Source organism: Apodemus sylvaticus, chromosome 10 (genome assembly GCF_947179515.1).
Source record: "Apodemus sylvaticus chromosome 10, mApoSyl1.1, whole genome shotgun sequence".
NCBI lineage: Eukaryota > Metazoa > Chordata > Mammalia > Rodentia > Muridae > Apodemus > Apodemus sylvaticus.
The window spans coordinates 99,592,606-99,719,713 of record NC_067481.1 but is presented as its reverse complement, the minus strand read 5'-3'; the positions used below and the strand labels follow the sequence as shown (position 1 = coordinate 99,719,713).

Below are 127,108 nucleotides of genomic sequence, written 5' to 3'. Positions count from 1 at the left end.
TCAACAGGGCAACAGGGGAGATCAACCCCTGTAACACACGTAATGGAGAGGACTCTGTGAAGCTGTCCATTCACCTCCACATGCACACCGTGCCACACGTGTCGATATGTACACAGGCACAGTAAAAGGAAGGAAGGAAGCTGGGACATTGTGACTTTAAGTGACTAATAAAAGTCATACATGCTCTTAATGACCTTATTTTCTGCTGTGGCTGGGACATACCTCAAGCGCAGCAACTCTGAAGAGAGCATGTGGATTCTCTTAGAGGTGCACAGGCTGGACTCCAGTGCAGACCGGCTGGGTTGTGTAGGGATTGATGGCTCTTGCTTTCTAGCCTGTGAGACCCTGGTCATGTGCAGACTTAGGCATATCCTCTGACCTGTCTGTGAAATGGACATGAACAGTCTTCTTCCTCGGGTACTTGGTTTGGGGGGTTTGTCTTGTCTTGTTTTGTTTTAAATCATTTTGAAGAAACTGTCTCTCTACATAGCCCTGACTGACCTAGAACTCACTGTGTAGACAAAGCTGTTCTTGATCTCGTAGAAACCCACCTCTGGAATTAAAGGTGTGTGAAACCACACCCAGCCTCAGATTGTGGGAATTCCACAATTCTGTGAAATTTTTCCAGAGCCTTGGGATGCTACCTTAGTTGCTTGTACTTTATTGTGACCAAGTAGCTGAGAAAAACAAGGAAGGCAAGACTGAGAAACCCTGTCTCGGAAAAAAAAAATTAAGTTCAAGGCTATTCTCAACTACATAATACACTTAAAGCTGGCTGAACTTCATGAGACTATTTCAGAAAAGGATTGGGGAGGCTAGCAAGATCAACAGGTTATCAACAGGGCAACAGGAGAGATCAACCCCTGTAACACACGTAATGGAGAGGAACTGTCGTGGCTGTAGACCAATGTCTGTCCTAGTGAGGGTTACTACTGCTGTGGGGAAACACCATAAGTAAAAGCAACTTGGGAAGAAAAGGGCTGATTTGACCTACATGTCCTCAATCGGTTGCTGAGGGAAGAGAAGTCAGAGACTCAAACGGGCAGGCACCCGGAAGCAGGGCTAGTGCAGAAGCCAAGAAGGAGTACTGCTTTCTGTGGTTTGATAGACCTTCTTTCTTACAGCCCAGCCCAGGGACAGCACCACCCACAATGGTCTGGGTCCTCCCCAGCAATCACTAATTAAGAAAATGCTTGGAGCCGGGCAGTGGTGGCCTGTAATCCCAGCACTTGGGAGGCAGAGGTAGGTAGATTTCTGAGTTTGAGGCCAGCCTGGTGTACAGAGTGAGTTCCAGGACAGCCAGGGCTACACAGAGAACCCCTGTCTAGAGAAAAGGGGAAAAAATGCCCTATGGGTCTGACTACAGCCTAATCTTATGGAAGCATTTTCTCAATTGAGGTTCCCTTTTCTCAGATGACTCCAGACTGAAGCTAACACAACACACAGTGCTGTCTTGAAGGAGAAGCGGAGGACCTCGGGAGGAAGAGCATAAGTCTGGAACTAGGATAGGTGTAGTGAGCACTTTGGAGGAGAGACCTGTAAGGACAAGCCAGCCGCACAGCATCGTCACCAAGAAGAGCGAGCGTGTATTTGGCCCACAGCTGTACTAGCACACTGGCATCCATGCCTGTCACCTATGACCATCTGGGAAGAGCCCTCACAGAGAGCATCTGTGAAGCCCTGCGACATACAAACTCACATAAATTCATATACAGATTCATGCATACACATTCATACATCTCCATTCACACCAGTTGGGCCCCACTTGCATACATTCTCACAATTACACACTTAGACACACACATCCACACTTACACATGCATATGGAACAAAAGACCAAGTGCCATTGCAGAAAGAACTCACTTGCTGGGCGGTGGTGGCGCACACCTGTAATCCCAGCACTCTGGGAGGCAGAGGCAGGTGGATTTCTGAGTTCGAGGCCAGCCTGATCTACAGAGTGAGTTCCAGGACAGCCAGGGCTACACAGAGAAACCCTGTCTCGAAAAAAACAAATAAAAAAAAAAAAAAAAAAAAAAAAAAAAAAAAAAAAAAACCTTACTCATTCTGAATGAAACGGAAGCTCCAATCTTTTTTGCCTAGAGAAAGAAAAAAATGCTACCCTTTTAATGCTAAATGAATTAAACCCAAGACTGTAAGAAGAAAGCTTTGTTCTCTTTAGTGAGACTCAGCCTGCCTTGCTATATTAAGAAAGCACCCGTTCCGTCCCACGGTAAGCAGAGCCCGCCTGCTCCTCTGCTTGCTGCAGCTTCCTTTTCCTTTTTTCCTCTTTCCCTCTGCATCCTGCACATGGCTCTCTTAATTTCTTATGTCGCCTTATACTTTCTAAGTTATTCCACTCTGCATTCTCCTCCCAATATTCTCTCTCCTCCGGCCCTGACGTAGCAATGCCTTTGTTCCGAGTGTTCATACTCCCAACCCAATGCTTTTACTCCTAAAGCCATGCAATGTAGTCTTTCCTAATCTTTTGTAAACTTTAGGGAACTAGATCACATGGTTTTTCCAAGCATCCTTTTATTTTATTTGTTTGTTTGTTTGTTTGTTTTCATTTTTTGAGACAGGGTTTCTCTGTGTAGCCCTGGCTGTCCTGGAACTCACTCTGTTGAACAGGCTGGCCTTGAACTCAGAAATCTGCCTGCCTCTGCCTCCCAAGTACTGGGATTACAGGCGTGTGCCACCACGCCCAGCTCTTTTTTATTTATTTATTTTTTTACAAAAGTTCACTAGAAATTCAAACATAAATTCAAATCATAAATCATACAACAGAGAATGTTTACATGCACATCCATTAAGAGTAATTATCTGGCCGCGGGGTGGTGGTGGCACACACCTGTAATCCCAGCATTCTGGGAGGCAGAGGCAGGCAGATTTCTGAGTTCGAGGCCAGCCTGGTCTAGAGTAAGTTCCAGGACAGCCAGGGCTATTCAGAGAAACCCTGTCTCAAAAAACCAAATCCAAAAACAAAAACAAACAAACAAACAAACAAAACAAAAAAAGAGTAATTATCTGGCTAAACATTCATTATCTGTCACAAGCTCCACAGGTTCACTGAAACTTAAAAAAAAACATAATTGTTGTAACTAAGTTATTAGTAAAGATTTGTATACATAAGCCCAGTCAATATGTTATCTTCTGACCTTGTACTTATAATAAATCCTTGAGTCCCTTTTTATGGCCTTTGGTAAAGTGTTTTACAACCTCATGGAATGTGTTCTAAATTGTAGATGCCTGCTGATACTTAAAGACTGTCAGAGTTCTCACTGCAGTTTTGACATCAGAAAGGAATTAATGGCAGTCTTGATATAAAAAAAAAAAAACTTTTTGGGTTTTTTATTTTTTTGTTTTTGTTTTTTTTGGATTTGGTTTTTTTTTGAGACAGGATTTTCTGTGTAGCCCTGGCTGTCCTGGAACTCACTCTGTAGACCAGGCTGGCCTCGAACTCAGAAATCTGCCTGCCTCTGCCTCCCAGAGTGCTTGGGATTACAGGTGTGCACCACCACTGCCCGGCTGATATAAAAATTTTTAATAATTACATATAATTTTAGGAATTCTTATAGGATCATCATTTAGAATTAAGAAATCATCTATTGCCAGGTGGTAGTGGCGCATGCCTTTAATTCCAGCACTTGGGAGGCAGAGGCAGGCAGATTTCTGAGTTTGAGGCCAGCCTGGTCTACAGAGTGAGTTCCAGGACAGCCAGGGCTACACAGAGAAACCCTGTCTTGAAAAAAACAAAAAAAGAAATAGCATCTATTAATATAGCATCACTACAAGGCAGTACATCTTCCTTGTTCTGCAGAGATCTGCTCAAAAGTGTGGACCAATACCTAGTGATTGTTATATATGTTTAATAATAACAGGAAAAGCATATTAATAGCAGGAATCTGTTCTCAGATGTAATCCCCTCAGCCTTGCTTAAAGAAGCAAATTCATCATAGATTTCCAGTCCATGGAGGAACCATCTTAGGAAGATCACCTGCTAGTTTTTAACTTTTCCTAGATGGCTCCTGACAGGTTGTAAATGGTCTGTCACGGGTGTTGGGAACCAAACTTCGTCCTCTGCAAAAGCAACAAGTGCTCTTTAATAATGATAATAATAATAATTATTTTATGATCGTTGTCTTATTCTATGTGTGTGTATGTTTATATATATGTATGTATGTATATATATATACATACATACATATATATATAGCCTGTGAGAATGTCTGTGCATCCTGTGTGTGATGCCCTAGAAGGCCAAAGAGGTTATCGGAAAGCCCCCAGGACTGGAGTGTCACTCAGTCATAAGCCATCAGGTGTGGGTGCTGAGGATTTAACTTGGATCCTTGCAAGAGCAGCCACTCTAACTCTGAGCCATCTCTGCAGCCTCCCTCACGCTCTTTTTTTTTTTTTTTTTTTTTTTTTTGGAGACAGGATTTAGCTGTATAGCTGAAGATGGCTTCAAGTTCACAATCCTCCTGCCTCAGCCTCTTAAGTGCTGGAATTTCAGGTGTGTTCCACCATGCATGCCTTCTCATCTGAAACAAACTGGTATAGGACATTTTCCTGTGAGCAGGAACCAGAGGCGACAGCCTGCCTGCCTCTCCAGCTCGGCCATTTCCTGTCAGTGTGACCCTGGACTTCTGCTGACCGGGATGTAAACATAGCTTCATAGGATACAGATTCCTCAGCACTGGCGCTCCCAGCGGGTGGTTCTAGCTAACCCATAGGAGTGCCAGCCTCTAGACAGTGGCCAGAAAGCTAAGGCTCATGGGTTGGGAAGTGGAAACTGGGTTTTATCAGCCTGGAGCCTTGATGAGGGAGCTGACTGGGTGCCTGGATCCCTGTCTGTCTGGGAGTCTTGTGTGATAAGGTTAGGGTCACGGCTTAGGGAGCAGGAACAGGTGAGTTCCTAGCCTTAGGCCCTCCTGTCTGAGGGGGAGGGGGTAGGTCACAGGAAGGAGGTCGGGATTCTGTGGCTAACTGCCAGCCCTCCCCTCCCCTCCCCCTCAGCGCAGCCTGCCAGCTACTCCCAGCTCCCCCAGGGACTCATCCACCAGGTGCTACAGGAGCCAATTCTCTTCCTCTGTGTCCTCTACCACTTGCCCACGGGTCCCTGCCCTTCTGCCCTTCCCCCTCCCAGGCTGTCCTCTGCCCACTGTAACTTACCTCTGACCTGTGTGTGTGCGCGCGCTAGTGTGTGTGTGTCTGAGTGTGTGTGTGTGAGTGTGTGTGTGTGTGTATATATGTGTGTGTCTGAGTGTGTGTGTGTGTGTTTTCTTCATGTGAGATCTATCTCTGTCTCTTCATCTTTTCCAACCCTGTTCTTTGTCCCCTGAGGAAAGGGATCTACCTATGAGCCCCTTCCCCAAGTTCCCTATTGGGACAAGTATAACACTTTCCCTTTAACTGTGACTCTTTAAGGACTGCAGTCTAGACATAAATACTAGTCTGAGTGGGAAGGTCATTGACATATTATTGTAAGGATGAGACCCGCATATCTCAGGATGGGGACCCAGCCCCCATCCCTCCTCCTGGGACGGCTCAGTCTTATCAGGGGATATAGAACATAGCCAGGAACAATGCTCTCAGTCAGGGTTTAGAAGTGAGAACTCCCAGCCAGGCATGCCAGTAAACATTTATAATCCCAGCGCTTAGGAAACCAAGGCAGGAGGATTGCCACAGACTCAAGGCTGTCCTGGTCTAAGCTACAGAGGATGTTCCAGTTTGGCCTAAACTACAGTATAAAAGTCTTGGGGACAGGATAGACCAGGGTATAGCTTAATTGATAGTTTTTCCAGTGTGCATGAAGCCCTGGGTTCAATTCCCCAGCATAATACAAAAGAGAGCATGATGGTACATCTGTAGCCCCTGTGCTTTGGAGACAGAGACAGGAGGATTAGTTTAGGCTTATCTTCAGCTACAGAGTGAATAGCGGTCAGCCTGGACTACATAAGACCTTTTTTATGGGGGGGGGGGGGGTACTTGTTTGTTTTGAGACAGGGTTTCCCTGTGTAGCCCTGGCTGTCCTGGAACTCACTCTGTAGCCCAGGCTGGTCTCAAACTCACAGAGATCCACTTGCCTCTTTCTCCAGAGTTCTGGGATTAAAGGAGTGCACCATCACCACCCTTTAACTTTCTTAAAAGTTTAGAGTAACCCCTTCGTGCCCAGCCATAGCAACACAACACTTCTCTCCAAAAATTTCCCAGCAACAGGCACCATTGTACCCTGGTCCCCATGGATGAGAGGCGATCTCCCTCTCCGTGCTCTTCGAGGCCCTCCAGCCCCAGGACCCCACCCTGTGAGATGTTTGGTCCTGTGGGCATTGAGGCTGTGCTAGACCAGCTGAGGATCAAGGCTATGAAGACTGGGTTTGAGTTCAATATCATGGTAGTAGGTGAGTTAGGGGCAGAGCCCCAGAGGGGAGGGTGAGGGGAGGCATCTCACTGTCCTGGACTTAGTCTGCCAATCTGCAAGGGCATCTGACCAACAGCTCACAGCAGGGCTGAAATTAAATACATGAGATGTTGAGCCCCTAGATGCAAAATCAGCCAGAACTGGATTGCCACAGCCAAGGATAATCATGGTTGAAGGGCCTTCCAGATGCAATGACCATGCATGACCTTGCTGTAATGCGGATCCTGATTCATCTGATGGTTCAGAACGACAGCCCGTTGCAAAGGTTGTCCTCTTCTTCCACTGTATGAGCATCTACACACATACATGTATACACACACACACACACACACACACACACACACACACAGGTAAACAAAACAAGGTGTTTTAAGAGAGCGAGGGATCTGAACAGTGGTGACATATATCTTTGATCCCAGCGCTCAGGCCAACCCGGTCTACAGTCAGGACTACACAAAGAAACCCTGTTGAGAGAGAGAGAGAGAGAGAGACAGAGAGAGAGAGGAGCTGGGCATGGTGGTGCATGCCTCTAATCTCAGTAATCCCAGCATGTAGGAAATGGAGTCAGGAAGAAAGTTCAAGGTTTTTTCAACAAACCTAGCCAGTTTGAAGCTATCCTAGGCTACGTGACACACTGTCTGGGGGAAAAAAGAGGGGCATGGAGAAATGGTTCAGTGATTAAGGTCACTGGCTGTTGTTCCAGAGGCCCTGTGTTGAATTTCTATCACCCACATGGCAGCTCACAACTGTCTGTCATTCCAGTTCTAGGGGGTCCAATGTCGTCTTTTGGCCTCTGAGGGCACTCCACATATGTGATACACAGGCATGCATGCATCCAAAGCACTCGAATGTAAAATTAAAATAAACATATCTTTAGAGGAAAAAACAGCCAGAGGCTATAGATCTTGCTAGTAGCATCTGTAAGCAGTGGGTTCCATCCCAGCAGTAAAACAGCAGCATTCAGGGAGATGGAGCAATAACTCGGTGAAGTTCTTCCCACCAGCGATGAAGACTGGAGAGCCTGCCTGTGCAGAAAGGCAAAGGCCGCACCCAGCGCCTGCTTGCTCTCCCTGCTGGGCAGGGGTAGAGTGGGCAAGTGTTGGGTTCCAGTAAGAAACCTGGTCACAGGCCGGTTGGTTGGTTGGTGGTGGCGCACGCCTGTAATCCCAGCACTTGGGAGGCAGAGGCAGGCAGATTTCTAAGTTCGAGTGAGTTCCAGAACAGCCAGAGCTATACAGAGAAACCCTGTCTCAAAAAAGTCCAGTCTGTTTGCTGTTTGTATTTTTGTATTTTGCAATTTAGATGAGGTACTTTATCATCTATCCTATTTTACTGAGTTCACAATTTTGTGCCTAAATCATCTTTGATTTTAACTTGTATTGCCATCCAAAAAGCATTTTTTTAAAATCTAAAACACCTTCTTTAATGCTAAACAACTTAAGTTTAATTTTAATATTATATCTAATTTTCAACCCCATCAGAGATTTGAGAAGAAGTAAATATTATTTGAGTATGTATGAACCGTAGGGTTGCAAGAAATGAGATAGCTTATCACCTGGACAGTCCCCAATATTTCTTGTAACATTGGAGCATCTATCTTCAGCCTTCTGGCCCAGAACATCTGACAGACCTTAAAAGAAGCAGGAAATGTGAAGGATTAGCTTACCCTGTCTTGTGAGAGTTTGCAATTGACTCTCCTGCATCCATCTGTCCTTTTTAGACAGCATCTGTTTACAATAGAGTTAGGGCATTCCCGCAGTGGCTAGCTTGCCACAATTGAAGCAGTTGGAGGCTAGTGAAGCTCATCATCTTCCTTGAAGTGGAATGGGGCCACTGTCAGGAGCAGATTCATCTTGAGGGGACAATATTAGCAGTAGAATACAAGCAGCATCAGGCCAACCCACTACAGCTTGTTTGTTTGTTTTATGAGACAGGGTCTCACTATGTAGTTCCTGCAGTCCTGGAACTGACTAACTTTGTAGACCAGGCTGGTCTCAAATCCACAATGATCCCACCTGCCTCTGTGCCTTCCAGGAGCTGGGACTAAAGGCATGTGCCACGATGCCCAGCTAAAGACAGCTTATGAAAGCAATCATTCACTTAGGACTTGCAGACTGTTTAAGAAGCTTAGCTTCTGATCATCGTGCAAGGAAGCAATAGCAGCAGGCACGCATGAGCAGTCGCTGAGGGCTCACATCTGCTCTGAAGACTTACGTGGGCAGAAAGGGAGTAACCAACTGTGTGAGCTGGGGCTTTTTTTTGTTTTGTTTTGTTTTGTTTTGTTTTTGTTTTTTGAGACAGGGTTTCTCTGTATAGCCCTGGCTGTCCTGGAACTCACTCTGTAGACCAGGCTGGCCTCAAACTCAGAAATCCTCCTGCCTCAGCCTTCCAAGTGCTGGGATCACAGGCGTGTGCCACCACGCCCGCCTGGGCTTTTTTTTTAAAAAGTGACTTACTTATTATTTATACGTAAGTACACTGTAGCTGTCTTCAGACACTCCAGAAGAGGGTGTCAGATCTTGTTACGGATGGTTGTGAGCCACCATGTGGTTGCTGGGATTTAAACTCAGGACCTTCGGAAGAGCAGTCAGTGCTCTTAACCACTGAGTCATCTCTCCAGCCCCAGGCTTTTTAAAATCTCAATGGCCTCCCCAGGGACTTACCTCCTCCATTCTCATTCAGACCATCATACACAGGTGCATGCACACGCGCGCGTGAGCTCTTGGGAGCACACACACACACACACTCACACACACACTTTGAGCTATCTATACTAACAAACATACATGGCCACTGTGTTCTGCGTCTTAGGGCAGAGTGGTCTTGGCAAGTCCACCATGGTGAACACACTGTTTAAGTCCAAAGTATGGCAGTCAACTTCCCCCAACCTGGATGTACCCATGCCACAAACACTGGAGCTGCACTCTGTGACCCATGGTGAGTGACCCTGCTTCCCCCCTAGGGGCCCGGCCAGGGCCATTCTCTTCCATGTCTCTCCCTCTGCAGTCATCGAGGAGAAGGGACTGAAGCTGAAGCTGACAGTGACAGATACACCTGGCTTTGGAGACCAGATCAACAATGACAAGTGGTGGGTCCTGCGGTGGGCAGCCCCTGTCCCTGCACGGTCTGTGGAAAACCACCCTGCTCTGTTTCCTTCTGTATACAATAAGTATATTCCTCTCAGTCTCCAAAATCGTAGCACTGTAGCTGAGTATGCTATCTAGTACAGCGTTAGTTGGTGCTTGATATAAGCACCCGACATCCATACTTCTGTAATCCCTCGACTCTGCCAACTAAAGCAGAAGGGTCATGAGTTCAAGGCCAGTCGGAGCCACAAGACTGTCATCTCAAAAGAAAAAGTGAGAAACGGGCTGAGCATATACGTTTTGAGTTCCAGCTCAGCATTAGAAGGCCTCCGCAGCATGGGCTCGATCTCCAAGAGCATGGTCCGTCAGGCAGTCATCGGATATGTTGGAGTGCTGTGCTGACAAAAGCCCAGAGTAGGAAGGACCCACCAGAGGAGTCAAGAGATTCTTGAGTGACTGGAGAGATGGTTCCTTCAGTAAAGTGCTTGTCTTGAACACCTAAGGATCTAGGGCTCTGTTGGCTAATCAGTCTAGCTAAAAATACAAGGTAAAGTCAGGTGAGGTGGTACCTGCCTTTTGTTAGTTCTTTTTGAGATGGGTCTCATTATGTAGCTCTGTCTGTCACAGAACTTACTGTGTAGACCAGGCTAGCCTCAGACTCACAGAGACCACCTGCCCCTGTCCCCTGAGTACTGGAATTAGAACATGCACCGCCATGCCCAGCTGGTACCTGCCTTTAATTCCACCTCTTGCTCAGGAGATAAAGGCCGGTGGGTCTCTCTGAGCTCAAGGACAGCCTGGTTTACATAGAGAGTTCCAAGTCAGCCAGAACTGCAGAGTGCTCTCGTGGAAGGCAACTAAGGAGGAGAGCCAAGATTGACCTCTGACCTCCACATACTTGTACATACATGTGCACACATATGAACACACATGCACAGGCACACACACACACACAATGTCACCAGGTCACCAGGTGAGAAATAGTGGTGTTTTGAACCATGCTGCCAAATTGTCGTTTAATGAGTAAGCATGTTATATATTATATTAATTAGTATACACATGTGTTAGTGCTGGAGAATGAACAGAGGGTGTGGTATGTGTTAGCAAACAGCGAAAACTGGGTATCCCAGCGCCCAGTTTTTGCTTTTTGTTCTGAGACTCAGTTTCCCTAAATTATCCAGGCTGGCTTTGAACTTCTACTCCTCCTGCCTCAGTTTCTTGAAGAGCTGGAACAACAGGCCCAGCCAATAAAGGCTATTGACATTGATATTGCTCGCCTTAAGAACAGGAAAGCTTAGACATCAATGAAGAGAGGCGGAGGTCTCTGTGTGCCTCTGCTCACGTAGACAGACCACCCAGAGGCCAGGAGATAGTGGGTCCTGAGGGAGTGGCACTGAGGAGACATCTTTCCCCAGCTGGGACCCTATCCTGAGCTACATCAACCAACAGTATGAGCAGTATCTACAGGAAGAACTTCTCATCACCCGCCAGCGCCACATCCCCGACACCCGTGTGCACTGCTGTGTGTATTTCGTGCCACCCACTGGCCACTGGTGAGGTGACCCGCTGGCTTTGGGGAGGGCCGCTTGGATGGGGGTAGGGATGATGAGAAGGATCCATGGTAGCAGCTTTGGGCTGGCTTCCTTCCCTCACTCACCTACCCCAAACCCCACTGTTACTGTCTTGTAGCCTACGGCCCCTGGACATTGAGTTCCTGCGGCGGCTGTGCCGGACTGTGAATGTGGTGCCGGTGATCGCCCGGGCTGACAGCCTGACCATCGAAGAACGCGATGCCTTCAGAAGCAGGGTGATCTGGGTGCCCAAGGCAGAGCTAGGTCGGGGGGGGGGCAGGGAGCAGAATGGTTGGTGGGCTGAGGTCATGGATCTTTGGTTCCCCAGATCCAGCAGAACCTGAAAACTCACGGCATCGATGTGTACCCGCAGAAGTGTTTTGATGAGGACGTCAACGACAGACTCCTCAACAGTAAGATTCGGGTAAGAGGCCGTAGACCGTGCCAGAGGTCAGCACCGCCGATGGCGTCTGACCTGCCCGCTCATCCTTTCCTTCTGAAAATGGATCCCTCCCTGCAATCCCAGGAAATGTGTGTAACAATTCCTCATCTGTCCACAAATTCAAGACAAACAACAAATGACTCTTATCACATCCACATAACCCACAGAAAAATGTTTGCCAGCATGGCGCTACCTGGAGAGCCATTCGTACACACATCCTTCTAGTCACTCTTCTGTTTGTTTGTTTGTTGGCTTGCTTGTTTTTTGTCTTGTTTTGTTTCGAGACAGGGTTTTTCTGTATAGCTCTGGCTGTCCTGGAACTCATTCAGTAGACCAGGCTGACCTCGAACTCAGAAATCCACCTGCCTCTGCCTCCCAAGTGCTGGGATTCAAGGTGTACACTACCACTGCCCAGCCCTTCTATACATTCTTACATATAAAAAACTCTTTACTACTCAACAATATAGACAACCAAAATGTAAAATATACAAGAGAAGCTATATATTTCTCTGATATCATGAATACCTCTGATGTATTCATGCACGTGAGCGTGCATGCACACACACACACACACACAGACTCACACATAAATAAATAAGTAAAATATATGTGCCAGACAGTGGTGACACATCTTTTATCCCAGCACTCAGGACACAGAGACAAGTGGATTTCTGAGTTTGAGGCCACCCTGGTCTACAGATTGAGTTCCAGGACAGCCAGAGCTACACAGAGAAACCCTGTCTTGGAAGAAAACAAAACAAAACAAAAATTTAACTCCTAGTTCCTGGTGTGGCAACATGGGTCTGTAATCCCAGCACTCAGAAGGCTGAGGCAGGAGGATTGTGAATGCATGGCTAGCCTGCGTTACATGTTACATTGCGTTGGACTGTACAATGATCCCTTACCTCTAAAATCAGACTAAGGACCGGGAGCTGCTAAGTTTGAACCTCTGCTTTCAACCACAAATGAGTAAACACGCGTAGGACCCGACAAACTTCTGTGTGGATGGCCAGACAGTGATATTTTAGATCTGCGGACCAGACAGTCTCGGGTGCGATTACTCAACCCTGCAGTTGTGGTCTGAGAGCAGCCGCAGAGGAGAGAAAACAAACAGGCTTCGCCCTGTGCCAATGATGGCATACTGTGGAGCGCGCCGAAGCCCTGGGCTCTGTCCCCGCCACCCCAGGTCCTTGGGACATGTTGCACGGAGGTACAACATGGAGTTCCAGGAAGTTGTGTGTGTGCCTGATATGGGTGCTGGAAATGGAACTTGGGGCCTCTGTAAGGACAACACATGCTCTCACAGCACTGAATCATTACTCCAACCCCTGTTTTTAATCTTGAAAAATAAATACATAAAAAAAAAAAGAACAACCAAAGCCAGTCATGGTGGCGGGCACCTTTAATCCCTGCTCTTGGGAGGTAGAGGTAGGAAAGACCTCTGTAGGTTCAAGTCCAGCCTGATTTATACAGAAAGTTAAAGAACAGCCAGGGTCCCACCAAGACCCTGTCTCAAACAAAATATTTGTAATTAAAATAGTACATTTAAAAGATCTATACCTTTTAGGTTTATGAGAAAGCCGGTGAAATGGCTCAGTGGATAAATATGTTGTCACCAAGCTTGATGACCTGAGTTCCAGCCTCAGGAGATAAGCAGCTCTCCCAAAATATCCTGTAACAATGTTTGATGGCTTGCAGGTCCCCACACACATACATGCATACAGACATACACATAAATAAAAAGCTGGAATTAATCTTTTAAGTAAACTCCTACTTAGCCGGGCGATGGTGGCACACACCTGTAATCCCAGCACTTGGGAGGCAGAGGCAGGTGGATTTCTGAGTTTGAGGCCAGCCTGGTCTACAGAGTGAGTTCCAGGACAGCCAGGGTTACACAGAGAAACCCTGTCTCAAAAAAACAAAAACAAAAACAAAAAAAAAGTAAACTTCTACTTATCATGAGAGCTTTCTGTTGTTATGTGCTTGGTTGGTTTTTGAGCCATGATCTATCTTCATAGTCCTGGCTGTCCAGCAACTCACAATGTGGACCGGGCTGGCCTTGAACTCATGGAGATCTGCCTGCCTCTGCCTCCCCAGTGCTGTGATTAAGGGCATGTACCACCACTCCCCGGCTCCCAAACTGTACTGTCCATGTGGGAGTTGTTAACACCACCATTTGGTTGGGCTACTCTGTTAACATCTAATTCTGTGGGCATTTCCCCATCCGCTGAAGAGCCCACATCAGCACCGTTTATGCACCTGTTAACAGAGGGAGTGAGGGCACTATGAACTCCAGCTGGTGTTTTGGGACTTCCTAGGGTTTTTAATATGCTTTATTTATTTTTATTGTATGCGTATTGGGGTTTTGCCTTCATGGGTATCCATGCGAGGCTGTTGGATCCCCTGAGACAGGAATTTCAGACAGTTGTATGCTGCCGTGTAGGTGCTGGAAATTGAACTGCTGACCTTTGGGAGACCAGACAGTACTCTTGACCACTGAGCCATCTCCCCAGCCCTGGGACTTCCTAGTCTTTTGTGTCCATCTCCTGCCTCAGAGTCTCTTCTCGTCTCTTCTAGGAGCAGATCCCTTTTGCTGTGGTCGGGGCTGACCGAGAGCACATAGTGAATGGGAGGTGTGTCTTGGGCCGAAAGACTAAATGGGGCATCATTGAAGGTAGGTTTGGGAGCTCAGCAGGCATGCCGTGGGTAGGGGGTTGGAAACCAGGCGTGCCCTACACCCACGGCATCCTTCGTATGCCTTCCCTTCTCTGCACAAGCCTGGAAGGCAACCATGGCCTGCCAAAACTTAATGTTGCCCCACCGTGTGCCTGGAAATAGGATTTCCTTCTACCTCCGCCTCTCGGGTGCTAAGTTTACAGGCCTGGACCACCTCAGTCAGCTCCCTGATTATTATTACCATGATCAAAAACATACAGAGCCAAGCATGGTAGCACATTCACAACCCTGGCACAGGGGAGCTGGACACAGCAGATCAGCAGTCCAAGGTCATCCTCGGCTACTGATCAAGTCCAAGGCCAACCTGGGCTACACAAGCTCTGGGCTCAAAAAAAGAAGAAAAAATCATTAATTTTGTCTTTGGTGTCGTGGTCATAGTATTATCTGTGATGAAGGATAGGCTCACTAGTTGTAGGAACCAAGTCCCAGGGATACACGAATGAATGAATGAGTGAGTCGATGAATGGATTAATGAGTGAATGAATGGACCAAGAAGGAGGAGGTGGGATAAGACAGGAGAGCCATGGCAACAGGGGTCCCAGAAGACCCCATAACACGCAGCAGCTGTGCGCTCTGAGAGAACAGAGCTGTGCTAAGCCCATGTCTTGCAGTGGAAAACATGGCGCACTGTGAGTTTCTTCTCCTGAGAGATCTGCTCATCCGGTGAGGTGTGGGGCCCCCTGTGATCGGGTGGGTGGCTGCAAACGGTCGGACCACTCTGGCCCAGGCTGACTCGCCTCTCCTCGGTCAGCTCTCATCTCCAGGACCTGAAGGACATCACCCACAATGTTCACTACGAGAACTACCGGGTCCTCAGACTCAATGAGAGTCACCTGCTGCCCCGGGGGCCAGGCTGGGTGAACCTGGCTCCAGCCTCCCCTGGACAGCTGATGGCCCCTGGACCGGGCAAGATCCGAAAGCGAGCGAACAAGGATTCCAAGGACGATGAGTGCTGAAGGGCCCTGGCCCCAAGCCTGCTAGGCTCCTCCCCTCCTCAGCAGCCGGCCTCAAACACACACCCTAGAGCATCTACGTGAACCTGGAGTTGCTTTGTACAAAAAGCTGTGCTTTGACAACTAAAGGGTTTGTAAACGAGTCCTCTGAGCCAGTTTGATATACGAATATGGTTCTTGGGGCTAGGGAATGCTTCACCTGACATCCCCAAAGCCCCGAGTTTGATCTCCATCACCACACGAGGCTAGGTACAGAATGAACATCTGTAATCTAAGCACTCAGGAGGAAAGAACAGGAGGGTAAGAAATTCAAGGTTTTCCTCAACTGCATAGCCAAGCTGAGGCCATCCTGGGCTATAGTACAGAGTTTGTGTGTGTGTGTGTGTGTGTGTGTGTGTGTGTGTGTTCTTGGGCTGAGGAAGTAGTTCAATTGAGCAGTACTTACCTTAGAATATGGTAAATAGGCCGGGTGGTGGTGACGCATGCCTGTAATCCCAGCACTCTGGGAGGCAGAGGCAGGCGAAGAATTTCTGAGTTCGAGGCCAGCCTGGTCTACAGAGTGAGTTCCAGGGTAGCCAGGGCTATACAGAGAAACCCTGTCTCGAAAAAACAAACAAACAAACAAAAAAAGAATATGGTAAATATATATACATTTTTTAATATATTTGAGGAAGTAGTTCAATTGAACAGTACTTATCTCAGAATATGGTAAATATATATAATTTTTTTTTAGTTTTTTGGATTTTTTTTTCAAATTGAACAAATTGTTTAATTGAACAGTACTTATCTTAGAATATGGTAAATATATATACATTTTTTTTGTTTTTTTTGGATTTGTTTTTTTTCAAGACAGGGTTTCTCTGTATAGTCCTGGCTGTCCTGGAACTCACTCTGTGGGCCAGGCTGGCCTCGAACTCAGAAATCCACCTGCCTCTGCCTCCCAGAGTGCTGGAATTATAGGCGTGTGCCACCACTGCCCGGCTACATTTTTTTATATATTTATCTATTGCTACTAAGAGGATAAGACATGTCCTCTGACATATATTTTAAATATATATTTAAAATTTTATATATTTAATTTTTAATTAAAATTAAATTTTATTAATTTAATTACATTCAATTAAAATATTCACATATATATTTAAATTTTTATATATATAATTATGTATCTTTTTTTTTCATGACAGAGTTTCTCTGTGTAGCCCTGACTACCTTGGAACTTCCTTTGTAGACCAGGCTGGCATGAAACTCATAGAGATCCCCTCTTCTTTCTGCCTCCTGAGTGCTGGGATTAAAGGCATGCACCACCATGCCCAGCATTTAATATACTTGAATAACTGGTCCTCCTGCCGGTCTCCCTGTTGCTGGGATTTCAGGCCCATGCCACTATACCTGCTTCTCTCTGAACAGTCAAAGACCAGAGACCCAAGGTAGGAAGCAGTGTCACCCCCACATCCTGAACCCCACCCCCTTCCTCAGACTAAATCCCAGCTACCAGTCAGACTCTGCCTGCTGTCACGAGCTCTCACTCCTGGCCCAGGGTAAGCCATGAAAACCATTGTTGGGCTGACCTTGTACCCCCCCCCCATCTGAGCCACTAGTGTGATGCACCACCGTGATTGGCGCGGGGGGGGGGGGGGGAGGGGGGGAGGGGGACCTCAGGAGAGGGGACACTTCCTCCTTCGCCTCAGTCTCAAACCTGCACAACAGGGAGGGCAGTGTCAACCCCGGGGCACTGTGTGTCATACAGACAAAGTGAGTTCTAGAACACACCTACCAGTCTGTAGAAGTGGACCAAGAATGAAAGCCACACAGCCAGACGGACTGTGGAGGCTGAGGGCCTGTGGCAGAGCCTACACTCTCACCAAACTCTCTGGAACTCTAGGAGGTCGAAGGGCTGGGCTGGGGAGGGCGCTCGGTAGGTCGGGTATTTGTTGAACAAGCATGAAGATTTGAGTTTGGATCCCCAGCACCCATGGAAAAAAAAAAAAAAACCACTTGTCTCCCCAGCACTGGGTCAGTGGTGTGGGGACAGCTAGATCCATGGAGGTCACTCACTGGCAGCTGCTCTAACCTAGCCAGTGAGCTCAGGTTCAGTGAGACCCTGTCTTAAAAAAACAAGGTGAACAGTGACGAAGGAAGACACCTGACATGAACATCTGACCTCCATATATATGTGCATGCACACACACACACACACACACACACACACACACACACGCGCACAGCCAGGACGACAAGCCAGGAAGCAGCGCCCTCCATGGCCCTCCATGCTCTCGCGCACACGCACATAGCAAACATGCACAAAACAGATGCGCGTCAGACCTCTGCCCGCAGCTCATGGGAGAGCACTTATCTAACATGCACAAAGCCATGAGTTTGATCTATAGCACTGAATGCAAGAAGACAGACAGAGGAACCTGTGCTGAGGTACATGGATCCCACACAGGGGGGCTCCTCCTAGAACCTAAGAACCTGAGATGACACTCCACATCTATAGGGAGTCAGGAGATATGCAGCAGCGGCCAGAGGTTGCAGTATTATCCCAGCTACAGAAGCCACACCTCCCAAGAGCACTTGTTATTCATGTAGAGGACCAGGTTTGTTTCCCAGCACTTACTTATAGGCTAGCGACTGCATGTAACTCCAGTTCCAGAGGATCTGGTGCCCTCTTCTGGCTTCTCAGGGCCCCGCACATATGTGTACATACATACATGCAGGCAAAATAAATATGAACATAAAATTACATACAAAATACATACATACAAAAATACATACATAAAATGAGTCTTTTTTCTGATATATTCTTTATTTACATTTCAATTTATTTCCCCTTTCCTTGATCCCCCTCCCCGAAAGTCCTATAAGCCCTCTTCCCTCCCCCTGTTCCTCCATCCACCCCTTGGATTTGGTTTTTTCGAGACAGGTTTCTCTGTGTAGCCCTGGCTGTCCTGGAACTCACTCTGTAGACCAGGCTGGCCTCGAACTCAGAAATTCGCCTGCCTCTGCCTCCGAGAGTGCTGGGATTACAGGCGTGCACCACCACCACCTGGCCAAAAATGAGTCTTTTGAAAAGTAATACCTTCCATGAAGCCCTCTGTGCTGTTTTATGTTAACTTGACACAGGTTAAAGTCATCTGAGCGGAGAGAACATTAATTTAGAAAATGTCTCCATAGGAGTAGACTGCAGGCAGGTTTGTAGGACTCTGTGTCCAGGCTGACCTCAAATTCAAAGACATCCACTTGCCTCTGCCTCCAGAGTGCTAGGATTGACATCATGGCCACCACCCCAGTGCCTGCAGGGATTGTTCTCACTTGGGGATTGTTGGGGAGGGTACAGTCCCTAGGGCTGGGGTCACTCCTGCACTGGTGGTCCTGGGCACCATGGGAAAGCAGGCTGAGCAAGCCAGGACGACAAGCCAGGAAGCAGCGCCCTCCATGGCCTCCGCACCAGCTCCTGCCTCCAGGGGCCTGCCTGCTTGAGTTTCTGCCTGGGTTCCTTCAATGGACTGTAATTCAGGATATGTAAACCAAATAAACCTTGTAGGGATGATCTCTTGTGCGCTGTGTAAAAGCATTCATGTGTCAGTAAAGAGCTGAATGGCCAATAGCAAAGCAGGAGAGAATGGGCAGGACATCAGGCAGAGAGAGAGAGAGAGAGAGAGAGAGAGAGAGAGAGAGAGAGAGAACAGAGGGGGAGGAGGGGGTGGGGAAGGTGCCGGAGATTCACCCAGTCTCACAGGAAGGTGGAGTGTATGAAATTAAGGAGTAGGCACATGGAAGACATAGAATAGTATAAACGCGGTAATATAAGTTGAGAGCTAGTTGGGGAGCTGGCCTGGCTTAAGCCTTAGCATTCATCACAGTAATAAGTAAGCCTGCATGTCATTACTTGAGAACTGGGGTGGACGTAGAAAGCCCCAACAGTTACAAAACCCTTTCCTCCCCAAGTTGCTTCTGATCATGGTGTTTCATCAGAATAGAAACCCACACTAGGACACCCTCCTTAATTTTAAAAGGTGGTGGTGGCGGCAGCAGCGGCGGCGGCAGTGCACGCCTTTAATCCCAGCACTTGGGAGGCAGAGGCAGGCGGATTTCTGAGTTCGAGGCCAACCTGGTCTACAGAGTGAGTTCCAGGACAGCCAAGGCTACACAGCGAAACCCTGTCTCGAAAATAAATAAATAAATAAAATAAAATAATTTTAAAAGAAAGTAGTTGAGACAAAGTCTCATGTAGTCCAGGATGACCTCAAACTCTCTATGTGGCCAAAACCGACCTTGACCTTGTGATCTTCTGGACGCCATTTAATCACAGACACATGCCACCACATCCGGTTTATGTAGTGCAAGGCATGGCACATTCCCAGGATCCCTCCTTAATGGCCTCAGGCCTTGCTGGAGTGTCCAGCGGTTTGTTTTCTCCTCGGTCTTCTGTACTGAGGAGCTGTGGGAGGACGGAGATCACTCAGCATCATCCCTGCATCTGGCACGTGGCTGGTGCTCCAGGGAGCAATGGCCCCTATGCTGCTGTTTATCCAGCTGTTTGCTCAGTGAGTTCACAAACCTGCCTTTCTAGCCCTGCCCCCGGCCGGCCGACTCCAGGCTCAGGGAACTCCTATCCCCAGGGCTCGAGTGGACACACACGCACTCGTAACCACCATCTCCCAGGTGGAATATTGCTACACAGAGGTTGAGACACTGACTCGGGAAACAATAGCTCAGCTCGGAAGCAGCAGGTGAGCTCCAGCCGGCTGGGCACAGCACACACCCTCTGGCTCAGCGCCTGCATTTCCAGGAATGGGTATTACACAGGGCACTGCTGGTCATGTCGGCCCTACTCCACCTGTCTTCGTGGTAGGAGCGGGCAGGCGGGCCTGCACTCCTGTAGGAAGGTTCCCACCATCCCTGTCTGGCACCTCCCGGATATCAGTACTAACTTCCCCGTTTTGACAACTGAAAATTAACCAAGACTTTGCCACACGTTCCCTAGAGCAAGACACATGTGTAAAGAGTATCCTTCAAGATTATACAGTATAATGAAGGGTGGGAAACAGTCCCGTCTGTCCAAGGACAGGCTATGCCGTGTGGATTAGAAACCCTTGGCTTCTCTGACAAATTACAACAAACTGAAGGTTTGTCAGCAAAAATAACACAATAGTCGCTAGGCCAAAACAAAGGTTTCAGCTGGATGTAGAAGAAGGGGGCACTCGGCCTGCAGCCTTTATTTGTGCTGTTTTTGGGTCTTGAGACAGAGCCTCACAATGTAACCCAGGGTGGCTCTGAAATTGCAGAAAACCTCCCAACATGAGTGGCAACTCAGCTCAGCCATTGTGCAGCTTTTTTTTTTTTTTTTTTTTTAAGTTTTTCGAGCCAGGGTCACTCTGTGTAGCCCTGACTGTCTTGGAACTCGCTCTGTAGATCAGGCCTACAGGCCTCTGCCACCACTGCCTGGCCAATGTACAGTTCTTAATTTTATTTGTTTATTGGTCTTTCGAGACAGGGTTTCTCCATGTAGCCCTGGGTATCCTGGAACTCTCTCTGTAGACCAGGCTGGCCTCAAACTCTCAATGATCAGCCCGTCTCACTCTCCCAAGTGCTAGGAGGCCTGTGGGACCACCGCTGGTTGTGTGCAATTTAGCATATAGGTCAATAGATGATTATGAGTGAACGTTCCCGTTCATCAATGTGGATACTGAGGCTCAGAATGCACAAAAGGTACATAGGGACACAGCAGCTAGAAGAATGAAAATCTCAAAAAAAGTTGGAAGAAGTGCAGCCCAACCCAAGAAGCTCCTCCTAGAGCTTCCTCCTGCAGGCATCGGCGCGGTAGTCTGGGAAATGTGGTCCGGTTGCTGGGCCAGACAGGGCCCGCCACTTCCGCTTAGGGACCAAGCAGGACACAAGACTTTGACAGCTAGGGAGGATCTTGCTTAAAACTACCGGGGAACAGAAGTTCCCTGGGCAGACCTTCTGTACCTTGACAAGTCCCGGGAATCCTGTCTATCGTGTGCACCTTGCTGATGACCCTCAAAGGCAGGGTGAAGAACATAGGGCCAGACCTTATGATGCTTGGGTTAGTTCTGGGAACTAAACTAACCTGGGGCCAAAGTGCTGGAGTAAACATTTAGGTTCACTGGATTTCTTGCGTGCCCTCCCTACTTCGGTACCTAAAAGTCAGAGTTGTAGCTGTTCTTCACCTGTACAGATAACCACAGATTTACTAAATTAGGCGAATGGTTTCACGTATTCCAGACTGGCCCCAAACTCAACAGTTGGTGACCTTGAACTTGGTGGGTGTGAACACATGTACGTATGTGTGTGTGTGTGCGTGTGTGTGTGTGCGCGCGCGTGTGCGTGTGCGTGTGTGTGTGTGTGTGTGTGTGTGTGTGTGTGTGTGTGAAGGGGTGTCGTTAGGATTCTGTCTAAGCTCCACCCCAGTTACCTGGCAACAGTCAGCTAGGCCTGACCTGGGCTAAAGGAGACTGCTCAGCCTCTCCTCTCTCTCTTGCATCTCTTATTCTCTCACGCTCAGCCTCTCCCTTGCCTCTCTTCGGCTCTCTTCCCTTCCCCCTCTCTCCCCATGGTCATGGCCGGCCTCTGCTTCTCTACTGTCTCCCTCTCTCTGCCTTTCTCTGCCTCTACTACCCTCTTAACTCCCCTCCCCATGCCCCGAACAAACTATTCTATGCTATACCGTCTTCGTGTGTCTGGTCTCTCAGGGGGAAGGGATGCCTCAGCATGGGCCGGCCGAGGCACCCTCTTCCCTCACACCAACGTAGAACATATTCTCACACCTCTTTCTCTTTTTATGATCACAACATTGGTGCCAAAAGGTGACCTTCGTTTCCTAAGTTCCTAAGGAGCCATCTACCTTGCTTGCTTTGGCCTGGGACTTGTCCAGTAGGCTAGGAATGCTGGACATAGAACCCCAGGTGTGCACCTTCGTCTCTGCCACACCAGTCTTGAGATTGCAAGTATAGGCCACCACTTCTGTTGTTTTGTTTTTCTTTCTTAACACAGATCTGGAAATCAAACTCAGGTTTTCATGCGTTCACGATGTGGTGGGAACAGGAAAAAACACTTACCCTATGTGTACTGTCCTCAGGGATACATAGCCTTCTCAATAGCCTCCTTGCCTCTGCACAATAGTCCCTAGCAAGCTTCCCTTGGGAAGCCAAACACTTACTTCTTAGTTGAGATTCATCCTTTCTAAGGAAGCCTTGAAAAAATTAAAGCTTCCCTTCTAAAAGTAGAGTTAAAATTATTTAGGGGTCCTTTTCTTTAATAGTTTCTCTCTTTCCGACATCTTTTCCTTTCCCCACTTTGCTGTGTATTTATTCCCAGTGCCAGCCTCGACAGAACCATTTTGTGCTCATGTGCACATGCTCCGTTGTATATGCAGATACAAGTCACAAGTGTACCAGTGTGTACTTCCCACAAGACTTAGTAATGAATGTCCAAAATAACAGGGACTCACTAAAGAAATGGGGCTGGAGATGTAACTGTAGAATGCCTGCCTGACAGACACAACGCTCTGGGTTCCAGACCCGCCCAGCACCCTACAGACTGGGTACGATGCAGCTTTAGCACTTGAGGCTGAAGGATCAGAAGTTCAAGGCTATCCTTGAGAACATAGCAAGTTTGAGGCCTGCATGAGTTACACAGACCACCTTTGGGGGCGGGGGAGGGAGTGTCAACATGTATGCTGTTAATCCCAGCACTCACAAGGCAGAGGTAGGACCTCTGAGAGTTCTAGATTGGCCTGTTCTACATATTGAGTTCCAAAACAGCCAAGGTTACACTAAAAGACCCCGCCTCATACACATTCTATCCAACTCAGGGATGGACGAAATGGAGATTGGGTGAGTGACTTAGCAACTGAACTAGGAGGCACACTGTGGATCAGCCTATAAAACAAAGACTACATTACCCACAGTGCAGGTCATGGTACTGCCCACTAGGTCTCATGCAGTGGTATGTTGTAGGCAATGTGGTTCTTTTCATGGGCTGACCTGGTTGTCAGGCCTAGGACTGAGGTCTCTGGACAGGCATTTTGGGCAAGGCAGTCCTCTGGCTATTGGCTGAGTTGGCTGCTGAGGGGGTACTGTGACATCTTTCCCACTCCTGATAGGCTGGCTGCACAAGGAAGATCAGACCCACGCCCAGCCACTGGGCTTCAGCCATTCTGCAGCCTGCACAGCCCTAGTGTGCAGGGCAGGACATGCTGAGGCCAGAGCCTGACCACAATGTGTGATGCTCTCCACAGCCTAAACTTCTCCAGGAGCCACCAGGCCCAATACTTCTGATGCTGCCGGTCAGGGCAACAACCCGGACCTGAATATCTTTGGACCTGTGGCAACCATGAGGACATTGCAGAAGGGCCTTCCCTGTACCCAGGGCACAGATCAGGGAGGGAGCACGTGTCCTGCATTATAGGTCCCATATCCTGGTGGCTTCTCTAACGGGAACCTCTAACAGTTCAGGTAAGATGTTGGTAAGGGAGGGCTGCCTCCACAGGACCTGGTGGAAAACCCACCCTTCATTTTCAGCTGCAGGTGGCTGCTAATGTCCCTTGAGTTGAGGCCCATGACTCCTTCCTTTTATAACTCCCTCTTTCCCCAAGACAGGGTTCCCTGTGTGGCCCTGGCTGTCCTGGCACTCACTTTGTGGACCAGTCTGGCCTTTAACTCGAGATATTTGCCTGTCTCTACCTCCTGAGTACTAGGATTAAAGTTGTGCAACACATGGAGCTGCAGAGATGGCTCAGAGGTTAAGAGCACTGACTGCTCTTCCAGAGGTCCTGAGTTCAATTCCCAGCAAGCACATGTAATGCTTGCAACCATCTATAATGAGATCTAATGCCCTCTTCTGGTGTGTCTGAAGACAGTGACAGTGTATTCACATACATAAAATAAAAATCTTAAAAATCAAGCTATAAGCAGTGCAGGGATGGCACACGCCTGTAATCCCAGCACTCTGGGAGGCAGAGGCAGGCGGATTTCTGAGTTCGAGGCTAGCCTGGTCTACAGAGTGAGCTCCAGGACAGTCAGGACTACACAGAGAAACCCTGCCTCAAAACAAACAAACAAACAAACAAAAAACCCAAAAAAAAAAAAAAACCACAAAAAACCAAAAAAGTCATGTGTATGTGTGTACAGGAGGTGTGTTTATGTGGAGGCAGAGCACATGCAGGTCTCAGGCAGCAGACACAGGTTCCCAGAGTTAGCAGCCAGGCCTTACCTGCTAGCCCTCTCCCTGCCTCAGCATATCATTGTGACATCTCACTGTGTTCTGTTGTCCGCTCTGCTCTTTCACGATCACGCATGACTCAGACTCGTTGGTTTTTCTTCACTCTCATAGTAACTGCCAGCCCTTGTCCTGACCCCAGGTGTGGTGGTTCTTACCTGCAGGAGCAGCCTCCAGGGCTCTTGGGGTGCACAGGGAAACAGCAGAGACCCAGACCCTCCTGCCCATGAGCTTACAGGGCCCATGTAGCCCGGCTCTGGGCTCATGTCCCTGATGGTGCCTCAGGGAGTGGACTGATATGCATTTGCCATTTTTTGGGTTCTCACGTGGAGCCTGTCTTCCCTCCTCACAGGGGCCCTTCTTTCTGTTTTGAATCCTGTCTTTACCTCATGGTCCTGTCATCCCTAATGAGGAAAGCTGAGAGTTTCGGGTGCCAGGTGTGTACCATGATGGCTCTGCACCTGGTCCTATGAAGTGACCCTCAGTTTTATAAGCCCAAGAGCCCATCTTTCGAGTCTTTTGTACTTGCTTTCTCAGCCCCTTTGACCTACACGATCTTCTGAGGCGTGATGGATAGTGCCCAGGTGGTAGCCTGGCTTTGGACTGATGTGCTTGCCCACTACCACCCTGCAGGTTTCCTGCAAGCCAGTGATGCCTAGGCGCAGTTGAAACTGCAGTAGAGTGTATTTTCCATCACTGTTGAGTCATTCTCAACAAGCTTTCTAACACTGCGTGTAGTGAAGCTGGGGGACTGTGGATTTGGGAACAGAGGACTTTGCTCTTGACGGGTCAGTGGTTGAAGGGAAGTCACGCTGTCCTGGACTTCAAACAAGGGGCCTACGCACCTGGGCAGTGTTGGTCCCACTTACAGGGAGGCCGCCTGTGGTCCTGGTGGAGGCCTGACTTGCATGTGGCTTCTAAAAGACAGGTCTTGGGATTGGACTTTGGTAGCATCCCCTGTGGGGATATGATCAGATTCACGTGGGCTTGATGCTGCCTGCCAGTGACCTGCCATAGACCTGACCTTTGTGTGGCTCAAAGCTTGACTCTGAAATCCTTGCCTATCTTCAGCAGCTGGACAGTAGCACCACCCCTCCTTCTGAATGCTAAAACATGTTAGATGCCAAGTTGAACCCTGCCATGCCACCCACGCCCTGCCTCCATAGGGTTTCTCTGCTGTCTTAGAGCAGTTGGGGGCAGACTCTTGAGAGATGAGGTAGCAGGAGATCAAAGGGGCTGAGAGAGCAGGTACAGAAAAGGTCCTAAAGATGGAGTCTGCAGGGTGCTGGTGGTGGGCAAGGCTTGCAAAGCAACCAGGTAGAGGAAGCTCAGGTGTCCCGTGAGGACCAGGTCTCGGCTGATCACACAGCTGCTATTGGGTACCGAGGAAGGGAGACTGGGCACCATTGCATTTCCCAGTGTTAGAACTCCCAGGAAGTATGGTATTCCATTCAGACTAGCAAAGATTGGTGCCACCTTTAATTTGGAGTGACCTGAAACCTATGCGTGCTTTTGTGTCTCAGTTAAAAAGAGAGAGAAAGCAAATTTCATTTTTTACTCCCTTTTCCATCAGATCTGTATGGGTGTGTTAACTTGGGTACATGAAATGCCAGGAATCCAGGAACCTGGGGAAATTTTCTATAGGAAACTATAAATATGTTTAAATATGGGACCGGGAAAGGCCCTGGATGGAGTTCCCACCACCACAACAAAAGTTTAACCACGCTTGAACTGGCCACATGGAATCTAGACTGCGGGTCCCACCCAAGGCCCAAGCTGTTAGAAACAGGTAGACTGTAGAGACCACCAGGGCGGGGTAGGTAGAAAGCCTGCCACCCAACCCGCTTCTCAGGACTTTTACCTGAGTTGCCTATAGCTGCCCCATACCAGGGAGCAGCTGTGTTTCAAGAGGGTCCCCTAGACGCAGGGCATTCTGCTTCTCCGCCCAGAGTTTCAGGTGCTTCTTTCTCCGAGTTTGTGATCCAGCTGTATCTTCGGAGGCCTGGGTCTTTTGGCCTCCAGTTCTGTCAGTGGCCGACAGCTGGGGTGACACAGCCCCCTTCCGAAATGCCCTCAGCTGCTGAAGAAGCTGACTCTTCCCAGTGCAGCATCTGTGACAGAAGATAAGCAACCTAAGCCGTGTCACCTGGCGGCCAGAACTCCCAGTGCTGTAACAGAGAAATGTCTTCTGTAGCTTTAGTTTCCATTCCAAAGCAAGGGTGGGGCCTGACCGTCACTGCAGTCTGGCTGGGAAGCCTGTGGGATGGCAATCCTCATGGCTTCTCTTTGTAACAGGCTAGTTTTGTCCTGGCTAGTTTTTTTTTTTTTTAAAGATTTATTTATTTATTATATGTAAGTACACTGTAGCTGTCTTCAGACACTCCAGAAGAGGGAGTCAAATCTTGTTAAGGATGGTTGTAAGCCACCATGTGGTTGCCGGGATCCGAACTCAGGACCCCTGGAAGAGCAGTCAGTGCTCTCAACCGCTGAGCCATCTCTCCAGCCCCCTGTCCTGGCTAGTTTTAATGTCAACTTGCTGAAAGCTAGTCATCCAAAAGAGGGGCACCTTAACTAAGAAAAAGTCGAAAAAGTCTCCATAAAGTCCAGCTATAAGGCATTTTCTTAGTGATTGACAGGGTGGGCCCAGCCCACAGGAAGTAGCCAGTTAGCAGCATCCTCTGTGGTCTCTGCATCAGCTCCTGCTTGAGTTCCTGCCCTCATAACTTTTTGTTTTTGTCTTTGAAGACAAGATTCTCTCTGTAGACTAGGCTGGCCTCTAATCCACAGGATCTGTCTGCCCTTGCCAATACTGCCCATCCTGTTTTCCTGGATGTCCACATTTTACACCTAAGCTCTGCACATCTACAGCCTGGGCTCCAACATTCCCAGTGCTGTGGCAGCTAGGACCCATACTTCTCAGTCACATGGTCTGCCAGGCATGTCCCTGATTGGATGCTGCTCTTTAACTACCCAGAACTCTTCACATTTGGCTAACCTCTGGCCATTTTCTCTTCTGCTGTGACCAGCAGCAGGGGCAATCAAACTGGGGAGCTGTTTTCAGAGGATGGAATAAAATGCCATGGGTTGGGGAGCTGGGGAGAGCAGACCTGGCCATACAGGCTTCCCCTCTGACCCGTTATGAAACACAGTGATACCCACTTCCACCACACTAGATGCTGGCTTACATGTGTAGGGGACCCAGAGTACAGTGAGGGAGTGTCCCCAGGCAGAGGAAGAGATGCTAAAGTTACCTTTGTTCCCAGGAAGATGCCACCTGTACTGAGCCTGCTGACTCCACCTCCTCCTCGCTGTCAGAGGAGCTATGCTCAGAGCTGGGAATGAGAAACAATCCTTAGGATGTTCTCCAGCTTCCTCGTCAGGCCTGCCTCTCACCTTCTCACCCAGGGACCTCCCTGGAAACTCAAGAGGGCTGGCAGCCGGTCAAAGCCCAGGAGGCAGTGGGCTTCCTGCCATGCTGACAGGAAGGTACAACGTGCTCAACCCCGATGAGCTTTGCCCTCTGTTCCTCCTTCCCACTGCAGGCACAGTTCCCAGCACTGCTCTGTACCTCTCCCGGGACTGGCATTCCGGTGGTTCTGACTGTTCCTTCTGCCGCAGGTCGATGAAAACGGTGGGAGGCTCTGTCTTCAGCTTCCTGCTCTCAGCTATCTTCTGGACTTGCTCAGTTTGAACACCAGGCTCTGCTGAAGCATTTCTGCAATGGGAGGGCGGGGCGGCCCTTCCATGTGATTCCCTGCCACCTGATGGGCTGGTTGAATCACAGTGCTCATAGCAGCTACTGACAGTGTCCTTCATAGGCGCTTGGAACCCATGTGTTCTCACAGCCACCATCAGGACAGGGCAGTACTGGGCAAGTCTGATATGCTGCACATCAGCTAGGTTGGTAGACAGGCCTGTCATCCCAAGTGTCTGGGAAACTGAGGCAGGAGGATGGAAAGTTTAAGGCCTGGGCAACTTAGCAAGACTTTATACATATATTTTTTTGTTTGTTTTTCAAGACAGTTTCTCTGTGTAGCCTTGGCTACCCTGGAACTTGCTTTGAAGACCAGGCTAGCCTTTAACTCATAGAGATCCACCTACATCTGCCTCCCAAGTGCTGGGATTAAAGGTGTGCACCATTACCATCCAGTTTATACATGTTTATACAGTTTAAGGTGTATGTATTTGCTTGCATATATGTCTATACACTATTTATATGCATGGTACTCATGGAGACCAGGTAGGGCACCAGATTCATGGAGCAGCAGTTGCAGAAAGTTGTGACACTATGTGGGTGCTGAAAAATCAAGTCTGTGTTCTCCAGAAGAACAATCAGTGCCCCTAACTACTGGGCCATCTCTCTGACCTCCTAGAAAGACTATAAACAGTAAAAAGAGGCTGGAGAGATAGCTTAGCAGTTAAGAGCACTGACTGCTCTTCCAGAGGTCCCGAGTTCAGTTCCAAACAACCACATGGTGGCTCACAGCCATCTGTAATGAGAGATCTGACGTCCTCTGCTGGTGTGTCTGAAGACAGCTACAGTGTACTCATATACTTAAAATAAACAAATCTAAACAAACAAAAAAAAAGTAAAAAGAAGGCTGGGGTTTGTGGGATGGCAGTGCACACCTTTAGTCCCAGCAGTTAGGAGACAGAGGCAAGACTAGCCTGGTCTGCAGCACAAGTTTTAGAACAGCCAGAGAAACCCTTAAAAAACAAAAACAAATAAACCCAACAATAACAAAAGAGTCGAAAGCAGACTTGTGATGCGGCATGATGCAGTACAGTGGTGGAGCCAAGCATGTGTGAGGCCTGAGCTCACCCCTCACAGTATAAATAAACCTCCATCTATTCTATTCAGTAGGAGGCCACTTAGCACAGGTGGCTGTTTATATATTCAAGCTAGTCATTTCCAGTAGACCCCTAAAATTAAATAGTCCTCATCCCAGTAGCCGCATTTCCGGTACATCGTAGTCATGTGGAGCTGGTGGATTTCATACTAGAAAGCACAGGCCCAGCCTTGTCTGCGCCTTCTGCTAGCCAGGCAGAACCTCCAACTACTTCACAGAAAAACTCCCAGACTCCTGACAGCAGTAGAAGTGTGTGGGAAAGGCAGGCCTCGGGGGACCCATCACCACCTCCGCCACCCCAATTCCACTCTGTCCCTCCATGTCTAGGACAGATTGCTGCCCACAGCCCTTCCAGCCTCCCACGCCATCCTGTTCCCACTGGTCATGTAGATAGTGTAGACAAAGTGCCTTCAGCATTAAGGAACAAGACATAGCTCTGCCACTGATGGCTTGAGACAGGTATGGCAATCTGAACCGCTGTTTTACCATAAGGAAAAACAGAAAATGTAGCATTTTCCTCATTCTTTAGACAAAGAAAAAGTACATACCCAGTGGCCCACCAAAAGGCCCACCCAACACTGCGCAGAGGCAGACTGGTTCTAGGGAAATGGCTGTGGCTGGTGGGAAGTCTCACCTGATTCCAGCTACCTGCTCTTCTGTGTCTCGGAGCTTGTCGGCAGATACTTTCCAGGTCGGGTTGTGGACTCTGGACTGAGTGGCACACAGGAGAGCCAGCTGTTCCAGGAGTATGTCTTGGGAGGGTCCAGTGCTGTGCCCTGGGGATTGCCAGGAGAGGGGCTGCTGAGCTCAGGGCTGCCTCTCTGAGGCTGACCTTCAGGCTCCAGTGTGCCCCGCCCCAGCTCGTTCTGAGGCTTCCAGCTCCACTTGGAAAACAGCTTTCAAAATGTAGCACACAGGCTTATCATACAGATCGACTGATTGTGTGCACGTGTACACTTGGGAATGAACCTGTGCATGACACCAAGCACTCTTGTCACTGGGCTACACGGTCTTAGACATCTTATTTTTTTTTGTTTTTTGAAACAGGGTTTCTCTGTGTAGCCCAGGCTGTCATTGAAGCGTGGTTGTGCACCACCGGAGTGCACCACCACTACCCTGGTCATACTACACCTTTCTGTGAACAGTTTGTTAGTGAGCTGAGGGCACTCTGACAAGCTTGTAGCTAGACCCTATTGAATACGGGCTGTTTCCAAGTTTTCCAAGTTTTAAAGTACACAGCTGTGAGCATCCTTGGGTATGTGCTTACACGAGATTTTCCACATAGAATAGCTTGGCTGGTGGAAGTGGCAATCTCACCACTTGGAAGGTAGAAGCAAGACGATCAGGAGTGGGGGAGGGGTTGGTAAGTAGGAGGAAGGGGAGGGGATAGGGGTTTTTTTGGAGGGGTAACGAGGAAAGGGGATACCATTTAAAATGTAAATAAAGCAAATATCTTAAATAAAAAAGAATAGTGATGAAAAAAAAAAAAGGAAGATCAGGAGTTCAAAGCCAGTTTCAGGTATAGAATAATTTTGAGTCAGCCTGGGCTACATGTTGGAACAAACTAAAACTAAACAAAAAGGAAAAGCTTGATCAAAGAGCTATGAACATTTCAAAACAGACTAGTTCCTAACACAGCACCGTCCACAGAATGTCCTTGCAGAGGACACTCTGCTGATGCAGCACGTGCTGTCACATGCTCATTAGTAGCAGCCCTTTGAAGTCTGCAACAGGAGGATTGTCAAGAGCTCCAGGCCAGCCTGGGCTACAGTGTGAGACCCTGTCTCAAAAACAAAAGACACAGTGGTGGTGTATACCTTCAGTATCAGCACTTAGGAGGCAGAGGCAGGCACACCTTTGTGAGTTCAACACACCAAATTCCAGGTCTGCCTGGGCTACACAGTGAGACCTTGCCTCAAACACAACACAGAGCTAGGGCTGGAGCGATGCTCAGTGCTTGAGAGCGCTGGCTGCTCTTGCTGGGTACCCAGCCTCAGTCCTAAGCACTCACACGGTAGCTCCCGACTGCATGGAACTCCGGTTCCAGGGGATCAGCTGCCCTCTTCTGGGCATGCACAGACATGTGTATATATAGTTCATATACACAATGCATACAGGAAAGAATGAAAATAAACTGTAAAAATGTCATCTCAAACAGCCCAGAGGCTGTCAGTCTAGTGAGTCTTTGGCTGGAGTAAGCACCTGCCCTAGCTCCTCGGCTCAGATGTGCTTGCACCTGCTGCTGGGGGCCTGTGCGGGTGGGGAGAGCGCGAGGAGTCGTTTACAGAGCTGCCCGCAGCAAGGCCACCAGGACAGTCAGAGTATGACGTCCTCTGCCTTCATTTTTAAATAAACTGAGGGATGCAGGAGTGTGTGAAGGCAGGTCCTGCTTCCTCCAGGACAGAAAGGGGAAAGGAAGGAAGGAAACTGGAGGAAGAAAAGCCAAGAGCCACAGGGCAGGTCAATTCTAAAGGCCTGAGCACGCCTGGCAGGTCAGGCAGCCACACGTATGATGAATGAACGAAGTCTTGGTAAGGCCCGTTGAAATGTGTGCTAAGGGTAGTAAGGGGCGGATGGACCCTGCCGATCCCATGGCCCTGCCACTGAGGCTTGGAACAAGGTGCTTGGGGGACTGGCTTGGGCTTCAGGGTTGAGTCAGACCTTGGTCTCGGCAGCGGTCAGCTAACCACCATGCACTTCTGGATGCACTGTCGCCCTGGCTGTCTTGTGGCCCTGGCAGACTCTGAAGGATGTAATCCAAGTCCCAGCCTTCAAGTTGCTGAAATGATACCACTGATTACAGGGCTGCTGAAGTCCTGCAGCCCCTCCCCCACTTTGACATCAGCTGCAGCCAGTGGGGGATGTCATGATCATCCATTGTAGTGAGGGGGCAAACAGGAAATAGCTTAGCCTAGAACATCCCCCAATTTGGTTTTAGATTGTCCACACCTCCATTGTAATAATGCATTTGGCAGTGCAGTTCCTTCCCCTGCATGTACTATGCAGACACACCCCTCCTCAAACACTGTACCTAGCAACCTAAGTTCCTTGACACCCCTGACCTGCATCGAGCTACTGGAATTCCCATCTCTCTGGATTATGGCATAAATCTTTCCCGTCAACTCCCTAACAATCAAATTTAGACAATTTCTATTCAAGCGTGTTCCCACTGTATCTAGGTATGAAGAAGAGAAAGGGCTATCATACCTGAACTGATTTTGAGTGTAAAGGAAGTAAGGAAAAAACTATGTCTCTAATAATCTTTTAGGGAGAACCTCCTATTTACTGTAATCTTGTGCCTGTGCATAACGAGGCATTTGGGTGATTAAAATCTGATGCACTGTGGGAAAGGAACATGTGCAGTAGGAAAAAACATTAATCAAAATATAGAACCATACAATTTATGCCCTCAGTAGCCAGCCCCATTCCTTTAGATGGCATAAAATGAAGCCCTGTCAGGCTTGCCAGTGTATAGCTTTTTATCTGTTGTTATCTAGCTCCAATAAAGTTATCCTGCTTTATCCTAAAGTGAGCCTTTGTTTTCAGTTCCTTGGATAAGGGGCCAACAACCTGGAAGCACCCAGCCGGAATGCCAACCACCATAACAACAGAGTGGTATTGGAGTTTGGGTTCAGCTAGCAAATCAATGTCCTGTCTGTTGTGACTGTTACACACTAAGCCAATCCTTTAATGTGAGACCCACATTTCCTGACACCTCCTTCCTTAAGTGGCTTTTATTGGGGAGGAGGGGGTCAATACTTTGGGGAACAAAGATGGCTAACCTGGAGGAAGCCCCATTTTTTTTTAAAGACATGATCTCATTATAGCCCAGGCTCATCTTGAACTATTTAGCCAAGGATGACCTTGAATGTCTGATCCTCCAACCTTTGCCTTCCAAGCTCTGGAGTACAGGTGTACACCCATTTTGTGCTTGCAAGGTAACCACTGAGGCACATCCTGGCCTTTTCCATCATGCAATTTTGTTCTGTTTTTTTGAGACAGGGTTTCTGTGTAGCCCTGGCTGTCCTGGAATTTGTTCCACAGACCAGGCTGGCTTCGAACTCAGAGACCCACCTGTCTCTGCCTCCCTACACCCAGACTACCATGTAATTTTAGCCTGGCTCAGATGGCTTTGCAGGCATTGGTATGACAGAGGGAGGAGGCAAGGAACCTACAGTGAATGCTTATGTGATACCTTTCAAATTCCTGCAGCCCTATAGGAGAGGAAGAATTAAGTCGTGAGGGTAAACAGAATGACACTGTTGGCTTCTGTGCACACAGCAATGAAGAATCCATGTGTGTCTGTGTGCTGGCACTCGGCACAATGTTAAGTGATGCAGGGGTGAGGTGCGTGCTCTTCCCAGGCCACCCTGGACCATCCTCCGACCTATCTGCACAGATGACCAGGGGACTCTTCTCTTTGAAAACTGGGCTAGTGTGATGGGTTTCTTGTCCAGTGGGCAGGGTCACTTCATAGATTGGCTGCCCACCACCATAACAGGGAACAGCTCTACCACTGTTTACCAGCAGTAAAACACTGCTGTGGTTTATGGATCTGCTTCCCAGTGGTCCTCACACTCCTTCCTCTGCCGCAGTATCTCACGAATTGCCTCTTCTGTCCCCAGCCTGTCTCCCTGCCAGTGCATGCTGATGGACTTAGATGATTGGACAGGTGTTCCTGGCATGTGACATGTGCCCTCTGATGACCTACCTCCCTTCTGTAGCACTGCTCGTCTTAGCATGACTGACAGTCAGCATTCACACTTTCTGTGCTCTCTAAAGAAGGCTGGAGTTGGTGTCTCTTGCTATTGCCACTAATTCTCCCTGAGGGTGAGCTCCATGCCAGTCTATCCCACACTGTCACAGGAGCAGCAGGTGGACTTGGGATCCGGACCTTAGGTCCTGAGGAGCTGCTTCCCCCCTCAACAGTGTGGCAAGAATGTGCCCATGCAGTGGGGACTGACCTGAGGGCAGGCTGGGCCATGCAGACACCTACCTTGAGTGAGAGAACCGGCCATCCTTCCCGAGACTGCTCCGAGGTTGCTTCTGGCCGGGGTCCTACCTCTGCAGCCTGGCCTTGGTCACCACAGGCTGGGCTCTGAGCAGCCTGGGTCACCTTCTGAAGGATATCTCTCTCTATCATCTTCCTCCTCTCCCTGCGGAGGGCTCTGTGCTTTGCAGACTTTCTAAAATCCGAGGGCTCTGGCTTCAGCTCTCCTTTCAAAGGCAAGGTGGCTTCTTCTCCCTGGGAACACCATGGAGGACTCTGGGGTCCTCTGGGCTCACACAGGCTTCTCAGACTGCTCTCCAGCCACGCATGTGCCTCCTCAGCATCCACAAGGATCGGGAAAGACCACCAGCCAGGGCCTCTTCCTTCCTGATGGGCCGGGTCCCCCGACTGCACCATCCGTTCACTTGTGGGTTCTATGGGTAATCTCCTAGGAACCAGAAGTGGCTAGAGACAAAAGGCATCCTGTGAGCACCTGCAGACATACTTTAGGGAGAGAGTACAGGCACAGTGAAGTGGAGGTCAGAGGGCAACTTTGATAGTGGGTTCTCTTTGTCTCTCTGGGTCCCAGGGATGGAACTCAGGCTGTCAGGCTAAGCAGTAAGCACCTTGCCCCACCACGCCATCTCAGGGCCCCATTTGACATTTTTTTTTTCAAGACAGAATCAGTAAGATTCTGATATATGTTCTATATATAACTCTAGATGTCCTGGAACTAATTCTGTACACCAGGCTAGCCTCGAACTCACAGAGATCTGCCTGCCTGTCTCCTGAGTGTCGGGATTAAAGGCATGCCCCACCATTGCCAGGTCTCACTTTGACCCTTCTGAGTTCAGCAGTCTGTCAAGTCATATAGTCATTGCCACTATCTCCTAAACTGTTCCACTCCCCATCGCCCAAAGGAGGGGGTAATCCTTATAGAAATGAAGAAAACACTGGGTGGTGGTGGCGGCGCACGCCTGTAATCCCAGCACTTGGGAGGGCAGAGGCAGGCGGATTTCTGAGTTTGAGGCCAGCCTGGTCTACAGAGTGAGTTCCAAGACAGCCAGGGCTATACAGAGAAACCCTGTCTTGAAAAAACCAAATCCAAAAACCCCAAACAAACAAACAAACAAACCCCAAAAAAGAAAAGAAATGAAGAAAATATCTCATGAAAATTGTGTTCTGGGTGGCGGCGGCGCATGCCTTTAATCTCAGCACTTAGGAAGCAGAGGCTGGTGGATCTCAGAGTTCAAGGTCAGCCTGGTCTACAGAACGAGTACAACAGCCAGGACTGAGAAACCCTGTTTCTAAAAACCAAACCAAACAAACCAAAAAGGTGATCTATAATGACCAGAGCCCCAGCTGCCTCTCAGATTCTCCTGAGGAGGGCAAGGGGTGTTGTTTACACTTGCTCCTAGGAGGGCTGGCCTTCAGGCAATGGAGAGGCATAAGGAGATCCTCTTCAGTCCTCACATCCAGCTTGCTACAATGATGCCAGGATTAAATGAGCAGAGGGAGGTTACCTAGAGCTGAGTGGCTCCTGGAGTCCAACCTGGTCTTTAAAATGGGTTTTGGTTACTACAATGCTTTCATTGGGAAGTATGTTTAACCACAGCAACTTCAACAAGTGTTAACAGGTCTGACAAGCTGGTTGCCAAGGATAAAAGCTTCAGGTGGGATCTACTAAGGTAGCAATTCACTCTCATCAAGCCACTGATGTCTTGTATCTGTCTGTCTATCTATCTTTCTATCTATCTATCTATCTATCTATCTATCTATCTATCTATCTACCTACCTACCAACCAACCAATCAGCTTTTCTAGACAGGGTTTCTCTGTATAGCCCTAGCTGTCCTGAAACTCACTCTGTAGACCAGGCTGGCCTTAAATTCAGAGATCTATGTGCCTTTGACTCCTGAGTGCTCTGATTAAAGCATGTAGCACCACCTCCCAGTATCAGTCATAATTATACATACATACATACATACATACACACATATATATACATATATATATGCATATTTATGAGTACCATGCGTGTGCTGGAGCCTACAGAGCCCACAAGATGGGGATCTGACCTGTTAGAATTGGAGTTGAAAATGATTGTGAGCTACCAGGTAGGTCTGGAAACCAAATCTGGGTCTTATGCAAGAGCAGCAAGCTCTCTTAAGTATTGAATCATCCCCTCCAGCCCCTGCCTTGAACTTCTGATGCTCCTGCCTCAGTTTCCAAGTAGCTCAGATTACATGTCTGTAGCACCAGCTCTGGATGATTGCTTGAGTTTACATACAGGTCTTGGTCTCTCCCGGGAATGTGGGACAGAGAGAGGATTATAGCTATGGTATTGGTAGTTCCCGCAACTAGGAGGCTGGAGCTTGTGTTGTGGCCTTCCTGTTTGTCTCCTACTTCTCGCTGGCTGAGCAGCACCATGCAGGCGGTTATGGAAGTTTCCGTTCCGTTCCTTGCTGGATCACTTAGTAGTTGAACATAGGTTCAGCTATGAATTAATTAGCTAGGTTATGGAGAGACACTTGAGACATGCAGCTATGCCAATGGCCAGAGAGTACAAAATGTCTTGGTAGAAAACAACACAGAAATCAGAGTGGAAAATGGGAGAGCAAATCAAATGTGCTCCTACTCCTGGGGGCCATGCTCATGTACTGAACACCGATTGCCAGGCTGTCCTTGTGGGAGGAAGAAGGCAAGAACAGTGGTTTAAACCATGTAGACGACACTGCTGGTGGAATCCTTGGGAGACTTAAGATGGCCTCCCTTCCCCCGCTCCAGAGTCCCACAGACCTCAGGTGAAGGACTCCTCCCTGCAGTAACCCAGTTCCCAGACTCATCGACACCAATAGGGTCTTCAGCCAGCTCCTCAGTCAGGTCTGGAATCAGGACGGGCTGGTACCGCTGAAAGATGAAGGGCTCTTCTTCCTCACCATCAGACTGCGGATAGACCAGGGCACTTTAGAGGGAAAGGCAGTCATGCTTGGCACACCCTGCCCAGGAGCAGGTCTGGGAAGATCAGTTCTCTACAAAGGGCCTTGTCCTGTGCTGCTTTCCAGAGCCAAGTTGAAAACAGGCTTAGCAGCGTACCTCCTGATGGTGAAATGCGGGCTTCGTTTTTCACAGGCCATATGCAAGCCCTGCACACAACGATGATGCATTAACAGCACATACACTGTTAATGCACACAAAAGATGCTACATTAATGCACACAATGGATGCTGCATCAATGCCAGCACTGAACAATGGTAGTGAAGAGGCAGTGACAATGGAGGCCAACCTTTATACAGACTAGTCACTTAATATAAGAGCTTTGGTTACCTGTCTCTAATGGAGAGAGGCTGAGCTGACACTGCCGGCCACCTCACTGGAACCTTACAAGGAAATGACAGCACTAGGGCACTGTGGCACTGCTGTTGTCTACCTCTTCTGCCTCATTATGAACTGGATGGTGCCTGAATCCCAGCTCCATGATGCTCATCTTTAAAACACCCAGGTACGAGGCTGGAGAGATGGCTCAGTGGTTAAGAGCACTGAGTTCAATTCCCAGCAACCACCTGGTAGCTCATAACCATCTGAAATGGGATCTGATGCCCTCTTCTGGTGTCTCTGAAGAGCAATGGTGTACTCATATACATAAAATAAACAAATCTTTAAACCCCCCCCCACCCCAGGTACAGCACAAACCAGCCACCTTGCTTCTAGAAACCTTGCTCTTCATTTGAAATGTCCTGCGCCGACCTGTGTGCTGAGCCTCTGACCAGTGGATCACAATGTATCCCTCCCACCTGTGTAAATGGCCACTCATACTGTCAGTGACTCCCGACTCATCTCAAGTGGCAGAATCCCTCCAGGACCATACCATGCAAACTTGGCAAGTTTATCACTCTCAGAGTTTGGAGCTAGACTTGACCTGACCCAACAGAGTTGAGAGCAGTCCAGCAGCAGGGTGGGGACTGGGGCTTTGGCACTGAGCACACCTGGGGTCAGGACCACAGCAGGCATGGCCTTGGAGATACAGAGCACTAATATCCACACTCAGGAGTTCTGGCAAACCCAGAGAGAAGCCTGAGGAAGTGGATACCCAGAAGTGATCCCAGACACTGATGAGTGAAAACAAAGCCCATAGACCAAAGTGAGATCCGCAGAAAGGAGTGCCCAGGCTGGACAGTTTATATCCAGGACAAAGCTCTTGCTCACCAGGGACGAATCTGAATCCAGAGATGGCAGCTGGTCTTTGGCAGCCTTGAGGATGGCATCCCAGGGAGAAACTGGCAAGGACACCACAGCTTTGTCTTTGGATGTCATGGGGGCCAGGACTCATAGGACACTGTCTGTCATCGTCAAGGATCTCTGTGGAGCACACAGGGTGAGGTGGCAGTGTCTAGGTGTCCAAGGAGAAACTAGCATTGGTAGCCTTCCCAAAGCCTTGATCAGCTGTAGATGAAAATGCACTGCAGAATTCCATTTTCTACCCATTTCCTTCTGGTCCTGCAAACTTATGTTACTTGGTAGCAGGATATGTGTGTGTGTGTGTGTGTGTGTGTGTGTGTGTGTATGTGTGTGTGTGTATGTGATGTGCTTAACAACACGTATACAGAAACAGAGGTGCATATACTGATACAGATGGTATATGTATAGATACACAATACTTATGACTTGGAGATTTTATATGTGTGTTTTAAGAATATAAATACTATTATCTCCATTTTGAATTAAAGTTAAGGGAGGGGCTGCGATGAATCCCTCTGGTAGAGCATTTGGCCAGCATATGTAAGTGCATGAGTCCAACCCCCGACCCCTCACCCCCGCATTGAGGAAAGGAATAAGATGGCTCAGCAGTTATGAGTGTCCTCTACTGCTCTCATGGAGGATCAGAATTCAGTTCCTAAAACCACAACTACTTGTAACTTTAACTTCGGGGAGAGCCTATGTTTCTGGTGTCCACTGGTACCTACGCTAGAGTACACAATACCCACCTTCATACCCATACATATAATTAAAATATAAACTAATACATTAATATATAATTAAAAATGAGCTTTAGAAGTGAAAGGTTTAAGACCCATTATTCAAGAGATTTTGTTAGTCATCTCCCAAATGAGTCTCTATAATCCACCTTTTATATCTCACCCTAAAAAATAGATGCTCAGCTCCCAGGGGACAGAGGGACTTTAGGATTGTGGGGTGAAGGCCTAGCGGGCAGGCAGATCAGCAAACGGTGCCCAATCAGAGCAGCGCCTGGGGAGTGAGTTGGGGGCTTAAGGCATTTGAATGTCGTAAGCAAGGACGTGTGCTTGGCGGTCCTGAATTGGGAACCACAGGTGGAGACGCTTCTGTATACGAGCCAAAAGATGCTTCATAACAGGGGCTTTGGCGGTAGGGCACAGAATCACCGAAGTGAAGGGGGCCGCCCAAGGCTGATCGTCCTTTGGGTGTGTGCAAGGCGGTAGGGTTGAGGGAAGGCTTGACTCCACTCAGCGAGTGGCTCAATGTTTTCCCCTCAAAGCCAGTTGGTCCCGCCCCGCCCCGCCCCACCCCGCCCCGCCCCGCGCCAGGCGTCGTTGTCTAGGGGACTGGAAGGCAGCGGGACAAGCCGGTCTGTGCTAGAGCAGAGGGGAGGATCTCACTCCCTGCCACCCTCAGCCTGGACCAACCCGTCGTCGCATGGGTTTCCGCGGTCTCCTACTCGCCTCAGCCGCTCCGCTCGTCCACTTGCCCCGTCCCCGTGCAAAGCACCGCTACCCACCGGAGCCTGGCGACCCGCCTCCCCGCCTCTTCCTCGCCGGGCGCCGCCAGCCTCTCTGCCTCAGGATTGGCTCCTGAGCAACGGGGCCTCTGCCATCTCATTGGATGCGGTGGCGTGTCAATAACAGAACATGCGTCACCTTCCCGGGGTGCTCTGCGCCGTACGACAATTACTTCCGGGGTGGGCCGGGCGCGGGGCTGTTGGCCGGTGAGGGAGCGAGCTGCGGCTGCTGGAGGGTAGCGCGGGAACCTGAGGTCCTGCAGGTAGGCCGGGCCGCGGCGGGGCCTTCTGAGAGGCGGGGCCCGAGGCTCCGTGCGTCCGCCCCGGCGGTCGGCCCTGGCGCTTGCCTGTCACGGGGTTTGGGGACGCGGGCCCGGCTCCGTGGTGCTAAACTAAGGGGTCACGCGAGGTATCTGCCGGACTGTCCAGCCACCGGGACCTGCGGTCGGTCGTGCACGGCCGCCGGGACCTCTAGGGCTGGAACCGCGTCGCGGGGCTCTCTCGAGGCCTTCACGGATCTCTTGAAGGACTGACAGTTGCCTCCAGAATAGAATTTTCTTTTTAAAACGAAGATTTAAAAAAAAAAAAGAGTAATGTATCAGTGCCGCTACAGAAACTGTCTGGCAGCGAGGTGCAGAAGACGTAGAAACCTTTATTTTAAGTTGAATCGATTTTTTTTGGGTGTTAGTTTTTTGAGATTGTGGGCGTGTCTCACTGTGTACACCAGGCGGTCCTCAAACTCACTGAGATCTGCCTCCCAAGCAGCTCCTGTATCTTAGGCGGCCCTTGCGCGAGCCCTTGCAGGGTTCTGCCAATCCACTAAAGTTTCCCGGTTTGGGGAAGCACGAGTCCATTCTGTTGGTTCAGACTCAGTCTCAGCAGTGAGGTTAGGCTTTGCAGCATGAGAAGCTGGTGTTTCCTGAATACAGGCCTTGTTTTTCACCTCACCAGCCCACACTTATCACACATCATGAAGCTCGCAAACTGTTCCCCAGATTAGTGGTTTGTATATTGTCCTTTTTATAATGGAAATTTCAAAAGTAAACGTATGTCCTTGCAAGCTGTATATAGATGATGCTAGTCACTGAGATAGATCCTTTACCGTCTTTCTGCTCTTTAAACATTTCAATCTCACTAAGTTCCTCAACCATCTTTCTACTTTTTAAATGTTTCAATCTCATTAGTTGCTCAGGCAGGCATAGGATTTGACTCTCCTGTCTGAAAGTTGAGCTGCCAGGCCCAGCTGGGGTTTTTTTGGGGGGGGGGGGGGAAGGGGGCAATCACCAACACAGAATAATGCTAGAGTGTTTAGGGTAGGGAATTCGTACCTTCTGGGTGCACACTTCCCTCGGGCTTCCTTTGGGTTCGCCAGAACTCTTGAGTATGGATATTATGGTGCTCTGTATCCTCGAAGCCACTGGTGCAGTGATCTTGACCCCCAGCTGGGACCCAGGTGGGCTCAATGCCAAAGCCCGGGTCTTCCCACCCTGCTATTGTTCTGCCCTTGACTCGGTTTGGTCAGGTTAGGGTCCGTTCCAGCCTCAGAGTAATAACCTTGCCAGAGCCCTGTGATATGGTCCTGGAGGGATTCAGCCACTTAAGGTAGTTTGGGGTCACTGAGGTGGCCCCCACGGATGCTTAGTACCAGTGACCATTTATCTACATTTATTGGCACATGCCTTTAATCTCAGCAAAGGCAAGTGTATCTGTGCCATCAAGTCCATCCTGGTCTACACATTGACTTCTAAGATATCCAGGGCTACACAGTGGGGCCTTGTGGGTGGCACAGGTGAGAGCCCAGTGTGAAACTGAGGCCCTGACCACTGTAAACTGCCATTACCTCTTCTTCCCCCACTCCCACCCCACCCCCATATACTTTGCCTTGCTAGGACTTGGACTCAAGACTGAAGGCCTTATGCAGTGGAGCACCTGACCTCTCCCAGAGCTTCCTATTCTGTACTAGCTTCCTATTGCTCTTAGACTTAAGAATCTGCCAGAAAACAAATGGCTAGGCTTTGGTTTGAGTAGGAGTACCCAGAATAAAGGACTCCCAACCACACACCTGTCATCCTGTGTTTATCTTGTGTACTTGAAAGGGTTGTGCAGGTGCATTTCTGCTCTGGTAACATTTGCTGAACATCAGGCTTTGCATTCTGAAGTCTCCTAGGGCTTTCTTTTCCCCTGTCCTACATGTCCTTTCCCTCCTCTTCTTTTTTTTTTTCCTTTCTTTTTTTGAGACAAATTCTATGTGCCCAGGCTGGTTTTGTTGTTGTTGTTATTGTTGTTGTTTTGGTTTTTTGTCTTCTTTTCTGAGAGAGGGTTTCACTGTTGTAGTCCTGGAACTCACCATAGACCAGGCTGGCCTTGAATTCACAACCTGTCTCCATCTCCCTAAGTGCTATAATTAAGTCAGGCATCACCACACATAGCTTTCCATGTGGTTTGCAGAGATGCAAATGCACTGCATTCCTGACCTTTATGCTTTTTTTAAACTTAAAATTTTTGTTTTAAATTATGTATATATGTATTTGTGTGTGGACATGCGCGTGTGAGTGTGTTGTAACCCCTGGAGGCAGCTGTGAGTTGCCTCATATAGATGCTGGGAATTGAACTCAGTTCCCATATAAGAGCTGTACACACTCTTAACTGAGATGCCTAAGCCATCTCTCCTGCCCTGGTTTGTTTTAGAAGACTTAAAATTATGTGTATGCGTGTATCTGGGGTAGTATGTACAACATGGATGCAGATCCTCAAGGAACCAGAGGGAGTATTGGACCCTCTGGAACTGTAGTTACAGGAGGGTGTAAGCCACTAGACATAGGTACAAGGAACTGAACTTGGGTCCTCTGTAAGAACAATATGAACTCTTAACCCCTGAGCCATCTTTCTGGGTCTCACCCTCGCTTTTATGAGAGAGGATCTCTGTGTAGGTAGGCTGGCCTAAACTTGTTATGTTATCCAGACCTGACCTTAAGTTCATGGTCTTCCTACCTCTCTTCCACCTTCCCAGTGCTGATGAAGAACCTGTGGTATGAAGCAGGTACAGCAACAGTTAATGGCTCCACAGATGTTCCAGTCTTCTCTCTGGCCTTAAACTGCCAGCAGCTGCGTGATGTTAGGAGGAAGCTAAATTAGCCTTAGTGGCTTCAGTTTCTTAGGAGTCTGAGATGATAGCCTGCTATTGGTAGTAGTATATCCTCTTTGGAACAGACAGGGAAGAAGAACTAACCCCTGGGCCTCCCTCTGCAGCCATGTCTGAGCTCAGCGATGAAGCCAGCGAGCCGGAGCTCCTGAACCGCAGCTTGTCCATGTGGCATGGGCTTGGTGCGCAGGTCAGCCGAGAGGAGCTGGATGTCCCCTTGGATCTTCACACAGCTGCCTCCATTGGCCAGTATGAGGTGGTGAAGGAGTGTGTGCAGCGGTAAGAGGTCTTGGGGCGCATCCCTTCACCTCACATTCTAATTAGCATCTCGGTGGCTTCAGTTCCCAACAGGCTGCAGTCTTGCAGAGATCAAGGTCCTTAATACATACCAAGTCGGCTCACCTTCTTGTTGCAGGTGTCCTTGATGCTCATGTTTAACCCCTAGAAAAAAGGTACCTTTGATTCTGAGGAGAAGAAAGATGCTTAAAACATGTTATAAACACTAATTTGTAGTTTATTTGAACCAGAATCATTTTGGGGATTTCCTCTGACTGTAGAGAAACCCAGAGAAAACAATAGTAAGAATGAATAGCCAGCACTCTGGCCCTGTGACTGCAGGCTCACTGTGGTTCTTGAGCACAGAGGTGAGAGCGTGGCCTCCTAGCCTCACTGCCCACCCACCTGCCAGCTTTGCCGAGCTGCATATGTATATTTAGTTCCCCAGCCTGTCTATTATTCCATGTACTCTAAGGTTCTGTTGGAGAAGGGTCTCTTTACTTTCTTGTGTTCCACTCCACTCTGTACTTAAGGTTGCCAGTGCTCATTTAGTATCTTGGTGAGATGGTGTCTCCCCGACCCCTTTGTGCTTTCTCAGTTCCTGATGAGCCTTAGGTCTCTGATTGCAAATCAGAGCTATGCATCATCCTTGGCCAGTAGAGTGAGTGCTCTCAGTCTAGAGCAGTCTGCAGGAATCCTTTACCTAGTGGTCTCAGAGATGTGCAGCTAGGTGTGTAGTCAGCACATGTCCTCACAGGATCCCAAGACTCTTGCTATAATTCTTTGGAGACTCAAGTTCTTACATGTTGAGGGTTCTGTTAAAAAGAACATGGTTGCAGAATTCCAAAGAGGGGAAGATGGAACAGATCTGTGCTCTCACTGGAGTTGGCCCAGTTGAGAAGTAGGCTTGCTCACAGAAACCCAGGCTGGGGCCAAGGGATATTGGAGGTATCAAGAACAGGGGCTGAAAAGTCGTGTTAGTTAGCCTTTCTGAGGCACTTGCTACCGTTTACTTTGTAGAATTGCTATGCAGTAGTGGGTGCCAAGTCATTCCAGTGACTCCAGAAGTGGCTGCATGTAGCTCTCCAGGCAGGCTTCAGGCCATTCCAGAATCCAGAGTCCGCTTGACCTGCTAGTGTGTGGGAAATAGCTGCCTGAGTCAGCTTAGCATGGATCACACGATAGGCACTGATCACACAACAGATTCCGTGCTGGGGATAAGAACTGTGAGGGGAAGGCCTGAGCATTAAGCACACCTTTGCAGTGGGCAGTGGGTGTTATTCTAGAATGGAACTATCCCTGAGTCTTAAAGTCTGAGAGCTCCTCTCCTTTTCTCAGTGAAAGCGCATTTCCAGAATTATAAGGGAAGGCGGTTAGGAAATAGGGTACTTTGGTGACAGGTTTTTCTATAGGGTGAGGTGACAAAGGAAAAGTCAGTGGCAGTAATGTGATCCTCAGTTCTATTCTCTTTCCTTGGCCACTACATAGCTCTGAAGGCAGATAAGGTATTAATTTGGTGCCTGGTGGTTAAGGTGTCTCTGCCTCATTTCTACTAATAAACTAGGCCAGGTAGTCTTTTCTGTGGTGGGTCTTTTGTGTTGTAGAGTGTTTAACCAGCTACCTAGACCTAATTACTATGTGCCAACAGCTAGCTACTTCCTGGATGTTGTAACTGGGGAGAAGTAGCAAGACCTTACTTAACTTACCTCTTTGATCATGGTGGACATTACTGTAGGCACAAATAAAGGTTATTGGCCTTGTCCAGGAGGGGCCAAGCAGATGAGAGCATTAAAATAGATGATTATGTTAGTCACATTTACTCTTCCTTCTTTTTCTTTCTGTTTGTTGATTGCTTGTTTGTTTGTTTGTTTCTTTTAATTTATTAGTCTGTAGCCACAGCCCATGGAATGCTTTTTGTATTTAGAGTGGCTCTTCCCACATCAGTTAACCCAATCTAGAAAATTCCTCAGACCTATGCAAAGGTATGTCTCTTAGTTGATTCCAGACCCTGTCAAGTTGACAGTCATGATTAACCATCACAAGAGTGTAAGACAGAGGGTAGAGATGCTTACCTGGGGATGACTTGAGGCAAGTGACTCTGCCTTTCTAGAAGGGCAGCTTGGCCTACCAGGCCTGGCACCTGGCTCTGATGAAGCCACATTTGAGTTACTAGGTATATCTAGCATAACTTGTGTTTGTTTAGGAGAGAGGTAGATTTGAATAAGAAGAATGGTGGCGGCTGGACCCCGCTGATGTATGCCTCCTACATTGGACACGATACCATTGTTCACATGCTGCTTGAGGCAGGCGTGAGTGTGAATGTGCCAACCCCGGAAGGACAGACTCCACTGATGCTAGCCTCCAGCTGTGGCAACGAGAGCATCGCCTACTTTCTGCTCCAGGTGAGCTATGAGTGGGCCCAACAACCCAGGTGCTCCCTGTTGCCCTAACAGGATATGAGGTGCTGCAGGCCACAGTGAATATATTTGTGTGTAATGACTTAAGATTCTTTGAGCTCAGGCCCAGTAGATGCCTCCCAAGCACCCACCCAGATTAAAATCTCTGGAGACTTGGCACATAACCCACAGTTTATTCTCTTGAAGCAAGGTGCGGAGCTTGAGATGAAAGACATCCAGGGCTGGACTGCGCTCTTCCACTGTACCAGTGCCGGCCACCAGCAGATGGTCAAGTTTCTTCTGGAGAGTGGAGCCAACGCCAACGTGAGGTGATTGTTGTAGCCAAATAGTCATAGGAATGGGCTGGGCTTCTGAAATCAGATAGATGGTTAGCAGAGAGGAGTTAAGACAGTGAACAAGCCAAGCCAAGACCCCTACATGCAGAGCAGGGGTGCAGCATCAGGACCTGAGCTTGATCCTCAGGGACAGGTAGAAAGGTTGCTGTGGTTGTGTTTGCTTGTAGGAATAGGCAGATGCCAGTCCAGTCAAGTAGTTCAATCAGTGAACCCTGAGTCCTAGTAAGAGAGCATCTCAATAAAAAACAGGTGGATGATTCCCAAGAAACACCACTACTTCCTGCTTCTGCATCATGCAGCACATACAGCCAACCCTCCAACACTCAACCAACCACACACAAGGACACTAAAGAGGTGAGGTGAGAACAGTCAGCATGACCACATGAGCATTACTAACTCTTCTGGTCCATTCACAGTTCCAAAGACCAAGCTTTTCCACCCTCCCTCTCTCAAAGCCATTCCCACCTCACTCTAATCCCCACGTTAGCCGTGTTTAAAAAGCAGCTTCTGCAGAGCATGGTGGAGCATACCCTTAATCCCAGTACCCAGAAGGCAAAGGTACTGGTTTATTCAAGGAGTTCCTGGACATCCAATGCTACCTGAAGAGACCCTGTCTCAAAAAACATACTAACTGAACAATCTAATATTAAAAGCAGCTACTGTTCTTCTCACAGATGGTGATGTAAGAGTCATTCAGAATTATATTATGTTCTCCAGTGCGGCAGGTACCAAGAGCCAGAGTCTGCCATGCTAGCATCAGGTGGGGGCACAGTTGGTGCTTGCTGGGAAGGGGATCATTACATAGCATGCATCAGACCACAGCAACGACATCTTATGAAAGTCATGATGGAGACTGGGGAGATGGATGAGTGGGCAGAAGTACTTGTGCAAGCCTGACAGTTGTCAATGTAGGATTCAGTCATGTAAGTGTGTGTAATCCAAGCACACAACAGGAAGTGGGAGGGCACAGACTGACTCTCGAGAAATTAACAGGGATACCCAGCAGCCAAGAAACCATGACTCCAGAAAGGAGGCAAGGCAAAGATCAACAGCCCAGCAGTTCTAGGTGAATGAGAGCTAGGCCTGAGTTGCACCCCTGCTCTGCATGTAGGGGTCCTAGCTTGGCTTGTTCATTGCCTTTTTTTTTTTTGGTTTTTTTTTGTTTTTTCTAGACAGGGTTTCTCTGTGTAGCCCTGGCTGTCCTGGAACTCAGAAATCTGCCTGTCTCTGCCTCCCAAGTTCTGGGATTAGAGGCCATTAAAGTTCATTACCTTAACTCCTCTCTGCTAACCATCTATCTGATCTCATCTTGCAGGGAGCCTGTATATGGATTCACTCCTTTGATGGAAGCAGCTGCTTCTGGCCATGAGATAATTGTGCAGTATTTTCTGAATCACGTAAGTGACTATTTACTACCTTATAATTTAGTCACAGCAAATGGGAATCGTCAATGAAACTATAAACTCTAACTGGGGTTTCTTTTACATAGAAACCTATGTAGTTAGCATACTGTATATATGCACATGTATACATGTGGAATAGAGGAGTCTGTTTCCTGGGAACTGAACTAAGACCGTAAGCTTGATGGCGGGTGCCTTTACCCACCGAGTTGTCCTGCTACCCTGTAGGCAGTGTATTTGCATGGAAACATGTACAGGGCTGAGTAAATGGACACCCATGTTTATGTGTTTACAATGATTTTTGAAAACACATTTTAACTTTATTCCTGGTGCTGGAGATTAAGCTCAGGTCTTTGTATGTGCTATGCAAGCTCTCTATCACTGAGATAGCCTCAGCCCTTTTAAAAAATGTTTTATTTTGAGACAGGCTCATAATAAGTTGTCCAATCTGGCTTTGAACTTGTGTAGCCCACAAGGACTTTTGATCCTCCTGCTTCAGCTTTCTGAGTAGCTGGTTATAGGCCCGTTACAGCTAAGCAGTGACTAGAATGGCAGGGAGGGAGGGATGCAGTGTTAGTGACAGTGTCCAACGTGAACCTCAACAGACTTGAGTAGCACCCCCTGTCAGAACACAGTCTGGTAGCTCTAGGCACGGATAGCATTACTGTGGCATCCGTCAACTCTTCTTCCTGGTGTGTATGCCAGAGGACTGAGGACTGTGTCCACACAGAGGTTGTACACAGTGTCCACAGCAGGAGACTTCCTAAGTACCCCAAATGGGGAACAGCATGCGTACTTTGTGATTTACTTTGCTTTCTGGAGTTTGTATCTGATGTAGCCCAGGCAGGCCTCATAACTACCTTTCTAGATGGTAAATGGCCTTGACTTCCTAATATTCCTGTTTCCACTATAAGTACTAGGATTATAGTCATGAGCCACAACCCCATAGTGTGCTTTTCTTCTATCCATGGGTTTTGGGTGTCCCTCCCTTCCTGTACTGCATCCTCTCCTCCCTGGGGAATGGTGGGAGGTGTCTTATTTGCTCCCACTGACCCCTATGACAAGTTACTCTGGATCACAGACTGTTGCTTGGAGTTATGCCGTTGGCCCTTAATTATCTGTCAAGTTAAATTCCTGGACGAACCTTAGGACCACCTTTTATTTTCTAAATTCCTTGTGATATGTTCTCCAGAGCCTTGCTGGGGAGCCTGCCACCATGATATTACAATGTGTTTACAATGATATTAGATTGTATGGCTAACACTTTCAAAGGAGAACATTTATTGCACTAGGTTCAGAATAAGCATCTTCCCACTTCAGTAGACCTAAACTGTAATCTCAACTAGGTTATTCTAGCAGGACAATTTTGAGTTCAAGGCCTGCCTAGGCTCACAGTGAAACTCTGTTTCAACAAAACGGGTGTGGTGGTACACACCTGGAACACCAACAGTTGGAGGTGGAGGCAGGAGGATCAGGAAGTTAAGGTTGTCCTTGGCTACATCCTGTCTCAGAAAATCAGGGACAAGAGATATCTAGTTCATTTTGGGAGGATGGAGCCCTCTTTCTGAGGATGGACTGAATGATTGCTTCTTTATCAAGAGACAGATATAGTAGGTATAGAGGGTGAGGGGGGGTGCTCTGTTGTAGGTCCCTCCCAGGTTCTTTTGTCTCTTTGCCATTTGGAGAGGGAGAGTGGCTTGGTGACTGCTCTTTTTGTTTGTTTATTTGTTTTTATTTTTATTTTTTATTTTTTTGGTTTTTTTATTTTATTTTATTTTTTTCCAAGACAGGGTTTCTCTGTGTAGCCCTGACTGCCCTGGAACTCACTCTGTAGACCAGGCTGGCTTTGAACTCAGAAATCCGCCTGCCTCTGCCTCCCAAGTGCTGGGATTACAGGCGGTGACTGCTCTTGGTAATGGGCTTGTTAGCCCTTTTCCCTGTTGTAAAGGAGACAGAAATTTCATCAGACCTTCTCACCCAGTTCCTCTACTCTAGTGGTATCTCACACAGGGCTGAGGGTGGGGAGGAGGGTGGTGGGGATCATAAATGTACTTTGTCTTCTCATCCCTCTGGACTAGCAGTCCACTCAGCTGGAGGAATTTCTGACTCTTCTTTTGTGAACCTTTTTAGGGAGTCAAAGTGGACACAAGAGACCACAGTGGATCCACAGCCCGTATGTTAGCCAGGCAGTATGGTCACATGAAGATTGTGGCCTTGATGGAAACTCACTCACCTGTACTTCCCAAGAGCCTCTACCGTAGTCCAGGTACCTGAACTGCCTCTGTGTTCCGATGGAGTTGAGACAGCCCTGAGCAGTAAGGAAACTAGGAGACAAGGGAGCCTCTCCCTAATCCACCCCTTTGCTCAGGTTAGGCTCTACCAGCTCTGCTCTGAGGCCTTCTCTCCTTAACAGTTCCACTATGGAGCTGAGGTTGGGATCCAAGGCCTAGGGCCAGAGATGCAGACCTTACCACAGAGAACAGTGTCAGTCAACTGATACGCTCACAGCATAGGCTGTGGAGCCTAAGGAAGAAGGGAAGGAGATATGCCTCACTCACAGGGAAGCCTCTCTTGGCTTTGACAGTCTTGTGCTGTGTAACTTTTACCTTTATGTAAGCAGGTATCCTTTATTGCCTCTGGATGTTGAGTCCTAACTAGTGGCCATGACCCTTTTAGCATCTGTATGTTTTCATTTTTTACATGTACATGTCTGATCCAATGGTAGTTGTTTCTCTTGTGTGGTATGAAGTCTGGAGTAAGTTTTCTTTTCCAAATATCCATACTGTGTTGCTGGAATTTCCAACTCCAATAAGCCTGTATAAAAAACACACAATCCAGTTATTATAAGCCATATGCCTAGATTGGGAAGATCTAGCACTATACTAACTTATTCGCCAGCTATGAGACCCTTTGCTACTTGCAGTTTCTCCTGGCCACATGGTCTGCTCCATCATGGCTTCCTCCTCCTCTTCTGTCCTCTCCCTTCCCCTCCCGTTCTCTTCTCTCTACCTGCCCCTATTCTCAAAGACCTGTCCACTTTTTCCCCTCCACTGCCCAGTCACAGGCTCTAGCCTTTATTGACAGTTAAGTGGGGAGAAGATCACCTGAGTATGTGATCACAGCTCATGGGGGCAACCCCTCTTGAGGAATCAAAATTAACATCAGAATACAAACATCATCAGGACAACCCTCAACAATACAGTTGTGCTGTGCCAGCATCATTCAGCATGATTGACATAGGGGTTAGATAGAGCATCTTTATCACCCATTGAATTTCCATCTTTGTAGAGTTTGATTCTGGTAATCTTTGTATCCATGCACCTAAACTACATTTGACCAGAGGTTTGTTTATTGTGTGTAGCCCTGGATGTTCTGGAACTCACTCTATAGACCAGGCTGGCCTTGAACTTAGAGAGATCTGCCTGCCTCTGCCTCCCGAGTGCTGAGGTTAAAGGTGTGTACCACCACTGCCCTGCGACCAGAGGCTTTTATTTTTATAGTGTTTTACTGTTTAGGACTTGTTTGCATTTCTGCAGTAATTGTTTACTCTTTGTATGAACTTGAGTGTCAACTTACTTTGCTCATTAAGAAGTGTTAGTTGTTTTCTTCTTTGTTTTTTTTTTTTTTTTTTTTTTTTTTGAGACAGGGTTTCTCCGTGTAGCCCTGGCTGTCCTGGAACTCACTCTGTAGACCAGGCTGACCTCAAACTCAGAAATCCGCCTGCCTCTGCCTCCCACAGTGCTGGCATTACAGGCGTGTGCCACCACTGTCCGGCAAAAAAGTATTAGTTTTAAGATGGTAGAAAAGGTATATGTGGTGTTATACAGCTGCAGTCCTAGAATTTTGGATTGAGAGGCAAAGTAGGAAGATGCAAAATCAAAACCAGTTAGGAACACAGACCTATTTTCAAAAAACCAGAGTACATACCAAGGAGACTACAGGAGACTCCATTTACTAACAGTAAATTCACTGTTTCTGTACTGTCAGCTCCATCTAAGAACACCAGGCATGTTTTGTGTTTAGTATACTGTTGGGACTTTCAGGAAGGGTCACAGCTTTCCTCATGTATGTATGTATGTAAAATATATATATATATATATATATATATATATATATATATATATATATACACATATACATATATATACACACATACATACATACACACATATACATATATATATGTATATATATACATATTTGTCTATAACTAAGATTATTCTGAAGTGTTTATTCTCATCACGACTGCTCTTGTAGATGGGTCCACTACAGTTATTTTCTTTAACTTCTGATTTGAGGGTTTGGTCCATCTTCTTGGTATTTCCATGTAGAAGACCCTGGACTTGGACCCAGATCTTGGCCGGTCAAGCTAGTTTCTTTACCACTTCTCTAGGTGTGCTGCCGAGCTGCCAGTCTGCAGACAGAGCTCATCCTTTGCCTGGCATGCTTTATCCATTTGCGAGTGCTTCTATGATGGTGCTAAACATTGCACATCCTTCCTTCAGACCATAACCTAGCCTGGAGTTAGCTGTGAGAAGGTGTGTGAACCTTCTACCATGTTAGGAAAGTTAAGCCAGGTGTGGCAGCTCACACCTTAAATTCCAGCACTCTGGGAGGCAGAGTCAGGTGAGTCTCTATGGGCTTGAGGCCAGCCTGGTCTACAGAGCAAGTCTACAGGACAGTCAGGGTTAAACAGAGAAACCCTGTCTTGAAAAAGAAGTGGGGGGGGGGCGAAGAATTAATGAAGGTTTCAGAGCAGTGGCCTGCCAGTTGTGATGTTTGAAGTCTAGTCCTGGTAAACTTTTTTTGAGATGGGTTCTACTTCCCACACACTTGGATTAAGGATGTGGTGTGCACCATCATATGCCAGCCCAACACACTTTTTTCTAATTTAATACTATTAAGGTGATTTGGCTAGAGAGAAGGCTCCATAGCACTTAAGAGTATCTATTGCTTTTTTAGAAAACCTGTACAGCTTTTGTAGAGGACCTAGATTCAGGTCATTGTCCCCAGCCCCCACCCCAGACAGTGTGCAAACACCTGTAATTCTAGCTCCAGGGGAACAAAATGCCTTCTTTTTAGCTCTATGGCACCTGCATTTTTGTACCCACACACAACTAAAGATGAAATCTTAAGAACATAATTAAACTGAGTATGGTGGCATATACACATAACCCCAGCATTAGCGATGGAGAGGCAGGAGAATTGCTGTAAGTTCAAGGCCAGCCTGAGCCTATGTAGTGAGTCATTGTTTTCAAAAAGCACACACAGACACATGACCTTAGAACTTCATGTTGGCAAGTGAGGTCATATTGAATGGTGAGGTCATTATTGAACCAATTGTCTTAATTTTCATGTCTGACCTATAGAGAAATATGAAGACCTGAGCTCTTCAGATGAGTCCTGGCCTGTTCCTCAGCGCCAGAGGCCCTGTCGAAAGAAGGGCCTCAGTATCCATGAGGGGCCACGTGCCCTGGCCAGGATCACAGCTATTGGACTTGGAGGCAAGACTCAGACCAGCTATGGTGAGAACCACTGTTCCCAAAGCTCTTTGGTATCACATGCCAAGACTGGGTATGTACAGGACTGCCCTGGTACGTGGGTCCCTGGCCTCAGACTGTAGTAGGATTGGGTACTACAGGAGTGAGGCTCAGAATTGACCTGTGACAGGCTCCAGGAGTCCCTGTGGATTTTTCTTTTCATTGGATATTCCATTCAAATAGATGTCACACCAATTGTGTAAGAATTTTAGTGCCCCTGACCTGGCTCTGCCCACATTCTGATCCTGAGTAGCTGGGACTACAAATATGATACATTTCTTTGTTTCTGCTTCCTCTCTTTTCCATTCTGGGTTTCACCCCATAAACCCAGGCTGGTCTTGGACTCACAATCCTCCTGTCTCTGCCTCCTGAGTTTTGGGATTACTGGGATTACAGTGTCTGCCATCATGCATGGAGGATTTGGAGGTGGTTGTTTGCAGTGCTGGAATGGAAGCCCAAGGCTCTGAATGCTTGGGAAGCACTGAATGTACCACAGAGCTGTAGCCCATGTTTTTGTTTTCTGTGGACACATATGTCAGTGATTACGTGAACTTGTTCTGCATTGTCCATTTCTAGGCCAGTCTTTTAAAAACATTATTTATTTTAAGTATATTAGTACACTGTCTTTAGACACACCAGAAGAGGATATTAGATCTCATTACAGATGTTATGAGCCACAATGTGGTTGCTGGGAATTGAACTCAGAAGTAGCCAGTGCTCTTAATCTCTCCAGCCCCAGGTCAGAGTCTTTTTCTCCCTGTTCAGGTAGATCTTTTTTGGCTGGGGTTGGAGCTCTGGTACAGTACTTGCCTACCACATAAAGCCCTAGGTTCTATCCCTAACACTGTACAAAAATAAATGAAAGAAAGAAAGAAAGAAAGAAAAAAAGAAAGAAAGAAAGAAAGAAAGAAAGAAAGAAAGAAAGAAAGAAAGAAAGAAAGAAAGAAGGAAAGAAAAAACATTGTGTAGTTACATAGATATCTGATGGATGGGTTATGCGTGTTAGCTTTGGAGTTTATTCTAAATGTGCCCAGCTAATCTTTCAGTTGAGGAGTCTATAGATCCGGCCTGTTCATGCCCACTCTGTCCCTAAGGAAATAGTAGCAGGTGCCAAGGGGACTGGCCTGGCCCTGGGTGCTAGCTCTGTTCTGCCAAGCTCACTTCCTGTGATGTGCAGACTAATTTCTCTTGGAGCATGCCAAGTTACTGTGCAAGGAGATGATGTGGCTGCTGTGGGGCTGCTTCACCCCCAAAACTCTTAAGAGGGGTGGGTCCATCATTCAGATCTGAGGGTTCACATGCTTACTCTGTACACAGAGCAAGTTCCTCCACGGGGCTACGTGACCTTCACCAGCAGCGATGAGAATACCATGGAAGGCGAGGGCCTCTGCTACCGAGATGTCACTTCCCCCATCAATGAACGGGATGTGGAGAGCAGTAGCAGCAGCAGCCGGGGTATGCACCCCAATCCTTTTGGGTTCCCATAGAGGAGGAGATAGAGAAGGCCCCGGTTCTTGTGAGGTAAGCCAGCGTTGGCCATGGGCAGGTGAGGGCAAGCATCCCAATTCCAGAGTTCCGACATGCAGAGGAGGCACACAATACTCAAAGTCCAAGGGCTTCCTGACAACCTTCCCAGCAGGAGGTGTGTACTATGACCTGGCAGTGCTTTACCAAGATTCTCTCTCATGCCAAGCTCTGTTGTAGGTGCGTGGAATTTATGAGCACAGAATAAAAAATAAAAACAACCAAACCAACCAACCAAACAACAAAACCAACCCTAGCAAGCTCTGTCCATCCTATAGTGTAGGGTTGAGAAAGGGAGCCAGGCCAGACAAGCAGTGCTGAGCTGTGTAAGGCACCTGAGAAGAGCTAACAGCCAGGCAGCGTCACTGGTCAGACCTGTCATCAGGTGTTTTCCATTACCAGAGGAACCCACCTTCAGTGCCAGTCTTGGGCCTGTGTGGAGGAGCAGCAGCAGTGATGGCCTAGCAAGAGCCCAGGGTCTCAGCAGTGAAGCCTCCATAGAAAGCAATGAGGTAAAGATCCCTCTTCCTCCCTCGGGGTTGTAGGAAATGGGTGAATGTTTAATGTGTTTCTACACGATGCCTGGAGGACTCAGAACCTGGAGTGTAGGGGCCAAAGCTGCAGGTAAGTCATGATAGATTTCACAATTCACCCTTGCCATGGGTGAAGAAGGCCAGAAGTTTATGGTCAGACAGGGACTGTTCCAACACATCCCTTTCACTGTAGGATTCTGATCATGCCCAGAAAAGCTCCGTTCGCAAACAAACCAGGAGTTATTTGAAGAATAAGAGTCGTCACAGCAACAGTGATGGTCACTGGCTTCCCAGCGCAGGGACTGCTTCCACTCCGGGGTCTGAACCCCAAATTGAGAAGTCCTCTTACTCAGGACCCCAGGTGAGACTATTTGAGAACCTGATAGCGCATGCTTAGAGAGATGGCACTTCTGTGACTATGGAATGTGGATTTGAGGCTCATTTATGTGTATACATGACAGGCCAGGCATTTTTTTTTTTCCGAAACAGGATTTCTCTGTGTAGCCCTGGTTGTCCTGGAACTCACTCTATAGACCACTCAGAAATCCACCTGCATCTGCCCCACAAGTGCTGGGATTAAAGGCGGGCACAACCATTGCCCATAGGCCAGGCATTTTTGAGAGGAGAGAGGGTACTGGGTTCTCCACAAGGCCAGGGAACTGATTGGGCTCAGAAAGGATTTTTGATAAGCAGCAGATCAGCTGTGGGCTTGGTCTCCTTTTCTTTCATGGGTAAGGGCTGTCCCCTTGCTTTCTGTTCTCTGGGTCTCCCAAAGCTTAGGGAAATAGTAACAGATGTTCATGAGCTGGGGACACAGTAATGGCGTGTAGCATATACTTAATAAAAATGCAGCCACATCCTCACTGTGGACCACCCTGGTGAAGTGTCATCTCTGTGGTCAGGTCAGCAGCTCAGGGTGTGATGCACATATCCCCTAAGTCCCAACTGGGCTGCTCCCTAACAGCCTATAAACTGGGCCGACCCTGCCTGCAGCCCCTCCCAGGCCTAGGCCTGGAACATAGTGCATCTCTCAGTTCTACCAGATGTGCTGGGATCTCTAGGCTGGTTCTTTGAGGAGAGTGGTAGAGAAGCAACCTTGGAACATTTTCTCTCCATTCTAAGCGATCATGCATGGGCAGAAATGGAAATTGAAAATCTTGGTGTTGAAAAGCTACTGGGGTTGAACAGTTGAGCTTAGCAGTAGTTGACTTTGCAGGGCCAGCAATAGTTATCTAGTCTGAAAAGCTTGTACCATCACCAGGCACCCCTCATGGTATTTTGGAAGCAGTGGTGTTGACTCCAGATGGGGTCAGGATAAGCACAAGGATGGCCATGCAGACATGGATTCAGACAGTGGCACCAAGTTCTGAAGGACAGTGGGCTGGGGAGGGCCCGAGGGGATCAAATGTTCCAGGACATAGACTTTAAGCCTGAGCCGCTTCCTGGATTCTTTTCCTTTAGCTCTGTCAGCATTCCTCCTCAGCCTGAGGCATTAAGGTTGCAAGGGCATTATGGAGAAATCTAGTCAAGCTTGGGGTCAGAGTCTCGAGGAGACCAGTTCTCCAGTCGTGGCCCCCAGGCCTCCCAGTGGTCTCCTCTACCCCAGGACCTTGCCACCCTGCTGGAGCAGATCGGGTGTCTCAAGTACCTGCAAGTGTTTGAGGAGCAGGACGTAGACCTGCGGATCTTTCTGACTCTCACTGAAAGCGACCTGAAGGAAATTGGCATCACGTGAGTCTCCTAGTGCCTTCTCCCACCCCGCCTATTTCAGCCATTCTTCCAGCCTGTACACTAGCACGTAGGATGAGCAGCCTGTCTACAGTTGGCCTTTTGGGCTTTGATATTTTCAGATTTTTTTTTGTGTGTGTGTGATTTTAAAATATTTTTTCATGGTAACAGTAACAGTTCTGGAATTAGTAATGTATAGCACAGGCTTCTTATTTCCCAAAAGCTTGAATATGATTTTTTTTTTTTTTTGTGGCTTTTTCGAGACAGGGTTTCTCTATATCCCCGACTGTCCTGGAACTGTGTAGATCAGACTGGCCTTGAACTCAAAAATCCTGCCTGCCTCTGCCTCCCAAGTGCTGGGATTAAAGGTCTGCGCCACCATTGCCAGGCTGAAATCTTTTAATATAAAATTAAAATATAAATCTTTTAATACATCCAAACCATGTAATATGTCTCATCTCGAAACATTTCATATATACAACTGCAGTTTGTGACTTGGCGATGACTCCATGGGTGGCTCTCACACTGGAAGTGCTCTCCCCTAGGTGTTTACCTATCTGGGAATGTCTGACTCTCTCCTGAACTTTGGAAGGACAGTTTTCCCAGGTAAAGGATTCTTGGTCACAGCTGTTTGCCTTGGCACTGTGGCTGCCTCAGCCTTCCAGAGTTTTGAATGAGAACATGCAGGTACTTTACTGAGGCTCCCTGCATAGGACAAGCTGCTTTTCTTTTGTTGCTCTAGGGTTCTGTAAGTCATTAGCTGAGCTGTGTGTGGTATTCATCATCTGTGGAGTTCATTGGCTTCACAGATGTTTGTGTATTTGATCAAGGGTGGAAGTTTCCAGCTGCTAGCTCTTCAGACCCTCTGCCCTCCTGTCACTGAGGTATCATGGGCGAGGCCTGGCTCCCGTGCTGTCCTGAGCTCTACTTGTGGTTTTCATTCTCTTACTCCTCAGACTGAATGCCCTTGTGTTCCAGTTCGGTTGTTCTCTCCTTTGTCCATTTATGTATGGCTGTCTCTGACTGTTTAGGAGGCTTTACCTCAGTTACCAAACTTCTTTGCTTGTGTTGTACATTCCTCTCCATTGTATCTCCATTTTGTATTACTTCCACATCTTTTAGTTCTGACTATCTTTAAGATGGTTGTTTCAAGGCCTTTGTCTAGCAGACTTGCTGCAGGGCTTTACTGGAACATCAGTGGTATTCTCTGGTAAAGAACCATACTCTACTTCTTTTAATTTTGTTGTTGAAATAGATACTTCAGTCTCATGAACTCAGGACCTCCTCCTTCCCTGCAATCTGCAGGTTTTGTTTTTTAAACTTATTGTTGTTGGCTGCTTCTGTGCACAGGACTAGCTGGAGGGTGAAACCTGAAGGTCCCCTCAGAGCCTGCACCTTTCCTTAGGCACATCTGTAGTTGCTTTGAGACAGGCCACTTGTATGTAGTCAAGGGTGATCCTGAACTGTCATGCCCACCTTCCAAGTGCACCAATGTTCTGAGCATGCAGGTACTTTCAGTCTTCACTGTTGGCTCCCTACACAGGGGAAGTGAAGAAACAAGAGGCATTGCCCTTAGACCACTCCTTCTCCCCTCTTCCTATTTCTTCAGGCAGAGAAGTGGCTTATAGGAATGGCCCTCAGTAACCGGAACTTCTGTCTTGATGCTGGGAGGGCAGGGTCTGCCTTGCCTGCCCTGCTTCCTGCAAGGGTCTGGGTGGCTGCTGCCATGCGGAGCTGAGCTTAGCCTATACTGGATGCACTGTGAAAGTCTGCAGTGACTCACAGGGCACTGTCTGGAGGGGAGAGATTCCTGGAGAGCTCTCTTGAGAGCACAGACACAGTTGGCCAAGCCTGAAGCCAGTGATGGTGAAGGCTTTTTGGACACTCTTGTTTTGGTTCTCTGTCCCAGGATCTTCTACAACCTCCCTTCTACAGAGTTAGGTATTCCCTAGTGACTGGCCTTGGTAGCAGGTTGGTACCAAGGTCCATGCACATGACAGAAGCTGACATGCACCCTGATTTAGGTTGTTTGGACCCAAAAGGAAAATGACCTCTGCCATTGCCCGCTGGCACAGCAGTGCCCGCCCACCCAGTGACGCCCTGGAGCTGGCCTACGCCGACCGGCTGGAGGCAGAGATGCAGGAGCTTGCCATCCAGCTGCACAAGGTACGTGGGAGCTCCTGGAGGGCTGTGGGTGGAGGAGGCCGCCCACAGCTAGTCACAGCTTTGCAGCAGGGGACTACTGACAGGAAACTTGAAGGCTGATGGAACAAGCAAAAGTCAGATGAATTCAGGAGGAAGAGCTAGAGAAAGTGGCTCACACAGACCTTGGAAGCTGCAAGATGGAGCCAAACATAGACCAGGCTGGGGAGCAGCAGACAGGCACCCTAACAGACTGGAGAATAAGCATGGGCCTTGGCTTCCAGGCTTGGCCCCTATAGCCTGGTATTTGCCTACAGTGCTGTGAGGAGGCAGAGGCTCTGCGTGGCCAGGTATCCCAGGAGCAGGAATTGCGGGCTGTAGTAGAGAGCTGCCTCCTGGAGCAGGATAGTGCTCAAAAGGACATCCATGCCCAGCTGCAGGAGGCCCAAACCCTGGCCCGGGATGCCGCTCTTGTCCTGGACCAGCTGCGGTAAGTGAGCTCACATACTCAGGTAGATCGTCCTCATCCTCTAAGCAGGTTAAGAGGTGGGGGAGCCATAGTGCCTTTTTCTGGGGCTGTCTCCTACAGTGCAGACCCAGGCTTGACTACTAGAGATCTGTATCTTTCCAGCTGACCAATATGGGGCTTCATGGGCTGGCTGCAGGGCCTCTTCAGTGTTACACTTGGTCATATGTTTTGCAGGGCCTGTCAAGCTGAGCTGTCAGCTCGAGTGAGGCAGCACCACTCCCCCAGTGAAGCTACCCAAACCCCACCCTTTCTCCCAGCAGGTAAGAAGGTAATAGCCTGGTTCTGGACTAGGTCAAGAGGGTGGTCTCAGCATAGCTGTCACAGTGGCAACCCAGAACAAGCCCACTGTGATAAGAGATATGCTACATTACACTTAGGGGTAGATAGCAAGTGTAAGGGCCACTGTCTCATGGCTTACTACACTGTCTTTAAGGCCTCTAGTGAGTTGGGTGGCTGCAGCTCTCAGGGTTCAGCTTCTGCTTAAGCCTGAGCCTTAAGTGGCAGCTATTAAACTTGTAGCTGGGTACAAGCAGGAGAGGCATCCCTGCCTTGGGTGGTTGGTCACTCATGCATCAGCAGTGTGGACATACCTGTGGCCAATTCACTGTTCTATACCACAGATTCCAAGGGCTGGCCTATTCCCCTGCAGGCCTTGAGCCTCCCTGAGTTGTCAGGAGCCCTGGAAGACCGAGTCCATGAGATGGGTAAGTCTCCAGGAGTACAGCCAAGGCTTTAACCTCACCCTACCCCAGAGCCTCTTCCATGGACTGAGGCTGAAACCTGACCCCAAATCTGTCCATACCCAGATAGCTCAGAGCCCTGAGTAGTCTTACCCCAGGGTCACCTATTCATAGTGCCCGGAGTTTCCCTTCTAGACTGCAGCGGAGACTTGACCTCACAACACTCACTAATTGGCCCTATCCTTAGGGCAGGCATTATGCTCTGTAACACAGAGCCTGGAGAAACTACAGATGCTGAATGGGAAGAAATGGCGGGAACCGTAGCCAGGAGGGACGGTGAGAGTATCCACTGTGCGCTCATGGGTGCCTTGGACAGTCACTTAACCTTCCTGTCCCTTCTTACCAAGTGCTCTCTCCCTTTCTCAAACAAATTTATTCAGATTCTGACGTTGGGTGATGAATCCACCCTGAAGTTATATGCCACGCAAGACAGGGCAGTGAGCAGATGGCTGCGACAGCCCAGGGAGTAGAAGACCAGCCCAGGGAGCAGCTTGTGAACAGGAGGACAGGACTTCAGTCCCCACTAGGGCAGCTTGGGCCAGCCCCGAGACAGGATGAAGGGCCTAGCACCCAGATCCTGGTGGAGAGGCCCACACTGGTAGGCAGCTTTGGCCCAGACCAGGCAAGGCTGTGGAGAGGGTGTCCCCTGCACATGCAGGTGCTACACGGAGGCTTGAGCTTACAGGCAAGGTCTCGGGTGCCTCGAACATGTACTCTTTGAAAATAAAACTAGATGCAAGTTGGTGGGGGCTCATTTCTGATCACATGACATGTATTCCTGTCTGACACCAAAAGACCCTGGCAACCCATCTGTGGTCACCTCTCATCTCTATCCTCAGCTGCGGGGCTACCTTGCTCCAGGGTCTCTCCCCTGCTCTTGGATTGTTCCTGTCCTTAAAGTGGAGCTGGGAATTCCACACAGCCTTCCTTACAGCCAGTCTTTGTGTGGGAATTCTCCAGCCTTTCCAGTGTTTTCTGCACCAGGCTATAGAACTGCCATCAGTGGCAGTCCTGTCCCGTGGTGCCACCTCTGTTGTCCCTCTGCATACTAGGTCTGTGCTTTCAGCTCCACCATCACAAGAAGAGCTCTCAATTCAAGCTGCCACCCAGATTGGTTGCCCTCAGAGGCTGGCTGTGGTCCAGGGCCCAACCTCTACACGCCTCAGAGAAAGGCGTGGCCCTGCCGCTCAGAAGCAACATGAGCATCATCAGAGGAATGGCTTTATTGTCTTCTTCCTTCCTCAGTTTCACAGAGCTGAGCCAAAGCCCCCATGGGGAAAACAAAACCATGTCGGGCACAGGCCATTCTGAAACCAACCCACAGTTCATACACAAAGAAAAAAGATTTAACAGAGAAATCCAACAACCACCTAAATGAACATCCTACCCCAAGCTGGATCAGGTTCTGGGCTAAGGGAAGGAAGGACTGATCTAACATGGATCATTTCTATTGGACAAAACCCATGACCAGTCCAGGATCTGTACCAACCAAGTGGTTGCCTTGGAAGAATGGGCTCTAGCTGGGACTCTACCAGTCATGAACAGACAGACAGACAGACTCACACAGGAGAGTTTGAGCCCTGGGATGGGTGAGAACATCTGCATCTTGAAAAGCTAGGCCCAGGCCCAGCCCACTGACCAACCTGAGAGGGTAGCTAGGTCCCCGGGACCACGTGGGACAGTAATGATGAACAGCTGCCTGCTTGTCCCTTGCAGTCAGAAGGGATGCAAAGCCAAACACTAGAAGGCACGCTTCTCGGGAATCCCAGGGCCTGCGGGCAGAGACAGCCGAGGGAGGGCAGGGACCTGCACAGGAACCACCTCAGGATGAGGCCGGGAGCAGCTTTTCTAGGGCCTTCTTCTGCTTCTCCGTGGCTGAGGCCAAGGCCTCAGCCAGCTTTTCCGAGGGCATCATGTTGAGTACCTTAAGGGCAAATAGGAGCTGATATTTGGCAGTGCTGACGAAGGCGTTGCTCAGAAAGTTAGGGAAGCCTCCTACTCGATCCTTCTGTGTGTACAGTGGGACACGTACAAGGCCCAGGACCTGTGGGACAGAGGGCGTGGGTGGGGCTGGACTCTCCTTGCAGAGGCAGGGCCCTGGCAGAAATGCTTGTCAGTCACCAGTTTGCCAAAGAAACAGGGAGACCCAGGCAGGGTCTGGCCAGGCAAGGCTGGTGGCAGTAAAGCCCCTTCTCCCTTTCAAGGCCAATCCTATGCACTCCCCACCCTGTATGGCAACAACCCCCATGATGCCTGGTTTCACTCCATGCCCCCGAGTTTCTAAGCAGGCCTGATCTATCCCTTCCTGTGACTCCAAGCCCCACTCCCAGGGTTGACAGTGGCAGGCAATAAGGCAAATGTAAACAGCCCATGACCCAGATCCAAGTCCCTCTTCCCACCCAGCATAGCAGGGTGAGGACCCTGAGGGGCACTTGTTACCCATGCTGCCTTGTGTGGTGCCAGAGCCAAACCTCAGGAGTGGGAATGGGGGCGGGCCCCAGGCAGTAGTCCCACCTCCAGACCGTGGTCCCGTGAGTGCACAGCGCTTATCTCCACAGCATGCAGCTGTTCCAATGTCAGCTGCCGTGCGTACAGGTGTGCCACCACACGGTGTGGACCCTCAGTCAGGTGTGAACTCAGGTAATCAGCTTCAGTAAGGCGTAGGCCTCCCAGGCCCAGGCCCAGCACCCGGTTCAAGCCATCCTCCAGCGACCAGAAGCGCCGGTCCACGAAACCCCCGGGAAAGCCCAGCAGCCCGTCGAAGCGCATCTGCATCTGCAAGGTAAGCCTGGTCAGGACGCGGGGTCCACTGGGCGTCCCAAGCCTGTATCCGCCCTGCTTGCCCGCCCAGCTCCTCACCAGCACTGAGAAACGCATGGGGATACGTCCGAAAAGCTGCCCGGGATTGGCGGCGTATAGCATGGCGTGGCACGAATGGCTCCAGCCGGGCCCCAAGCGCATTGCTTCCTCCCGACTGATCTGCTTCAGCTCCGGAACCGTCGTGGTCGACATCTTGATGTGCTCCAGGCCCACTGCCCAAACGAGCATGCGCGACCCCGCCCACGACACCCAGGCCCAATCCACGTGCTTCCACGTGCATAAGCCCGCCCCCACCAGTCATGAGAGTCAGGGGTTGAACCCAGCAAAGTCCGGAGCTGGCGGAGGCGGAGCGAGGGTGGGGTTATGTAGTTCACCACTCTCCAAGTAGCATAGGTGACTCCCACAACCACCAGGAAACTACAACTCCCAAGACGCACCGCACGGAGGCCAGGTTGTCCTAGGCAGGTATACACTGATTATCAAGATGTGCCAGTCTCCAGTCCCCGAGAGGGCAGCTGAAGTCTCATCGACCCAAAGCTTGTGGGTTTACTGTCCTGTGAAACCAGGCATTTAAAGACTTAAGCATCTAAGTGACTCCAGCTCAAGTGACGGGGACCTAACTAAGCCTTATCATAGGCTTTGCCCTCACTGGCACATTGATGAGTGCGCAGTAAACGTCACCGAAGTTGGGTTGGATATAAGAACTAGGACCTCCTGCCCACCTGGAGGCCAAGATCCATCAATTGCTCAATGGAGGTGAGCCAAACTCATGTCCAGCTTCAGACACAGCAAGCAACAAAACAATAGCAATAAACCATTGTCTGTCTGGAGAGAGCATTCACTGCCCCTCTCACAGAAGAAAATGAAGGCAGCAGCAAAATCTGTCAGGAGTTCTGCCAGAAACCACTCTAGGGTCCTGTCACTACACCAAAAGCCAACAGTGCTGCCTACATTGTGCTGTGCCACAACAAAGGCACACATAGAATATTGCTGCATGATTTTATTACTATAAATATACAGTAAAAATGAACCCCAAACTAGCCAATCAGAGTACATCAAATGATAGTGCATGTGATCTGAGACAGTAAGTGTGCAGTCTGCATCCCATCTTTCAAAGTACTGGCACCAGTGCCATGACCAGAGCCCAGGGTGTTGGCAGGTGAGAGGCGAGGGTGGGCATGCACGTGCTGACGTGTGCACATATGTGCATTCAGCAGGAGACAGATGCGTGTGCAGACAGCTGTGTTTACAGGCTTACCAGACACCAGGCCAGCCACTGCTAGGAAGGAGCAGAGTTAGCGCCAGAGCTCAAGCAACCCTGAGCCTGGAGGGGTCTCCATGCAGCTCCTTAGGCTGAGGTCCCTTTACCAACCCTCTGTGGAGCTGCACTGCCCAGGGCACCTCTGCCTTAGGAACAAAGTATCACTAGGATCCTGCTCCTAGGTGGGCTCTGACAGAAGCCATAGACAATAAATCAGGAAGAAACATAAAAGGACAGGTAACTGGCGATGGACCTGCGATGGAAGCTGCTCAGGCTCTTGCCTTGAAGGCAGTGGGCAGTGCTGCCCTGCAAGCACAAACATCTCCACCTTGGAGGCGTGTGAGGGTGTGAGTGAAGCAGGACCTTCGAGGGGGAACTGGACACTGACCACTGCAAAGGACTGTGGTGTTAACACAGTCTGACTACCCAGGCCTTGCCCACAGCTGCCAGAGGTCACTAGTAGGTAGTAGAGCAGAGCAGGAGGGGACCTGGAGGCTCCGAGGAGGGTTACCCATAGTCAGGACATCTGTCAGGTGAAGCAGCAGTAATGGCCTGGCTGCCTTGGGTCACATAACACAGGCAGACAGGCAGTTTCCTTCATCAACCGTAACCTGGGCTGCCCACCTTGCAGAACATTTGTGAAGATGACACTTCACTCCAATGGGTAGATTCTCTTCTGCTGGTTTGCTAAGTGCTCAAAGCACCAGGCTTGACAGTTGGGGAGAGTCCCTCTAGGGCCTGAGGCCCATGGAGACAGCTGCTTTCCTTCATCTTGTACCATTTACAAATACATTGACCATAAAAAAGGAGGGTGTGTGGAGGAACAACCCACTGTGCAATTTGATAAAGGTTCACTGTGGCCCCTCAAATCCCAGTGGCCACATGAGGCGTGCAGACAGGAGAGGCCAGGGTGTCGCTGAGGTCCAGGGAAGCCTCCTGGCAATGTTTGGGATGCTGAGGGCTCTGTGCTGCCCGCTAAGCAAGACTCTTTAGAGTGGGGTCAGCTCAGCAGCTCCAGGCTCAGGACTAGAGCCACTCAGCAGAGGCCAGGGGGAGCTGGTGGTGCCAAGGCTGTGTGGCGTCTCCATGGAAGTGGACCATCCTGTAGGTAGGAGCAGAGGAAGGAGGGGTCATGCATCTGTTCATCAACTCAAAACCTCATAGGGGCAGGACCACCTAGCACCCTCCACCCGGTAACCCAGATACATACCATCTACTAGGAATAGTAGATGTGACCTCATAGAAGGCTAGGGACCCTTGAGTCCTAGGCAATGAGCTACATCTGTCCTCCGTACCTGGGCCAGGTCACCCCTTGGTGCCAGGCAGCAGAGCTGCATGCACAGGGTAGCCGTAGGACGCTGACCACTGGGTTTCCTATCCCTGACCACACTTCCTAGATCTCAAAAAACCAAGTCAAGTCGAGAGCTTCCCCACTGGGTTAGCTGGAGTTCAGCCAACGCTAGCACAGGAACAGGAGCAGGTGAGAACAAAGAAGCTGGAACGTGGGCGGCCTAGATAAGGAGCTCCACTGGAGATGCGGGCCTGAGCCTGTCTGTCTTCCAGAGGCCTCTCTGCTCAGTCCCAGATGTCAGCACTATGGTGCTGTGTTGTGTTATCCCAAGGGGAGTTTCAGAGACACAGACAACTCCAGTTCTGCCCTCTGCTTTAGGAGCCATAGCTTCAGGAAAGGCAGCCTTTCATGCATCCCCCATCTGTGACCTAAGTTCCAACCTAACCCCACACAGCTGCCCCTTCCTCCTATAGAAGCTATAAAGAGCAGCGTTGTTTCAGGAGCGCAGCTCGAGAGGTCAGCAAGTTCTGAGAAACCATGAACCCTACCAAAACCAAAGCAGCAGCACTAGGCCTGGATCCCTGACTCACAGCAGAGGCTGCTACCTAAAAGTCTCACCAACCAGGCACTTCCCAGACAGGCTGTGTGAACCTGGTGCCATCCTTGGGGAACCCTGACAGGAAAGGCTGCTAGCCCCTCTGTAAGAACCTGAAGAAGAAAGAAGAGTCCCTGCTTGCCAGCTTCGTTTTCACAGATGCTTCTATAACCACAATCTGGGCTACTCTGTGGCCACACATCTCTCTCCAACAGGGCACCAATCCCACTGGTCCCTAAGATTGTGTGTGTGTGTGTGTGTATGTGTGTGTGGCAGGTTTCAAAGACAGGAGGAACAGGTTCCCAGTGGCGTTGACGGTCTCAAGACAGAAAATCTGAGGAGTCCACAAGAGAGCTGCCTACTAGGACAGGGGTCAGAGGTCACAGTGACAAGTGAAGGAGGTGTGACAAATGCCCTCTGCACAGGAATGAGGAATTGAGAGGCTTGGCATTTGTTTTTTGTTTGTTTGGTTTGTAAAACCAAAGACAGGGTTTCTCTGTGTAGCCCTGGCTATCCTGTAACAACTCGCTCTCTAGACCATGATGTCCTGGAACTCAGAGATCTGCCTACTTCTGCCTCTTCAGTGCTGGGATTATTAAAGGCATGCACCACCATGCTTGGCATTATATTTTTTTAATGTTTTATTTTCATTTTAAGAATGAGTGTTTTGCCTGCATGTATCTCTATGCAGAAGCTGCATGCCTGGTGCCCACAAAGACCAGAGGAGGGTGTCCAAATCTTTGGAACTGGAGTTACTGAGGGTTGTAAGCTGCCATGTGGGTACTGGGAATCAAATCAGGGTCTTCTGGGAATGAGCCAGTACTCCTAACTCCTGAACCTTCTCTCCAGCCCCAGGACACAGCAGACCTGGGAGGACATGTGTACCCCACAGACTGAAACGTCGATGGGAGCAGGTGATCCAGGGCCTCCCGTGACTGGTTCAAATCTCAACTACTGCTTAAAGCCACAACTGCAGCTGAGGCAGGAGGAATGTATATGAAAAGTGTTTGGGCTACAGAGTAAATTCGAGGTTAGCCTGAATAAAATAAGGATCTTTGTAAAATAAGATCCTGTCTTAAAAAGTAAAGAGGGCTGGGGATATAGTTCAATGATAGAGGTCCTACCTAAGTTCAATCCCCAGTACTGAATTTTGTTTTTAAAACCAATTAGACTACTGTGTGCAGGCCCCAGGACACTGCCACACATGTTCCTCGGGCTCCCTGACCCTCCAACTCCTTCCTTCTACCAGGGATAGTAACTCCAGAGCCTAAGCTGAGTTCCTGCTTGAGGGACCCTACATTATCACTTTAGAAGAGCCTGGATGGACAATTGTCCAGGTAGGAGACCCTCTGGCTCCAAAGCCAGGAACACCAGGAAGCCACCTTTCTGACACCAAGGTGCAGCAACCATTGGTGGCTCTGGACTCTGGATCCAGAAAGCAGCCCTCAGGGGATTGGGCTCTTCTCTGCAGATACACCCAGCCAAGCCACCAAGGTGTGGAGGAAAGGTCACGTACCAGCTTACTCCTCTATACCAACAGAGCACGACTCAGGACCCAGGGCTGTGCAGAGAGGAGGGAAAGACAGACGGAGCTCAGTTAGCAGAAAGGCATGAATTTTAGGGTCAAGGGTGGGAACTAACTAGAAACAGACTATCCAAACATCACCTGCTGCAACAAGAACCACTAGGATAGATCCTGGACTCCTTTCTAACCAAGAGAGAGACGTGTACGTGTGACAGTAGCAGCAAAGTTCCTCTTGTGACTACAGAAACCAGGCTACTGGACCATGGAGAGGACTGAGCAGTCCTCTCTGTTTCATGGATTTCCCCCAGCCTTGCTCTTTCCATCTGCAGGGGACCTGGATTCAGTGAATGCAGCTGCAACCAGAGGTTGTAGTGCAACTGTCAGAAAGTAAAAACACCTGCTACATGTATGTTCCTTACAAAGATAAAAGATATGCAGTCTTCACAGACAAAAGCCAGCAGAAGAGATAGTGCCTTTGTGTGAGTGAGAAACACATGCAGGTATGTAAATGCCACATACGTCCTCCTCCACCCTCCAGAGGTGCTCCAACAGGATGCGCAGAGAGAACAGTCCGGGCTACTGTCATGGAGTAAGCCTCTATAATGAATGGTTCTTGGAGTGGGGATTGGATCCAGAAGCAATTTCTGTGCAGAGTTGGCCAAGACTAGCAACTGTGCACACACATCCTGCCTCTCCTATAACTTCTACAGCTGACTACCTCCTACTTTTACTTAGTGGATCTACATAAGGCCTAAGACCCTTTCCTGAAGCTGTCTACATGGCTAGTCCTAATGTGCCGCAGGCCACAGCAGGGATTAAATACTAATGCTGGGCAGTGGAGGTGTCCTCAGGGCCAGCTACAGGAGCAAAGTTCTGCTGGGGACTCAAGAGGCCCAGGGACCTCTCGTGGCTCCCTGCTTAGCCAAATTAACAATAACAATAGATACTTAAGGTGTTCTCAAGAACATACTAGAATTGTGTCCTTACAGAATGTGCTGGTTCTACACATACTTCACCTATGGGTTTGCTTTGGACAGGCCATGGTGATCTACTAAGACAACCCATAGCTGCTCTCCCACACTTGATGACCTGATGACCCCTGTGTCCTGGACAGCCTCTATAGATCACTCTATAGAGGCCCTTCCTACCAAAGGATGTCACAATTCACCAATATCAAGTGGCCCAGGAAAAGTGAGCAAGACTGGCCTCAGGGCCACGCAGCGGCAAAGGAGTGTCCCTGCTTTGTGGGAGCAGCCCAGCTCCCTTAAGTAGCTACTTTTAAGGTGTAGCTACTTAGAAGTTGTAGTGGCTGTTTATCCAAATTCCCAAATACTAGAGCTATTGTAAGTCTGAGAGACCCACTTCTCTCCCAGATGTGGAGCCCCCAGTGTGAAGCGGCAGACTTCATCCCAGCAGAACAGAGGCAAGCTCCTGGCCCACTGCCAGTGGCCCGGCAGGCGCACCCCACACTTAGCCCTCTGGCCTGACTAGGATTGTGCTGCTGTACACCTAGACAGTAGCCTACCTAGGTCAGCTCCAGGCAAACATCTCTCTGGCACAGGCCGCAAAGGAAGAAAGAAAGCAATCTCGGCAGAGCTAGACTGGCTCCAGGCCTCTGCAGGGAGCAGAGACTGACAGAACTGACTTTGTCCTTTTGCAAGCGCTGGTCCTGCCTTCCTCAGGCAAAGTATCCAGGGTAGGAAAGAACCAGCAGGAAGCCAGGAGGCAGACTAAACTGGGCCTGACCCCTGCTGTGGGGATTAGCAGAGTAGAATTTAGAGCCAGAGAGGACCTGGACTCTGAAAGGGTACACCAATTCCCCTTTTCCTCCTGCTGCCCAGAGACAGAGGAAGGCTCTGCCCAAACATTACCTGGTAGGTAGATGTCAGCAGGAGGGACTGGCTGGTTGCAACCATGATGCTGGGGACTGCCATCCTGCAGGACATCATCAATAGAGGGCACTCGGCTCCCTGCAGCAGGCAGAGGTGTGAAATCAGGACACTCGGGTAGGGAGAGGTACTTGTGGTCCACTCTGACTGCATAAACTCCAGAGACCGTGGGCATATGCATTAAGGAGAGAAGTTGTGTTTCTTTTGTTTCTCTCCCTTACAACTGAGCAGTGTACCCAAGCGCTGGTGCAGGGCAGCCTTCTGGAGCAGCTCTGAGGACCATGCCTAGTTTTGACTAAGTCCTTAACAACTTGAACCTGCATTCCTAATTCCTTAGACTTCTCTGCCTAGGTGGGAAGCTGAGGCCCTGCCTGAGGCAGAGGACAGAAATACAAGGTCAGGCTAGAAAGGCTGACGTGACCACACTGCTTTTAGAGGGTGCCACCCCACTCCCACCAAAGGCCTCAGCCTCCTGCAGGTGGGCCTCATATGAGAGGACCTCTCAGCAGGATGTGGGATACAATAGAGCAGTTACAATTACATGGGGTTGGGGCCTCACTGTGAGTTAGAGCCATGTCTGAGTCAAGTGGCCTTGGGCCTCTCCTGGATGTCAGCCCCAAATCTTGCTTTACTTTTCTGTCCAGCAGTAAAGTGGCAAGGATTAAGTAGAGGTAGGCTTGAGGGGGCACCCCTCATGGCCAACAGGAAGAATGGGGGAACCCAAAGCCTCCTAGGCTACCCATTAAATCCTCCAGCCTAGGGAGGTAAGGAGATATCAGCTGTCCTCAATTCACCAGGAGGAGACAGCCAGGAAATTCCAAAAAACATTATGACAAATGGCTCCCACACATGGGCAGACCTTCCAGCCCATGCTGTGCTGGCCAGTGCCACAATACCCTTGGCATCTCTGCACACTGATTGTCTAGGTTCTGAAGGCAATTGCAGGGTAGGGGGTGTGGGCGTGTATATTCCTAGCCATGACCCACAGCTTGCCAAGGGCTCAGGGTCAGACCTGGAGAAGTGGCTCACCTTGCTTTAGGGATGGCTCATCCACGGCCTCTGTTCCAAAACTCTAGAAGACAAAGAGGAAAGGCCTTTGGTGCAAACGTTCTCAGGTCAAAAGGGCCAAATCCCTGAGACTAAGCCGAGGGCAGCGGGCAACAGATGCCACAGGGATGCAAGGATGCCACTGGAAGCTAGGCATGCCTATAAGCTTCAAAGTGACTCCACCACAAGGCAGCCCACCGCAGTCAGGGACACTGACTTGTACTGCCTCAAGAGCTGGGGAGAAGTCAGGATCAGGAAGGGAGGCCTGGGAAGGCTGGCCAGGACCTCCTAAGAAGCAAGCCTCACCTCAGGGGAGCTGCTCTCCCGCAGCACTAGCTCCACACCACTTGGTGGGAGAGGAGCATCCGAGTCCTCCGAGAGCTTCTCCTCGTCCTCCTCATGGATGGGGGATGATGGAGACCGCAGGGTGCTGGGGAGAGGAAGGAAGCAGGGCTGTAGGAGGCTGTATGAGGAATGCAGTCGTACAAAAGCCACAGAGGCCAGCAGCCTTTGCATATACTCAGGCCTCTGAGGGAGGGGTGAATCTCTGCAAAGATTCAAAAAGTGAACCTGTTCAACAGAGGCTCCCTAGGCAGCAGTGTACTTCAGCACAGACATGAACAACCAGAAAGCTGGGCCTGCCCAACAACCTCCTGCCCCACAAGACACCAGCACAGGCCTGACAGCCTGACACTAGGAGATACATTGAACCCCAGGCAAACAGCAGAGGAGGACTGTGTCTCTGGAGTTGTTCTGCCATATACACAGGAGCCTGGGCTGCTTGCAGAAGACATACCTTTCTTCTTGAGGACATCAGCACAGCAAGACTGGGCAGCCACCCCATGCTAGTCTCCAAGGGAGCAAGACTGACTCTGGCAGCCTGAGGAACGTGGCACTAGAGCCTTTGTGATGCTGAGGCTGGAGCAGGAGCTCTGTGGCAGAACCCAGGCCGGGCATGCACATGGCCCTCCAGAACACACAGATACACAAAACCCATTTCTGACTGACAGGAGATCAATACTGGGAGCACACAAAACCTCAGAAAGTGGTACTCCAGACAGTAACTCATCCAATCAATAAATGAACTCAAGGCAATCTGCAGAAGAAATACAGCCTGAGTTGTGTAACACTTGGGGGAGAGGCAGGGAAATCAGGAGTCTCGGCCAGCCAGCTGGTGTTGCATGAGAGCAGCTCGAGGAATTGAGAAGAGTCAGATGGCCAGGAAGGGGTGGTACGCTCCAGAGGCAGAGGCAGATAGATCTCTACATCCAAGGCCAGCCTAATCTACAGAATGAGTTCCAGGATAGCCAGCACTACACAGAGAGACCCTGTCCTGAAAAGCCAAACCAAATCAAATAAATAAATTAGTTGATATCATTTGCAGGAAAATTGATAGAACTAGAGATTATGTTTAAAAAAAAAAAAAAAAAAGAGAGCCAGACTAATTCTCCCTCACATGCTGCAGAATGCAGATTTTAATAAGTATATTAACATGTAGGGCATGGAGCAGAAGAGGACTGTGGGGAGAAGTGGCCAATAGGAGGCCGTGGCAATATAGGGTAATGAAGGTGTGCATAAATGAGACTAGTTAGGGAGAGGAGAGGGGAGGGGAGGAGCCAGTATGGGGCGTGTGGGAGGAGTTTGGGCACAGTAAAGACACAGATGAGTGAAATGCCCCGGTGATCACCACTGTTTTGTATGCTAACTAAAAATAAGACTGAAAGTAAGCAAAAAGGACAACTTAGCAAAAATACCCATTTCAGTTCTCATGCTACTATAAAGCAGTAAGTACAACTTGCTGAGAGCCGTGGGTCATCCAATACAAACAGATTAAGTGGAAAGAGTCGCTGTGCAAAGCCTGGAGGGGGGCACGTAGCTGCTCAGTCACACTGTAGCAAGGCGTGCTGCCTGGTGCTTCCTGATACAAACGGAAGCCATCTGAGCAGAGCCTAAGTTCATCCCAGCACTCTTAGTTACTGAATGACTGATGGGATGGCTGGGCTGGTACTCCTAGGGTCTATCAGAAAGCAGGCTGAACAAGTCATGAAGAGCAAGCTAGCAGGCAGCACCTCTCCATGCCTTCTACATCAGCTCCTCCAGGTTCTGGCCCTGGTTTGAGTTCATGCCAAGATGTAAAAGTGTAAGTCAAATAAACCCTTTCCTCCCCAAATTGCTTTTGGTCATGGTGTTTTATCACAGCAAGAGAAACCCTAACTAAAAAAAGAAAAGACACAAGGTCTACCTACTTCACACCTCAGCATCCCTGTTTCAGCTGTTACAAGATTCAAATCAGTTCCTTGGGCAGGGACATGGCACAGATCCTACAAGTTACAGACAGCAAGTAGCTGGTGTGTCTTGAGGCCTTAAGAGCACTGGGAGCCTCAGCCCAGCACTTGCCCTGATGTGCTGCTCTGCTCAGTGCTGACTATGACCAACTATGGTAGAGTCTAACCTGCTGCTGGGCCTTTTGAGTCCCAATTATCAAGGAACAAATGCACCATAAAGTTCTGTAAGCCAGAGAAACCTTGCAAGTCTTCCATGCACTCACAGCGGTCTTCCTCTCTCTCCCTCACTCAGTGTGCATGTGCATACCTCACCGAGGGAGACTGCACACTCGCCTCACCTGTCTGGAGACTTGCTCTGCGTCTTGCCCTTCTGCAGGCCACTTTCTATGATTCGATCAAGTCCAGCAAGGGGACAACTGGCCTGGGAAACACCGTCGGAGATGCCTGAGTAGGTGATTTCCTCATAGAGGGGAGCTGATGGAATAGCCGGGGAGACAGCTCGTAGACCATTGAGTGCCTCAAGCAAGGAGATGGGTTCATAGCCAGGTGGAATACTGTCAGAACTCTGTGGGAACAAAGCCAAGTGAGGAGGGACCAGACAGGCTCCTTGCCCACAGCCACAAAACCCCAGAACTGAAAGCTTCTCCTCCCTAGACCTGCTTGGCAGTATCTCAGTCATGACCCTTCCAAGGACTTAAGCCCCATCTCTTATCAAAAGCTACCTTGCAGAACGGAAGCTGTCCTGCTCAGGATTCCCTTGGTCACCAGCTCGAGCACACATCCCAACACCCACATGTCCAGAGTGATCATTAGGGTCTGTGAAACCCAATGTCCCTATCATTACCACGTCCTACATAGCTTGCTGTTCCCACCTTGCAGAAGTAGAAAGTGTGAGGGGTTAGTGAGAACAGGAGAACTCAGAACCAGGCAGAGCAGAGCCATGCCAGAGGTGGGAAAACCAGTGCTGCCCTAGACCAGGGGAAGTATGGCCTCCAGGGCCCCAAGCAGGGTGCCGGTGAGGGTGCGGTGAGCACTAGCTACTGCAGCCTCTCATTAGGAGTAGCTGGGTTTGGCAGGGCTAAGGGAAAAGGACCATGCCCAGCTTCCAAGGAACAGGACCAGGCCATGGCATTGTGTAGACGGCCGTGCTGCGCTGCTCCCACAGGCTCACAACCAGGCAGAGCTCACAAGTGCTCACACAGGAAGGGTCTACCCTGTGAGTAACAGGATGGGGCAGCATCCCAGTGATGTGAGGTGCACCAGGCTGGTGCTGGTCCTCTGGCTAGCTCTCATCTGTTCCCACCAGCCTTCACTTAAAGGTGAAGAATTCCCTCCATTGAGGACAAAGTCATTGTTTCCCAAGCTTCTTCCCTCAGTTACACTAGCTTTCAACTGGCTCTGGCCAATGCCTGACTTTTGCTCTCTCTGTTTGATGCCTAGGGTGCAGGAAAAATATCAGAAAACCAGAGTCCTCGGCCCATAGAGCCAAACTTCAAGAGACAGCCAGCCAGGATGCAAGACAAACAAGCATGCGGGGACGCCACGTGCCAAAGGGAGCAGCGTTATCAGTTCCACCCTCAACATCCATTCCACTGCCAGCAAGAAACAAAGGGAAACAGGGCAGTCAGGAGCTACAGCGAGCAAAGCTGGAAAGAAGGGCTGGGCCGGGGCTGGCTCCCCCCAGGCTCCGACACTGGACAACACACCTTCAGCTTCGCTTGTGCCATAATACTCCCTTCCTGGGCAGGGCTGCCGGGACGAGGGAGAGCAGATTTGACAAAGTGTGTTAAACGTATTAGCTTGGGGTTAAAATGACCTCCCACACTTGGTTTAAAATTAAGGGTTGAGGCAAAAACGGAGCTATGTGACCAAATACACTTACTGTTTCCCTTTTAGGTTTCTTGCTGGCCAGGGAGGCAGGGTGCGACTTTGATTTTTTAAAGGGACACTGTCAAAATAAAAATCACATGTTTTACAACTTCTACCTCCACATGGCATGGGGACTAGTGAGGTGAGACAGGCCTCTGGTTTACTGCCCTCCAAGCACACCCAGGAATTCCAAAACTATGGTCGACTTAAGACCATACACAACACACTAAAAATTCTGCAGCAGGGCTCTGCACAGGCTGCCTGCACATGTAAACAGTTCCTAGGAGCCCTGCAGTGGGTCCCACCAGAGAGGAAGGGTGTGGGGTCTATCCTCATCCTCAACCTCACCTACTCACAGTCTGGGTCTCCCCAGAAGATGAGGTCTTAGCCAAGATGACATGAGAGTGGTTGCTCAGTCAGCCTCATCTTTACCTAATGACTCTCTGGAGACCTCATCTGGGTACGTCATAGAAATGGCCTTGACAAGGTAACAGGGCGACAGGGCAGAGAACAAGCACTTACTTAGGATCTCAGACCCTTGCGAAGGCACATGGTTCCAGAGCAGATAAGAGCTTCTGGCTACTTACAAATCAAGGCACATGTATTCTGCCATCGGTTCACTCAGAGTGAGAGGACAAACAGAAAGGGACCCATGTGACCGTCAACCACCCAGTCCAGCACTGCCCGGCGCCAGCGGGTCCCTCTGCAACATTCAGGCCCCTCCTCCACGGGCAGCCCCGCCTCAGAGCCCTCTCTCCTACAAGCAGCAAGCACATGACTGGTGAGCGTATGGTTCATCAACCAAAGCCCATACCGTGTGCTAGAGAGCAGAGCTGTTGCAGGGGCCCTGTGTGTGGGGCAGGGGGATGGCCCACTGCAGCAGGGATGCTACACCTCGAGTCCAGGGGCCTGAATGAAGCCTCCATTTTTTGACAGAGAAAAAAACAAAAAATCTACATTTCATGGAACACTTCTAGGCTTTTAAATGTTGGCACAGGCCAGGTGCCATGGCACACACCTTTAATGCCAGCACTCGGGAGGCAGGGGCAGGTGGATCTCTGAGTTTGAGGCCAGCCTAGCTTACAAATGAGTTCCAAGAACAGTCAGGGATGCACAGAGGGAACCTGTCTCAAAAAACAAAACAAAATACAACTTTTGGCCCAGTTTTCAGAAGCCTCCTGTGGGACAGTACAGCACATCTGCTGGTCTTGCTGGTTGTAAATAAATGAAGCGGGTCTTCTGGGAACAGAGGCTTTGTTCCAGGTGTCCAGGCCACAGAGTCGCTGCACAGAGCTTACTCTTCTCTTAAGTGGAGGCAGGCCCTTCAAAGCCTCTGGTCCCTGTGGCAGATGCGCATGGGAGCTGAAGACAAGGCCTTGTCCCAGACTGAGCGCCGCCTGCAGACTCCACCCACTCTCGGTGTCTGAGTACTTCTGCATGTGTCTCTTCTTGTTATTTATGTCTCACTCTTTAGGTCTTTTAACTGACAAGGCCTTCCTTACGTGCCTGAAGCAAGGCCTACCTAGGCAGTCTGTAGAGGGCACCTCAGGCTGAGGCTGAAGCTAGCCCACAGACAGTAATATACAGGGCCCTCAAAGGGTGCTGCTTAAGGCAATGGTAGAAAGGGCAGCAAACACTGGGCGTGCACCTAGCAGGCTCCTGTCAGCACAGCACTGTTTGGTCCTTCATTAGTACCTTGCAGGCTGCTGTGGGGTCCACGCCTACCTTGTAGATAAGAAGGATGAGGAGAGGCACTTACAGAGTGCTCATCATGGTCCACACTTTGGGCCAACACAGGGCTGAAGGAGATGGGAGACAGGGCTCCTGGCTTCTTCCGCACAGCCCGAATCTGCAGGAGGGCTCTGAATGCTGTAGCAGGAAGTAAGAAGAGTGTGTGAAGAAGGACGCTCCTTCAGAGGCAGGGGAGACACCAGAGACTGTGGACACCCATCATACTGCCACTCATGGTGCCAAGGAACCAGGACGTCTGATGTCTACCAAAGACAACTGGGATGGGTGCTGGTTGCGGAGCATAAGGGACAAATTAGGACAGAGGTTATCTCCTAGTGCCAGTTCTACCCACAAACATGGCCTAGCAGGAAAGAGTATGACATTCCAAAGACACAGCAATGGGAGGTGAGTCCTGGCTGTGGACCCGGAGCAGGCCACAGGACAGGGCCCTTCTCGTCACATCTGCGGTAACTTCTGCTACTTTCAAAAACCCACAGCGGGCCTTTCTGCCCATTCCTCCGACCTCAGCCCTGCACAGCTGCCATCCTGAGCACAGCCCATCTCCAATGGTGGTGGCCTGGCGCCCATGTGCTTCCAGCACTGGACACACATGAGGCCCACACACCATGTTCATTTAGGGTCCTACGGCAGTCTCACTTCTCCACAACCACGTGTATGTGGATATACACGAACCGGAAGAGGAAGGATGTACCCCGTGGATAGTGGATAGAACTTGTAGGTCATATCTGCAGCCTAGTCCAGGACACATGCTTGTTCCAGCCCTGCTGACCTCTGGGTCCCACCAGCGCACACACACACACACACACACACACACACACACACACACACGCACATGCACACGCACATGCACACGCACCCATGCACCCCAGAGGCCATGCACACACACACCACACACCACACACACACACACACACACACACACACACACACACACACACACACCCATGTGCCCCAGAGGCCATGCTTGTTCTCAGCTTCACTGGTACTGTCCCCTCAGGATCGCGTCAGGCTGGGGCCCGCAGCTGGATACGCGGGACAGGAGGCTTGCCATGGGGCAATGCTGAGAAAGGACTACTCCAGAGAGGGTCTCCGGGGACCCTCTGTGTAAGAATAGTACCTCTTCTCTGTCACATGTGCATACCAAGGGCTGCAGAAACTCAGGCTGGCACAGTCTGCTTCCCTTGCAAAAGACTATGAACCACGGAAGCCAGCCCACACCAGCTGTCACTGGGAACTCCCACCCTGGGACAGACACTGTGTTTTCCCTTTCTGTATACACAGCCTGTCTCATGACCCACAGGAACTGCCACAGTGCTAACTCACACATCATAGGGACACACACTTGACTCTCAGGAAACACTGCTTTCAGACAATGAGGTCAAGAGAGAAGCCAGAACTCCACCAAGAAGTCATTTCTGAGTTTACTAGCCATGTGCCTGGGTGAGTTCCCTTAGAGTCTACAATGTTGGCAGCAACTCGACCATCACCTGCCGACTTTCCACCCACCACCATGTTCTGCTTTTGACTCACTTTAAGGTTTTCAAGAATAGTTCCTCTGTAACCATGACAACACATTCTGTTCCAAGCTTAACCTGCCTGGTTCAAGTGCCACCACACTTCTGCCTTGGAACACTTCTCTATCTTCCTTCTAGTCTTTCCCTGAAGGATCAACACTCATGAAAACTCATGGTGATTTATGCAGTAGGGAATGGCAGTCCCCAAATCTCCTGCCCCTTCCACAATGGGAACCCTGGGTATGCTCACGCAGCCGGCAGATGGGGCAGTTGTTGGCCTGGTACCGCAGAGTGTCAGCGCAGGAGGTGCAGAGGCACAGGTGACGGCAGGGCAGGATCAGCGTGTCGCGCAGGTCTGACAGGCACACCACACACTCACTGCTGTTGTCACCGTTCTCGTCATCTGAAGGCTGTGGAGACAATGTCTGCATTCAGTGGCTTCCTAAGAGCCTGAGGTGGGCCTCATGCTGCCTGGAGCCAGCCCTCCTGTGTTTATGTGTGCCACCATCCCCGAGACTGTGTGGCAAAGGGAGAGAGAGGTATCAGGTCACACGGAGCTCCCCGAGCACCATGGGGGAGCGCCAGGCTCATCGGCAGGGCAGAGCTCCTGCCTCCCAACTCCACACAGGCCACAAGGAAGCAGAGAAAGGAAGGGCAGCACTGAGCTTTACAGCAGCTGGACTATGTATTCAGCCAAGTCAGTACGCAGATCTAATGTGGAAATATTCTCATTTGTCTCAGCTTCCAGAAACCACACCAGGCCCTGGAAGGAGAGTAAGGAGATATCTTAACCATGGACTGGGTAGCTGAACCTGCTTGCTTATTGGAACACTGCCACACGTAATCATATTTGCGCTATCCAGGACTACTTCCGAGCTACAGTTGCAACACCAAGTAGCAGTCATAGAAACCAGATGGCTAACCTGGTGCAATGGCACACACCTTTAGTTCCAGTACTCAGGAAGCAGAGGCAGGTGGATCCGTTTAAACTTGTGGCCAGCCTGTTCTAGTGAGTTCTAGGACAGCAAGGGCTACAAAGGGAGATCTTAAAAAACAAACAGGAGCTGAAGCGAGGGCTCAGCGGTTAAGAGCACTGACTGCTCTTTCAGAGGTTCTAAGGTCAAGTCCCAGCAAAGGCATGGTGGCTCACAACCACCTATAATGGGATTTAATGCCCTCTGTGTCTGAAGAGTGACAGTGTACTCACATATATAAATTAAATAAAAAAATCTTTAAAAACAAACAAATAAACCACAGATGGCTCCTAAAGTCAACAATGCTATATGACCCTGGTGTCAAAGCAACTGGGTGACATGAGCTCCCCCAGCCGAGCTGCCCTGCCTTCCCAGCTCTGGCCGTTTCTAGCTCTCCTGAAGTCATATAAAGTTGGCATTGACTTCTAGCCTTGTTTATTAGCTCTGGCTGACTTGGGATTCGCGATGTATAGCAGATTAGTTTCAAACTTGAAGCTTTCTTTCCTCCTGACTCTGCTGTCACACCAAGCCCAGGAGAATCTGTGTGACGAGTTCCACAGACTGAGGCATTACACTTCAAAAGAAGGAGGTTTCCTGGAACCGGTTGTGGAACTCTCGGCCGGAACAAACATTTTGAGCCATAGTTCTCGTGGCAATTTTTCTGTTTTGTTTTCTTTCGTTTATTTTTTTAGTTATAGGTTCCTGGTAGCCTAGGCCAAGATCTTAAGCAAGAATAATGGGTAAGAAACCATCCCTGGAGATGGGGTCACTAACATGACCTTATCTCTGGGGAAACTAACACTTTACTTTTTTTGGTTTTTTGGTTTTTTGTTTTTTTGTTTTCGAGACAGGGTTTCTCTGTGTAGCTCTAGCTGTCCTGGAACTCACTCTGTAGACCAGGCTGGCCTCGAACTCAGAAATCCGCCTGCCTCTGCCTCCCAGAGTGCTGGGATTATAGGCATGTGCCACCACCGCCCGGCTATAACACTTTACTTTTTAAATCACTTACAAAATTATTATGATAGATATAAACCTTCCCAACAATAAAATTTTATATGGCTACACATATGTCATCATAAGTGGGTTTTGGTATATGGTAAAAAAAAAAAAAAAAAGCCTTAATTAGAAAGAACTAAAATAGTTTAAATTTATGCATTGAAGATTTATAAAAAAAAAAATTAGGCATTAGATGTTAACAATAATTGACCCTATAGGGCTGGAGAGTTAGCTCAGCGGTTGAGAGCATTGACCATAAAGATTTGTTAACCTGCTCTTGGATATATGTCACTAGCCTTGGATGGCTGCCCCACTGAAAACATCGTTTCAGAATTGTTATATTTGAATGATTTATATTATTGATGTTACCTGTTCTGTTTGTGATTCACTGAATATATAGTTTCAGAGTTGTAATGCTTGGAGGATTTTTGTGTTTTACTGTGCCAAATGATTTTTGTTGGTACTAGTGATTGTTTCACTGGATACAGGTTCTAAGAGTTGTTATGTTTGGTTTTTAATGTATAAAATTCACTGCTTGAGAGCTGCAAAATACACTCAGATTCAAACTGCTTCTGTGTTTGTTTCTGTTTGTCACCACCGAATCCATACCCACCTGGACTTCAAGGACCCTCATCCCACGGACCCCCATACCCGACTAGGGTGGTCCATGGCATTCTGCCTTCTGTCTGTTGAGATTACAAGTGTGCACTACCACACCAGGCTGACTTTCAAAGGCTTTAAAACCAGGAAGTCTGGCTGGACCACCAAGACAGCTTAATAAGTAAAGATGCTTGCTACTAAGTCTGACAACCTGAGTTCAGTCCACTAGGACTCACACTGTAGAAAAGAGAATTGTCTCCCACAAATTGTCCTCTGACACACACACACACACACACACACATACACACATGAAAAATTGTTCTAGCCCCCACACAAAATAGTCAACAAATTGATTTACATTATTATATCTTTAAAATAATAATGCAAGAAGCAACCAGGTTCCCACTTCATTCTGCCGCATTTCCCAGGCCCTGCTGAACCTCCACCATCAGCTACTACAGCCTCTAGAAGTTGTCTGGAATGTCTATCTGTCTGTCTACCAGTCTAGAGAGCTCACTGTGAGGAGGTAGCAATCAGGAGACAGGGAAGGTTCAGTCAACGAGGAAAAAGACCAAGTGCATTCCTGTTTAGATGGGAAGAAGAGACAGAAGGTCCCTGGACCCAGGCGGCCAGGACAATTTGGTGATTTAAACATGCAAAGGACAAAATATTAAAGAAACCTGCTGTCTTCTGCGGTTGTTGGGGGTATATGAAGTATCTCTCTAAAAGGCATATGTGTTGGAGTATTAGAGGCTTTGACCCCAACTATTAGGGGAAGTTCCGGAACTCTAAAAAGTGGGTCTACCTGGAGGAAGCAGACCACTAAAGGCACAGGCCCGGGGAGCCAGCAGCTTGTACCTAGCCAGCCCTTCCTGTCTCTTTCCTGGCTACCGTGGTATGAGCCCCTTTACTCCATCTCACTGTCCCTGCCTGGTAGACTGGCACTTGTAAATCTGTGAATAAACTGTCCTTGCTTCAGTTGCTGTTTTCAAATAGTCAGTCACAAGGACACAAAACTCGAATTGGCTTACCTGCTAAAAAAGGAATTAAGGAAAAATGATAGAGCCTGGGTCCTAAACCTCTAGGGAAAGACCTCTTTCCCATCAAACCTTGTGGGTTCTGGGCCTAGGAAACCTTAGCAAGTTACCCAGTGAGTGGGCGTCTAAAAGGCAAATGGAATGTGGCCAGCCTGGAGCCCAGGTATCTGCCCACAAGAACGCACCTTAGTCTCCTGGTTGTTCTTGTTCTCAATGCCGTAGATCTCCTGCAGCAGGTAGCTGACCCGATCCACCTAAAGAGCAGAAAGATGTGCTAGGGTTTGGTCAGTCTCCACTAGTGGGTTTCTCTGTACCTAGATCACCTCCAGAGCCACAGGTCCCAGGGAAATTGTAGCTAGGAAGTCTGTGAGACTAGTTGAACCCGTCCTCCTGAGAAAGGGTAGATGCCAGGAATAAGAGGCAGGAAACCCTGCCCTGCCCTGAGCTCAGCTAGCAACTCAGGGAGTAAAAAATGGGGTCAGTGGTCACATCTTACCACACATGCATGCATCCATCCAACCATGCATTCATTCATCTATCCATGCATCCAACCATCCATTCAACCATGCATGCAGGCATCTATTCATGCATCAATTCATCTATTCATGCATCCATTCATCTATTCATGCATCCATCTATCTATTCATGCATCCATCCATCTATTCATGCATGCATCCATGCATGCATCCATCCATCTACTCATCCATCCATCCATCCATCCATCCATCCATCCATCCATCCATCCATGCATCCATCCATCCATGCATCCATCCATCCATGCATGCATCCATCTATCTATTCATGTATCCATCCATCTATTCATGCATGCATCCATCCATGCATCCATCCATCTATCCATGCATGCATGTATCCATCCATCCATGCATCCATCCATCTATCCATGCATGCATGCATCCATCCATCCATCCATGCAGGCATCCATCCATTCATGCATCTATCCATCTATCCATGCATCCATGCATCCATCCATCTATTCATGCATGCTGCATCCATCCATCCATGCAGGCATCCATCCATGCATGCATGCATCCATCCATCTACTCATGCATGCATCCATCCATCTATTCATTCATCCATCTATCCATCCATCCATCTATCATGCAAGTATCCATCCATCCATGCATCCATCCATCTATCCATGCAGGCATCCATCCATCTATTCATTCATCCATCTATCTATCCATCCATCGTGCAAGCATCCATCCATCCACCCATCCACCCATCCATCCATCCATCTATCCATGCAAGCATCCATCCATCCATCCCAGAAGGTCCAGCTCCAAGCTGCCCACAATCATCTCCACTACCAGAGAGCAAATACTTTGGACCCATTCTGTCATTCACAAGAGAGCTAGAGCTGCTGTCTGTAGGCAGCAGAAAGCAAGCCATATAAACTGTTCTTTCCTCAAGACATGAAAATCATGTCTACACTTAGGCACAAATCCAGTCATTGTTGAGTTTAAGGCTTCATGCTGACCTGTCCCAAAGAGCCCTCAGTTACTGGTTCCCAAGTTCCATGGAGCATGGCATCCCCCCAGAACACCAGGATCCTACCAGCTGGCTTTCAGGAGACAAGTGCCTCAACCATGAGCAGGGTCTCCTGCCTACCTCTCATCGTTAGGATCTGGACCTACTAGGCAGGGTTCACGCAGTCTTTCCTCTAAAGGCTAATAAACTCTATCCCACCCTATAACTTTACACAGGTCTCTGGTATCTGGGCAGCTACACACAGGACAACTGCTCATCACAGCCTTGGAACACAGACTCTGCCTGTTAATCAATCTCATGATAAAGGTCTCAAATGGAGTAACTGCCCTATGTAGCATCACAAAACATGTGATTCCCAAGAAAAGCTATCCCAAGTCTCCCCTGTATCCTGGGATTCCTTGCCTATCAGATGCTGACACGGTCCATTCAAGTCTTTGCCCAGTGCTGCTCTATTTCCAGTAATTTGTAAGCAATAGGCATTTGCCATATTTCTGCTTCCCACTTTCCTTAGTTCCTCCACCCACTCATTTAGCAAACACTCACCAAGAACTAAATTAAATCCACGCACCATGGTTCAAACTGTGCAGGACTCAGGGACCTACACAAGTCGCTGTAGCACCAAGTAACTTTGTAACCACCATACACAAAACACAGACCCCAGTGTCCCAGAGCACAACAGGGCAGGCTCAGGCAAACGGCTCCTTCATGTCCAGAAAGAACAGCCATGGAGTCCTGGCATGCTCACGGCTGCACTATGTGTGCTTTGCAACCTAAGGCCGGCGGTGTCTGGCACTTACGATTTGCTTCTGCTTTAACGGCTTCACAGAGAAGCTGCCATCCACGTGCTGCAGGAGAGAGACACGGTTAATCTCAGACTGGCCCCTCGCAGCACTCTTACGCAGCCAGGTGAAAGCCAACCTACATTCATGGCTGAAAATAACACAAGGCTGCAGGCGGGAGCCAGGCCACAATGTCAGCATCTATGACCTCATGCCTGCCTTCTACAGTACCTGGAGCACCTTCAAACATTCCTGTAGAACCCAGCTATCCTGAGTGGTTCTCAGCATGCACACACTGAAGCCACTCAGCCACATTCTGATCTTGGCAAGCTCCTTCCTGGCACCCAGAAGCCGGAGTGAATACAAAAAAGATCTTGGACATGGCTTAGTGAGGAAGATGACACAAAACACATTCAGAGAGCTAAAGATATAAGAACAAAATGGAAGAAAACAAATTGTAGTGGAATTTTCCCCCAATTAATTGATTGGATAAAAAAAGACAAGAAGCCAATTCTCGGCAAGGAGGAGGCCGGCCTTCTGGGTCTGAGAGACAAAGAGGGAATGCGAGAGGAGGGCACTTCCTTTTGGACAGCAAGGCAGAGCGAAAGCAGGTGAAATGTAGACAGGGCACTGTGAGATCTAGTGGTGGAATCCACCAGAATTTGCCACTGGAAGATTTTTTTTTCCTCTTGGTTTTTCGAGACAGGGTTTCTCTGTGTAGCCCTGGCTGTCCTGGAACTCACTCTGTAGACCAGGCTGGCCTCAAACTCAGAAATCTGCCTGCCTCTGCTCCCAAGTGCTAGTATTAAAGGCATGCACCACCATGCCTGGCCAGAAGATTTCTAACATAGAATAATAGTTGATGAGCTTAGGATAATAGATTCCGCACCCAGCAGTTGTGTTATCTGTTGATTCTAAACTAAGACTATCTGGTGTTTTTCATTTCGAGGCCACTCAACTGAGCTCCAGGGGAAAGGTAATTGCAGCGAAGCGTGGGTTGGCAAGGGTGTAACCCCAGCTAGCCTTGGAAATTTCGGAGTGTGGAGAGATTTGGCAGCAGCTAGCCATGGGGCCCAGGAAAGTGATTTTGGAGCTCTGGAGGGGTCGAGCCAGCATCGGTGGGAAAGGCATTGGCAAGGGGAACCACGTTGTCTCGGTCTTGAGCTAAGCACTGGGCTGGGAACAGATCAAGACCACCAGCTGGTCCTAAGGCGGCAATAGCATGGATTGTTTTTTTAATGACAATTAAAAACTTCGCACTACAACAAATGTGTTTAGTGATATCTAGGGAAGCAGATTCTCAAGAGTTGGGAAGGCTTATCAGGGTTTAGAGCTGGGGTTTTGTAATGACACTAATTACACTCTGAGTCAACCAAGACCAGTATTTAGGTTGTCTCGTAAAGTTTGTGGATACTTACGGAGATCTCTAGAATGTCGTACTACAAAACAAAGTGTTTTCCTTAGCTCTAAATTGCAAGCACTGAATGGAATACCTGTGAGGGACAGCCCATTCATTGGTCTCACCAGATCTTGCTATGAACACTTCTCCCAACAAGGCCCAAACACGGGGTCACACCAGGGTGGGCCCTGTTCTGAAAACATGCCTTGCTGAAGAGCCCCAAGTCAGCAAGACTCAGGATGGAGCGTGAGAGAATGAGATGTGGGGATCTAGGGGTCCCAACCCCGCCTTGCTGGGGTCCCTGTGCCCTGGGCTCCAGCCTAGTGCTGCCTGAGCTGCAGTGCTGAGGAGCTTGAGGGAGGGTGGAGCCTCTGGGAGGTTTTACCAAGCAGGCGTGAACCACTCAAACCTCTGACAAGAGGAGACATAGATACGTATATAGGCCGGGGGTTGTTCTAGCAGGTGGCAGATCCTCGTCCACCCCACCCTTATTCACTGAGCATCTATACTGCAAACTTGGAGTCATGCCAGCTCTAAGATGACAAGTTAAAGGCCACTCCTACCCCGACACAAGTAATAACATTAAACAACTGTTCAGAGGGATGAGAAAAGGCCTCCTGTGGGGATGGAAATCTGCCTATCTCTCTATCTGGACTACAGGCTGCAGCCAGCAGGAGAGGGAGAAAAGAACAGATCATAAGTGAAGTAGACAGGCATATTCCAGGCAAGGCTGTGACCAGTGCCTGGTGGAAAAGGATGGTGGCTGGAGGAGGGAAAGTTAGTCTGTGGCAAGGGTCTCCACGCAGACACCCTAGCCTGTGCTGGCAGGTTCTTGAGGGTCCTACGGGGCTGGCCCTTTTCCAGAACATTCTGCCTCACCACTGTCTGCCCCAGTTCCCAGGTTACAGGGTGGTGGCCAGGAGAGCACTTACCTTCTCAAAGGCAGCCAAGAGCACATGGGCGTGGCCAGTCACTTCCACAACTAAAACAGTGAAATAAGAGAGGGGGGCTAATGTGAGGTCATGGCTGGGACTTTACCCCTCCTCCCTACAGCACTGGCTAAGCCCAAGGTCCACTCCTGTCCGCGCCATCATCTCAGACTCCACTTTCCAAGCTAATGCACAGCTATGAGCCTGTATGTGGGCTATGGCCCACACCCTGTGTCCATTAGAGGAGGTCCTCTGATGACTCAGGGAGAAGAAAGCCACTTCCTCCCCACAGGTCCTACACATGTGAAAATGAAAATAAGGAAAGACAGCCACTGCTCACCATCTCCTTCGTCCACCACAGCCTGGATGACCACGGGAAACACACCCCGGTCCAGGTCAAAGTTCAGCTGAGAAAAGGAAGCAAAAATGGTCAGGTCCACAGACATCAGGCAGTGTGTTGGTCAGCCTGAGCTAGAACAGACATGGAATCCAGGACCTTCAGTGCCACTAAACCACACAGGCCTTATAGCTACTGAGTGGCTCTCCAAACAAACTCTACCTCCTCAGGCCTTGACGACTACTCGAGAGCTTTTCCAGAGCTGTGGGTGTGCCTGCTCTGGGCAGCTCCCACAATGGACTGTTTAGTGTCTATCTTTTTATGCCTAGCTTTTTCATTGAGCATGCTTTCCGAGTTAAGTCACAATTCCATTCCTTTTTTATGTTGCAGAGTTATTCTAGCGGTGGGTAAGCCACATTGTATTTGTCTGTTTCTAAGTTGTTGATCCATGGGTAGTTTGGACATGAACATTAACATAACACGAACAGTGCTGTCTCCCAGTCTCCTGCTTTGGGTGGGATTTTATTATGTAATTGCTTGATGACAAGCACCTGACTCCAGCCCCCCAGAGATGAAGTGAGGGCAACAGTGAGTGAAAGACGGCTTGGCCGGTGCTTCCCTCTCTAGGCCAGCAGCTGCCTTCTCCCAGATACGGCTCCATCCTCACCCACCCCAAGACAGCAGCCTGGGATGGAGCAGGTCCTCATCTCCTCACAAAGACCTATTGTCCTGGAACCCCTGGCCCCCACCCTGCACTGGAGAGCAGAGCAGCACTCAGGGATTCCCCTGCTCCACACTCGTGGGCCATTCCCAGGAAACACACTCAGTTCCTGTCTGCTCCTATCACCGAGCTGTAGAGGACAAAATTTACCCTACTCAGTCTCTAGAACCCTCTTGGTATCTCAGGGGAGCAAAGCCATGTCCATTTATTCTCACTAAGGAGTTATTAGAAGAATAGTCAGTGGGCCGGATCTAGTACTGCACACCTGATTCCAGTTACTCAGGAGGCAGAGGCAGAAGGGTGGTGAGCTCATAAGCTAGGCCTGTCTCAGATAATGGTGGTACACACGATTAATCCCAGGCCTGTGGACTTCTGTGAGTTCAGGGTTAACCTGGACTACACACTCACACTCACTCACTCACTCACTCTAGACTCTGCCTGAAAAACAAAACCAAGCCAGGCAGTGGTGGCACTTGTCTTTAATTCCAGAGCTTGGAAGGCAGAGATAGGTGGATCTCTGTGAGTTAAGGCCAGCCTGGTCTACAAAGTGAGTTCCAGGACAGCCAGGACTGTTACACAGAGAAACCCTGTCTCACAAAGCCAACCCCCCACCAAACAAAAACAAACAAAAAGCCCATGCCCTCCCAGTCCCTGCCTGCAACCTTTTATAAGATGTGAGCTCTCAGCAGGGCAGTGGTGGCGCACGCCTGTAATCCCAGCACTCTGGGAGCAGAGGCAGGCAGATTTCTGAGTTCGAGGCCAGCCTGGTCTACAGAGTGAGTTCCAGGACAGCCAGGGCTACACAGAGAAACCCTGTCTCGAAAAAACAAATCCAAAAACCAAAAACCAAAAAAAAAAAAAAGAAAGAAAGAAAGAAAGATGTGAGCTCTCAGCTACTGCTCCAGTGTCATGCCTGCCTGCCACCATGTTCCCACTGTAATGGTCACCCACTAATCCTCTGAAACTATAAGTAAGCCCCCAATTAAAGCTGTCCTTTAAAGGTTGCCTTGTTTAAGGCATGTCATCACAGTGTAGGAATGAAGCCACACTCAGAATGCTGGCTTCCAATTCAGCCCTGTGCTCATTAACTGGGAACAAACTCAAGGAACAGAAGCCAGTCTACATGCACAATGCCTGGGACAACATGCTTGACTCAACACAGTTCCTTTTGTGTTTGGGAGGAGGATACAGGCAAGGAACGGGGTAGCAGCAGATGGCCGTGTGGGCAGGCACAGCATCAGGCCGGGCAGGGACACTAGGACCACAGGGTCACTCAGAACAGCATGTCCCACAAATGGGGACATAAGAGAGCAAATGACCTTCCTGGGTTATGGCCATGCTCTGAACTGTGGTCTCCTGTAGGCCTGCACCACTCCAGAGTGCTCCTGCTGAAGCCAACGTTGGGAGCTTGCTGTCCTTACTGGTCATAACCTAAGACCAAGGAGAGCCTCTCCGACAGGAACTGCTTGTTTAGGTGTTAGTCAGGTAAGCCAGCTACTTGAGCAGAGCCCAGCGCCCATGCTAGGATGGAGGCCGACAGCAGCAGTCTGACTGTACTGGGGCCTTGTGCTGAGTAACTCCGAGTGTTCACGCTCTTCTCAGCTACGCTCCGCGGGTGAACTCGGCACAGAGCCAGTGGCTGGGGAAGGTGTGCTGTGACTGTGGTCCTGTCCTCCCCTTGCCCCGCAGTATCCCCAAGCTTACAGAGCTCCCTCTGAGTAACCCAGGACAGGTGACAGTGAAGAGGACACACCCCACCACCAGGAGGAGCCGGAGGACGCTGCTTGTTTTGTTTTTATTTTCGCATTGTATGTGCCTGGGCGTCTGACCTGCGTGTCTGTGCATGCACCACGACAGTTCCCCAGGGTTACCTCATCGTCCTTCCACTCAGAGAAGTCAATCTTGAAAGAAGGCAGGGAGAACTGCTGGCTAACGCCTCTCTTGTAGTGGACGGTCTCAGATTGCAGACAAGGGTTCTTACAGCTGTACCTGAGGGCAGCAAGGCAGCACCTGACTCCTGTGGAGCCACTGGCGCCTCCCCCCCCACCTCCTCTGTCACTCCTCCGAACCAGCAGCCATTTGTTCTATAGGGATTGCGGGCTTCAGCCATCCCAGATAGAAGCGGGAAGCAGGCAGCTTGGCCAAGTGGCCCTTGTAAATCAAGAGCTTCCCACTGCCAGCTCTGCTCACCATGAGGCTGCCCAGTCATACTAAGCGGCTATTTCTTCCAGATCCCACACCAGCCTGATATTTCTGCTGCCTTCTGGATGGGAAGAACACGCCCACCAGGTGTTTGGTGCATTCACTTTTCCTGAATGATCATAGTGCAGTACTCCCTGACCCAACGCTTGTTCCTAGCTGCCTGCTTCTCAGGCATTTCTACAGTGTGAGGCCTTTGCTTCAATGTGAGTCATGTTCTGAAACGTCCTGCCCTCCTCCTGAGAGTAATGTTCCCTGAACCACCATGGTGGTCCACTGAAGCTCTGCTCTAGTGAGACTCAGAGACTAGCTTCCTGCCTTGCTAGTTCCCACAATGTTTCAAGGGCCATCCTTTTCCTTACGCAGAAGTGCATCTCATACCCCAGGCTGACCATTAGAAAACAAGAGAGCTGATCCCGTGTCCCCATTCATGAATACGAGCCATGACCCTCACTGTTCCCACCCCTGACCCATGCTTACTGTCCCAGGGCTTCTCTGGGTCTCTAAGACAAAGGCCACACTCAGAGCCTGGGAAGCTGGGTGACGTCCCTGCTGTCCTGACTGTCAGTGCCAGTGTGGGAGGGAGTCCCACAGGGAGGTGCAGCCATGATGTAGTGAAAAGATCAGCCCAAGACAGGAATCTCAGGGCTCCGGCCTTTAATTATATGCTGTGGGACCCCAGAATCACTCTGCTTCAAATTTCTTGACAGAAAGTTAAGGGGGGGGGGGCAGGAAAAGAGCAGGAGAACTGCCTATTCTGCAACTTGAGACAAAATTCCTGCTGGCTGAATTGAGTCCCAAGCACAGTGTCTAAGGCCTGGAGCCTCCTCTTTCTCTGACTTGGTGATTTGGTGCTGGTGTCATGCAAGCCTGCTACTGGGACCTCATGCAGGTCTCACAAAAGGTCTACCAGGACCGGATCTCTGGGCAGCTGATCATGTTTAGCTGGCCATCTGTCTAGCCCATCTGGTGGCAGCAGGACCCTTACATATCTCATAGGACACAACAGAACTGTTGCTCTGGATGGGCTGGGATGGAGCCCCTTGTACTGTGGTCCTCACCAACTCTGGAGCAGCTCCAAAGCACTGGCCTAGAATCCAGAGCTCATCTGCTATGGTAGCTCCTCCCAAGGACAACTGAGAAACAGGAGCTCTTCACCCAGGACTCATGCCTGTACACTCCCTGCTGTCAGCCATCCCACGCTGGAGTACTGTTGCATTAAGTAACTCAGCAGCCCACTGCTTAGGCCACAGTGGAAGATTAGAGAACCAAGTGTGGACGTCATTATCCCCTACCTGTGCACCACCCACCACTCAGGGAGTCTGCGGAAGGCCCAGTGCCCAGTCCTGAGTCCCACAGGAAAGCCCTGAGCTTTCTTAACCAGCAGCCAGTGTGAGCAGCTGCTATGTCCCTTGATGTATGGGACAGCTCCCATAGGAGCTCAACGCCCAAACCTCATTCCCAGCTGAGGAAACTTCCGTATAAGATTTTACATGCTCTGACACATAAGCAGACACAGAACTGAGAAACACGCGAAGACCTCCTCCCTCCCAATTCCAGATCTGAGCTTCTCCAAGGTCTTCTCCGATGTAGGAAGGGCACAGACAGCGCTTCTACCCCTGTGAAGCCATTCAAGGCAGGGCTGACTTTCTTGCTGAGGCAGCCCTGCTGAGGTCATGCTGTGGTTGCAGGGTGTTAATACTCATATTTTAAAGAATATCTCCAAAAGTTCAAAGTCATAATTGTAACATAACAAAATACATATATTTGGTCTTTGCCCCAGCTCCTGGCAGAGCTCCCAACATCTTGAAGTTTCCTGGGTGCTGGTGTCTCTCTATGTAAAGGAGTAGACCTATGGGGGCTTCTGGAGGGCTGCTCACCACAGAGACCAACACCCTGCAGCAAGGGGAAAGGCTGCAGCGCGCTGCCCAAGGACTCACACGGCCACGCCGTTCACGAGCTCCTCCACCGCCTGGCAGTAAACAGTGACAGCCACGCGGGCATCAGCATCAAAGGTGAACTCCAGGCCGTAGAGCACGCGGGGCTTCTCACCGTCCTCTGTGGGGCTGTCTGCATCATCTTTGTACCTATCAGAAGTGAGCACAAGATGGCACATAAGGAGCCACAGCCCCAAGAACTGGCCTGCCCACACAGCTGTGGGGCATAGGTTGGATACTCAGACAGGTCTGCTTTGCTAGCATAGGAAGGAAGCCCGCTCCCTGTGGCATAAGGCCTATAATCCAGTCTGTTCCCCTTTTTTCCTGTCCCCAGAAACAAGGGATACGTGTTCTTGGTGTGGGTGTCTTGGGTTTAAAGCAGTTTTGTATGCTATTAACAACAGGCAGTAGCAGTCCCAAGCACAGCAGGAAACTGGAGATTATTCCTTGGCCAACAATCCTTTCCAGACCGGGTTAGTAATTATGAGACTGCCAGGGGTGGGAAAACACTTCTTTTAATGGCTCAAGGTCCTGTTACAGAGTCTGAATGCATATGAGAATTGAGACTGGGCCCTTGAAATACCTCTGGCCCTCTTCCCAAGGACAAGCTGAAGCCCTGTACCACACAGGGTCCCCAGGAGGGCACCAGGGCACACTAAAGGAATTACCTCACAAGCCGGAGAGAGTCTTTGCGAATGTTTACCAGGCTCCTCAGTGTCTTCACTGGCTCATGGGGGGCAGGAGTGACATAGGGAAACTAGGAGAGAAAATACATGTGAACACTCTTGAACTGAGGACTCTCTATGATGCAGCAGGAAACAGGAGGCAGGAGCCAGGCGGTGGTGGCACACACCTTTAATCCCGGCACTAGGGAGGCAGAGGCAAGGGGATTTCTGAAATCGAGGCCAGCCTGGTCTACAGAGTTGAGTTCCAGGACAGCCAGAGCTACACAGAGAAACTCTGTCTCGGAAAAAAAACAAAAACAAAAACCAAAAGAAAACAAAACAAAACAAAAAAAAAACCCCATTGGTATCAGGAGGCAGGAGCTAAGGGCTCAGTTACTAAAATTTGGCCAGGATGTGGACTGGGTCTACCCACACAAAGTGACTTGATCCTTTGCCACAGTCCCCAGTTCTATGCAGGACATTCAGAAGTGGCTGTGGCTGGACTCTTAGGGCATTTTCCTACAGTAGCTTGTAACTTAACTGTTGCCAACATGCATACATGTGTACATGTGTATGATTACACCCTATATAAAAAACACAACTGGTGACAGGGAACTCTGATTGTCCATGTCCATGTCTTCTGCCAGCAACACTGTGCTGAGCTTGAAAGAAAAAGCTGGGAAGCAGACAGACTGTACGTGCTCTCAACAACCCAGAGGGACCCCCACCTGCCTCAGCGTGAAGTAAAAATAAAAGATCTAGAGGCTGCAGAGATGTATCTCCAGTTCCAGGGATGTAATGCCTTCTTCTGGTGTCCATGGGTAGGTACTGCATGCACATGCCTCACATATACAGACACACATATACACATAAATAATTCTTTTTAAAACTTAAAAAAATCATAGAAGACTCGCAGGACTTAAGACTCTGCAGGCTGAGGAAACAAATGTGAGAAGGAAAAGATTCCATGCTGGTTCCCAGGTAGGAAAGGACAACATCTACCACAGGCCCTGGCCTGCAGGCCATACTATAGAAGAAAATTTTGTGTTAACTACCTGCACTAGACTAGCACTACCTCGAAGCTCCTGGTCTGAAGGCCACAATTACTGTGCCTGGTGATATTCAGGATGCAGCCATGCTGCATGGTGAACAATGGAACTCAGTGTTCCTTAAGAGGGCTCCTGTCTTGCCTGTCATTTGAAAACTCAGGGATTTCCTCCCTGACTGCAGCTTCTCTCCATGAGGACCCTCTTCCCTGGCAGCACACCTAGACCTGGTCTCACTGGCCCTGCCCATCAATGTGAATCCCCTGCCTCCTCGTGCTCCTCGCTCTTGCAGTCAGGAGCTACTGTGCTTTCGTCAGTACGTCCCACAGGACTCTGCTGCTCCTTCTCACTGACCTGACTCGCTCATCCTACAACAGCCACAACCCATCCCAGTGGGGAGTCTTTCCTACCCTAGGCTCCCTCATCTCCTAAGGGCTCACTGAAAAGCCCATCTGATCATCTCGATTCTAACTCACAGGATGTGTGTTGTCTAGTTTTATGTCAATTTAGCACAGGCTGTAGTCATCAGAGCGGAGGGGCCTCCATGAGACGGACTGTAGGAAGCCTGTAGAGCATTTTCCTCATTAGTAGCCATGTGGAGGGCCTGGCTCATGGTGGGCTGGATTCTCTAAGAAAGCAGGCTGATGCTTTTGGGACCCTTTTCCTCCTCCTAAGCTACCTCTTCCAGCCTCAATATGAAGGGAGGGGCCCAGACTTATGGCAAACTAATATGCCATGTTTCATTGATATGCCTGGGAGGCCTGACCTTTTCTGAAGGGAAAGAGTGGAGGAATGAACTGGGACGGGGGAGGAGATGGGGGAGGGACTAGGAGAAGGGGAGGAGGGGGAACTGCAGTCGGGATGTAATAATATATGAGAATAGAAAAATCAAAACAAAACAAAACAAAAAACAAGTCTAAAGTTAAAAAAGAAAATAAAAGAAATGAAAAGAATGTAGGCTGAGCAAGCCACCAGGAGCAACCCAGTACATAGCACTCCTCCACGGCCACTGCATCAGCTCCTGCCTCCAGGGTCCTGCCCTGTCTGAATTCCTGCCTTGTCTTTCCTCCATGGACTATGACTCAGGATACATAAGCCAAATAAATCCTTTCCTCCCCAAATTGCTTTTGATTACAGTATTTCATCACAGCAATAACCCTGAGACAGAAGGTATACTCTGGCATTACAGTCTACTTCCTTGGGATTCCAGTATACACTGAAGATCAGATAAGACAACCAACCTAGTGGACTGAGCAACTACAGGATTTTTGGACTTTCTCTTCACAGCTAGCCATTGTTGGATTAGCCAGACTGCAACCTGTAAGTCATTCTAATAAATCACACACACACACACACACACACACACACACACACTTACTTGTTACTCTAGAGAACCCTGACTAATACACCCTCTCACCTCTTTCACTTCCCTACAACTGGCTTGCAGACTTGCTGCATGCTGGGAGGGGAGCCTGGGATAGCCCACACCAGCTCCTCCCCATCCTGCACAGCTCGGCTCAGCCAGAGACTCTTGAGTGGGACTCTCCCTGTTGTTTTTTGTTTGTTCTTCTGTTCTTCCTTTTTCTTTTTCTTTGAACTGCTCATCCTATATTTTCTTCGTTCTGATGCTTACCATCTCAGAAATGGGGAAAGGTCTGAGCTCCCTCTGCAGCTGCTACTGGAGAGCACTAGCCATACACTAGTTGCCAAGTGTGTACTGAAGGAAGGGGCAGATGCTTGAATGTGTGTATTTCTACCAGCTATTGAAGTGCTCTAGGCACGCATATTCCCTGTGGGATCGTGGCTCTTTCTCACCGTTCTACAGAATCTGGCTGCTCTTTCTGCTCACACAAAAGGCCTAGAATGAAATCTCTAACTTGTGTACCCTAGCTGCATCAGCTCAATAATGGCCGCTCTGTCCCTCAGCGACCCGACGCTGACTCTGGTTTCTCAGAGGCCGCACCAGGGCACAGTCCAAGTCACATGGCCTCGGCCCGCTCTGCTCTGCTGCTGCGCGCTGTCCCGTCCTGGGTAACTTGGTGCCTGCTCGTCCTCACAGCTGGGCAGAGACAGCCTTCCCACAACTCACCTCAGCCACAAGTGCCACCCACCAAGACCCACCTGGACCGGGCGACTGCCCAGGAAGTTCAGGTCCATGTTCTCTCCAAAGAGGTAACCTTCAGGGTGGGGGGTGTCAAACTTCTCTCCTCCCATGAAAAAGTGCGAAGCAAAGTAGTTTCCTGCTTAAAAAAGGAAACATGTTTGTTCGTAGAACATGGTGCTCAGCATAGCTCTGTGGGAACAGCCAAGAAGTCCCCAAAGGTTTTATCTAAGTGGCTCAGTCTTCTGCACACCACTGGCCTCTCCCTAGTCACAGATGAGTTCTGGTTTTGAACGTCACTGCCCTCAGGAGTCAGGCAAACCATGTCCCTAGCTACCCTGTACCCTGAAATAGTTAGGGTCTTTGTTGGCGTGATTTATCATGATGAAATCCAAGTGGACTAGGGAAACCCCAAATCCAGTGATGACGCATGTTAGGCCTCCAGAGAGAGGCCTAGATATAGATGCACCCAGAGGGGAGAAAGTGGGTGAAGCTTCAGACCCGGACTGGAGGGAAGCAGCTACCAGATCAGGTGTGCCCAGGACCGGAGCCTCCAGAGCTAAGAACAAAGAAGGGTTCTCCTTGATGCCTTCAATGGGAGCCCAGCCCGGCACGATCCTGACTCCCGCCATCCAGAACACCCAGCAGTGCAAGGTTAAAGGTTAGTTTCCCTAACTTCTCCACACATCCCTACACAATTCTCGGCCCCACACTATCTGTACCCTACCTCCCAAATCTGAGCCCCAGAAATCTTTTAATACCAGCAATGATCAAAATTTAATTTTTTTTTTTTTTTTGGTTTTTTTGGTTTTTTGGATTTGGTTTTTATCGAGACAGGGTTTCTCTGTATAGCCCTGGCTGTCCTGGAACTCATTCTGTAGACCAGGCTGGCCTCAAACTCAGAAATCCGCCTGCCTCTGCCTCCCAGAATGCTGGGATTACAGGCATGCGCCACCACCTCCCGGCCAAAGTTTAAAATTTGATGTTGGTCTAGATTCTTTCTCAGGAGTACTAAAACTGACGTGGTTTCCACATCAACCTCAGAGCACTTAAAACCCTAAACTTACAGGGCAGGAGGCATGGCTGCCCTCTTTATTAGCCTCTGTGTGCATCATGCATGCACACATGTGGTATACATACATATACAAATACATACATACATGTAGAAAAAACACTCATACACTTAATATAGGGTAACTATATATTAAAATTAAAAAAGTTAAAACACTAAACTTGCATTTCTCCTCTGAGAAAAAAAAGTCGAAATGCTTCAGATGTTGAAAGAATTAAGCACCTACACCCCTGAAGACAAGCAGAAGCCAGGCCTCTTCCAAGCATCCCAACTACCATACCCAGTACTCTCCAGTACAGGGGACCTAAGCTGAAGCCCAGGTAACCATGGGCCCACGAAGGTTAGGTCTGTTGAGACTACATCTATCTGCTTCATGAGAATCAGGAACTTCTGGGTTCCTAAGCCCAAGAAAGTTCTTCTTAGGGTCCTGGTGGGAATCTGGGCCTTTCAGGCAACCAGGAACACTCAACATGAATCTGTGACTTCCCTGAGAATTACAGCCCCAGTGGTCGTAGGATCAGACAAGGCCAGGAAGGCAGGCCAGGTTCTAGGAGATAATGCCAGACAGCTGTTACCCAGGGTAGGAGCCAGAACCAGCTGTTCATGACTACAGGGGCAGCTGGCAGGGCCTAACCTCAACCCTAACACTAACCTGTTATGTGCACCAGACAATCAACTGTGGCCAAACAAAAAGAATAATGTGAACAGCTAGTTTAAACCATGAGTTTTATAGATTGCTTCACAGTACTCCATAAAAGACCTGTACACACCACACACACACACACACACACACACACACACACACTCACAAGGGGGAGGAGTGGAGCAGAAGGACTTACATGTGTGTAGAATTGTATGTGCTAGTAAGGTCAGAAGAGAATGCTGCATGTGCTACTATATCTTGTTTGGAGAGACACACAACACAAGCTGTGAGAACAAACATGTCTCAAAAGACATGCTGAGAAGGCGACAAGAGAAATCCACATGAAGTCCGAGAGAAAGACCAAAGGCCTGGCTCTGTCTGCAGTGAATGCGTAACATCGTGGTTTCACGTCAATAATGAGAATGACTGCCACAAAGACAAGCACAAGAGCATCCTCCCAAACCACCTGCAGCCACACGCAGCCCTGGTGGTACATACGAGCACTCCCGGGGAGAGGACCCTAAGGCACAGGTGGTTTCTGACCATGTCTGGGCCTTAGCTTCTCTATCCATCTAACCGTGAGTCTGAACCATGCAGCAGCCGAGTGGTACTTTGATTAGCAGCTGCAAGACAGCCTAGTGTGCCCTCACATATACAGTGCATCGAATGTACGGCTCATAGGAGACTCGCCTGTGCTAAGACTCCTTTGATGCGCTGGCACTGCACTAGCTGGGCAGCCAGAGATGCAAGGGGCACTGGATGCAAGGAAGCCTCCTGACAGCACATGTGACCCTAAGTTCCATGGCGTGCCTGTCCACCTGGGCACTCCATACAGAGGAGCCTCAGTCTGGAGGGAAGGCTTGAGAGAAGGTTCAATAAGCACAGAAGCTGGCTGCCTCAAAGCCCAGGCAAGACCCAAGATCCGGCAGAGACACCCACACGTCCTTTAAGACACAATCACATTGTGAAGCCAGACTCCAAGACAGTTTCAAGGGCTCTCGCCTCTACTAGAACACTAGAGAAAACAGAAAGTGTTGAGCGCATGTTGGGAGCTCTTGTGGAAGTGGTGGAGTATGATTTCCAAGACCCTGGGTAAGGCAGATGCTACACTTAAGCACATCTGAGCAGACAGCCCATGGAAAGGTCCTGTGGCAAGGAGTAAGGAAACCATAGTAACCAGTAGGACATATGCAAGCCAGCCCTCAGGCGCAAGGTCTCCAGATGACCCCCAGATTCCTGAGCATTTCTGTATGCTGTTAAATTCTCTTTATCAGGACCTAAATTGAAAAACATGGGCTGGAGAGATGGCTTGGCGGTTAAGAGCACTGACTGCTCTTCCAGAGGTCCTGAGTTCAATTCCCAGCAACCACATGGTGGCTCACAACCATTCGATGCCCTCTTCTGGTGTGTCCACATATATGCACAATAAATAATTCCAAAAGAAAAAAAAAAGAAAAAAAAGAAAAAACATATTCTTTTTATTTTATTTTCTTTCTTTCCTTTTTTTTTTTGTTTTTTGTTTTTGTTTTTGTTGTTGTTTTGGGTTTTTTGTTTGTTTTTTTGTGGGGTTGTTTTTTTTTTTGTAACTTTTCAAGACAGCATTTTTCTATGTATCCTGGATATCCTAGACCTTGCTCTGTAGACCAGGCTGGCCTCCAACAAATGTGCTTAACAGTCTTAAGAATCCTTGAGGGAGCCGGGCGGTGGTGGCACACGCCTGTAATCCCAGCACTCTGGGAGGCAGAGGCAGGCGGATTTCTGAGTTTGAGGCCAGCCTGGTATATAGAGTGAGTTCCAGGACAGCCAGGGCTACACAGAGAAACACTGTCTCAAAAAAACCAAAACCAAAAAGCCAAAAGAGAGAGAGACAGAGAGAGAGAGCGAGAGCAATGGTATGATATATTCACATAATAAAAATAAATAAATAAATCTTAAAAAAAAAAAAAAAGCTGGGCGGTGGTGGCGCACGCCTGTAATCCCAGTACTTGGGAGGCAGAGGCAGGCAGATTTCTGAGTTCGAGGCCAGCCTGGTCTACAGAGTGCACCTGGAGAGGCTGCAGGTGGAGGTGGAACTTCTTGGGAAATGAGGAGCACCAGAGAAGAGAACAAGAGGGCTCAGTCCCAGTGACAATCTGATGAAACTGCTCGTGTTGAGAGAAAGGGTTAATCTAGAACCAGCTGTGCTGCCACAGTGGGAGGAGAGGCAGCCTGGTTACCCACTGCCATCAGGTTTCCCAGGATTCCTACAGCAATGCCTACTAATGGTGGGGAACAAGGTTACGATGAGACAGGATGGAGTTCTATAGAAATGATAGCACTAAGCTGGTTTAAGGAGGCTGTGATTTCATATGGGATGCACTCACTTTTTATTCAAAATAGAATTATTCCCCAAGACTGGAAGGGATATGACTAGTCTTAAGTCACTTGCAATGGTTAATATGGCGGAGGGAAGAAGCCATGAATATTGAACAGTGAAAGAGAGTGAGAGGAATGAATACAGTCAAAGACCAGTTGCTAGGTAAAGGAGGTACCTTTGACATTCAAGAATTGATCTGATTTGATGATGTTACTATAGAACAACATCACTTAGTGGCTTTAAGAGCTTGGGACAAAGTTGAGGAGCTCTAGAAAAAGTCTACCTTGCTTATAGATTATACAAAGCTCTAGAGAAGTCTTCACTAATTTTTCTTTTTTAAACAAAGATTAGTCTTAGCTGTGAACAAAGCTGTATCAGACCTTGATACAAGGCAGGTGTTGATAGAGACCTTGGTGGCTGAAAATTTGAATATTGTATGTAAAAAAGTTATTAGACCATTAAAGGCACAGGCAGTGCCTACGTATGAATGGATAAGAGATATGACCAATACTGGTTCTAATGTGTACCATGTTAATACAATAGTTATGGCTAGGGGTCTCCAATATCAAAATGCCCGGTATTTCAATTGCAGGAAATACAGTCATTTGCAAAGAGACTATGACTCAGCCACAAAAGTGAACTACCCATTTCTACAGGCAATGGTTTCCCTAAATCTCAAACAGAATGAACAGCTTGGCTTCCTGGGGTCTGTATGTGATGTAAATGCCACCATTGGGTTCAGGAGTGCAGATCCAAAAGAGATCTTCAAGGCAATTTCTTGCCATCAGAAAACAAAATGGGGGGGAGGGGGCAGGGAGAGCTCGAGGCCTCATAACAAAAAGTACAAGCCAATTGGCTCTTGCTGGCCAAGAAATTACAAGCAGTTATAGAAAGATTTAATCACAACTTAAAGAAAATGCTTATAAAACAAAAAGGAAGAATGAAGACTCCCAGGGATAGACTAAATAGTGCTCTGCTAACTTCAAATTTTCTGAATATTAATGAGAAAGGATCAGTAGCAGCCCAGAGACATAGACTGGGTCATAGGAAAAACTGAAATTAAATCAGTCTATATTCTGTAAGGATGTATTAGCATCAGAAGGGAAGACAGCCAAAATTTTGCATTGGGGATATAGATTTGCTTATATTTTCACAAGAAATGAAAAGTTGTGGATACCATCAAAACAGATAAAGATTAGAACTGAGCAGAAGTTCAGAAGCAGAAGGTCTCCTGAAAACCTTGGTCACTGACCCAAAAAGTGCTTATTTCACTGAAAATGTATCTGTTTATAGTTTCCTGATAGACACAGCACAATTAATAGCTTAGAAAGCAATGAATGTAATGGGAATTCTGGGATTTTTGCTTGTTTAAAAATATTACAGGAAAGTGTTTTCATTTTAATCCAGGTGTGAGGGATATGGGACTGCTTCAAAGCAGGGGACTATGATTTGCCTCATGCTTTAGAAGGGGCTTAGTTTTGCTCACAGCAGATAGTTTCTGCGATTATATGATGCTTGGAATTGTGGGAACTTTTCAGCGGGTATATCAATGCTACAGCCCCACAAGTATGGTGGGCAGCTGTTGGTTGCTCAAGGGGCTTGGCTGCAGTTCATTAGTAGCTGTGCTCAGAGAAACAAAAGGAAAAAATAAATTCAGGGATACTCCCCTCCCTCTATCATTCTTCCTCTATTTAGTGACACGTGAGACTAGGGAGCTGATAAAGGGAGGAAGAAGAGCCCACAAAGAGGCAAAGACCAGCTGCAGGAGTGGAGGTGAGAAGAGCTAGGAACAGGCTGTGGCCCTGAGGGGCCTGCGGCCAGCATGCGCTTTGGTATGCTAACTGGCCCACAGATAGCCACTTGTCCCTCCTGTCTTTTGGAATTTATGGAAAATAGGAGTTTCCTTTGGACCTGACACAGGGTGGATGGATAAAGCCACTTGCCACAGAGCCTGATGACTGGAGTCTACTTTCAGGTCTCACATGGTAGAAGGACTCCTTTGCCTGTTACCCCTGAATGTGCACACACTTATATACACAAATGGACGAATAAAATGTAATGAAGAGGGAGCTGGAGAGATGGCTCAGCGGTTAAGAGCACTGACTGATCTTCCACAGGCCCTGAGTTCAATTCCCAGCAACCACATGGTGGCTTACAACCATCTGTAATGGAATCTGATGTCCTCTTCTGGTGTGTCTGAAGACAGCGACAGTGTACTCACATACATGAAATAAATAAAATCTTAAAAAAAAAAAAAAGGATTTAAAAAAAAATGTAATGAAGAAAATAAGGCGCTCACTACCGCCACCTGGTGGTGAACACCTTAAACCTCAGCAGTCAGGAGACAGAGGCAGGAGGATCTCGAGTTCAAAGCAAGCCTGCTCTAAAGAGTGGGGTTCCAAGATAACCAGGGCTACGCAGAGAAACCCTGTCTGGGGGTGGAAGGAAACCTTAAAAAATTTTTAAAAGAACAAAAGAGTGAGAATGAGGGGCAAAGCCCGGAGCCCTAACAGGAGATCAGAAAGACTGAGCAACATCCACTCAGAGACAAGAAGGAAAGGAAAGACCAATCTGAAGTGTGCTGAGGACAAAGATCTGGAAGGATCAGCAGGAAACCTGTTGACAAACCTCAGAGGAAGTCAAAGGAGCATGGAGGTGAGAGACAGAAGCCCATGCATTCTGCAACTGTACTGCTAATTCTCACCCACTCATTCATGTTTTAATCTAATTTATCTGAGAAGATCTGGGATTAGGAAAGAGGCTCTTAGTCTAGGCCCATGGTTCTCAACCTTCCTAACCTTGCAATGTTTAATACAATCCCCCATGTTATGGTGACCACAAACATAAAAGTATTTTTGTGGCTACCTCATAACTGTAATGTAGATATTTAATCTGTAGGATATCTAATATTAGGACCCCTGTAATAGAAACATTCAACACACAAAGGGATTTTTAAGACCCACTGGTTGAGAACTGCTAGTCTAAACCCTTAAGCATTTGCAACCAAGCCCCTGAACAGACCTGGGCTAAGGTCTCTTGCTCAGAAGGCCTTTCTCAGCACCCCGGACATCCCATAGTCTCTCCTGCATCTGAGTGTGGGGTGCTCTCACCTCTACTTACTCCAGACCTACATGTCCCAGGAATGCAGGCTCCTGATTCAAAGGGTCCAACCAGTTCACTTCCCTTTCCCTTACATTTCAGGTACCCCTAGCGTAACAAATATCACTGTACCTGGCCCTATGCAGCCCCTCCCACCCATCTACTTTGCCCTCCTCCTGCCCAACAGACTGTGCCTGCTTTGGGCTCTCAAGTGAGGTCAACCTCAACCACCTAGAGGCTGCTTACTGACAAGGCCTCCCTGCATGACTCTGAATCATGATGGCCTATGAAGTTAGAGGCCAGCACACACCAAATGAAGGAAGGCAGAGAATGTTGTTTCCAATTGATTACAGAGGAAACTGAGCACACAGGGCAGTCGTAAGCTCAGGCCATACAGCCAATAAAATGCCCTTCCTAGCCCCCTGTGCCCTTGTCCTTCAACCACATCAAGCAAAATGCCATGACAAAGCCTCTTAGTGTGCAAACCCTAAGAAACAGAGCAGCTCCTTGGGAACAATGAGGGAATGTAAGCTTCTGGGTGGTTTCCATCATTACCCCACTCTAGGGAAGGAGCAAGAATGGCAGAAAGAATGCCTGCCATGCATGAGAAAGGACACTGACTGCACCAGTTCACAAAGTGCTGACACACTGCCCCTAAACAAGCTCTATGATGCAACTGAGGCAACCTGCAGGGTCAGGACATCATAGGCCCTCAAAGAATGCTGCTCTCAGGGAAGCTCCCCCAGGCCTCCTGCCAAGTGGGAGGCAGGGAGGCAGCTGCCCCACCGCTTGCCCGTGCTCATGGGCAGGTCCACTCGCCCCAGTCATCTGTTCTCTGAACCCTGGACCGTGTCTGTCTATACATGTGCATAGACGAGCACTCTCTCTGCTCCGCAAGAAGCTCCCCAGTCTCTAGGGCTCAAACTCTTACGTAACCTGGCACAGGAAGGGGTACTGACTGGGCTGGTGTGACAAGGGCAGTCAACCCTAGCTGGAATCTTGGCTCATCTGCAGACTAGGGATGTCAGGCCCAGCCAGGACCTTACCTCACTCAGGACACCCCGAGGACAGGCCAGTGAAGACACTTGTGGCAATGTTTCCCAGCCTCTGTTTGCCTGATGGGCTGCCTGTAGCTCCCCACTCCCAGCATGGAGGAAGGAGAACAACGGAAATCAAGCTAAGCACAGGAGTGATTAAGAAAGATTCCAGCTCCTGTGTCTCCACAGCCTTAGCTTAGATAGCTCTTATCTGGTGGCGGTTCCCATCACATGCGGGATGGCACTGCAGGCGGCTGAGGGCATGGCATGGCTGGGTGGCTGGCAAGTGGAATAACTCTGCAGTTTTCTATGCAAAGGCCAGTAGGATGCATCAAGGGTATGAAGATAAACAACCAATTCCCCAAGTAACAAAACAAGCCAGAAGCAAGTGTCAGATCCCAAAGAAACTCAGAACAACTGATTCTCACCCTCGCCCTCACCTCCCGCCCTGAAGACTTCCTTAACCCTGGGCTTGGCTTTCCTTCCCCAGCTTCTGACTCCTGCACAGCCAAGCTATTAGGCCTGGTTCTCTAGGTCCTCTGTTCTGGCTTCTGACCTTCTCTCCTCTACCTCTCTCTCCCCACTTTCAGTTCAGTCTAGATCTTTCCAGATGCCTCTGACTCAATTCTCCCTATATGTACAATAAAACCTCCCCACCATACTTGTATTGGTCATGTTTTCATTTTCATTCATCTGGTACCAAAGCCAAGGCGAGGGGTGTATGAGCTCCCTCCCTCCTCCCTGTCTTACTGGTGTTTCTCAGCTCCCGGAGCCTGAGCACCTCTCTCTCCATCTCTCTATCACCTTCACGGGAATCTCTCTACTAAGACTCCAGGATAGAATTAGAGCCTGGTTTCCACTGCACTTATGGAAACGCAGGCCCAGAGAGAAGCAGAAACATAGAAACATTGGCAGCAGCTCACCCCAGAGCAATCAGCTCTTCCAGCAGTTTGTTTGCACAGACCGAGTCGAGCCAGGTCCCTAGTGACCTCTAAATAATGCGCTCTCAGTCTTAACTACCCTAGCAAGAGAGATGAGCAGAGCCTTTTAGGCAAGAGCAAAATTCACCACTGGAAAAAGTGCCTTTTCTATTTATATGAGATAGGAGTCTCAATATGCTGTCCAAGTTGATCTCGTATTTATGAGCTCAAGCCTCCCGCTCAGACACTCGAGGAGCTAGGCTGCACTTGGCTTTATACTTTTGGGGGTGGACAGGGATGAAGCCAAGGCCTCATACAAGAGCCTCCCACTGCACTACATACATTCCCACACAACAGGGCAGAGTTCTTGGCTTCTGCCTCTTACAGAGGCCTCTTCCCCATCCAAGACAAGGTGGATTTGGCTCTACCACATATCTGATGAAAAAGGAACCTTCTCTGGGTAAACGGAGACAGGGAAAGAGAACATGGCTACCCATACCATGGAAAGCTTCTCAGCCACAGAGATGAATAAAACTCACAGGCCACCCGAAGGAACTCACAGGCCTCACACCTCCTCCTCTGGTTCTCCCCCCACCCCACGCCCCACCCCACAGGGTTTCTCTGTGTAGCTCTGGCTGTGCTGGAACTCACTCTATAGATCAGGCTGGCCTCAAACTCAGAAATCCACCTGCCTCTGCCTCCCAAGTGCTCGGATTAAAGGTGTGCGCCACCACCGCCCGGCCCACTGGTTCTTTTTTGAGTGACCTGGTATGTTGTGGTTTCTTCAAATAGTAGGTTAAGGGAGTCAGATCCACATGCCAGTCATTTAAGTGTGTGCTTCATGATATCACGCCTGCTTTGGCCCTTAGCTGTATGAGAAAGTGGGCAAGGCCTGTGCCTCCACACCCACAGGAGTGAGATAGGGCTTGACAAGCAAGCTGTTCGGCTCTGAGCAGGCAGGTCCTGAACTCAGGACACCCTCACAGCTGCTGTCACCACATGGACCTATGTACTGGGGTTCCACAGAAGCCAGAGGGGAAACTTGTGATAGAACCCGATCCCTATGTCCCAAAGACCCCACACTTCCCATTTAAGCATAAAAGTTCCCAGACTTGGGCTCCCCCTCAGCTCAGCTGTCTGATTCACTTCCTGAAAAGGGAAGGCAAGTGGGCGTCCCCAGGGACACACACAGGACTGTAATGTCACTCTACTCTCTTCACCCACAGCCGAAAGGGAGCACAGGAGGACTCTTCAGCAAGTCAACAGCTCTACAAACCTGACCTGGTCACTTTGAATACAAATGCCAAATCAGAGGGAACCTACCGAAAAGAGCTGCGGTGCCTAAGGCTGGTGTGCTGTGGCTGCCAGGGCCCTTACAGGCAGGTTGTACTGGTTAATTTTATGCCAACTTGACACAAACTAAAGTCATCTGAGGGGGGGAGACCTCAATTAAGCCAGGCAAGTCTATAGGGCAGTTTCTTAATTAGTGATTAAGAGATTGGTTAAAAGTGATTAAAAGAGTGATTATAGGAGAAGGCCTAGCTCATTGTGGGTGGTGCCATCCCTGGGATTGTGGTCCTGGAGTCTATAAGAAAGCAGGCTGGAGCAAGTCAGTAAGCAGCACCCTCCACTGCCTCTGCATCAGCTCCTGCCTCTGGGCTCTGGCCCCGTTTGAGTTCCTGTTCTGACCTACTCCAATGGCAGGCTATGGAAGTATAAGCCAAATAAGTTCTCTCCTCTTCACCTTGCTTTTGGTCATAGTGTTTTAACATAGCAACAGTAACCGTGAGACACAGCCCACAGGGGCAAGAAGGCATAACCACGACTGGACACTGAGGGGTCCTGGCATCAGCTCACCATGTGACCCTGACTGAAAGACTTCCACTTCTGGACCTCAGTGTCCTCAGACAATTGTGGCCATGTGACAGTGACATTATTCCCCAAGCTGCAAACATTGTGTGGTTACTTTTTTTTTTTTTTTTTTTTTTTTGCTTTTTTTGGATTTGGTTTTTTGGAGACAGGGTTTCTCTGTATAGCCCTGGCTGTCCTGGAACTCACTCTGTAGACCAGGCTGGTCTCAAACTCAGAAATCTGCCTGCCTCTGCCTCCCAGAGTGCTGGGATTACAGGTGTGTGCCACCACCGCCTTGCACGTGGTTACTTAAGTATGTAATTGTGACTAGTATTTTCATTAAAATTAACTTGTAAGTAAAGGAGCTTTTACTTTCCCTGGACCAGAGAAGCAAATCATTTAATCTTTTATAATTATATCACAGTTATCTTTTTTGAAAAAGGACAAATTGATAAGATTTTTCAGCAGGTGGGAGGAGAGACAGGGTCTTACCAAGTAACTGGGGCTAGCCTGAAACTCACTCTGTAACCTAGACTGACCTCAAACTAGTGACAACCCTCCTGCCTCAGCCTCCAGAATCCTAGAATTACAGCCATGGATCACCATACCTGGCCCTTGCCGAGACATACCCTTAGTAGACACCATTAATCCCAAGGAATGAAAGTAAAGTTAGTTTGTAGAAGGAATCAGCTAGGTTTGAAAGTGATTTCTAATTGAGTGGCAGACAAAGTGACGAATCAGAGAAAGATTTGACAGATCAGGATCTGCCCAACTCTCAGGAGAAGAGAGCGGAAAGGGAAGCTGCTTAAGAGCAAGCGAGCAGGGCAGAGGTGCAGAAGGCAGTTCTTACCGGGATAGTTGTCAGACACAGGTTGCAGAACAAAAGCCAACAAGCTAGACACACGCAAAGAAAGAACATGTCAGAGAATGAGAAGGAACCAGGAAATTAGAACATACTGCCAAAGTTAGTTTGAGACCAATTTTAGCAATTCAGGAGAAGCCGAGAGAAGCCAGATTGAATTGGTTAGCACGGAGGAGTTTTGAGCCAGAACGGCTGAGGTGAACTGGCCAGAGCTCAGAAAGAGCTAAGAAAGGTGAGCATATTGACTCAGCAGTAAGTCTCAGAGACTGAAACCATTCTAGGCCTAGATGAGTGTATGAAGGGCTAGAAGCTTCCAGGACTAGGTCAGCAGACTGAGGCAGTAAGCTGCAGAGATAATTATAACAGGAGAATAAAAGTTACCTTTACATATGGCTATAGAAATTTTATAGTTTGTCAGTTTCTACAAAAAATCCAGCTGGATTCGGCTGGGATTATGCATCAGTTTAGGGAAATTGCCATCTCTACACTGATCACTGAATACCCATGAACACGATAAATCTATCTCTTTTGTATGTATGTATAATTGTATTTTATCCCTGAGCTAGGTCATGTAACACAGGTTCGCCTCAAAATCATTATCCTCCTGCCTTAGCTTCCAAAGATTATAGACATGTGCTGCTATGTCTGCCTCTACATCTATTTAAATCTTTAAGTCTTCTCGGCAAGGGCCAGGTATGGTGATCCATGGCTGTAATTCTAGGACTCTAGAGGCTGAGGTAGGAGGGTTGTCACTAGTTTGAGGTCAGTCTAGGTTACAGAGTGAGTTTCAGGCTAGCCCGAGTTACTTGGTAAGACCCTGTCTCTCCTCCCACCTGCTGAAAAATCTTATCAATTTGTCCTTTTTCAAAAAAATAACTGTGATATAATTATAAAAGATTAAGTGATATTTACTTCTCTGGTCCAGGGAAAGTAAAAGCTACTTTACTTACAAGTTAATTTTAATGAAAATACTAGTCACAATTATATACTTAAGTAACCACACAATGTTTGCAGCTTGGGGAATAATGTCACTGTCACATGGCCACAATTGTCTGAGGACACTGAGGCCCAGAAGTGGAAGTCTTTCAGTCAGGGTCACATGGTGAGCTGATGCCAGGACCCCTCAGTGTCCAGTCGTGGTTATGCCTTCTTGCCCCTGTGCCTGTGTCTCACGGTTACTGTTGCTATGTTAAAACACTATAACCAGCCGGGTGGTGGTGGCGGCGGCGGCGGCGCACGCCTGTAACCTCAGCACTCTGGGAGGCAGAGGCAGGCGGATTTCTGAGTTCAAGGCCAGCCTGGTCTACAGAGTGAGTTACAGGATAGCCAGGGAAACCCTGTCTCCAAAAAATCAAATCCAAAAATCCAAAAAACAAAACAAACAAACAAACAAACAAACAAAAACCCACTATGACCAAAAGCATCTGTTTCTAGCTGTGGTGTGTCTCAGACACCTTTAATCCCCCTGGTTTTTTCAGTAAATAATACAATCCTGGGGCTCACAGTGTTATCAATATCCTGCAACAGACATATAAAGGATCCCAAGTAATTTTAAGAAAGAATCACAATAGAGAACCTGTGCCCCTATCCAGCCTCTTTCAATCAGCCATGTGCTGCTGGTAGTGTTACGTAGTCCAGACTTTCCCAGCCTTAGCATCTCTTTGGACCCTCCAAAATTCTGTTTTGGGGATTGTCCTGTGATTGTATCCATTAGATAAATAAAAAATGCACACCCTGAGCTGTGACAAACTATCTCTAGGTATTGACGAACACAAGCCTCAGGAAGTGTAGGGACATGGGGGTGGGAGGACAAAATTGACTCCGTTGAGAAACACCAGGAAAGAGTTACAAAGCGGAGAGAGAGAATGCCACACAGAAATAAACCCTTTCACATTTACGGTTAGCTGAGGTTTGACAGAGATACAGCAACACTTTGAAGGGAAGAGAGCAGGCTTTTACTGAAATGAAGGCGTGGCAACATGGCTCAACTTGCCGCCATGTTTGATGGTCTGAGTTTAATGCCCAGGACCTATATGGTGTAAGTAAAGAACCAACTGCAGCATGTTATTCTCTGATGTCACTCTTAAACTAGAAAAAACAGGAGTAGACTGAAAAGTGTCCCAGTGGGTCAAGGGTTTGCGTGACTCCCAGCATCCACATAAATGCTGGGTGAGCGTAGCGCCCACCCGTAACTCCAACACAGAAGGTTTAAGGTATATCAGCAAACCGAATAGCTAAAATAGCCAAATCTGGCCAGCTCTGGGTTCAAGTGAGAGTGCCTGCCTCAACCAATAGACAAGGCAGAGCGCAGAAGAGGAAGGCTAGGGTGGAAACCTCCACACATTTACAAGCATGCACACTGACATGCACAAATCTACCGCCACCAACCACCAAATAAAGAGAATCTGTGATCTCAGGCTACGCAAAGATTTCTTAATTATTACTCCAAAAGCATTATTCACATTAAAAACTGTTAAACTGAGCCAGATGTGGTGGGTCCTATCTACAGTCCGAGGATCAGAGACGCTGAAGCAGGAGGATGTCCATGAGAGAGAGGCCTCAAGGGCAACACATTCAATTCCAAGCCAGATGGTCTCCAGAGTAAAACTCTGTTGGAAATCAAAAACAAAAGTCCAACTCAAAGAGCTCAAGAGATAGCCCAGCAGTTGATAGCACTGCTGCTCCTCAGAGGACCACATAGTGGCTCACGACAATCTCTAACTCCAGTTCCAAAAGGTCACACGCCTTCTGACTTCAAAGGTCACCAGGGCACTCATGTGGTTTACACATACATGTAAGCAAAACACTTATTCACATAAACAAATCAGTTTAAAAGATTTTTTTAAGTACTTAAGAGCTGGCTGCTCTTCTAGAAGACTTCCACAGAATCTGCAACCCTCTCCTGGCCTCCACAGACACCAGACAGGCATGTGGTACACAGGCATGCTTGTAGACAAAACACACATAAATATAAAATTAAATTAATTCCAGAACCTAGGAAGCAAAGGCAGGCAGGTCTCAGTGAGTTTCAAGACCAGTCTGGTCCACACAATTTGAGACCAGGGAAGGGGACATAGCTGTCGGTGGCAGGAACATCTTTGTGCTCACAGATGCGCACTAGGGAGCCTGGAATGTGCTGCACTTCAGCATGCCCTTGAATGTCCTCACCTAGAAGGAAGCTATCCCAGAAAATGAGACTGAGCAGTTAGATCCTGAGTTCTAGTCAGCCTGGGCTACATGGCAAATCCCAAGCTAACTTGATGGGTGTAGTCTCTAAACAAACAAACAAACAAACAAACAAACAAATAAATGAAAGCTTTGAGCAAAAGAAACCAGCCACACATACAACAGCTATAAATTGTATAATTCCATTTATGTGAACTATCCAGAAAAGAAAACCTGCAAAGACAGAATGCTGAACACTGAGCATGCTACTAACACACCGCACAAAGGAACTCAGGGAGAAAAGGGTCACAAGTGTGACTGGACAACTCTACCATTTATTAAAACTCCACTCATGCTTACAATGGGTCAGCGACTCGGTGCACAAATTACACATCATCAAAGCTGGTAAGTGTAAAACAAACGGGAAGAAGGCAAAGCAGGTAGTGCTGATTCAAGTTCTCACTGCAGACAGCACATGATGAAACTCCCCAGGAAGAAAACTGCACAGCATGAGATGCTAATGGGAGCTGGAGAGATAGTGGTTAAAGACATTTGCTTTTCCAGAGGACCCAGGTTCAACTCCTAGCACCATATGGTGGCTCCCTCCAGTTCCAAGAGATCAAGACACTCTCTTCTAGCCTGTATGGGCACCAAGCATTCATATAGTGCACACACATACGTAGACAAAACATTCACATATAAAATAAAAAATGAATACATCTAATAAAAAATTGCTTTAAAAAAATTTGCTTGGGTTCTAACAACGGCTCAGCAGTTGAGAGTACTTCTTGCTCTTGTAACTGACCCAAGTTTAGTTCCCGGTACTGACATGGGAATAGCAACTGTCTAAAAGGTCCAGTGCCCTCCCACAGGTATTGCATGTACAGGACATGTGGATACAGCATAAAATAAAAACAATATTTTTTTTGACATAGCCTCTCTCACTATGCAACCCTGTACACCAGGCTGGCCTAAACTTCACAGAGATCCTCCTATCTCTGTCTCCCAAGAGCTAGGACTAAAGGTGTCCACCACCTAAATAAACATAGCTTTAAAGAAAACAACAAAAATTTCCTTGAAATTCAAATCAAGAAAACCAGCAGAAGGCTGAAAACAGAGCTGTGTCCAGTTGACCGGTTCATGGGAGCACCCTTCACGTGTTCCTCACGTTTCTTTCATCCCCAGTTCCTACGTGAGATCCCGAGGACCCCATGGTAAGTGAAGACGAGAACAGAACAATGAACAAAGGCAGACACACTGTTCACATTGCTGCCCAGGAGGGTATGAAGCAGAGTAGCCCTCTCCTCTCGGTGCCACTGCCAGCGCCAAGCACACACACGGAACAAACAAATCTCTGGACAGCAATGGCAGCCCAGTGCCCAGGTGGGCCATGACCTCACCTGCTGTGCCAGTACTGTCCAGCCGATGCTGGCTAGAATGCTCTGGGACAGCAGGTTAGAGGAACATCTGAGCAATCGGAAATGCCCCCTTCTGTGGATCTGCAGTGTGTGCACAGACCATGCACTGCTGTTTGATGCAGATGCCTAAGTGAAGGGCCATCAAGAGTGCTCAGGTGGCAGTCGAGGGAAGGTAGCTTTCTGGTATCGGTCACACCACTGCCAAATACACCCCAGGCAGGGTCTGGCCAGCACCTAGCTACCTTTATATATAGTAGCCAACATTTGCAGACGAGTTCTTATGTACCTGGCATAGTTCTAAGCACTCTAAATTGACGACCCTTTCCAGAGAAGAGGAGATGCAAATAAGCAAACTTAACCAAGGTCTCAGCAGAAGATGGAGAGTAACACCAACACCTGTTGTCTCGAGGTGCAGACACCAGTCCTTGTCTCCATGGGAACCTCTGGAGCCTGTACTAGCAATGCACACAGGCAAGGAGGCCTCCCTACACTGACATGGTATTCCATCCCATTAGCCGACAAGTGTCACTAAATAGTGCCAGTTTCCTGTTCTTTCTTCCTGGGAGTTCTCAGATCTTCACACTGACAGAACACTTTCTCGAACTTGAGTGGGCATCTAACACCAAAGAAAATGAGCTTAAAATGCAGATCCCTACGGTAAAACAAGTCTTGAAGCTGAGCCTGAAATATTTAACAACCTGTCCAACTAATGGGAGCAGATTTTTCTGAACCACACAGGAAATCTGACCGGGTTGGTCTGAAAACACCTGAAGACCACACAAACATCACCCTGAGCGCTCAGAAGACTGGCTCTAAAGGCCCAGGGTTCTACCCAACTGAGAAACTGTGTAGAAGTAAATGTAGCTGACAAGGCACCAGGCATTGCTTCGTGTAGCAGGACACACCTGTAGTCTCTGCACCAGAAGCCTAAGGCTGGAGAACTGAGTACCAAGCCGGCCAGAGCTATATAACAGGGCTTTTGTCTCAGAAAAAGGCCTGGTTTAAGAATGTGACTAAGTTAATATAATGCTTGATTAACATGCACAGTGCCCTGAGTTCAGCACCTCACAAAACTGGACAAAGTGGTGTACATCTCAAATCTCAGCACTGGAAGGGTAGAAGAGAAGGACCAACGTTTGCTCAATGTCACTCTCATAAGGAGTTTAAGCCATCCTGGGCTACATGACTACATGATACACTGTCTTTATTTTACACACACACACACACACACACACACAGAGAGAGAGAGAGAGAGAGAGAGAGAGAGAGAGAGAGAGAGAGACAGAGACAGAGAGAATGAATATGAATGAGAAAAGGAACAAGGCTCCACTGCGATCCCACATCTGATGCTGGTTCCAACTCTGCCTCCATCCAGCTCCCATAATCTACCACTGACTCTCTGCCCTGAACGAGAAGGGAAGGTCAGTAGTCCTCTCTAATCATTCCAGCCATTAGTCTGTCCTCCAATGGAACCCCTACCATCATCTCCCTAGGTCAAACACCAGGGTCCCTCACTCGCACCGGAAGAGGAAAATCTGGGTCCAAATCCTAATGAGTTGCCACAATCCGGGGCCGGTCTTCATGCCTCCAAAGCCGGCGACCCCTGGGGGTGAGACAGTCCTCACTATAATGCAACCCGATCCCAGAAAAGCCAAGCACGAGTACGTACAGAGGCGGTGCAAAGTGAGTGGCCCAAGGTCACCAGTTAAAAAAGGGCCGCGCAAGGTGCAACTGCGGCCAGCAGGGCTAGCCGGGGCCGCAGCCACGCCTCAAACTCCACAGGTATCGGGAAGGGGCACGGGGGAGAGTCCGGGGCAGGGCGGCGCAGGGCGCTCGCGCGTCTGGTCCCCGGGCCTCCTGGCGTCCCCAGTCCCCGTTCCAGCCCCCTTCCGCGGTCCGCGTCCTCGGAAGCTCACCGGACTTCGGAGGGTAGCGATAGGCCGAGTTGGCCTGAATGTCGATGTCCTCCACGCCCGCGATGCGGCGACTCAGGATGGAGCCCATGGTGCGTGTTTCTGCGGGCCAGCCGGAGAGGAGGGGGTGACGGCTGCGGTGCCTCACACCGACATGGCCCGGACCAGGCAGCGCCGACTCGCACCCACCGCCGCCGCCGCGGCACCTCTCCACAGCCCCCGCCCCCGGCCGCCCTGGACTAGGCCCCGCCCCCGTCCCGTCCCGCCCCGCCCCGCAGTTCCAGGGGAAATGAAGTCCAGGCCGGCCGCCGATGCGCCTGCGCACTACGCTTCCCAGACTTGCCCCCCCCCCCACGCTCACGTGAGTGGCCACGGTGGGACCAACCAAGAGGCCCGGGCTGCGGGGGTGATCTCCTTCGGACGACGCTACCCTAGGCGGCCGGGCTGGATATTGAAACCGGAATGCCTTAGTCCCTTCATCTTCTGTCTACATTTAGACACTCTCAGAAGTTCGAGTGTCGCCCATGTGAACCAAGTCTGAAAATCTCGACATTTTTACAGTGGCTCTCCCCCACTTCCCAAAGCTCTTCTCCGGTCCTCAACCTCAAAGGGATACCTTTAACCTGACAAGAACTGGGTAGCCATCAAGCCTTAGAAATGCAGGACTTGGTTGAAGCCTTGGTCAAAAAGTTAAAACATTTACAATGGACGCGTTATTTTCAGAAGACAGATTTCTCCCCCTTTTACACATAGGGAACTGAGGCACAAAGCAGGGCAAACACAAGTAATATGCTAAAAGCAAGTTCAGAAAAGTCAGGATACCGGTTGCAACATTACAGTTTACAAGGAATGTCCTGTCTTTTCACACACGCGCGCGCACACTGCTCTGAGGATGCCAAGGCATGTTTTTATGGCTCTCCTGACTTGAACCTGCTGTTCCAGGAGAGCAGCTAGGGAGACCAATTCACCATAGTTCACACTAAACTACACCTGAATCACAGTCCTCTAGGATCCTCCCACTGTCCCTTGTAGACAAGGCGAAGTGCATAGACTTTGATGACCGAAAACTCTCAAGAGAGGAAGGAAATACCCTCTCGCGGTGGGTGTGCGTCGCTGCGGCCTGGTCCAGGCCATGTCCCTGTGAGGCACCGCAGCCGTCACCCCCTCCTCTCCGGCTGGCCCGCAGAAACACACACCATGGGCTCCGTCCCGTGTCGCCGCATGGCTGGTGTGGAAGACATCGACATTCAGGCCAACTCGGCCTATCGTTACCCTCCGAAGTCCGGTAAAAGCAGAGAGAAAATATTAAGAATTGATAGGCTGAGCGCTGTGTGAGGAGGTGATCAAAATGGCTGAATGATGAAATAACATACACAATTAAATATAATAATAAAACCATAAAGGGCTAACCCTGGAACCAGCACAAATGGAGAGACTGGCTATCCAACTGGAGGGCATGCTCAAGGTTGCCCATTCGCCAGAGAGAAGACTCTCCTCGAGGCCATGTTGTTGAGGTTAGCAGGGAACCTCCAGGACACCAGAGGTCCTCCAAAGTTCAACTAAGCAGCAGCAACGAGCATTCTAAGACGCTGGATGAAGAGCTAGGTTTCCCGGTCGGGAACGCTTTCCTCTTACACTGGAAACAAAGATCCACAGTCTGAAGCAGAATCTGTCTGCTGGACTGCCTTTGTCCTTCAAGGGGCAGGCTCCGCCATCCACCTACTGTGCCTCCCACCCAGGCACCCTCTGAATTTCCCACCCAGGAAATCCCTGAAGAGTCAAGCTTTTGGTTATCCTCTGGCTAGTGCTGCTCTAGAGTAATTGTGTAAGAGATCTCTGAATTTCTTCAAACTCAAAACCACACCATGGAATTAGCACTATGGACCAGTTGAGAACAAAAGCCATAATCTCTTCGTAAACATATTTAGGATCGTAAGGCTTAGCACGCACTGATGACTATCGCGGAGACGTGCCTAAACTAAGGGAAGCAAGGCTTGGTTATGGATCTGCAACTTCAATACATCTAGTCACAAGCTGTGCCTGAGGGAGAGACATCTTCCTGAACTCTGCCTTGAAGACAGTCACTGGAAACTACGTAGCTGCTCAGAATTCCACCACCCTCTCTGTGACCACAGCACACACTGCAAACAGCGTAAGCTGCCGAGGAACCGTGACTGCTTGGCTCAAGTGTGTCAGTCACCGTGAGTGTGCAGAGCGGCACCTGTCCAATGCGTGAGAGAAGTGAATTCACGGACAACTTGGGTCACTCAGCTTGCATCTGCAACTGTACCCGGTTATCTCAATCAGAATTTCAATTTCACCTCGAATCTGGAAGGCTGAAGTGAAATGACCCACAAGTCACTAGGAAGAGTCCAGGTGTGCGATGTAACCTGAGCCTATCTATCCATTGGCTAAACACTCCCCCTACCCTCCACCCCCATAATGCTTGTCTGTAGCCCAGGCTGGCCTCCAACTCATAATTCTAAGTGCTGAGTGTATGCCCAACCACACCCAACCTTGGAACCAAAGTCTTCATATGCTGTCATCTTGCCTGAGGGATCTATACATATTCTCTTTTTTATTGTTGTTGTTTTGTTTGGTTTGGTTTTTTGAGACAGGGTTTCTCTGTGTAGCTCTGGCTGTCCTGGAACTCATTCTGTAGACCAGGCTGGCCTCGAACTCAGAAATCCTCCTGCCTTTGCCTCCCAAGTGCTGGGATCAAAGCCACCACTGCCCGGCAACACATATTCTCTTCTGTAGTACTCTGGAGTTCCATTTTCTATTTTCATGCCCAATTTACACAAGAGGCATGCACTGCACATACAAGTGAAGTGCCCCTTCTCGCCACGCAGAGGCAGATGGCGAGTGCTAATTGCCAACCTAATAGATCTTGCTCTCCTAGGCATGCTCGTGGGGACCATCTTGATTGTATTCATTGATGTAGGGAGACACAGCTTAACTGTGCTGAGTGACAGCATTTCTTAAAACAGGGGACTCTGGGCCGCATAAAATAGAGAAGCGTGGGTGGGTGGGCGGGCGGCAGAGAGCACAGCAGCTCAGGCACGGGCCATGAGCCTGCGTTTGATCCCTAGAGCCCAGAGGGCAGGAGGCAACGGACTCCAGAGAGCTTTGCTTTGTGCTCCACACTTACACCATGGCATTCACACACCCACATAAACACACAATAAACAAATATAAAATAACATGTAAAATAAATTGTGTGAAGAGGGCATTGATCTGGTTTTCCTAACTTTGGATGCCATGTGGCTAGGTGCTTCAGCTCACCACCTTGACTACGCTGCCCTGCAGCTGTGAGGTGGGACAAACTTTTCTTTTTTTAATTTCTATGAGTACACTGTAGCTGTCTTCAGACACACCATAAGAGGGCGTCAGATTTCATTAGGGATGGTTGTGGGCCACCCTGTGGTTGCTGGGATTTGAACTCATGACCCCTGGAAGAGTGGTCAGTGCTCTTAACCACTGAGCCATCTCACCAGCCTGGGACAAACTTTTTCTACCTTACATACGTTGAACTCTTTGACCAATAAGCTTAAGACCCCCAAATCTGGTAGAGTCTTTAAAAATAAAAAAAAGAAAAGTTCCTTCCTGTGAAATCCTAACACCCTTATGCATATTTCATGGTATATATGCTTCACACGCACACATGCTCTGAATTCAGTTTACTGCCTTCTCTGATCATAGAGAGGGAAAGTCCTGAGGGCTCTGATTGTCTCAAGGAAATGGAGAACCTGGGCACAGCAGGTGTTTCGGCAAGCAGACTTCTCTCTGAAAATTGTTCTGAAGAGTTTGAATTTGGGTGTCCCAAAGCCCCTCCGGCAATATCTTTCCGTGTCTGTCCACACCCTGTGGAAAACAAGCTCCACTATCAACATTTGAATGGATTCATTTTATTCATCAAATATTTATTGTGCAGCTACTATGTGCCAGGTGATGAGTCAGGCAAGAGAGATCAACTGACAGGAGAGGCGCCTGCAGCCTAGCAGCAGCAGCAGCAGACCTCCATTGACTGGCTCTGTGAACTGGGACATTTCTAACTTACCTGACCCTCAGGTAAGAGAAGGCTGGGACTGCCCTACTCTCTCTCACACTCTTCTGGCCCTGCTCCAGGTCACACCCAAGACTGCTTAAAAAAAAAAAAAATCCAAAGTCCACTCTGTGGCCAGGCAAATAGTGGCTGGAAACAATGTTGTTTTCCTTCCCTGCCACAGCTGGGAGAAACAAGCTAGCTGGGGTAACTTGGGAGCAGGGTGACCTTCCCTTCTGTTGGCTCTAACTGTTCTTCCAGTGCAAGACCTGCCTGGAGTAGCTCCTTCTGGGCTGAGCAAGCCGCTGAGGTGACTAGATAAGGTGTGTGTGTGTGTCCGTCTGTCTGTCTGTGTTCCTACATCCATGAACAAAAGCTCCAACTCAATACTCAGCTTCTTTTGCCAGAAAGATATAGCTGGCTCACTGGATGCCTGCCCTTTTCTTTTAACTCTAAATGTCACAAGTGTAAGGATGAAACCCACCTAGGCTTGCTTAATGGGAAATGGGAATGACACTCCCTAGAGTGCCAACACAGGATTCGAAAAGAGATGCATTGGCAGGGCAAGGGTGGGGCACACATGTAATCCCAGCACTTGGGAGGCAGAGGCAAGTGGATTTCTGAATTCGAGGCCAGCCTGGTCTACAGAGTGAATTCCAGGACAGACAGGGCTACGCAGAGAAACCCTATCTCGAGAAAAAAAAACAAAAAACAAACAAACAAACAAACAAACAAACAAACCGGAAAGAGATGCATGCCGGGTCTTGCACGCCAGACCTTTTGCTAAGTCCGTCATACTCATTCGTCCCACACTGCACAGTGAGTTCCCACACAAGAGTGGAACTTGAACAAACAGCAGTTAAAAATGCCATCCTGGTCTGTCTGGCTACCAACCTACCCACCTTCCTTCAGGCTTTGTTACAGTCTCCATGGCAACGGTGGAATCGGAGCTGCCTCTTCTGTGATTTTCTTGTGTGCTGGCTTTGCCTATAATAATGTACACGCATGATGCTTCCTAGAAATGAAGGCATGTTCTCAGCAAAAGCAAAAAACATTTGCCGGGCGGTGGTGGCGCAAGCCTTTAATCCCAGCACTTGGGAGGCAGGGGCAGGCAGATTTCTGAGTTCGAGGCCAGGTCTACAGAGTGAATTCCAGGACTACACAGAGAAACCCTGTCTTGAAAAAAACCAAAAAAAAAAAAAATTATATATATATATACATATATATATATATGTATGTTATACATATATACATGTTTATATATATATATATGTATACATATATATACACACACATATATGTGTGTGTGTGTGTACTGTTGCTTTGCAAATACTGCTGAGTGGTCCCCAAAAGGCAGCAAAGAGGATGAAATTTTATTTCCTGTGAACAGATGGGAACAGATGCCTAAGAAAGGGAGACAATCACTAGTCCCGCAGCTACCCATAAACTAAACCTCCCAGCCTTCCTACCTCCCTTTCTTCCGTACAAGCCCTATCTAGGGACCTTTCAGTCCCTGCCCACCCGCTTCCCATCTTCCTCCTGCCACCCGATCAGAGAGGCCCTAGAAGGAGTGAGGGGCTAGGTAGAACTCCATTTCCCTAGGAAGCAACTGGGCCCCACTCCTTTCCGGCTTCAGCGGTCCTGGCGAGAACAAGGGATCGGGTGTACAAAATGTCTCGGTAGCCCGCAGCTGGCTTCCAGGCCTGCGGTACTTCCTCGGGGCAGTGTGAACGCCCCATTTGCTCACGAGTTTTCGACCCTAACGCCCCCATCCCGGCTGGTTCTACAGCCGGCCGGGTCAGAGGAGCGCACGGCGAGCAAGTGAGAGCAAAGAACCCAGGCTACGTCACTCAGTGGAGCGAACAACGCCAACCCTCTCCCCCAGCTTCTGGGCGACTCTTCCGCTTCCGACCCGCAATTCTCCCACCCGCGACGTCAACCGGAAGTGGCATGTGCGGGGCTGTAAACACGGCCTGCGACACCCCACACCCTGCTCCCGCCCCTGTCCCCACGCCACGTGACGCGCCCGCCCCCGCTGCCGCCTCATTGGGCGGCCAGCTTTGTTTACCTTATATGGTCAGGTCCTAACACCCCCGTGACGGCCCATTGGTACAGTCGCGGCCTCACTTAGGTGACGTCACCGGGACAAGAAAGATGCAAATAAACCGGGGCATTGTGGGAATAGCAGTCGTGGCCGCTTCCGTACGTGCTCCGCGCGGTCCTGTCGCCAGCCTACTGCTGGAAGGTTTTTTGTTTTGTTTTTTGTTTTTTGTTTTTTTTTTTTTTTTTTTGCGTGGGAAAGTGGGAGTCGAAGGAAAGGGGACTCCAACGCTCCAGGGCAGGGGCTGGCTTTTTCTAGAAGCTCTTCCTGCACAACAGGCCAAGAGTCAGGCAAGGATGCCTTGCGAGCTCTGGAAGGCTTCCAGGAGGTGGTGATTTCTAGCAGCACCTTAAAGGGCAGATGCTAAAACCGAGCGTTTTCTAAGTCTCAGGACTTTAGGAGTCTTGCTGCCTAGGGCAGTGGAGTAGGACCAAAGATTTTAGAGAGTCCCCTAAGAGCGCGTCTATTAATACTGTGATGCTAAGCACAACAAGATGTAGGACATAGGGGGCCCAGTGATGCGACAAGCTTGTGCTGTGGTTCCTGGTCCCCAACTTAGCATTTCAGCCTAGGGCAGGGGCTGCCCGTCCCACTGAGATCCGCTAGGGAGAGGGCGTCCACGCTCCTCCCCGGTCCATTCGGCGGGGGCGTCGCGGACTACACATCCCAGCATGCTTCGCCGGCCTCCGGGCAGCGAGACGCGGTGAGTCAGAGCGCACAGTAAATATTTGTATTAGCCGGGGCCGGCTCGCTAATGGTGGACGCGTGAGGCTAGCGCGCAGGGAGGCCGGAGCGGGCTGCGCGGCGGCGCCATGTCCGTGAACATGGACGAGCTTAAACACCAGGTCATGATCAACCAGTTCGTGCTGACGGCGGGCTGTGCGGCCGACCAAGCGAAGCAACTGCTGCAAGCGGCCCACTGGCAGTTCGAGGTACGTAGGGGAACCGGGGACGGGCGCGGGCGGCGTGGACACGTGCCGGGGTGCGGGCTGTGGGCTTCACCGAACGCAGGGCCCGAGCCCCGGAAACCCCGCTATGACGACGGGACACCCTCCCTCCGGTCCCGGTAATGGCTGGGGACGAAATAGATGGCCGCCTGTAAGACGCCCAGGGTCGGGCCGGAGGCGGAGTCGCTCCGAGTGAGCGGTCCCAGGGTCGGTGTGCCCGGTGGGCGGCTTGCGGCGTGTGCGCACACGTACATGTGGGTTTGTATTTACGCACGCACCGCGCTGGGGCGTCAGCAGGGCACATCGAAGGTTGTGTGCATGTGGGCGCGTGTGCGTGTCTGATATAGGATACCCTTGTATCATGTTTGGTGTGTGTGTGTGTGTGTGTGTACGGTGTACATAGGTGGTGGTTTGCTCATGGTAGCCATGCTGGGTCTGGTGCTGTGTGTGTACACATACGGCATGGAGTGTATGGGTAGTGTGCGGGATCCTCATAGTAAATTACGAGACAATCTGTATATGTGTAGCCCATTCCAGAGGTGTCACTGGGCGGGTATCCTCGGGCCTGACAAAGGAACCTGTACCTTGGGATGGTGTACTTTGTACTGTTCACTAATTTTAGGGCTTTTTGAACAGAAGATGGGAAGGTCAGTCCGGCTCCCACCTATTCCCAGGTTTCTCTTGTGCCCAGTCTTCTGTGTTACTGGGATGCCTGTTTTCCTCTAATTCAAAACCACACATTCACTCCTTGTGGGCATCTTGAGATGAGGCTCCAGGGCCTGGAGCTGTGTCCCTTACAGGTGTGAGTCACAGCCAGAGCCAGTCTAGTTTTCTGTGCCCAGTTGGATACCTCAGAGCTTGGTTTCCCAATGAGAACCATCCCATTTTCTCTAGGAAGAGCCAGGAAGGGGAGACCAAGGCTTAACTTCCTGGTGCAGGATCGGAACCTTCCCAGGCGGGGAAGACAGTATAGCCTTTCCAGCTCTGTAAACCAAGCCTTTTTGCTGTTTACCTACACTCTGCTAGACTTCAAGGCCAATATCCCTACTCAGGAGGGGAGGCTTCTTCCGGTAGCCTTGATTTACTTTCCCCTGGAGGTAGCAGTCAACCTCTTAAGGCCCTGCCGCTCTGCCCTCTGTCCCCTCCCCCTGCGGCCCCACCCCAGGGAAGTGCCTTACTCCTCAGCTCTGCAATAGTCTTAATCTGCCCTGTTGTCTCTGGGGTTGGATGTGGTAAAACTTGTAAAACCACATTCATGGCAGTTGCTGGAGCCCAGTGGCTCTGCTTGCCTGAGGCCAGGCAGGCGGGTGTCTCGTGGGAAATGGGCTGTGTGGAAGACTCAGCCCATCTATCAGTGTGGGGCGGGCCAGAGGGAATGGACTGAAATATATGGATACCAAGATTACGGAAGGCTGACCCCGGGAGGAGCAGGGACTTCCTGCAGCCTGGAAACAGACTGACTTTACAGGAGTAGGTTCTCTGTGCTCTGAGCTTGCAGAGTCTCCCTGTCACCGTGTACAAAATGTAAGCTGTGAGCTCCCCTTGACCTGAGGCAGCTGAGGAGGAGTGAGGGGTTCCTCATGGTTTGCCCTCCCCCACCCTCCTGGTTGGTAGCATACTCCAGGCAGTGTTTCTGGGTCACATTCTCAGATTCAGGTGCTAATGGGGGCAGGGGGAGCGGGAGAGCAGCTAAATGCTTCTCCGTGGAGAACTCACAGTATCCTTTGGAGGACAGTACTAGGTGTGTCCTGTTGGGGTCCTGGGGTAGAGGAGCATCTGCCCCTGCCAGGGGGTCTTGAGAGACACCAGGTTCATCCCCACTCCACTGTTTGGGAACATTGGTGTAGGGCATCACCAGCAGGGTATTCTCAGAATAATTCATTTGAATCTACTTGAAGGAAAAGTAAAAGGGTGAATGGTAATCAGACTGGGTTTCTGGTGTGAAATCAGAGGCAAGGGGCTCACAGTCCTGCTGGCTTTCCTGGACTCCTGCTGGCTCTTGGTTGGATTGCAGGAATGGTAATGCCACCAGGCTGGAGCTTAGCGCATAGCGGGCTCCAAAGGCCCCCTCACCCACTTGAGGGGCCTCACCCAGCACTTTCACAACAGCATCCAGTTTCCTCTTCCTGAATCAGGCCAAGACAGGACACCATCCTTTGGGTTCCCTAAGGCCACCTTGGGGCTCCCTTCTCCAGCGACACAAGCTTTCACCGAGTCCCCTTTCACCACACACACTCTTTGGCCAGTCCTGAGTGTTGGACTAGAGTCCCAGTCCAGTTCTGTTCCTATTCCCACCTCGTACTAGCCCAGGGTCTTAAAGTCACTTCATCCTCGGTTTTCCTGTCTGTAAAATGGAGGACACCAATTCTAGCCTCTATGTTTGATGTGTGCCCCTGTTTCGATAGAGCTCTCCTTGGAGAGGCTCTAGCTCGGAACAGCAGGTGGCTAGGGAGTTGTCCCATAAGCTGTCATGGGAGCAGTCTTCAGTTTCTGGGTCACCCTCTAGCTGTCCATGTTAGGGACATCCCTCCAGAGATGGAAGTTATGCTAAGAAGTCTCCACTCTACACTGAGACTCACTTTTTTTTTTCCCCCTCAAGACAGGGTTTCTCTGTGTAGCCCTGGCTGTCCTGGAACTCACTCTGTAGACCAGGCTGGCCTCGAACTTAGAAATCTGCCTGCTTCTGCCTCCCAAGTGCTGGGATTACAGGCATGCGCCATCACTGCCCAACAAGACTCGTTCTTTGAGAGTTCCCAGGTACATATATGATATGGAGGCTCAGAGAAGGGTGGGTATTTGTGCCCCCCCCCAGTGGGGGCCCCAGACCCAGGCCACAGTAGAGTCCAGAAAAGCCACAGTGACAATATTAGGGTGTGAGGTGCAAGGGTTCATAAGGCTACAGGTACCTGACTGGTGGGAAGCAATAAGTGTCTTCACTACCCGTCCAGCCTGCTGGGAGTTTCATGCGGTGGTCACAGACACACTGCAGGACCTCAGTTCGCCCTGTCCCTCTGGGGTGCTTGGACAGGTCTCAGAGGGTAAGCACAGCCTTTCTCCCTGCAGACAGCCCTCAGCGCCTTTTTCCAGGAGACCAACATCCCCTACAGCCACCACCACCAGATGGTAAGTGTGCCCTGGAGACCCTGGTGGCTCCCAGTCGGGGAAGGGGAGGCTGAACTTACTGGCTACACCTAGTGAGGTGGAGTAGGGTCACTGGGATGAAGGCGTTCTCCGCCTGAGACAGGAGTGTGGGCAGCCCGGACCCCGCAGAACCTGGAGACCGCTGGCTCTTGGAGCTCAGCACCCACCAGGCAGTCTGCCAGGGCTGCCATACTGACCACGGGCTGGAAAGCCTCAGGGCCAAGGCAGCGGGCATTGTGCCAAGTGGTATGGTCGCATGAAGCCAAGCTAACCCATCTTTCTAGGTGCCTTTTCCTGCAGACTGCTCCCAGCGTAGTGGGCCAGCTGGGGCCAGGTGCAGCCCAGGTGACTCCCAGTAACTTCTGGGCATGTCTCCTTTTTAGAGGCAGCAAAGGCCCCACCAGAAAGGGTGCTCAATCCTCCATCTGTGCTTTCTCCCCCACAGATGTGCACTCCCGCCAACACCCCTGCCACGCCCCCCAACTTCCCTGATGCCCTCACCATGTTCTCCCGTCTCAAGGCCTCTGAAAGCTTCCATGGTGGTGGCGGCAGCGGCAGCCCAATGGCCACGTCGGCCACATCACCCCCACCGCACTTCCCCCATGCCACTGGCAGCTTTGCAACACCCAGCTGGCCAACTGCAGCCTCGCCCCCAGGAGGCCCACAACACCACCAGCCGCAGCCGCCCCTGTGGACTCCGACACCCCCCTCCCCGACTTCAGACTGGCCTCCTCTGGCTCCCCAACAGGCCACCTCAGAACCAAGGGCCCACCCTGCCATGGAGGCAGAGAGATAAGGGAGGCCCCTCCCCCCTCCCGGAGGCCAGAACCCCGTGGGGTGGGGGAGAGGATGTCTCCGTGGGCCCCTTCACCCCTCCTCTGTCTGCACCCCTATACCCCAGAGCCCTGGAGGGGAGAAACTGGACTCTAGCCAGGCAGTCTTGTGCCAGCATGCACAGCTGCACACACGCAAGTTCACAGCGCAGGCACCCCCAGCTCGCATGGATCTGACGCAGAGTGGCTTGGGTGCCTAGTGGGCAGCACCTTGGAGACCAAGCAGCTATCCAATGAAGACTTACCTGCCTGGCCCCACCACCTGGAGTGTTTCAGAGAATCACTTGGTGGCAGACACGTGGCTGACTCCTGTCTTGGGGCCAGTAGGCCTAGATCCCTACCCTTGGGAATGCAGAGCCTTCTCCGCATGTGTGTGCAGCTGTGTCTTATGTATTTATATGTATGTCGCTCTTCAAAAGCAACCTAGTCTATGGGGCAGCTGGACTTTGCATGTTCGAGTGAGCCCCAAGCCCCTCGGCCCACCACCCCGCTGTCTGAAGGGCCCTGCCTCACTCCACCTCCTTATCTGCCAGCATTGCTGTTTTCTGCAAAGGATTATGGGAAGCTCCAGGACTCTTCTACCCAGCCCCTGCCTGCAAGGGTTCCCTGCATGCCTCTTCCCCAGAGCCCGGGGTACCTGGTCCCCATTTCCTACCCTTCTTTTAACAACAGAGAAAAGAATTTCAAACCACCACCAGGCTGTGTAGTCTTGCCTCATATATCCTGGCGCTGCCGGCTGGCTCTGGAAGGGGTGCGCTCCCCACTCCTCTCACTGTCCTGTCACATGGTCTGAAATCATCTTGCCTACCAGAGCCCATCTCTAAGATTTCTAGCTTTCATTCCCAGAATCTCTCCTCTTACCTGTTTCCTGATGAGATGGAAGGGTCTTAGTCCTGTCTGTCTGGCCTTCCGTGCACCTGCTTGGACTGTTAGCCTAGCTGCCAACCGGAGGGTCTGGTAGGGCTCCTTTACCAACCTGGATGCCTATCTGGAGGCAGAGAACCCAAGTCTTCCTCTACAGCTTCCCCCTCTGGGATGGTAGAAACTGTTCCTAGGGGATCTGATCCTAGGGACACCTGCCAGGCAGGTTGGCCCTGTGGGCTGTGTTTGATGTAGTACGTGGCCTAATGTCAGTTTTGGTTTTTGTTTTTTATTTTTGAGACAGGGTTTCTCTATGTAGTCCTGGCTGTCCTGGAACTCTGTAGACCAGGCTGGCCTCGAACTCAGAAATCCGCCTGCCTCTGCCTCCCAAGTGCTGGGATCAAAGGCGTGCTCCACTACTGCCCCGCCTAATGTCAGTTTTTAAATGCCCAGCAGCCCCTGGGTGGCCTGTGGTGGGTCACGCTAGCCCTGCTTAAAATGGTGTTTTGTGGCAAAGTGGAAACCATCACCCTAGAGCTTGTTTTGTACATAAAGCCTTAGTCTGCAGCCTCCCTCCACCCCAAGTCAGAATCAGGAGCCCCTACTGCTAAATACACAGAGCTTTTCGCCACGGCTCCCCCACCCACAACAGGGTTTGTCTGTAGCCCTGACTATCCTAGAACTCACCGTAGACCAGGATGACCTCAGACCTAGAGAGCTGCCCGCCTCTGCCTCCTGAGAGATGAAACTTAAGGCATGTGCCACCACCTGGCTGACGGTGAAGTTTGAAGAAGACCCTTGAGATCTCTAACTTGCTGGAACTGCGCTGCCATTGAGCCCACTGTCTGAGGAGGCTCCTGAGAGCTGGGCCTGGGTATCTCAAGTGCTTACACATGTGAAGGCAGAAGGAACTTTTTGTCTTCAGCACTGTTAACTTCTTGGGCAAATAGCATCCTTATAGTGAGGCCTGTCCTATATACAGTTGATGCCTAGTGTCCTAGAAGCCTGCCCAACAGATGAGGTAGCGGCCATCAGAGCCCACTGTAGACACTCCTGACATCCTCTGGAGACGGCCATTGCTAGTCACATGCTCCCCATGCCTCTGCCCAGCCTAACCAGACCCCAGTCTCCACACCCGTCTGCATCAGCGCTGGGAGGAGCAGCAGGTAGGCGGTAGTGACTCCTCTGCCTACACTAACAGCCATTCATTTACACTTGGGAAAGGTGAGCTTTCTGCTGTCAGTTCCACAGCTAAGCACACAGCCACCACTCCGCTCATCTCCAAACTTGGAAAGGATAGGGGTATTTTGAGTGCTGCAAGTGGTTTTGTTTAGAAGCAGGGTCTTACTGTGTGGTTCAGGCTAGCCTTGAACTCCCCTCCTAAAGGCTGGGATCACAGATGTGAGTCGTCGTAA

General features: G+C 49.3%; 6 protein-coding genes and 1 long non-coding RNA gene across 26 annotated transcripts; 3 read left to right on the top strand and 4 right to left on the bottom strand.

The window, feature by feature from the left end:
- The first annotated feature begins 5,037 nt into the window (after nucleotides 1-5,037).
- Nucleotides 5,038-15,209, top strand: Septin12 (septin 12). The gene is made up of 10 exons (XM_052195716.1): nucleotides 5,038-5,060; nucleotides 6,211-6,398; nucleotides 9,230-9,355; nucleotides 9,425-9,506; nucleotides 10,920-11,057; nucleotides 11,194-11,311; nucleotides 11,404-11,499; nucleotides 14,095-14,191; nucleotides 14,865-14,916; nucleotides 15,005-15,209. The coding sequence occupies exons 2-10, from the start codon at nucleotides 6,239-6,241 to the stop codon at nucleotides 15,207-15,209; spliced, it is 1,074 nt and encodes a 357-aa protein (XP_052051676.1). The 5' UTR covers nucleotides 5,038-5,060; nucleotides 6,211-6,238.
- Nucleotides 15,210-25,992: 10,783 nt separating this feature from the next.
- Dnaaf8 (dynein axonemal assembly factor 8) lies at nucleotides 25,993-40,112 on the bottom strand. 4 transcript variants are annotated; one of them, XM_052196325.1, is made up of 9 exons: nucleotides 40,047-40,112; nucleotides 38,498-38,650; nucleotides 37,091-37,237; nucleotides 34,299-34,757; nucleotides 31,964-32,081; nucleotides 29,937-30,078; nucleotides 28,021-28,167; nucleotides 27,704-27,784; nucleotides 25,993-26,563 (listed from the first exon to the last, which is right to left on the bottom strand). In XM_052196325.1, exons 2-9 carry the CDS (start codon nucleotides 38,603-38,605, stop codon nucleotides 26,323-26,325), a joined length of 1,443 nt encoding a protein of 480 aa, XP_052052285.1. In that variant the 5' UTR covers nucleotides 38,606-38,650; nucleotides 40,047-40,112; the 3' UTR covers nucleotides 25,993-26,322. The 4 variants fall into 4 exon arrangements, with proteins under 4 accessions (XP_052052285.1, XP_052052283.1, XP_052052284.1 ...); XM_052196323.1 differs by having other exon boundaries at nucleotides 39,955-40,111; XM_052196324.1 differs by having other exon boundaries at nucleotides 39,991-40,111.
- Nucleotides 40,113-40,202: 90 nt separating this feature from the next.
- Anks3 (ankyrin repeat and sterile alpha motif domain containing 3) lies at nucleotides 40,203-61,095 on the top strand. 8 transcript variants are annotated; one of them, XM_052196305.1, is made up of 17 exons: nucleotides 40,203-40,309; nucleotides 43,296-43,467; nucleotides 45,668-45,866; nucleotides 46,068-46,189; nucleotides 47,532-47,613; nucleotides 49,747-49,882; nucleotides 52,986-53,141; nucleotides 54,474-54,611; nucleotides 55,083-55,192; nucleotides 55,407-55,574; nucleotides 56,820-56,944; nucleotides 58,966-59,107; nucleotides 59,401-59,573; nucleotides 59,787-59,872; nucleotides 60,233-60,316; nucleotides 60,545-60,628; nucleotides 60,733-61,095. In XM_052196305.1, exons 2-17 carry the CDS (start codon nucleotides 43,298-43,300, stop codon nucleotides 60,747-60,749), a joined length of 1,992 nt encoding a protein of 663 aa, XP_052052265.1. In that variant the 5' UTR covers nucleotides 40,203-40,309; nucleotides 43,296-43,297; the 3' UTR covers nucleotides 60,750-61,095. The 8 variants fall into 8 exon arrangements, with proteins under 8 accessions (XP_052052265.1, XP_052052266.1, XP_052052269.1 ...); XM_052196306.1 differs by having other exon boundaries at nucleotides 60,540-60,628; XM_052196309.1 differs by lacking the exon at nucleotides 54,474-54,611.
- Nucleotides 46,035-50,497, bottom strand: LOC127694705 (uncharacterized). Its single transcript, XR_007979848.1, has 2 exons — nucleotides 50,223-50,497; nucleotides 46,035-46,231 (listed from the first exon to the last, which is right to left on the bottom strand). It is a non-coding gene; the product is annotated as an uncharacterized LOC127694705 (long non-coding RNA).
- Nucleotides 61,096-61,560: 465 nt separating the features above from the next.
- On the bottom strand, nucleotides 61,561-64,067 carry Nudt16l1 (nudix hydrolase 16 like 1). 3 transcript variants are annotated; one of them, XM_052196327.1, is made up of 3 exons: nucleotides 63,212-64,067; nucleotides 62,867-63,127; nucleotides 61,561-62,396 (listed from the first exon to the last, which is right to left on the bottom strand). In XM_052196327.1, the coding sequence occupies exons 1-3, from the start codon at nucleotides 63,398-63,400 to the stop codon at nucleotides 62,175-62,177; spliced, it is 672 nt and encodes a 223-aa protein (XP_052052287.1). In that variant the 5' UTR covers nucleotides 63,401-64,067; the 3' UTR covers nucleotides 61,561-62,174. The 3 variants fall into 3 exon arrangements, with proteins under 3 accessions (XP_052052287.1, XP_052052289.1, XP_052052288.1); XM_052196328.1 differs by having other exon boundaries at nucleotides 62,300-62,396; nucleotides 62,792-63,127; XM_052196329.1 differs by lacking the exon at nucleotides 62,867-63,127.
- Nucleotides 64,068-64,157: 90 nt separating this feature from the next.
- Mgrn1 (mahogunin ring finger 1) lies at nucleotides 64,158-113,998 on the bottom strand. 8 transcript variants are annotated; one of them, XM_052196318.1, is made up of 18 exons: nucleotides 113,769-113,998; nucleotides 95,450-95,571; nucleotides 92,286-92,374; nucleotides 91,621-91,767; nucleotides 89,353-89,470; nucleotides 86,764-86,830; nucleotides 86,427-86,476; nucleotides 84,114-84,161; nucleotides 81,993-82,061; nucleotides 78,451-78,610; nucleotides 76,694-76,803; nucleotides 74,948-75,013; nucleotides 73,404-73,630; nucleotides 71,087-71,210; nucleotides 70,763-70,805; nucleotides 69,716-69,814; nucleotides 67,836-67,880; nucleotides 65,438-65,535 (listed from the first exon to the last, which is right to left on the bottom strand). In XM_052196318.1, exons 1-17 carry the CDS (start codon nucleotides 113,854-113,856, stop codon nucleotides 67,840-67,842), a joined length of 1,668 nt encoding a protein of 555 aa, XP_052052278.1. In that variant the 5' UTR covers nucleotides 113,857-113,998; the 3' UTR covers nucleotides 65,438-65,535; nucleotides 67,836-67,839. The 8 variants fall into 8 exon arrangements, with proteins under 8 accessions (XP_052052274.1, XP_052052275.1, XP_052052276.1 ...); XM_052196319.1 differs by having other exon boundaries at nucleotides 95,450-95,568; XM_052196314.1 differs by lacking the exon at nucleotides 67,836-67,880 and having other exon boundaries at nucleotides 64,158-65,535.
- Nucleotides 113,999-120,013: 6,015 nt separating this feature from the next.
- Ubald1 (UBA like domain containing 1) lies at nucleotides 120,014-125,526 on the top strand. The gene is made up of 3 exons (XM_052194518.1): nucleotides 120,014-120,843; nucleotides 123,922-123,981; nucleotides 124,445-125,526. The coding sequence occupies exons 1-3, from the start codon at nucleotides 120,724-120,726 to the stop codon at nucleotides 124,793-124,795; spliced, it is 531 nt and encodes a 176-aa protein (XP_052050478.1). The 5' UTR covers nucleotides 120,014-120,723; the 3' UTR covers nucleotides 124,796-125,526.
- The last annotated feature ends 1,582 nt before the right edge of the window (nucleotides 125,527-127,108 follow it).

Coding starts and splice junctions, on each gene's coding strand:
- Septin12 (XM_052195716.1), top strand. CDS start 6,239: ATGGATGAGAGGCGATCTCCCTCTCCGTGCTCTTCGAGGCCCTCCAGC. Junction 9,356..9,424: donor GCTGCACTCTGTGACCCATG/GTGAGTGACCCT, acceptor CTCCCTCTGCAG/TCATCGAGGAGAAGGGACTG. Junction 11,058..11,193: donor GTGCCACCCACTGGCCACTG/GTGAGGTGACCC, acceptor ACTGTCTTGTAG/CCTACGGCCCCTGGACATTG.
- Dnaaf8 (XM_052196325.1), bottom strand. CDS start 38,605: ATGACATCCAAAGACAAAGCTGTGGTGTCCTTGCCAGTTTCTCCCTGG. Junction 34,758..37,090: donor GGAGGAGTCCTTCACCTGAG/GTCTGTGGGACT, acceptor TTTTGTCTCTAG/CCACTTCTGGTTCCTAGGAG. Junction 26,564..27,703: donor GCATCTTCCTGGGAACAAAG/GTAACTTTAGCA, acceptor CTTCTGTCACAG/ATGCTGCACTGGGAAGAGTC.
- Anks3 (XM_052196305.1), top strand. CDS start 43,298: ATGTCTGAGCTCAGCGATGAAGCCAGCGAGCCGGAGCTCCTGAACCGC. Junction 46,190..47,531: donor GGAGCCAACGCCAACGTGAG/GTGATTGTTGTA, acceptor CTCATCTTGCAG/GGAGCCTGTATATGGATTCA. Junction 54,612..55,082: donor CAGTAGCAGCAGCAGCCGGG/GTATGCACCCCA, acceptor TTCCATTACCAG/AGGAACCCACCTTCAGTGCC.
- Nudt16l1 (XM_052196327.1), bottom strand. CDS start 63,400: ATGCTCGTTTGGGCAGTGGGCCTGGAGCACATCAAGATGTCGACCACG. Junction 63,128..63,211: donor CCATGCGTTTCTCAGTGCTG/GTGAGGAGCTGG, acceptor CTTACCTTGCAG/ATGCAGATGCGCTTCGACGG. Junction 62,397..62,866: donor CACGGGACCACGGTCTGGAG/GTGGGACTACTG, acceptor TCTGTCCCACAG/GTCCTGGGCCTTGTACGTGT.
- Mgrn1 (XM_052196314.1), bottom strand. CDS start 113,856: ATGGGCTCCATCCTGAGTCGCCGCATCGCGGGCGTGGAGGACATCGAC. Junction 86,477..86,763: donor TGTGGTGGACGAAGGAGATG/GTGAGCAGTGGC, acceptor TCACTGTTTTAG/TTGTGGAAGTGACTGGCCAC. Junction 78,611..81,992: donor AGAACAACCAGGAGACTAAG/GTGCGTTCTTGT, acceptor TTGTCTCCACAG/CCTTCAGATGACGAGAACGG.
- Ubald1 (XM_052194518.1), top strand. CDS start 120,724: ATGTCCGTGAACATGGACGAGCTTAAACACCAGGTCATGATCAACCAG. Junction 120,844..123,921: donor CGGCCCACTGGCAGTTCGAG/GTACGTAGGGGA, acceptor TTCTCCCTGCAG/ACAGCCCTCAGCGCCTTTTT. Junction 123,982..124,444: donor ACAGCCACCACCACCAGATG/GTAAGTGTGCCC, acceptor TCTCCCCCACAG/ATGTGCACTCCCGCCAACAC.